The following is a 112,426-nucleotide window of genomic DNA, read 5'->3' as shown; positions in this document are numbered from 1 at the left end:
ACATATTAGCAACGTAAATTCTTCATGAAAGGTGAGGCTAATATTTAAGCCTGGTTGGCAGTGATGATATACGATATCATTCTGTGTACGTGAAGATTGAGGTGAAGACTTAACCCACTGCCACTTATTCTCAGATAATGAGCACACACACACACACACACACACACACACACACACACACACACACACACACAGACAGACAGAGAGAGAGAGAGACAGAGAGAGAGAGAGAGAGAGAGCATGTGTATCTGAGCATCTTTTTTTTCCTTCTATTTTACATCATTAATACACATGAAGAGGACTCTTTAGAAAATACCAACATTAAAATGTGTTCTCATTGGCTTGCTATCATCTTCAGCAGGGTAATGGGGAGAGGAGTAGTATCTTATTATCTGCAATAAAAATATTCGCATTTTTATTTTATCCCCGGTGTTGAGCTTCTTACCTGCTGCTGTGGTGGGTATCCCTGGCCGGGCTGTGGGTATCCCTGGCCGGGCTGAGGGTATCCCTGGCTGGGCTGAGGGTACCCCGGGTTCGGGTAGTCCTGGTAGGGTGAAGGGGGCACATGGCCCATAGTGGACTTCTCACCGGCCCATTCCGGTGGAAGACCGGTTGCAGACTTAGAGGGGTCCATAATGCAACAGCTTGGGCTATCAAACTAAACAACTCAAGTATTTTCTTGAATTATTTATCGGTAAATTCCTAGATCTGCCAAGTTTTCTTCCTCAAACTGCTGCTGCCACAAAGTGTATTGGGCAAGTTGAGTAAGAGATTCGATATAATTTCTCCTCAGAGTCAAGTCACGCAGAATGAATACGGAAATTCCGGTAAAGACCTTCAAATTAAAAGCACCGTCGAACACGTACTCAGTTTTTTGATTGGCCTAATAGAGCCGCAGTGAATAATATATTGTACTGAAGTTATATGTCATAATATGAGATTACCTAACATGAGATATCCCTTCCGTGAACTCTGAGCATTGCAAAATAAATATAATACAATAAGTTGAATACACAGGTTATGGGAAAATATTCAACAACAGAACATGAACTTCATCTTAAGTAATTAACACAATTATCACAGTTGTATTGCATCTTAAAAGAGATCAATAAATATGCGAAATAATTTGGAAATACACTCATTTGGCTTTACAGATAAAAAGTCAGGAAAAGGCCACAAACACTAAAAGTCCAGATGCAGGTTTACTTTTGGGACAGGCAAAAGAAAAAAAAACATTTAGTCACTTGGCTTTTACAGGGCTCTGGCCAATGTCAGCACTTGGCTTGTATTTCTGTCTATGTACATTCCACACTATGTTTATATGTGTATATAGTATATACACATTATTCCAAGAAATGTTCCATACAAGGATATAGAGTGTATCAACACTGTCATGAGATTTGCTGTGAGGATAAACTCCTTGATATCAACCATCTCAATTTCAAGGAAGTCTTCACATCAACAGACAAAGGAGTACATTAAAAAATAAATATAAACAACAAATGTCTTTTTCATCCTCAGCCTCCCACACATGGAACACAAACACACCCACAATTATGAAACAAACATGAAATACACAAAACTGCCAGGGAATTCACTTGTGAAACATTCAAAGTAGCTTCAACGGATTCCATACACATGACCAATATTACGAAATATTTTAGGCTTTTATTTTTAATGCAAATTCGTCTAATTTCCGGTCCAACTCTGACCACCTCGATGCTGCCTCGCCCTCATAACGGTCAGCCACTAAATCAAGAGGGAGGGGCTAAGGGAGGGACGATGTGTGTTTACTTTTTTGACTAAAGATTTGTCAGTTTAATACTCTTTATGAAGAAATTAAATTGAATGAATTGAACTAATTTCACTGTGTTACCGTCATTTCCAAGAGTATGAATCTGAAATGCAGAAAAGAGAGAAGTGATATCTCAAATGTACCTCTTCGAACCAATCACACTCTTATTTTGAGACTACATTGTGATGTTAATTATTTGGTATGGCGGCTGTCATGTTAAAAGTTGTTTGGTTAAGTGTGTGTTCAATGCAGTTTTATATGTTTAAGTTTGGTGAGATTGGTATTTTGCTAATGGAATTTCCTATACTGATCTGTAGAAAGAGACGGCTTTACACCGACTGTTTTGAGATTATTTAACTCAGAAATGTTTGCGTTTTTAAAACATGTCTATAATGAGGTCAAGCAGATCAGCACACTCCCTGTTGCCTCTCATTATTTCCCTGTTCTTTACAGAACAAAATTATCACCTGACTACAGGCGTCATATACTGTTATACAATGTTTTCTTATTTGTTTTTCACCTTTCATTGGAAAGGTGTGGTTACATTTAGAAAAGGATTAGGGTTATTGTAATCCTAATCCTTATTGTAATTTACACTAAAGTAGAGTTAAAGCAGATATGGCAAGGAAACTAAAACTACAGTAAGGTGTGGCCCTAACAGCTCAGAAAAACATCTTCATTAAGTTCACATCACATTGGCAACATAATAAAACACACTGTAAAAAAGGAAAATACAATTAAATACAGACAATGCAATCAAACACGAACAACACATTCTAAAAAATAGAAATAAGCTGCAATGGCAGAAAACCCAACCAAATACAGAAAAAACAAGTTAAAAAAAAACCCAACAGGAACAATGCCTGCCTACTATCACCTGAAGAATATATCAAGGATTAGAGGACTTATGTCTCAACAGGATTTGGAAAAACTTGTCCATGCATTTATCTTCAGCAGACTGGACTACTGTAACGGTGTGTTTACAGGTCTCTGTAAAAAGTCTGTCAGAAAGCTGCAGCTGATTCAGAACGCTGCAGCTCGAGTCCTCACTAAGACCAGGAGGGTGGATCACATCACTCCAGTTCTGAGGTCTTTGCACTGGCTTCCTGTCAAACAAAGAATTGACTTTAAAATCCTGCTGTTGGTTTACAAAGCACTGAATGGTTTAGGGCCAAAATACATCTCTGATGTGCTGCTACCTTATGAACCATCCCGACCCCTTAGGTCGTCTGGGACCGGTCTACTTTCTGTTCCCAGAGTCAGAACTAAACATGGAGAAGCAGCGTTCAGTTTTTCTGCTCCACATATCTGGAACAAAGTCCCAGAAAGCTGCAGGTCTGCTGAGACCCTCAGCTCCTTTAAATCAAGATTGAAGACTTTTGTTTGCTGCTGCCTTTAATTGAACCACATTCAATTAATATATTAATCAATTTCCTGCATTTTACTACTGTATTTTATTTCTTACACTGTTTTTTAATGTTTTAATGACTTTTTATTGTTTCAATGAATGTTCTTAATTGTTTTTAAATCTCCTTTTCTTTTGCCTTATGTTTTGATGCTTTTAATGGTTTTATGTGAAGCACTTTGAATTACCTTGTTGAAATGTGCTATACAAATAAACTTGCCTTGCCTTGCAACTGAGGAGGAGAGGTGGGGGCTAGTGGCGCCTTCACTCCCTCTTTGTTCTTTCTTATCTCCTGTTTTTTTAGTTTTTTTTCTAGCTTTCTGATTCTCATGAGCTGTGTTGAACGAATTCAGTCCTCTGACAAAAATCCGGTGTTTATTTTGTGCATCGGCCAGAGCCTTCTTGGTTTTACGTTTAACTACGCATTGATTGTCTTTGTGATCTTTTTCTGCCTGCTCTGTGCGCTCTATTGATTGCTCATACAGTTTATTCCACATGTCCATGTTGTAATCTGTGGCGTCTTCCCCTGGGAACAAGCCTTCTTTCTGATAATCTTCTTTTAGTTTTAACTCCTTTTTTAATTTTTCTTGATTCTCCTGTCTCATTACTCTGTGCGAACAGTGTTGCTGCGGCATATATCTGTCCAAGATTTGCCATTCTGTTTTATCAATCTATTGTTATCCTTATACACAATTATTCACACAATTACGCGATCCAAACTTTGACTTGTGATAATTGATACTCAGTTAGGAAATCACCGGAATTCGACTTTCAGAACGCAAACAATCAGTGTGTATGGAATACACCCGAGCCACTGATCTTAGCACCCCTGTTATCTACACGGTGAGATACACTAGTCAAGTATTTTCCACCTCAATTCTTAGTTTCTGTTAGATCCAGTCATTCACAAGTACAGTTTATTTCATACAGTTTTATCAATACAGTTTTATCACATTGCGGTTCCCTGAACCGGCCTCCCAGAGGTTTTTAGACCCGGACAAAATTATCACCTGACTACAGGCGTCATATCCTGTTGTACGTTTTCTTATTTGTTTTTCACGTTTCACTGCAAAGGTGTGGTTAAGTTTAGAAAAGGATTAGGGTTATTTTAACTACACTGTGGTTAAAGTAGAGTTAAAGCGGATATGGCAAGGAAACAAACTACATTAAGGTGTGGCCCTAATGGCTCAGAAAAAACATCTTCATCAAGTTCACATCACATTGGCAACATAATAAAACACACTGTAAATATGGAAACTACAATCGAATACAGGCAATGCAATCAAACACGAACACATTCTAAAAAATAGAAATAAGCTGCAATGGCAGAAAACCCAACTAAATACAGAAAAACCAAGTTAAAAAACCAAGTTCCCAGGGGAAACAACTGATACTGACTATTGTAGGACTGTTGTGTTATAGACAGTTTATTGTAATACAACAGTCCTGCAATAAAACCTTCATGAAGGCTATAATGTGCAGGCGGTGGGCGTAATGGCAGTAACATCTCTCTCTGCAATGCAGTACCGTTCAATACCAACCCAAACTACATCCTCCAACAGGATCAATGCCTGCGGTTTGATTCTCAAAGGCATACTGAGCACAATTCAGTCAGTATACTCAAATTATTTATGCTTACATTTATTTAGAGTTGTTGCATTTAAAAATCTTAAATAAAAAGGGTTTCTATTCTATTCTATTTGTCACGTGAGTTCACGGTGAGGACCCAATAGCAAGACCACAGGAGACAGAGTACGGTGAAACAGACTTTATTTAGCCAGAGTAAGGAAGACAGGAAGGTGTGGAGCCCGTGGTCCGACACCAGAGAGTAGGCAGATCGACGGTGTGAGTCCCGTGGCTCGACACCGGAGGGCTGGTAGCTTGACGGCGTGTGTAGTCCGTTAACACAACGGAGGGCAGAGCAGCGGTGTGTAGTCCGTTAACACCACGGAGGGTAGAGCAGCGGTGTGTAGTCCGTTAACACAACGGAGGGCACGGGGGATTCCCGGACCGACGGACACCGGAGGCAGGCGCTCGAGGCAGAAGATGCAACGGGGTTGAAGCGGGTGAAAGACGGTACGACCTGACAACCCCAGACTGCAGGACCAGAGTTTATATAGTGCCAGGGGAAGCGTTAGTGGGACCTGAGTCTGGTGTGTCAGCCTGCAGAAGGTAATCGGCTGGAGTGGCTGCAGCTGTGTGGCCATGGGAGGTGTCTGGTCTGACAGGGATCCTGACACTATTCTATTATTTCTATTTCTATGTTTCTATTAAAAGAGATTTGTGTTTCTGTTTTCTTTCATTGTATTTCATTTTTAACAGATACATGTCTACTGATGTCTTGCACCAGAACTCTGTAGGTGTAGATTGACTCTGTTACCTGTCACAAACTTCATCCATTATTTGAGCAAACACAGGGTGTGCCCTATCTGTGTGCCCTCAAGACCAATATTATGGTTAGACAAGCACATTGACCTTTCAATGGGATACAAAAACAACACGTATTATTTGACAAGGCCATTTATAAGATCAAGCAGTTGTCAATCATTCTTTGCACAAAAGTATAAAAATAATTGCTTTCCATGCATGCAGATCAAAGCTGCTTCCAGGGTGCAAGAGAGCTACAAGGTAGGTCTGTGGTCAAATTGCTGATCAACTTTATTTTTTCATTGTAACAGATACAACTTGAATTACAGTGAAGTAGTAATTGTAGTAGTTGTGCTGTGATACAAAGTTAGCCTAACTAACTTTTTGATTTCCACCCCGGATTATTAACAGATACACAGCTTTAATTTAGCCTGCAGTAGTATATAGATGGTATGATAGCGCGTACACCGTAAAGTGAACAAGTTTGCGCGTGCACGTGAAAAAGCGTGCATGAGGCGTGTGCATTTTTTATTATCTGTTCAATACTGTATGTACATTGGATAATCTTATATTCTAATCTTATAACATAGCTTTCTCCTCACTGATGAATTCTTTCTGAAACATGACTTTATCTTTCCTCAGAAGCAATGAAGTACAAGGCTTATTTTTCTGTGAAACATTTAAGAATATATTACAGATGATACACTTTCTTGACCTATAATAAATGTATTAAAAATGATTGTATATAAATGATGTGTGGAGAAGCTTGATCACTTAGGTTAGGATATGCAGCTATCAGTATTTACAAAGTAGTGTTACCAACAAATTGAATTGTAAAAAAAACTAAAAAATACAATATGGAACTTACCTCTCGAGTAAGAGTAAAAGTAGAAAAGTCTCACGGTTGGTTTTAGTCCTCCAAAAATGTCAAAGTGACCAACCGTTCCAAAAGGCACCAAAACTCCTGTGAACCTTGTGTGAGGAGCCCAACATGGATACACAATCCTGAGCAGCGATCTACACAGTGATTAAGTGCTATTGAGACACAAATGTGCCGTTCATTTCAGCCTTTTAAAGATGGTTCTGGTTCTCATTTTTTTTTTTTTTTTTTTTTTAAATATCTAAGAATATATTACACATGATACATTGTCTTGACCGATGACAAGTTGATTTAAAATGATCATTTATACAATAAGTGATAACGCATGATAACTTGGGTGACTTTGTGAATGTATATGAAACAATCAGTAGTTTTACAAAATAGTTGTACCAACAATCTGAATTGATGTAACCATCCAAAGGGGAATTTATATTTTGTTCATCTCTCTGTGTACATTTCATACAATGACCTTGTGCATGGCCTGTATAATAAAGCCATACTGTACACAGTGTGACTTTATTACATAGTTACACACCTTTTTAGGAAGAGTTGCAAATGTTTTAATGGCTTCAATTCATGATGTGGACATGAAAAATCCTCAACACTGAAGTGGAGTAACTAGCACACATGTGCTTCACAGCTCCTAACTTTAAGGTTGAAAGGTGGGGAATGCTGTCTCTGAGAAATGAGTGTGAATCTGTGCCAGAAAAGTGTGAAAATCTGTGTCAGTCCTTCGTTGTCTACAGAGTGTCGTTGGTGTCCTGTGGTTCAGAGTAGCTAACTTCTCATGGATGTTTTATCCAACTCAGAGTGACTGAGATACTACACTACACTACAAGCTACTCAAGAAATAGTAATTAAACAAGGTGTTTCACATCAAAAAAAAAAAGGTCGATTGAGAAGTTTGGTTGAAGTTAAAATAAGTATGTAAACTTAGATTAAATTGTAATAGTTGATACAGCTATTTAAAGATTATACTGACATATTTAATCCACTCACACACACACTCTCACACACACACACACACACACACACACACACACCCTCTCATGCATGCGCAAAGCAGTTCAGTTTTCACACACCTCCCTCCTGGCTCACCCCCTCCCATACCTCCTGGATGTCGCTCCATAGCTTTTTCTTCTTATACTATGAATCAACAAAATAAATTCCTGTAAATAATGATTGAGGACATAGATTCATTGTAAAATTGATGGAAATCCAGTACTTGTAAAATCTTTCAATGGCTAGTAAAAGTCTATTAATAAATATATTTTTAGCAATTTATTTAAAATGAAAAGAAAAGGCTCCAAATGCGGACCCTTTTATTCCTAATTTCATCCTGTTTTTTAGTTTTTTCCTCTTTTAGATTTTGAAGTTCTCATTACTTCCATGCCTTCTGAGTAACACTTAATATTAATAGTGTCGATCTTGAAAATTGAAAATTGTCTTTTCCATACATGGAGTTTTTATGTCACTCCATGCTGTCTAAGAGGGAACTTGTGTCTTTATTTACCTGCCAACGGTGGACCTCTGTCATTCCATACAATACAAGTGTGGACCTTTTTACTGTAATGTGAATCCACAAACAAAACTGCATTCCCATAAGTGTAGACTTAGTATTTTCTTCCATTCTTTTAGATTCTAAAATACATGTTGCTCTCCTGCCTTCTGGGTAGCCCTTTAAATTAATACAGTGCCAAAAATAAAACTTAAGATATCCACTAAAGTTGAATATTTTGTTACTATATTGCTACACAAACATTATAAATAAAAACATCATGTTTCAAGAGACTGATCTCTTCACTAAGTGGCCTGTTAATAGCCCTCCCCATAGCCTGAAAGACATGCCTTAGGCTGCAAGCCACACACATGCACGTGCAAAAAAGTTCAGTTTTCACACACCTCCCCTCCTGGCTCACCCCTCTAAGGGAGACACCTAGTGTCTCTACAGCACGGGTCCCCCACTGGAGGACCGAGACGCTGTTGCGTCCGGACCCAGGACCTAAAACCGACAGATAATTAGGAGTTATACATATTAAGTTGAGAGTTTGTACTTTAACCGGCGCGTGTTATTCAGCCGTTACGGCACTTGTTCAGCGGTGCATGAAACACACCGACAATGCGTTGTAAATCACATCAGGTGATGCTGCTCAGCCAATCAAATATGGGTATTCTGACACGTAGAGCTGAAACAAGTGTTAATAACCACACATAAAGTCCATGCTCACTGATTTCTCTTTTTAGATGACAAAATATAATATTGTGGCTTTTGTATTGACATCACGTCACCCTGAATGAAGTGAATTTAAAGCAGCAGGACAATTCAGTGAAATTAATGTTTCTAAAATGAATTACTTTATTTTAAGATGCACCTTTCTGAAAAGCTTTCTGTTATGTCAGTTATTCTTTAATCCAGCTCTTATTTTACTTGAAATGAGAAGAACATTTATTTATGTATTATTTATAATCCATCCAGGTAAATTTGAAAACTGAGAATAATAATTTGTTAAAATATAATTGATGTGTACTTACTTTATTTGATCTGACAGTTGTTGACTACACAGAGACGTTGTTACTACTACTAGGCTTCTTGAATATATATATATATATATATATATATATATATATATGGCACTAAATAGCGCGAGTTAGATATTATTGTAATGTTTCAGACATTTTCTCAATCTGACCCTTTTGGAATTTTAGTTGAATACCCCTGCTCTACAGTATGAGCAGGCCTAAATAAGTTTCAGTCGCACACACACACCTATACGCCCTCCTATACGCCCCTCTACGGACACACGCACTCTCATGCATGCGCAAAAAAGTTCAGGTTTCAGATTATTATGCAAATTCGAAAAAAAAAAGAAAAAAAAATGCAAATGACTCATGCACGCTTTTTCACGTGCACGCGCAAACTTGTTCACTATACGGTGAACGCGCTATCATACCATCTATATACTACTGCCTGCTATGGTCGTGTTCTTAAAAATGTATTTGCGTATTATGTATATTAATGTATGTGTGTGTAGAAATGCATGCATAGGTTTAATAATAACATTATGAACTTGCTGCACAGGATGATTTCTCCAGCTGTGGTCGTTGTCTTGTTGGCTGTTCTCGGACAGACAAGTGGCAATTTGGGTGAGACTACTCTTTTAAGTAGTTCAATCAATTTATTGATATTTCCCCCAATGAATTCCAATTGTAGTACATAGACATATGTAATATGTGTGCCTTTCTTAGTCTATCTTCAATATCACATTTCATAAGTAAACACTGCTCCAACTGGTGTTATTTTTATATTATTATTATTGTTATTATTTGTACCAAATAAAGTGTCAAATAGATAACTTTGAGCAGACAGTCACAGTAGAAGTGCACTCAAATATGCTGATTGCCTGTTATTTGGTGGCTTAGGTCAGATCAAAACATGTAATATTGCTGTGCCTTCCCCAATCTTTAATAATAACTTTTGTGACTTTATCTAGGACCTAATATTGCTAGAGTTGGAAAAGTGACTCAGTCCTCCACCGCCTATAATGCCATCGCTTCTCGGGCCATTGACGGAAACCGTGCTAGCAACTATTTCAAGAACTCCTGTACCCATACACGAAATCAGGTGAAACCATGGTGGAGACTGGACCTTCTGAAGACGTATAAAGTCGACACCGTCACCATCACCAACAGAAAGGATTGTTGCCATCAAAGGATCAATGGTGCTGAGATCCGCATTGGAAATTCCCTCGATGACAATGGCAACACTAATCCCAAGTAACCCAACTTTCTGTTTTATATTATATTTCAACATTTTACATTGCTTGTGTAAGTTACAGGAAATCAGTGTCCTGGATAAGTACATGATTTCCTAACAGAAACCTATGTTTCACTCCAACAGCATCATCGGTATCTATAATAGATCCAGTGGTGAGATCTAAGCAGAGTTTTTTGTCTTGTGATGTAGTTTTACTCATAATTCTGTTTTCTTTTTCGTCAGATGTGCTGTCATCCCGTCTATGTCAGCTGGGGCCTCCACAACCTTTCAGTGTAGCGGGATGGAAGGCCGTTACGTAAACATTGTGATTCCTGGAAGACGACAGTTCCTGACACTGTGTGAGGTGGAAGTCACTGGGGTGAAAGTCCCTGAGGTGGAAGACCCTTGTATGTAAACAGAGGATTCTAGTGAATATGTCTGTTATTATTTTAATATGATGAGTCTGAAATCATTTTGAAATAACCCTAAAATCTATGCATGTTTCTGCTTCTCTTCCTTTAATAAGATATGTTTTACTTATGCACAACTATTACCAACGCACATTGCTAGGCCAATTTCTGCAAGAGATTGTAATGCTTTACAGTACCTGGAATTAAACTTTACTTGCTGAACATTAACTCTTGTGTATAATTGTTTGTGCACATTAAAGAAATAGTTCAACATTTTTGGGAAATAAGCATATTCGCTTTTTTGCCAAGAGTTAGAAGACAATTTATGATGACCCTCTCACATTTGTGTTCGAAATATGAAACTACCATCAGCAGCTGGCTAATTTAACATAAGACTGTAGGCAGAGGAGCCTGGCTGGCTGTGTCCAAGTAACCCACCTCTAGCCTATTTATCAGCTAGTGATCAACAACCTGACCCAAAGCCCACAGGTTTGTTTGTTGGGCCTCTTTCTTGTGTAAAGCTTTTGGCTTGGGTTTGTATTGGCCAAGTTAAAGAAAGGATTTCCAAAGCACTGAGGCCTATGTAACCATCTCTTTGAAGAAGAAATAACAACAATATAGCCTGAATGTGTTTTTGTGGAGGTAGCGCCATCTCATGGTGACACTCTGCAAGTGGTGAATGATTAGAGTTTTCTGTTGAAGCCAACAAATCATGTGTATTTTTGTTCCTTCTGTTTAAATTAGACGACTGTTCATTCAATGCCAGTTGTGCTTGCTCGTGGTATTTTATAATATTAGGCTACAGTATCATAGTATTTTTGCATCATTGAAATACTGTGATAATTTGGGAGTTAAAATTATGGTATTACCATGATACTTCTTCATAATGGCCAAATGGACCGTAGAAAGAGAAACTAGACTTTTCTCTTCGGGTTGTGTATGTGTGGAACAAAAGAATGACCTAACATAGACACATGAACATTGACCTTTAAAGCGTACAACTTCTCACCCATCACCATTCAAACATGGCCGCTCCATCACTGGGCCACTGTTGGAGAGGGAGGTCGGTAGTAGCCCACCCCCATTTCACACCCACACCCACACACACATACACACTCACACACACACAAATAATATCCCATAGTTCATAGTTGTTGGTTTCAATAGTTCTTTTATAGAAACATGACAGAGTTTTGCTGTGTATCTGTGCAATCCACTACTTTCCGCCATAAAGCTAAACATGGGAATTAACAGATTATCATGAATCAACAACAGCACTCTAAACACTCGTGACTATGTGGATTTCATATATGTGACATGAAAGCATGGACAGCGGGTTAGGTTGGTCACAGTACGCGACTAATATCTACATCGATGTTTACCTTACAGACACAATAAAGAGAACAGAAGTAATGTGAGACATTGACGGAAGCTTGAGGAATTTCTTTGTAATAATTTTGTGTTAACTGTTGTATGCGGTCTGTAATGGAAAAAATTCCCATACCCGCTTTGCGTGAGTCTTTTCATGCTGAAATACATAATACCAAAAACCAGGTTGTCTTTAAGTTAAGTATTTATTCTCTTCGCAGAGAAGGTTCAATCATCACAACAGAATGCGTACAGTCTCAGTGAGGAAGAACCTCGAAAAAAGTGAACAAGCTTTCTTTATACAGAATGAGCAAAGGTGGGGGCCGATGGCCAATGTGACACACATTTCAGTCTCAGACTTTTGGTCTGAGACTGATAGGAACAACATTCAAAAACAAACGGTCAGCAACCAAAACAAGCGGCCCAAAGGCCTTGGTGGTGGAACATTCTCATAAAACACAGTTAGTTATCTATGTGAACTCTTCTTCTGCACAACAGAGGCACGGTGAAGTTCAACAAAGTTCAGAGCAAAATTACTTATGCATGAATACAATATACTGAGCAGAAATATATACTAAGTAAGTAGAAATATATACTACATAAAAAATTACCATTACAGGTCACTTTCAGAACAATAAACCGTGAATGACAAAGCATGAGTTAGAGAATAAATTCTCAAAAGGCTTTATATTATAGTTTCTTCATGGCAAAAGCCTCTTCAAATTCTAAATAGCAAAAATTGTTCAGTTGATTGAGATGAAAGTGACAACTTGTGTATACAAGTGTGTGTGTGTGTGTGTGTATGTGTGAAGGTGCAGGCTGCTGATCGGTAGCTTAGTTAACTGGCAGAAAGCATCACACCTCACAGCCGGTTCACACAGACTACTTTCTGTTGCTCTTAAACAATAATAATAAAAAAAGCCTCTCCTTGGATGTATCAAATCCCGCTGCTGCTCTTCCATCTTATCTGTTGGTTGCAGGTTCGGGAAGTCAGTGTGTGTTCTGGTTGACATCTAGCATTCGCTGCAACGACCTGCAGATAGACAGGAAGGGGAGTTCCCAAAATTCAGATGGTTAATTTGCTGCTTGAAAATGTGATCAGTAACATGATACACTGGGTTATACAAACAAAATGACAATCATTAACATATTAGCAACGTAAATTCTTCATGAAAGGTGAGGCTAATATTTAAGCCTGGTTGGCAGTGATGATATACGATATCATTCTGTGTACGTGAAGATTGAGGTGAAGACTTAACTCACTGCCACTTATTCTCAGATAATGAGCACACACACAGACACACACACACACACACACACACACACACACACACACACACACACACACACACAGAGAGAGAGAGAGAGAGAGAGAGAGAGAGAGAGAGAGAGAGAGAGAGAGAGAGAGAGAGAGAGAGAGAATGTGCATCTGAGCATCTTTTTTTTCCTTCTATTTTACATCATTAATACACATGAAGAGGACTCTTTAGAAAATAGGGTACCCTGGGTTCGGGTAGTCCTGGTAGGGTGAAGGGGGCACATGGCCCATAGTGGACTTCTCACCGGCCCATTCCGGTGGAAGACCGGTCGCAGACTTAGAGGGGTCCATCATGCAACAGCTTGGGCTATCAAACTAAACAACTCAAGTATTTTCTTGAATTATTTATTATTATTGAATTATTTAATTCCTAGATCTGCCAAGTTTTCTTCCTCAAACTGCTGCTGCCACAAAGTGTATTGGGCAAGTTGAGTAAGAGATTCGATATAATTTCTCCTCAGAGTCAAGTCACGCAGAATGAATACGGAAATTCCGGTAAAGACCTTCAAATTAAAAGCACCGTCGAACACGTACTCAGCTTTTTGATTGGCCTAATAGAGCCGCAGTGAATAATATATTGTACTGAAGTTATATGTCATAATATGAGATTACCTAACATGAGATATCCCTTCCGTGAACTCTGAGCATTGCAAAATAAATATAATACAATAAGTTGAATACACAGGTTATGGGAAAATATTCAACAACAGAACATGAACTTCGTCTTAAGTAATTAACACAATTATCACAGTTGTATTGCATTTAAAAGAGATCAATAAATATGCGAAATAATTTGAAAATACTCATTTGGCTTTACAGATAAAAAGTCAGGAAAAGGCCACAAACACTAAAAGTCCAGATGCAGGTTTACTTTTGGGACGGGCAAAAGAAAAAAAATGGTTTAGTCACTTGGCTTTTACAGGGCTCTGGCCAATGTCAGCACTTGGCTTGTATTTCTGTCTATGTACATTCCACACTATGTTTATATGTGTATATAGTATATACACATTATTCCAAGAAATGTTCCATACAAGGATATAGAGTGTATCAACACTGTCATGAGATTTGCTGTGAGGATAAACTCCTTGATATCAACCATCTCAATTTCAAGGAAGTCTTCACATCAACAGACAAAGGAGTACATTAAAAAATAAATATAAACAACAAATGTCTTTTTCATCCTCAGCCTCCCACACGTGGAACACAAACACACCCACAATTATGAAACAAACATGAAATACACAAAACTGCCAGGGAATTCACTTGTGAAACATTCAAAGTAGCTTCAACGGATTCCATACACATGACCAATATTATGAAATATTTTAGGCTTTTATTTTTAATGCAAATTCGTCTAATTTCCGGTCCAACTCTGGCCACCTCGATGCTGCCTCGCCCTCGTAACGGTCAGCCACTAAATCAAGAGGGAGGGGCTAAGGGAGGGACGATGTTTGTGTGTGTCTGTGTGTCTGTGTCTGCGTCCTTGCGTGCCTACGTGCGTGTAGAAACATAAATAATGCAGATGGTTGAAGAGCTAACTGAATGGTTTGATGCGTATAAAAGCTGAATAGAATAATAGATACAAAGCGGGGTTAAGACTGCGATGTTTTCAGGACTGCTACCAATAGTCTGGATGAGCCCACAGATGTTGTGACGTCATACATCAGCTTCTGTGAAGACAGCTGTGTTCCAACACCAGGGTGAGTTACAACAACGACAAACCCAGGTTTACAGCCGAACTCAGACAGTCAAGGTTGCACAAGGACCAGGCATTTAGGAGTGGGTACAGGGACATGTATAAAGAGGCAAAATACAGGTTGGGAGATGCTAAATGACAGTACTCTGAGAAACTGCAACACCAGCTCTCAACAAGTGACTCTGCTTCTGTCTGGAGAGGTCTCAGACAGATCACCAACTACAAGCCTAAAGCCCCCACTCTGAATTACCTACAGACGAGCTGACAGTCCGGACCCCATCCCCCATGGCCCCATCCACCAGCTCCAGACCACCAGGTCCCCCTCCCCCAGTCCAGCAGGGGCCCATGCCTCTGTACCACCCATCAGTCAGTCACCAGTCCGTCAAGCTCCTGAAGTTTGCGGATGACACCACCCTCATTGGACTCATCTCTGGTGGGGATGAGTCCGCCTACAGGTGGGAGATTGACCATGTGGTGACCTTGTGTCTGAACAACCTAGAGCTCAACGCTCTAAAGACAGTGGAGATGGTTGTGGATTTCTGCAAGAACGCAGCCACACCTGCCCCTATCACCCTGTGTGACTCCCCCATCAATGCTGTGGAGTCCTTCCGCTTCCTGGGCTCCATCATAACCCAGGACCTCAAGTGGGAGCTGAACATCAGCTCCATCACCAAGAAGGCTCAGCAGAGGATGTAATTCCTGAGGCAGCTGAAGAAATTCAACATGCCAAAGACAATGATGGTGCACTTCTACACAGCCATCGTTGAGTCCATCCTCTGCTCCTCCATCACAGTCTGGTACGCTGCAGCCACAGCCAAGGACAAGGGCAGACTGCAGCGCATCATTCGCTCTGCCGAGAGGGTGATTGACTGCAATCTGCCGTCCCTCCAAGACTGGTTTGCTTCAAGGACCCTGAAGCGAGCAAGAAGGATTGTAGCCGACCCCTCTCATCCTGGACATAAACTGTTCGATTCCCTTCCGTCTGGCAGGAGGCTGCGGTCCATCAGAACCAAGACCTCAGTGTCACGGCTCCGCTGTGACCTCAGCTTGTCTCCCTTCTGTTGTCTGTCTGTGTGTGTGTGTGTGGCTGGAGTGCGGCTGCAATCATCCGGCACCTGGGCTCATCTCCTCACCTGACAACAATTACACCATCATCACCTTCAGCTTAAATACCCCGGCTTCCTGCAGTCTCATCGCCAGATTGTTCCTTCAACTCAGGGCGAGTCCCGTGTCACGTCGCCGCCCAGACGCCGTCGCACACACCGCCTCGCTGCTCCACCTGCATGCTTCACCTGCATGCTCCACCAGCTCCACAGACAAGCAAAATAAAACCCTTTTTTTTCACCTACTCTGCTGTCCCGGTGTCTGCGTTTGGGTCCAGGATAAACCGACCATAACAGAACAATCTGGCCACCATGGACCCAGCGGACCCGAACTTCCTCCACCAAGCACTGGCCTCCCAGGGCACCCTGATCGGCCAGCATGAGACAACTCTCCGGGAAGTAGGGGAGACTCTACGAGCCCTTTCCACCAGCGTGTCTCAACTCAGCGGCCACATGGATCAGGTCACGACTCACCTCTCTGCCCCCGGCATTTCCGCTGCTCCCACGGCAGATCCACCTGTGCCACCCCAGCCCCCTCGGCTCCCCCCTTTCCAGCTCCGCATGCCCGTGAGCCGTTCATTCCGAGAGCTACGCCGGAGATCTGGGAGCCTGTGGGCGGTTCCTCCTGCAATGTACCCTTGTATTCCAGCAGCAGCCAGCCACCTACACCCCTGATAGGTCACGTATTGCCTTTATCACCAATTTACTTACGGGCAAAGCTGCCCAGTGGGCCACCGCGTTATGGGAGAGGGAGTCCCCAATCTGTAATTTATACACTGTATTTGTAGCAGAAATGAGAGAGGTTTTTGACCATCCCATTCAGGGTAGAGCAGCAGCCAGCAGACTCCTCTCCCTTCGTCAGGGCGCCGGAACAGTCGCAGAATATGGGGTGGATTTTAGAATCCTAGCTATAGAGTGGCTGGGAGGAGATTTCCTTGCAGAGTGTTTTTATCTACGGGTTAGCTGGGAATATCAGGGATGAGCTAGCGACGAGAGAGGAGACAGACAGCTTAGACTCCCTAATTTCCCTGTCTATCCGCCTAGATAACCGCCTCCATGAGCGCCGTAGAGAGCGCACCAGCTCCAGACCAGCCTCCACCTCTTACAGTCAGCCTCACGCAGCTCCCGGGTTAGAGTGGACAGTCAGACAGCCTCCGGACCGCCCCTCAGCGTTCGACCACCTCGCCTCCTGTTCCCTCCTGCCAAGAGACTAGGCTCATCAGCTACTGGAGGGGTCCTGATGAGCCAGACCTCCACCTCTTCCTCAGCCCCTCCATCCTGCAGACAGATGAAGGCATCACTCACGTGGAAGGGAGAATCCATCCCACTTCATGTCCTGATTGACTCAGGGGCAGATGAGAACTTCATTGACTCCACCCTCGTCACACAAGCTGGAATTTCCACGGAAGCCCTTCCTGTCCCCAAGGAGGTCTACGCCCTGGATGGACAACTCCTGGCTCACATCACTCACCACACAGCTCCCCTAAGTCTTCACCTGTCCGGTAATCACCACGAGTCAGTAGAACTACTCTTAATTTCCTCACCACATGTTCCAGTGGTCCTCGGCCAACCTTGGCTTAAGCGTCACAACCCTCACATTGATTGGTCCACAGGGGCTGTAGTTAGTTGGAGCACATTTTGCCACTCTCACTGTCTCCAGTCAGCCTCAGCTCCCACTAACGTAATTGCAACACCCACTATTGAGCCCCCTGACGTCACGTTAGTGCCACTCACTTACCACAACTTAGGGGAGGTATTCAGCAAGCAGCGAGCCCTAACACTGCCCCCTCATCGGCCCTATGACTGTGCCATCAACCTGCTTCCTGGCGCCCCCTTGCCCTCCAGCCGCCTTTTCAAGATCTCCCGTCCTGAAAGAGAGGCTATGGAGAAGTACATCCACGACTCCCTTGCAGCTGGGTTAATCCGACCCTCTTCATCTCCGGTGGGTGCTGGGTTCTTCTTTGTGGACAAGAAGGACCACACCCTTCGTCCCTGCATTGATTATCGTGGTCTCAACGATGTAACCATCAAGAACAAGTATCCTCTCCCTCTCATTGACCCCGCCTGTGAGCCCCTTCTCAAAGCCACCATCTTCTCCAAACTGGACCTCCGCAATGCCTACCACCTCATTCGGATCCGGGAGGGAGATGAATGGAAGACCGCCTTCAACACCCCTCTAGGTCATTTCGAGTATCTGGTCATGCCTTTCGGCCTCACCAACGCCCCGGCAGTGTTGCAGGCCATGGTGAACGATGTGCTCCGTGACATGCTCAACCGCTTCGTTTTAGTCTACATTGATGACATCCTCATCTTCTCCCGGAACATGGAGGAACACATCAAGCATGTCAGGCTAGTGCTACAGCGACTACTGGAGAACAAGCTTTTTGTAAAGGCGGAGAAATGTGAATTCCATGTCACCACAGTGAGTTTCCTTGGATTCATCATCCAGCCGGGGCAGGTGAGGGCGGATGCAGCAAAGGTTCAGGCAGTGGCAGAGTGGCCTACTCCCACCACTCGGAAACAGTTGCAGCGGTTCCTGGGGTTTGCCAACTTTTACCGACGGTTTATCCGCAATTACAGCAGGGTGGCTACCCCTCTCACGCGACTTACCTCCACTGCCATTCCCTTTACATGGACTCTAGAGGCTGACACTGCCTTCGCCTCCCTCAAACAGCTGTTCACTACTGCCCCGGTATTAATTCATCCTGATCCCTCTCTGCAGTTTGTTGTGGAGGTGGATGCCTCGGATTCTGGAGTCGGGGCCGTCCTCTCCCAGCGGTCTCCCCAGGATCATAAGATGCACCCCTGCGCCTTTTTCTCCCGGCGCCTGTCCCCCGCAGAGCACAATTATGATGTGGGAAACCGCGAACTATTGGCAGTGGTTCTCGCACTCGAGGAGTGGAGGCACTGGTTGGAGGGAGCTGAACAATCATTCATCGTTTGGACAGACCATAAGAATCTCTCTTACCTCCACTCTGCCAAGAGACTGAACTCTCGACAGGCTCGGTGGGCGTTGTTCCTGGGAATGTTCAATTTTACACTCACCTACCGGCCTGGTTCACGCAACATCAAGCCCGATGCTCTCTCTCGGCAGTCCACCACGGAGAGAACCCCCTTCGAGCCTGAACCCATTCTTCCCCCCTCCTGCATGTTGGCCGCTGTCACATGGGGAGTTGAGTCTCTCGTCCAGACGGCCCAGCGCTCCCAGCCAGATCCAGGTGGTGGTCCTCCCAACTGTTTGTTTGTACCGGACGCAGTCAGATCCCAGGTACTACAATGGGGACACTCCTCGAAACTCACCTGCCATCCTGGTTTCCACCGCACGCTCGCCTTCATTCGCCAACGGTTCTGGTGGCCATCCATGTCCGGAGACACCCGTGCATTTGTGTCAGCCTGTTCAGTCTGTGCTCGCAGCAAGGCATCCCACCAAACCCCGGCTGGTCAGTTGCGGCCTTTGCCTATCCCCCACCATCCCTGGTCTCACATCGCAGTGGATTTTGTCACGGGCCTGCCCCCGTCTGGTGGCAATACCACCATTTTAACCATTGTGGACCGGTTTTCCAAGGCGGTGCATTTCATCCCCCTCCCCAAATTGCCTTCGGCCATGGAGACTGCTGACCTCTTGGTTCTCCATGTTTTCCGACTCCACGGCATTCCCCTGGATATTGTGTCTGACCAAGGGCCGCAGTTCTCGTCACAGGTCTGGAAGGCTTTCTGTCGGGTGCTGGGTGCCACCGGCAGTCTCTCTTCGGGCTACCATCCTCAGACCAACGGCCAGACGGAACGGGCCAACCAGGATTTGGAGTCGGCTCTGCGTTGTGTCACTGCTCGCCACCCGTCCTCCTGGTCCGTACACTTGCCGTGGGTCGAATATGCACACAACTCCCTCACGAGCACCGCCACTGGCATGTCCCCCTTCATGGCCTCCTTAGGGTATCAGCCGCCCTTGTTTCCGGCCCAAGAAGGGGAAATAGCGGTACCAACTGTCCAGGCCAACCTCCGTAGGTGCCGACAGGTATGGAGAGAGGTCCAGTCGGCGCTCCAGCGTTCGGCCACCTGGAACAAACGCATCGCTGACCGTCACAGAGCTCCTGCACCCACCTATCGTCCAGGCCAGAAAGTATGGCTGTCCTCTCGGGACTTGCCTCTGCAAGTAAAATCTCGCAAGTTGGCACTCCGGTTTGTCGGACCCTTCGAGGTGGACAAGGTCATCAATCCCTCTGCGATCCGGCTCAAACTCCCAGCCTCTTTAAAGGTCCATCATACCTTCCACGTCTCACTGCTCAAGCCAGTTTCCTCCAGTCCTCTGTGACCTCAGCTTGTCTCCCTTCTGTTGTCTGTGTGTGTGTGTGTGTGTGGCTGGAGTGCGGCTGCAATCATCCGGCACCTGGGCTCATCTCCTCACCTGACAACAATTACACCATCATCACCTTCAGCTTAAATACCCCGGCTTCCTGCAGTCTCATCGCCAGATTGTTCCTTCAACTCAGGGCGAGTCCCGTGCCACGTCGCCGCCCAGACGCCGCCGCACACACCGCCTCGCTGCTCCACCTGCATGCTTCACCTGCATGCTCCACCGGCTCCACAGACAAGCAAAATAAAACCCTTTTTTTTCACCTACTCTGCTGTCCCGGTGTCTGCGTTTGGGTCCAGGATAAACCGACCATAACACTCAGGCCACTTGAACAGTTTTTTCCTGTCTTCGGGTTCATCAACAAAGCCCGGGACCCCCACTTACTCTGTCATCCCAGGACAATTTCCTACCGGTACACTCCCCTGCACATCCCTTCTATGTTTCTATATTTAAATACACTTGACACGTTTACATTACACTTACATTATACTTGTTTAAAGTACTATTATCTGTTTGTCTGTGCACTATATTTTATATTTTATTGTAAATTTTAATATGTTTCAATTTTTTGCACTGTGTTGATTGTTTAATATTTTACACTATCCACTATGTCAAACTCCTTGTATGTGCAACATACTTTGACAATTAAATGGTTCTGATTCTGAAATATACGGTGTCCACTAGGGGGAGACAGAGCTTGTCTAGGACACAGACATATCTCTCAAGCAGTCAGACATGTTTTGACAGAAAAAGCACAGGTGTAACCACCTTGTATGGTAATAATTACACCTGTGCTTTTCCTGTCATTACAAGCCATCTGCATGTAGTTGATATGCCATTTTTTGTATTCATAAGTCATTTTATTGTTTTACTTTTTTGACTAAAGATTTGTCAGTTTAATACTGTTTTTATGAAGAAATTTAATTTAATGAATTGAACTAATTTCACTGTGTTACCGTCATTTCCAAGAGTATGAATGTGAAATGCAGAAATGAGAGAAGCGATATCTTAAATGAACCTCAATGATACATCTTACTACTGGTAATATTGGCGTATATTGCAACATGTTTGGGCAGTAGCCACATGACATTTTCTAGTTCCTATAATTCTTGACTTCTTCCTCTGCACAGCACCCACATTTTGAACAAAAATTACTCCAATATTGAGAAAGAAACCCTATCATGTCAATAACATTTATTTTAAAAAGTTAAATGCAAAATCACTGTGTTAGCGCTAAAGAAAGGTCTGGCTCGACACATTATCATTCTACTACAGGGGGGAACAAATGCTCTTGCTTGTTGTATTTCTTCGAACCAATCACAGTCTTATTTTGAGACTACCTTGTGATGTTAATTATTTGGTATGGCGGCTGTCATGTTAAAAGTTGTTTGTTTAAGTGTGTGTTCAATGCAGTTTTTTAAGTTTAAGATTAGTATTTTGCTAATGGGATTTCCTATACTGATCTGTAGAAAGAGACGGCTTTACACCGACTGTTTTGAGATTGTGTAACTCAGAAATGTTTATGTGTTTTTAAATCATGTCTATAATGAGGTCAAGCAGATCAGCACACTCCCTGTTGCCCGTCTCATTATTTCCCTGTTCTTTACAGAACAAAATTATCACCTGACTACAGGCGTCACATACTGTTATACAACGTTTTCTTATTTGTTTTTCATATGTGCTTGCAAAGGTGTGGTTAAGTTTAGAAAAGGATTAGGGTTATTGTAACTACACTATGGTTAAAATAGAGTTAAAGCGGATATGGCAAGGAAACTAAAACTACATTAAGGTGTGGCCCTAACAGCTCAGAAAAAACATCGTCATCAAGTTCACATCACATTGGCAACATAATAAAACACACTGTAAATATGGAAAATACAATCAAATACAGGCAATGCAATCAAACACGAACAACACATTCTAAAAAATTTAAATAAGCTGCAATGGCAGAAAACCCAACCAAATACAGAAAAACCAAGTTAAAAAAAAAACAAGTTCCCAGGGGAAACAACTGATACTGACTATTGTAGGACTGTTGTATTATAGACAGTTTATTGTAATACAACAGTCCTGGAATAAAACCTTCATGAAGGCTATAATGTGCAGGCGGTGGGCGTAATGGCAGTAACATCTCTCTCTGCAATGCAGTACCGTTCAATACCAACCCAAACTACATCCTCCAACAGGATCAATGCCTGCGGTTTGATTCTCAAAGGCATACTGAGCACAATTCAGTCAGTATACTCAAATTATTTATGTTTACGTTTATTTAGAGTTGTTGCATTTAAAAATCTTAAAATAGATTTGTTTCTGTTTTTTTCATTGTATTTCATTTAATTTTTAACAGATACATCTCTACTGATGTCTTGCACCAGAACTCTGTAGGTGTAGATTGACTCTGTTACCTGTCACAAACTTCATCCATTATTTGAGCAAACACAGGGTGTGCCCTATCTGTGTGCCCTCAAGACCAATATTATGGTTAGACAAGCACATTGGCATTTGAATGGGATACAAAAACAACACGTATTATTTGACAAGGCCATTTATAACATCAAGCAGTTGTCAATCATTCTTTGCACAAAAGTATAAAAATAATTGCTTTCCATGCATGCAGATCAAAGCTGCTTCCAGGGTGCAAGAGAGCTACAAGGTAGGTCTGTGGTCAAATTGCTGATCAACTTTATTTTTACATTTGTAATTTTGTCAGGAAAAAGATTAACTTAATCAGGTACAACTTTACACTACACTTGACGTATCACAAATACATTTCTAGTCATATTCGGCGGAAAGTCCTCACACACCTAACTGTAGGTAGAGAATCCTCAATGACGCAGAAGTCATCCACCATGAGCTTGTTAGTATTTGTTTTTCGCTGTTGCAGCCGATTGCCTTTCTGCTGATCCACACAGTTCATCAAGACTATTTCATGGTACGGTGTAACAGATACAACTTGAATTACAGTGAAGTAGTAATTGTCGTAGTTGTGCTGTGATAAAAAGTTAGCCTAACTAACTTTTTGATTTCTACCCCGGATTATTAACAGATACACAGCTTTAATTTAGCCTGCTATGGTGGAGTTCTTAAAAATGTATTTGCGTATTATGTATATTAATGTATGTGTGTGTAGAAATGCATGCATAGGTTTAATAACATTATGAACTTGCTCCACAGGATGATTTCTCCAGCTGTGGTCGTTGTCTTGTTGGCTGTTCTCGGACAGACAAGTGGCAATTTGGGTGAGACTACTCTTTTAAGTAGTTCAATCAATTTATTGATATTTTCCCCAATGAATTCCAATTGTAGTACATAGACATATGTAATATGTGTGCCTTTCTTAGTCTATCTTCAATATCACATTTCATAATTAAACACTGCTCCAACTGGTGTTATTTTATATTGTTATTATTGTTATTATTTGTACCAAATAAAGTGTCAAATAGATAACTTTGAGCAGACAGTCACAGTAGAAGTGCACTCAAATATGCTGAATGCCTGTTATTTGGTGGCTTTGGTCAGATCAAAACATGTAATATTTCTGTGCCTTCCCCGATCTTTAATAATAACTTTTGTGACTTTATCTAGGACCTAATATTGCTAGAAAGGATCAATGGTGCTGAGATCCGCATTGGAAATTCCCTCGATGACAATGGCAACACTAATCCCAAGTAACCCCACTTTCTGTTTTATGTTATATTTGGACATTTTACATTGCTTGTGTAAGTTACAGGAAATCAGTGTACTGGATAAGTACATGATTTCCTAACAGAAACCTATGTTTCACTCCAACAGCATCATCGGTATCTATAATAGATCCAGTGGTGAGATCTAGGCAGAGTTTTTTGTCTTGTGATGTAGTTTTACTCATAATTCTGTTTTCTTTTTCGTCAGATGTGCTGTCATCTCGTCTATGTCAGCTGGGGCCTCCACAACCTTTCAGTGTAGCGGGATGGAAGGCCGTTACGTAAACATTGTGATTCCTGGAAGACGACAGTTCCTGACACTGTGTGAGGTGGAAGTCACTGGGGTGAATGTTCTCGGACAGACAATTGGCAATTTGGGTGAGACTACTCTTTTAAGTAGTTCAATCAATTTATTGATATTTTCCCCAATGAATTCCAATTGTAGTACATAGACATATGTAATATGTGTGCCTTTCTTAGTCTATCTTCAATATCACATTTCATAATTAAACACTGCTCCAACTGGTGTTATTTTATATTGTTATTATTGTTATTATTTGTACCAAATAAAGTGTCAAATAGATAACTTTGAGCAGACAGTCACAGTAGAAGTGCACTCAAATATGCTGATTGCCTGTTATTTGGTGGCTTTGGTCAGATCAAAACATGTAATATTTCTGTGCCTTCCCCAATCTTTAATAATAACTTTTGTGACTTTATCTAGGACCTAATATTGCTAGAGGTGGAAAAGTGACTCAGTCCTCCACCCGCCCTAATGGCCCCGCTTCTGGGGCCATTGACGGAAACCGTGCTAGCAAGGCTTCCGAGGGCTCCTGTAGCCATACACAAAATGACATGAAACCATGGTGGAGACTGGACCTTCTGAATACGTATGAAGTCGACACCGTCACCATCACCAACAGAAAGGATTGTTGCCATCAAAGGATCAATGGTGCTGAGATCCGCATTGGAAATTCCCTCGATGACAATGGCAACACTAATCCCAAGTAACCCCACTTTCTGTTTTATATTATATTTCAACATTTTACATTGCTTGTGTAAGTTACAGGAAATCAGTGTACTGGATAAGTACATGATTTCCTAACAGAAACCTATGTTTCACTCCAACAGCATCATCGGTATCTATAATTGATCCAGTGGTGAGATCTAAGCAGAGTTTTTTGTCTTGTGATGTAGTTTTACTCATAATTCTGTTTTCTTTTTCGTCAGATGTGCTGTCATCTCGTCTATGTCAGCTGGGGCCTCCACAACCTTTGAGTGTAGCGGGATGGAAGGCCGTTACGTAAACATTGTGATTCCTGGAAGACGGGAGTACCTGACACTGTGTGAGGTGGAAGTCACTGGGGTGAATGTCCCTTGGACATAAACAGAGGATTCTAGTGAATATGTCTGTTATTATTTTAATATGATGAGTCTGAAATCATTTTAAAATAATCCTAAAATCTATGCATGTTTCTGCTTCTCTTCCTTCAATAAGATATGTTTTACTCATGCACAACTATTACCAACGCACATTGCTAGGCCAATTTCTGCAAGAGATTGTAATGCTTTACAGTACCTGAAATTAAACTTTACTTGCTGAACATTAACTCTTGTGTATAATTGTTTGTGCACATTAAATAAATAGTTCAACATTTTTGGGAAATAAGCATATTCGCTTTCTTGCTAAGAGTTAGAAGACAATTTATGATGACCCTCTCATATTTGTGTTAGAAATATGAAACTACCATCAGCAGCTGGCTAATTTAACATAAGACTGTAGGCAGAGGAGCCTGGCTGGCTGTGTCCAAGTAACCCACCTCTAGCCTATTTATCAGCTAGTGATCAACAACCTGACCCAAAGCCGACAGGTTTGTTTGTTGGGCCTCTTTCTTGTGTAAAGCTTTTGTCTTGGGTTTGTATTGGCCAAGTTAAAGAAAGCCTTTCTAAAGCACTGAGGCCTATGTAACCATCTCTTTGAAGAAGAAATAACAACAATATAGCCTGAATGTGTTTTTGTGGAGGTAGCGCCATCTCATGGTGACACCCTGCAAGTGGTGAATGAATAGAGTTTTTTGTTGAAGCCAACAAATCATGTGTATTTTTGTTCCTTCTGTTTAAATTAGACGACTGTTCATTCAATGCCAGTTGTGCTTGCTCGTGGTATTTTATAATAGTAGGCTACAGTATCATAGTATTTTTGCATCATTGAAATACTGTGATAATTTGGGAGTTAAAATTATGGTATTACCATGATACTTCTTCATAATGGCCAAATGGACCGTAGAAAGAGAAACTAGACTTTTCTCTTCGGGTTGTGTATGTGTGGAACAAAAGAATGACCTAACATAGACACATAAACATTGACCTTTAAAGCGTACAACTTCTCACCCATCACCAACATACCTGCTGTTCTGGACCATGTATAAAATCACCTTCCTCCTTTTTCCAAGATTAGTCTGCAACTTTCATGCGCACACTGAAATTTGCACACAGCACGCTGATTCAGCTGAACCTGCTAGTTCTTTTTGCACAACTTTTTAAAAATAAATATTGCTAAGACAGAGCTCCTAAGGTTTAAGACAGGTTGCAAGACATCACTCAGCAAAGCCCTGAACCTGAACCCACAATGACTTCTAACTAATTTCTTGTTGCACTCAATACTTTAAGATACTTGGGTCAGCCATTTTGTTCTGGTTCTCTCAAACAACCACCAATGTTCACTTTTTCAGTAGATTTCTATCTTTCTTGCATCTATCCCCGCATCGCTCTTGTCTGTCAGACCTACTCTCTGGGTATTTATAGCATCAGATATGAAATATCATCCATCAATCTCACAGGCAGCAATGTTTCAAACATGGCCGCTCCATCACTGGGCCACTGTTGGAGAGGGAGGTCGGTAGTAGCCCACCCCCATTTCACACCCACACCCACACACAGACACACAAATAATATCCCATAGTTCATAGTTGTTGGTTTCAATAGTTCTTTTATAGAAACATGACAGAGTTTTGCTGTGTATCTGAACAGTGCAATCCACTACTTTCCTCCATAAAGCTAAACATGGGAATTAACAGATTATCATGAATTAACAACAGCACTCTAAACACTCGTGACTATGTGGATTTCATATACATATGTGACATGAAAGCATGGACAGCGGGTTAGGTTGGTCACAGTACGCGACTAATATCTACATCGATGTTTACCTTACAGACACAATACAGAGAACAGAAGTAATGTGAGACATTGACGGAAACTTGAGGAATTTTTTGGTAATAATTTTGTGTTAACTGTTGTATGGGGTCACTTTCAGAACAATAAACCGTGAATGACAAAGCATGAGCTAGAGAATAAATTCTCAAAAGGCTTTATATTATAGTTTCTTCATGGCAAAGCCTCTTCAAATTCTAAATACCAAAAATTGTTCAGTTGATTGAGATGAAAGTGACAACTTGTGTATACAAGTGTGTGTGTGTGTGTGTGTGTGTGTGTGTGTATGTGTGAAGGTGCAGGCTGCTGATCGGTAGCTTAGTTAACTGGCAGAAAGCATCACACCTCACAGCCAGTTCACACAGACTACTTTCTGTTGCTCTTAAACAATAATAATAATGGATGTATCAAATCCCGCTGCTGCTCTTCCATCTTATCTGTTGGTTGTAGGTTCGGGAAGTCAGTGTGTGTTCTGGTTGACATCTAGCATTCGCCGGAACGACCTGCAGACAGACAGGAAGGGGAGTTCCCAAAATTCAGATGGTTAATTTGCTGCTTGAAAATGTGATCAGTAACATGATACACTGGGTTATACAAACAAAATGACAATCATTAACATATTAGCAACGTAAATTCTTCATGAAAGGTGAGGCTAATATCTAAGCCTGATTGGCAGTGATGATATACGATATCATTCTGTGTACGTGAAGATTGAGGTGAAGACTTAACCCACTGCCACTTATTCTCAGATAATGAGCACACAGAGAGAGAGAGAGAGAGAGAGAGAGAGAGAGACAGAGACAGACAGAGAGCATGTGCACATGCATGTGGAAATTGCCAGTGCAGTGTGGGCCCGTGCTGAGTTGTGTATATACACCCCACACACAGTGTTTTTCCATATGGGCCACCTGTGTATTTCATCTTAACAAGGAGCATCTGTCATCATTAGCACCATCATCTGGCATGAGATAGGCTACACATTTATGAATATCTGCAGATTTTCAAGAGGGCATCTTTTAACATAAAACTAGAATAATGAACGGTTGTATGCCTCTGCTAACCAGTCAAGTTGCAGTTTACAACCATGTATGTCCAAAATGTCATTACTTCATAATTTTATCCTATCACATCTGTGTGAAATTGTCATAATTGCACATTAATTCTTCAGTTATGGTGAAAAACGTGTTTTGTGAGGTCACAGTGACCTTGACCTCTGACCACGTCTGTGCCAAATGTAAAGAAATTCCCTCAAGATGTTCCTGAGATATTGCTTCAAGAGAATGGGACGGAGGGACGTACCACCCGAAAAACATAATTCCAGGACTGTCGCGGAGTCATAAAAAGAGTATGGTTGCCTCACGCCACTCTCTCTCTACCTCTCCCTACTTCCCTCTCTGCATGCCGGACACCCAGAGTCCCACCACCTGTTGAACAGCGAGGTCCACGGCATCGGAGTCCAGCACTACGGGACATTTCCATACTGTGTTTGTAAGTGTGTGTGTGACACGAGGCCGTTTACAGTGAAACAGATGGACAGAGTAAATATAACTTTAGACCTTAGCAGGACGCCAACTGGGTGATGCAATCTTAGGAGGGATAACAACCTGTTATTTTGACACAGATGTCTTAATACATATGCAGCATTGTTTTTTTTAATCTTAGGGGAGGATGGCCAAAAAAACATTTATTGTAGAAGTGGGACGACAGGTTTATCTATTTTGAATAATTAAATTGTGGCGATGTGAAAAGGAAAAAAATCTATTTGCTGGTTTTAGCGGTTGTCATTGATGCTCTACAGCAGGGGTCGTCAACATTTTTCAGGGCAAGGACCCCCAAACTGATAGAGAGATGGAGCAGGGACCCCGACTATATATAGTATAAAATTGTGTTTTATATTAAATGGGCCTAGTACCGTGTATACCTCTTTATTGTACATTCAATACTAAGCTATTCAAATAATACACAGGTTCATATATTCATGTTTTTATTTTAAACATGTGCAAGGTACAGTGCGTAGGGTGGCCGTGCCACTGCCATTTATAAACATACCTTGTCAGCTGATACCAATGCCAATATCAACATGGTCTGTCAATTGCATGATAGTCATGCATACAAGCTATTCACATTGATGATGCATAAACATACCTGTTATCTTGCATACAATACTGAAATATTAAAATAATGGACAAATTCATGTTTGGAAAAAAATAAATAAAAAATTGTCTAATCAACCAAATATTTTGCGGACCCCCTGCAGAACCTCCGCGGACCCCCTGTTAAAGACCTCTGCTCTACAGTAAACCACAACTGCAGATGGAGTTTCCTTTGTCGATTAATAAATATATCAGTGGAACTGAGTTGTATTAAAGAAGTAAAAGCCATCAACCTTGTCTTAGGTGCTGGTTTTCTTTTAGATGTAGAAGGCAAAGAGTTAAAGAGCTGGTAGAGGAACAAAGTTACCTTGGTCGGAGAGCATCTGCTGAGCATTGCTTCCTGTCCTCCTTCTGCAAAGAGAAGAAAAGAGAGAGTAAAGGACGAGGAAAACAGTAACTTGGTAAAATATACTGTTTTTACAATATATATTAAATGTAAAGTGTTCCTAGTTTAGAGTTTCCACACCAACTACACAAATGTTTTAATGTTTAACTGTATGAAGGATCACCTCTTGTCCTGGTTGAACTTGCACCTGCAGTGGCCACCTGGAAAAAGAGAGAAGAACAGTTGGCTTTCTTTATATCTGTGTGTTTGTGAGTTGTTTGAGGCAGTTTATGACCCCGTATGTGTGGATAAGGGTGTGTGCATGATTTGCATCTTACTGAACAGGATGGTGATGCCAATGAGACAGAGGACAGCAGCTAGAATCAGGCCTCCGACACGCAGCCTGTGGTAGTCTGCAGAAAGGGTTACCGTATGAAAATGAATGTAAAAAAAACGAATGCATCTGAGCAAAGAAACATGCAAGCAAATTAAATGGGAAACACCTTCATATTCATGAAAAAAGTGAGTTTTTAAAAGTGATTTACAGCCCTTTATGTTAATGATACAGATCAGCTTCTAAAGGCCGCTACCTTCTCAATGATAGTGAAAATATTACTTAAGAAAAGAATAGATTACCAAAGGTAAATGGGTCCTCTTCCACTGCAGAAACAGAAATAATTGGGGTCAGTTGAAAGTTGGTTTGAGCAGCAGATAAATGAGGATATGCAGAAACATCCACATATCAGAGGCAGTGATATAAAAAAGTCAACAGTTCAAAGTAAGAGGATGAAACACTGTGGCCTAGTTTGATTATCTAGCAGATGACATAATCAATACATTTCAACATAAAAGTGACATTTCACTCAATTTTAATAAACAAAAGTAAAGACATGGCTCTTATGGTTATCTTATCTCAGAATTTTAAGATAAAAATGTAGATTGGATCATATAATAATATAATAGAGATATATCCTCTTTTGGATGAAACATATTAACCGTATTACCCAAATATTTACAGTAGTTGGTTGGCTGACTAAGGGAAAAAACATCACATTAGTCTACTTACAGTTCTGTTCTTCCGCAAACACCAGGGACACAACTGCAAGAGTTCAGAAAGAGTCAAACATTACAAAACAGTGAAACCTGAGGCCTCTCCTTTTGTTTATTAGGGATCATGAGGGTGGAAAAGCAAAAATATCCCACTGATGATGAAAATTATAGATTCATGTGGTTTGAAAGAGCGTTAAAAAAAGTACTTGCACTCATATTGATTTTGTGCACTTAATATTGCAAAAGCATTTTACTTTTCATTCTACTTTATGTCTGTTATTTAGACTCATTGACAAATGAAACTGTCAGTATCGATGAATCAAACAGCTCTTAAAAAGCTCTTAAATCTTTGTTGCATTTATTGAAAATCCAGATCTGTTTAAAAACATGACATAATACTCTGGCTGTTTTATCTCTTCTTCTCCTTATCCAGCCCATCTTTCCTCTTCTACAACACCTGAAGGAGCTGTGGATGTCGTCACGCTCACTGTAATTGTACAGCACATCATTTTCCATCTTACTAGGGATTTCTACACAATCAAACGTCCAGACAGTTAAAAATCTCAAGTGAAGGGTCAACCAGACAGGCAGTGACAAGATTATCTCTCTCACAACTCATCCACTCTGCTGCTTTTTGTCTGACTTTGGACGTGTTACATAGTGACACAAAAATGCAAATACTTCAGCAATGTGCAGAGGAAGACAGACCTGCAGGCAGAATGTCCTCTGTGAAGAGGAAGTAGAGCAAACAGATCACCAGTACTTAGTGCGACATTCCGGCCTCCTGATTAGGATATGTTTTATCTGTTTTCATTTCCTGTTATATTTTGGTATATTCACCTCTTTCTCTCCCTTTAATTGTGTTGTTATGCGACTCTCTGGTTGACTAAAACTGAATGAAATAGATTTACTCTTTGGCTTCTATAAAGAGGAAGTTACTAATGTAACAGAGGATTTTTAAAGAATGACTGATTAAAGAGTTTTACTCACGTGTCATCAACACCAAAGCACCGATCTTTGACATCTTTACGCTCGAGGTTGTTTACCTGCAGAGATAAATGCAAACACAGACATCATCAGACAATCGAGGAGGTAACTCGCTTCATGACTAATAATAGTTTTGTATACAGCTTTACATTCTAAGTTAGTTACCACAGCAAAAATCCTCAGCGGAAAAGATACAAAAACTTGTATTTACAAAAAGTGTGCCTTTACTTTTGACTTGAAGGCTTGCACATCGATTGAAAACATTAACTACTAACTGTAGTGCTTTGCCGGCCATTAGAGCAAGACTCTAGTTGTATCAAAATGGGGTTAATAACATTATCTTCAGTCCCAATGGCACACATAATCAAATTGTAATGTGTATGTGTATGTGTGTGTGTGCATGTTAGAAAGCTGATTACAGTACTCCAAGCTGGCTCGCACTAGCCACATGTCAACAGAGACCTGATGCAACATCCAGCCTTTGTGTGTTTTCTGAGGAGCACCAAAGGGACTAAAACACACACACGTAAGTACGTGCATCCGTTCCCTCTGAAGCACACACAAAGAAATCTGATCAAATTTAGAAAGGCACAAAGTGGTCTCTCCCGCTCTCTTTCACACTCAGACACACGCAGAAACTCGATCTGATGTTGATGAGAACAAAGTGCTTTAATGGAGCCTCAACAGGAGAACTAAATCACTCTGCAAAATGCATTACGCCGCCGCCATCTGAAAGCTTCATTTCTTCTTATTTCAATGTTGTCGCTGAATTCTCTACAGGTGTATTCTACCTATAATGTACAGTACTGTATGTATGTACCTATGTACATGTAGTCACCTGCTCCGACTGTCCACATTGCTCTTCTTTCTCTTTCTAAGCTTTCACTTGCTGATGAAAAAATCCATGAGAATAATATTAAAGTGCACTCACCCAAAGCTATTCCTGTCTGTAATGTTATTTTAAATTTACAGCGAGCATTAGAGTATGGATGGTTAGCGCCAAGCTTCTTTTTGAAGTTCCATCAGTCAAGGGAGATATTTTTATTTTTCCAATGCCTGCTAATTATTAAAAGCTGACAAAAAGCTTTCTCATCTTAAATACTTCCAGTCAGAGCTTCTGCTAACGGTGAGGCAGAATTTTAAATAATGCCACTTTCATTATCCTTAATGAACAAGTACATTTCCTGACAGCCGCAATTACATCCCACACACTGCCTGAGGGACTCTGTGTCCACGCTGTGAGCAGCAGCACAGGTAACGTGTGCTGGGAGGAGACACACCTCGAGTAACGCAGCAGTGACTTTCCACTTATCGCGCTTTTCCCTTCGGAGCGCTCCACAGCGAGGAGCAAACAGACACCCATACCCGTTTCAAACTGGCATTCACACGCCGTCACGTGTGTTTGTGACAACGTGCACAAAAGCTCTATAGAAGAGACTGACAGTGTATCTGATAGGATGAAACTTTTGAAGATGTTATACAGATTCAGCTCCCAGCATGTAGTACTTTTTGTAGCTTAGTTTTTAGAGTATCTTTAAGTGACACACAACAACAGTAACCTCCCAATAAAGGAGTATGTGGGTAAAACAATGCGTCTCCCTGCTCTGCTGTTGGTATTTGGAGTGTGGTAGGAAAGGGAGAAAAGAAAAGAGAAGAGCAGGACGAGTGCACCTCTCCTGGTGCCTCTCCACAGCAACCCAAGGCGAGGCAGGGGGAATGTAGAGGACGGGAAACAGGCCAACAACCACTACAGAATGGTTTACCTCAGGAGAAAGCCACACAGAGAGTAGAGAGAGTAGAGAGAGAGAGAAGGGAGAGACGGAGGGCAAAGACAGAAACACGAGAGAGAAGAAGACACAGGGGGCAAACTGAGGGTGAGACTATTAGAAAGGGGAGGCAGAGGGGAGAAAGAGAAGCGTGAGAATGGGATAGTGTGAGGAACAGAGAGGGGAATATGAAGTATGTGGCGCCTCCCTGTTCCTATTTGAAGATCATATTCTAAAGCAAATGTTAGTGTAAGGCGGAGCCAGGAGGTGACTGCTGCAGGTGTGCTTTCAAACCATTGGGTTTATGGCTAATTAAGAAGCCAAGAGCACCCTGGTGGATGAGTAGAGCATGGTGTATGTAACATGCTTACAAAGCAAAGCGCTCCTTCAACACAACATTCAATATCAAATGTCACTGGTTCAGGCCTGCGACTAACCGTTTTCCCCATTTATCTGCAGATTGACTGACAAAAATAGTTTTCTGTAAAATGTGAAAAAGTAGTGGAAAAATGCAGATCACAGTTTCCCAGAGTCCACGGTGACATGCATACATTACTGGTTTTGTTCAATTAACGGTCCAAACGTTAAAGAAAGTCAGTATACAAACATATTACCAGCATATAAGACAAAGAAACGCAGAGAACACTCACACCGGAGAGGCTGGAACTGGCAGATTTGGGGCTTTTTTGCTTGAAAGGCGACTTAATAAATGAATAGACTATCAAAATAGTTGCCGCTTCATTTTCTGTCAATTTACTAATTGAAAAATCAACTAATTAGGCTGATTGCAAAGAAGGCGGATTCCACAGGAAGCTTTATTATTACAAGCTATATTCTGAAGATATTATGTAAAAAGTATACTTTCCCGTCTGTACAAGTTCCCTTTGAAGCCCTTTGAAGGGATAAAGGGTTTTCTGTTCTGGCTCTGTCATGCTACACTGCCCGTCTCCAACTGTCCCTCTTTCTGTTGTTTTCAACTCTTTTTCTTCCCGTCTTTAGGACTGCTTTTCTACATTTTTGTCTCATGCTCTAATGTCTCCACATCCTCTACTTCTTTCATACTCATTTCCACTTGTTGTGAAAAGCTTTACAAATCGCCACTGTTTCACGGTGCTCTCCTGCTTTTGATGAGCTGCCGTCTTCTTTCCGATCCTCTCCAGCCTCTTTAAAACTCTCCTCTACTACTTCCCATCTCTGACACACCTCTGCATGTCCCTCTTCCTCTCCTCTCCTCTCGTTAAGTTGTTTCCACTCATTTATCCATTCTCATACAAACTCCCTGGAGCCACAGGCCTTCATAGGCTCTATGCCCGTCTCACGCTCAGACACCATCACCTTCTCTTCTGCACCCCACTCTTCTCTTCCAATCTTATCCAACAGTAAGGTTACACAATAAGCTGCAGGGGCCGCTAAAGAGTCCCAACTCTTACATGTATCTACGTATCAGTCAGTACTAGCAAAGTACCGTACAGTACTTACTAAGTTTAAATATTTACATTTATATTATATACAGACTTTCTTCTCTAGGTAGTAGTTCCTATTAAACATTAACTGCTGATTATCAGGGATGAAACGTTGCTGTTGAATTTTTGGAATGCTGTGGGGACCACAAATGGACAACCAAAGATCCTATTATAAGAGGGGAAAGTCATTGTGGATGGTCAATAGACAAAATGTGTGTCAAAAACACACAAACTCAAATATACACACACAGAGAGAGACAAGGTGCACACATGCAGAGAAAGGCCACCAGTTTACTTCCTCGGTACTAAGTAATGTGACAACACACATACAGACACCCAGTAGGTACACACAGTACGCAGTCAAGTGCTTTGATTAACTAACATTTGCACCTTAAAAAGGGAAAAGCGTTCACCAACAAACAAATGTTAGCCATCGATTCTTAAAACTACTTATCCTGTTCAGGGTCGGGGGGGGGGGGGAAGGGTCAAAGGAACCTGGAACATGAGGAGTATGAAACAAAGACCTGTCATCATGTTTAAAAATAAATCAAAACATCTTTACCAAAGTGTGTTTAAATTCATATTTGATGTCGTCTTAATGCGGCTGTATCCCAAAAGACAGATACAATTTTGTGTGCACGTGACTGTGTGTGTTACGATACGTGGTGTGCACAGCATGCATGTGTGACTTAGTCTCTGTTGCTATTTCCACTCCCCCACCCGGCCGTTTGAATGCTGGACAACAGTGTGTGTGTGTGTGTGTTCCTTCACTGCACTACAAAGACAGCTGTCTTTTCTCAGTGGCATTTTTTTATTCCTAAATTAGCAGCACTGAATTCCAGTGTGCAACACATCCTTTATGTCACACACACACGTCTCTGGCGTTGTCGACTAAACACAGTGTGAACCTGCTTTGCAATCTGTGAGTTATCTGCTTTTGTCTGATGAATTTATCTTAACTTGTTCCTCCCTTCACTTTACCAATACACTCAGAAATGCATCATTTCATGACGAGAGTACAAGATGTTTCTGTGGAACCGAATGTCTGGAAATGTGATTGATAAAGTGCATGGCATCAGAGGGTTTCTCAAATAATTAAAAATAAGACTTATTTGTCTCTGTGGCTGCTGAAAAGCTAAGTGATAGCATCTAACAGCTACGGACCAAGATGGGTTTCGACAGATGCAAGTGTGTTGTTTTTTTTACTAGCCTTTATGTAAAGGGAAAAAATAAGTACTCGGGATAGAAAGATAAAGACCGAGGGTGGTGGGGAGGCAGCGGAGGCAGTTAACTAATGAAGAAAGGGAACGGAGAAAGTACAAACAAGATATCAAGTTGAGCAATAAGAGTGAGCAAGAGAGGGAGAGAAAGAGGAAGAAGTACTTAAGCCTGGGGGAAGGAGAGAGGGAGGCAGGAAGACGAGGGAGAGTGCGGTTGGGGGAGAGCGGGAACGAGGAGGGACACAGAGAGACAGACAGAGGGTAGGAGGGAGTGGAGCATACTCGAGCCATGACTCACACACGGCAACCACAAGGCTCTCACAGTGAGCGGCGAGCAACACACTTCATGCTCCTCACTCTGCAGTCATGATCAACGGACGGAGTACAGTTCCATCGTTTCATCTCATCTTCCTCCCATCAAGCTAATAACAAGCGCACGTATTGACTGGCAGCTTCTCTAACAAACTTTTTAAATCCCTGCAACAGATGATGCAGGGAATATCTTAAAAACACGGGTGATTACAGTTTGGAGTTTAACGGTTATAACATAACTATGAGGTGTAAATAAGAATATCTGGACTGGTTCTCGCGTTAGAAGTCTCTGCTGAGTTGTAAACAAAAGCTTTGTGGTGAAACACGGAATGCACTGAAGGTCACAGTCACAGTGAAATCAATGTCTTCTTGTCGAGGTTTCTAAATTTGTGTCTGTGAGACACCAAAGTGAAGTGAGGAAAGGTGAGGAGGAAGTGTGTCTCGTCTAAGAACGCTCTCCCCTCCAACTGTTTTCCCTCACTCACACTCGTCGTCTTTTTTTAGGGATTATGGTCATGTGAGGAGAGGTGAGGACAGCAAGCTACATTTGTGTCTCCTGAGAGGCGAGACAACTCCGTCTGTCGCCACCTTCCTTCCCCCTCCCTCCCTCCATCTCTGCCTCTCACCCCGTGACATCTCTCATCTCTATCCGCCTCATCTCTCTGTCTCTGACAATCTGTGCTCACATAAGGTGAACTAAGGTGCATGTAAATCAAAATACTGTAGCTATCCTGCAGTTAGACAGGTGTGAGTATATTGCGTGAATGTATCTTTGCCACTCATTTGTTAGCCCAAACTATTCTCCCAGTATATGTCGGAGTACTAAAATATCCCAAAACACATTTGGTGCTGTAGTTTGCGTGTCATTTTTTGAAGACACTCTGAAATCAAATCCGTTTGTTGCTAAGCAATCATACTCCTGCGCTGCATTGCAAAAATATTGATTTGTTTTGGCAGAAATGTTACTAATCCACATTTGTGAACACAAATGCCTCTGTATAATTCATGAACGCAAAGAAGACTAAAAGGCATCTTCTCTTGCACTGCTAAATATCATCAATCTGTGATATACGTATATTAGTAATCTCTATTTATTATGACGAGGAGTTTCGGTTTCCTTCTGTGCCCTGTTTGGTTCTACTTCAGTTACTGATGTCCGACATTTTAACTAGAACAAACCACCACAGAAAGGACATCCACTTGTCCCAGGACAGACAAAGTGTAGCTTGCCAAGGATTATGTTAGCTTTGCAGAATGCCAATGGTCACAGCAGCACATGCCCAAAACACAACAGATGTTACTACTGCAGTGCATTCTGGCCTAAGGTCATTCTACGCCCCTTGTACACTAAAACCTGACGTTTACCTATGGCGTCTTGTTTACCCACGTGTAGTCCGTATCTGTAACCAGGGGTCACAGAAACACATTCATAATGTAAAAACACTGTTTATGCATCTCTATCATCTTATAGCCAGTGAATTGCTTAACACTTTAATAAGCTGTGTCAAAATGATGTGGAAACCAGCTTTACATTAGGGCTGAAAATAATAAGTCAATACAAACTGATGGACGACAGTTTGATTACCAATTCATTTTTAACATTCTTTATCAAGTAAATACGCCAAATTCTTGAAGGTTACAGCCCCGAAAATGTGATTGTTTTACACTGTACATTTTGAGGCTTTTGACTGCAAGTATTCGAATAAATAACTTTATTAATCCAGCAAATGATCAATATTTCGTACTCCTTTCTTCCCCTTACAGTTCTACATTGTACAGCAGAATTTGGTGTCTCATGTTTCTGTCCTTGTCCCAATATGTCCCTGTGCCACATAGTAGAACACTATTATCACCAGTGTTCTTATCAACTTGCCTTTTCTCTCTGTGACAGTATGACAATATTAAAATATTCCACTGCAGGAAGTCTTCATTAGCACTGTGCATCAGGAGTAAAATGTCACAAACTGGGGTGACTTTGAATAATTTGTCCCGTGAAGGTTCTTTAAAACTTCTCTATCTAATATGATCTATTCATCTTTTTTTACAAGTGAAAGAAGGCCAAGGCCAGCATCAAATATAAACACATACAGACTATCTGGTGGGTAAAACAAGAACTTAAAGTACCAACAGACACAACACAACCTTTTTTTATAATGTCAAATAGAGCACTTAAAGCCTGCTGCGTAGTCAAACGCCAAAAAATGTTGACATGAGCATGTGTGCTCAAAGCGCGTGGAGGAAGACGTGCCCTTACCGTTACGCACGTTGGCCCGTGGGCGCGTGCAGGTCCATTGTCCTGGCACCGATTGGCTCGAGTATAAATGTCAGCCGGATAACATTACAGTATGTACAGACATAGGCCTATGTTGTATTGTACTTACACATTATAAAGAATGATGGACTTGTCTCTGAAAAAAAAAAAAAAACTACGTTTCTATATTTAATTCGAGCCTCTTTGAGTTTTATGTTACTTAATGGGCCAGTTAATAATAAATACAGAGATTTAAGTACAGTTTCCATCACAAACAAAGATGTTAAGAAGCTATTTGCTCATCATTAAAAAAAAAAAAACTTACGTTAGCTAAATTGTGCTCCATTGGGCTAAAAGTATGCGTACGCGTACATATTGGACATTTTAACTTCATTGACCGATTTTCTCAAATAAAGAAAACACTTTAGAGAACGATATTCTGTTAGATTTGAGATGTTTTCTTTGTCAACACTTACCTCTAACACGGTGTATTTAGCAACGACAGAAACGAGGAAATGTCTCCGAAGAAGGTGGATATCTGACCCAAAACTAGCGACTTTTCTCCACACAGTACGCCAACACCCTGCTCACAGCACTGTCGCACTCAACAGGTTGGTTTGATTTTAGAAAAGGGGGCTGAGTTTGAAATGCTGGAGTTTTGTCCATGAATTCTGATCCCGGGTCGGTTTCTGTCGGTGAAGAGCGTGAGGCTGAAGACAAGCGGGGCGTGGAGGCTGATCCAGAGTCGGGTGGACTGAGAGCCAGGAGGAGGAGCGTGAAGCATTAATGTTTGCTTGTCGAGAACGAAGATGGCGAAGTTTGTCGAGTTAGCGTATACTATAAAACGAATTAGTTTGTACTTCAAATTATAGTGTAATAATGTAGGATAATGTTTGGTATAGCAATGTATTTACGATAGCAATAATTAGGAGGCTATAGGCCCGAATAGGGAAATCAAGATCAATAACTGCCCTTCTCAGTTATAAATGTTAAAGTCATTAAATGTCATAGAGTACGACAGGCTGCCCTTTATCATATACCTGTGAAAAACAACACGGAAATATTAGCAATTTGGTTCCACATAGCAACATTTATTTTCATTTTGGATGTGAACACCAAAGTTTTCAAAACCATTTTTCCCCTAATCTTATCAATATTGAAATGGCTGACCACATGATGAATCTAGCTAGTTTATCAACAACCGGCCATAATGACTAAACATGACACTGTGTTCCTAATAATGCACTATTTCAGTAACAATATACAACATTATGGTAATGACTAAACTCATTTTGAAACAGACTGAATATGTCGAGAAGGTCCACGTGTTTTCAGGGATAAACATCTTTGTGAATATAAATGACCCCAGCATTTACATATCAGTACAGATTTCGACAAAATGGATACATGCTTTCACACCTTGCATACGCGGTATATCTTTGCACGGGTCTTTACAGATATATTCATCTGAGCAGTTGTGTTTCCTCCAAACCCCCCCCCCCCCACCACACACCCAAATCTCTCCACCCTGCATGCCCGTCAGCTCTTCTTCCTGGCCGAAACCGGTTTGTCAGGCACCATATCAGATTTCACTGTTGTCATCTTCCACTTTTCTACAAGGTAAGAGACGAGGGAGGGGCGTCAGTTCACACGGCAGTTTGGGAAAAAAGACAAAGAGACAATAGGGAGACAATGATAGGGGCAACAAGTCAAGTACGCACACACACACACACACACACACACACACACACACACACACACACACACACACACACAGACACACACAGACATAGACAAACACAGTCAGTATATGAGAAGAAAAAACGTACTTGTTCTTCATGGAGCACTTGTTATCTGTGAGGGCAAAGAGGGATGTGTTACTGAGCTTTATTACCACTCTGATTCTTTTATTAGCATTCATTTGGGAATTAAAAAACAATTAAAATGCTTTCATAGGTTTACCATACAGGATAATATATCCGTGCGGTTTCAGAACTCACAAAGTAAAATGCCGAGTCCTCCGATAAACAACAAGCTGGAACAGATCAGGCCTCCAATTCGTAGCGTTTTATAGTCTGTCAGACAATGATGTTAGAAGTTAAGAGGGTTTATTGACAAAGCAAAAAATCAATTGCAAAGCAAACATATCCAATAATTAAATGCAGACTAATATATCATTGTATTTATGCTTTATCTAACAGACAGATATTTTTTTAAATGTCGCTTTTTGACATTCAAATTTGCAGTGGTTGCTCTTGTCATAATCTAAGTGAATACATGAAACTCTGCACTCGTCTTTTTATAATCCATACAAGGAGTGAGATGCTACTGCGCAGTTTATAAGAATTAGGAGTTAAGCGTGTCTGTACTTACTGTACTCAAATGGATCTGCAGACCAAACACAAGAGGAGGAGGAGAAACAAGAGAAGGGGAAAAGAAACATTTGTAACATTACTCACTTTAACTTGCTTCAATGGATGATTCAAGATGTTGAAATTGTACTCTTATGAACTACTGCAAATGTACAAGGCGGCCCTCACAAAGCATTGGTCCATGTCTCTCTGTTATGTTTAATCTTTTCAAGCATCCATTTTGGGATGGTAACATTACAATTGCCCTGAATTTGGCCATTGTTAACTTGGTGTTAGTTTGATTTCTTCCTAAACCAGTTTCTAAACAAACCAGTCTCAGAACAAGACGAGATGAAAGGAGAGTTTTGGCCTTACTTGCTTCAGTTTCCATGAAAAGGGTGAAGAGAACTGGAAGAAAGTCAAACAAATGAAATGGTAATTTCGTTGAGTGGGAGTGTACTTTACTGCAAACATGTCAGTGGCTCTGCTAGAACATGTCTCTTAACAGAGTTTTTAAGAATTATAGTAATTTTTTCTTTTAAAACAAGTTGAATTACGAGGTTGTCTGGGTCACGTGATGCTTTTTGAACAAGTGACCTTTTGTATGCCCATACATTTAATTGAGAATAAAATATCTATGATATTTCGTTGACTTATTCGTTTTCTTTTTTCTTTACCTGCCATAACAGCCACAACAGTGAGATGTCCCATCTTCAACACAACTAAGAGTCAGCTAGAAAGAGAATCAGATAAATTGTGGTGATTGTGGGAAAGAATAGAAAACAGAGTAGAACCTTTTCTCCCATCACGGCCTTTGTTTCTCACACATACACACACATGCATACAAGCAACAAAGCACACACTCCTCCCTCTCCCCGGGAAGAACGTCCTTGTTGTGTGAGAGGTCAGTGTCTCGTCAGCAGGGATGCATTCTGGGTGTTTGGAGAGTAAACAGCGGATAATTTTTTGTCTTGGGGCGAAATCCAGCTGGTTTCCAGACAACTTTCCTGCAATCTCCACTTTACTCCAGAAAAAAAATCATTGCTTTGGGCCAAAGACTGTCATGTACTTTACAGCCTCCAAAGATATTTGCTGATTTTCTTTCTCTTTACATGAGCAGTTGGATTTTTTACTGACTTTATAAAGTTGATGTCTTATGAAGCATCCAAAAAACAGCTTTTCATATACATTGATAAGTTTTATAGTTTTATCATTTGTATTTAAAAATAGATATATGCATATTCATAGCATGACAAGTTGTTATAATGGCAAATGTATGATCAATACAAAAGCCAACAGCCTTCTTTAACCCTTGAAATAATACAAAACACTATAACTAATATATACTTAGAGTATGAGAGAAGTGGACATGCAACAGGACCTTTCAGCGACCTCACTGTAACCTCTAGCTGATCTTGGACACCCTTGGGCCTCCATAGGGGTTAGATTCACTGCATCCAGTGCCTGTCCTCTTGTTTTTGCTTCCATCAGGCTCAAACAAGTTCTCTATTTACAGATGTCTCTTTGTATTCAAACAAGTCTGACTAGAGGATCAAATACTGGCTTGACGCTTGCTTTTATTCTGCATGTAAATTCTTGCAGAAAAATACAGTTTGCACCAGCTTTTCAAGAAATGGACATCGAATAGAAACAAAGACAATACGGAGACTCCTTATCATTCTTTTGTCCTCACTTATCCTCAATCATGGCCTTTTGTCCTCTGTCTAAAATGTCATTGCAGCTATCGATTAGCATGACATTAGCCAAGGTCAAACTCTGTCCCATGTCTTAAAATGTGTCCCATATGTCAGATGACAGACGGAATAGACTTTCTGCTTGGGTTTAAAAAGGTTTGACAAAATAATTCGGTTTTGCTCATTAGTGGATGTTACAGTTCAGTGTGCTTCACAGATTACCGATGTTCTGCCAACATCCTCATTCTTAGGTTTGCATTCTTTAGTTAACCAAATCCCTGCAGTGCTGGCCTTCTTAAATATTTTAAAATCCTGATCCAGTTCTGAAAATGTATTGTTGTCTGAGGTTCATTGTAAGATAGCAACATGTTGCTTTTGTTAAGTCAAGACAAGCCAGAAATCAGCCCACATGTTATTATAGTGCTCGTCATAAATGGACACAATGTCATAAAGTATAAAACAGAAGCTCCACATGCCATAAACAAACGGACACATTCAATATATAATACATTTTCAGTACAAGCACATTCGCTTTTCAATTTGTGATAATTTTCCTCTGAATCTCCAAAGCAATTTAAAAGCTCTTCTTTCAGTAAAGTCTTCAAATGGACTCTACCTACCACGTGTCTATATCTTTGATACTGCAAAACCCTAAAATGAAAACCTTCAGAATAAAGGATAATCACACAAGAATCACAACCCCTCCAATGGAATTTTTCACAGGAATCTGACCTTGACCCCTCACACTGAGTGGCATCCCATCTTGCTCCACTCTATATATCTGTTCTTACCTGAGCTGACGGTTCAGGAGCAGAGAAGTGTGTGCGAATGTTCCAAGACTCTGCCTGGTCAAAAGTGTGTATTATCTATTTCACCTGAATAAGTAGCAGCTGCTCCTCCTCTTTGTTTGGGATGTAAACTTAAGTGTGTGCGGGACACGTTTACGTATAGACCAGTGGCAATGTTATTCCATAAACATCAGCATATGTGCATGATGGAGTGAAAGTCACTTATTACACACTTAAACTTACACTAAGGTACACATTCATAACTTTATATTCTAATTGTAACATTAAATTAGCTTTACACCACCTGTGATTCACCAGCAAGACTGCTTTGACACAACAGTGACAGTCAATAGAGCCTTTACACTCTGTGTTTAAACAACATATCAAAGTAGCAAAACCAGAGGGGGTATCAGTCAATGAAAATATGTGGAGAAGAAAAACTGTGAGATGATGGGATGAAATCATCTCAACTTCTCATGCGGATACAACAAAATGAACTTCAGTTTTTATTCTTTAACAAGTGCATATCAAATCCAAGAGTAGACAAAGACAGGAGGAGTGTATGTATGTATTGTACAGTGCATTATTTGTGTCGTTCTTTATCTGACTTCATTGTTGTCTCTCCCTCTGTGGCTCTGTCAGGTTTCCTAGGTATCTGCCAGTGCTCCGCTCCCTGTGGAATAGACTGCACTCTGTTGGTTTTATGGTTGTCAGGCATTTCACTTTTTTTTTAACTAACGCTGGGCAGGAGGGAGAGATGTTTACTGTAACCTATCTCAGGATTGATTTACATTCACACTCTTTCTTGAAAGATTTTAAATTGGGAGTTAGATCAATTCTATGCACCTTTAATACCACATTTGTTTCTGGTACATGCTGCATTGTACGTTGGTAGGTATCTCTGTTGGTGTTGTATACACAATACATGTGTTCAGAACTATGCAAGTGCATACATGTGGCACAGTGGTGATCTGTGACTATTAATATCATTTCACATGCTGACAAAGCCGAGGCATGCATCAGCCTCTCAACAAATGATAATACTGTGAGGGCAGAAGAGATAGAGAATGACAGAGATACAGACAATAGATTAAGATGTGTGTGTGTGTGTGTGTGTGTGTGTGTGTGTGTGTGTGTGTGGTCAAATATGTGTGTGTGTGTAAGTGATAATACGACAATTTGACAGCAAATTAGCGCAGCAACTGTGATGACAAAGAAAGCTGAGAGAGAAAGAATAGAGATAAGACTTACAGTGGCTTATTCACTCCCATCACATCTTATAGACTCATTTGCATGGATTGGATTTCATGGCTTACTCTAAAAGCATCATTTTCTCAAACTGATTTGTCTCCAGTTTACAATGACGTCTATAATGCACAATAATGAAAGAGTGAAGAGCTCTGTGGCTGCACAGTATCTGTTGTTCCTGGTGTGTGTCTGCGTGAAGCATAACATTGTTTATGTGAGGTTAAATAAAGGTCACTGTGTCCCATGTCAATAACATGTCACTGATAGAATTAGAGAGCGGATACTCGGTGTGGGGTTTCTTTCAGTATTTGTAGGATCTAGGATGTTTTTGTCCGTGGTGAAAACTAAGATATTATTTTCCTCAGCAACGCATCACGTCATATCTGTAAAAGTAATAAAAGATGTACACTGATGCAATTAAATGGATGAACGTAGCTTCACAATAACATCAGCTTGATAAAGAAATACAAGGATGCCATTGTTACAGCAGCATGACTATCTGATACATGTACAGTAGACATCAAATGTAAATATTAGCAGTTGACAAAAGTGGAAAAAAATCCTGTATTTTGTTTACTTATCTTGCTTTTCTGCTTTTGCCTTTTGTTCCTTTTAAATAAAAAAAGGAACAAAGACAGCAGAGGACGTCTGGTTATAATAGAGGTTAGCTGTATAGGTCAGTTAAAAGGATTCTACAAGTTGTAAAGTCTATCGTGAGCTCTACTGCTAACTTCACTCAATTTGTTCAACTTGTTACTATTTAACTTTATTTGTAATAGTTTAACATTCCCTTTAATATTTCCTCAGGTATTGAAAGGTGCTGCAACTTAAACTGATCCCTTTTCCGTTAGGGTCATCTTGAACAATGTAGGTTATCAGTGGACACACACACACACACACACACACACACATGGTTACGCATGCGTCTCTGTTATGGTGGTATTTAGGATGTTTGTCCATAAACAGTAAAACTAAAGGTCAAGGATTGGGTTAGCTTACATAGCAGAGAATAAGATCCAGTTACTTAGCTTCGCTTATGTCTGAAAAGATCCTCTGGAAATTAAATCAACCTGTAGCTAATAGATCGTAATTCTTAATGTCATCTTTGGAAACTCTTAAAAATGTAGCGCTGGGTCCTCACATGACAAGAGCGTTGTGTTATTTTGGTCCTTTTTTCCCCAACCCGAAATTTAAAAAATGACGAGCAAGACGTGACCCAACTGACTCCAACTGTAAATGCACCACACTATTGTTTTATCTGAACGTTTGCCACGCAAACACCAAGTAAGACTTCATCTTCAGGGTTGGAGAATGTGAAGAAATCAGACACCAGAATATGACAGGAACCTATCACGAGTGAACCGAGGTGTAGCTGAGCAGCTGAGTCAACACGTTGCTCCATACTGCCTCTGTTGTATCAACTAAAAGACAAGGCTGAATTTCTCTCCTGCTGATTGCCCTCTGTGTGTGTGTGTCTGTGTGTGTGTCTGTGTGTTTGTGTGTGTGTGTCTCGCTGGCTGTCCATGCTGCTCTATCAGGTGTCACAACACACAGTCAGAGGAATGAAAGACCACCGTCAAAAGCAGTCAAATACCAGTTGTCATATAACATTGTTTAGCGCTCAATCAATTCTCTTCCAGTCTAAAGTTGAGAGTTTCCTTACAGTTGCCACGAGCAGCTGTTTTTGAGTAGTGAAATAGCATTTTTTCAGTGAATTTGGTAACACATCGGGGAATGTTCTAGTGTATCATCGTTTAGAGTCACATTGACACTTTATCAGGGATTTTGATTGGATATTTCACAACCCTATGTGTTTAAGATCATCAGATCATTTTGAGGAAAAGGGTAATTTCCTCCATCTAATATTTGAATTGCATGTTGAAGGACCTGCTAATAACTTATATTGTTTCAGTAATGTTGTGCCACATACCAATAATATGTGAAGTTCAGTCAGTATCTGTATAGCATAATTAAAAACATTATGAGTTGACCCAAAGTGCTTTCCAGTAGAGGTGGAGGGGATAAGAGCTGCCTGAATGCAGGTATACACAATTAAAGACAAAAAAGGTGCATAAAATGCATTAAAACATAATGTAATACACTAAAACAACATCAACAAAAAGTATAAAATAAAATGAAAAGAGAAATTGAACAGTAAATTAAAAAAACAATAAGAGGGCATTAGAAAGTTAAGAGGGGACTTGACAAAAGCCACGGGGCCACCTCAGACTAAACCAAAAGCAAGCAAAAAAAGGTGTCTTTAAAATTGAAAAAAAGTCAATTGTGGAACATTTGTGAAAGGGTGGGATGGGTCAACCCCATACACAGTGAATTACTATAATCAAGCTGGATAACTGTTACCAGCTGAAATAAAACAGCTTGCATTTAGCTACCATTCCAAGCTGATATAAGCTGATGAAGCAACATAAAGACAGAAGGGGCAATGACAGCAACACCACAAGACTGTGGAGGTCTTGTTCCTGACACAAGCAGACATGTAAGGAGTTCACCACCAGGGGGAGGCAAGAGACATACCAAAGTTGTGATCATGTGTACATCACTGGCCTTCACTGGTTGCTATGGTCTACCTAACAAGTGCCCATTCAAAATAACAAAAAATGTTTATTATGATGCAGAACCAATGTAAAATCTTCATGCAGCAGCACAATGTTCGTGATAATGAACCCAGGTTCTTAAGATGAAGGGATACAGAGATAAACATCCATGTGAACAATTTATAAAAACATATTTGAAATACAAACTAATACAAACTACCAAACAACAAAGTGTGAGAACCAGTTGAATGCTGCTTTCAAACATCTAGGATTGTACTGTAACAGCACATCCAAATGGAGAGTCAGGCACATGAGAGGAACATTAAATTGTCTTCACTGTCAAAAAAATAAAAAAAGTTTTTGTTTTAACATCAAGCAGCTGTAATTTGGTCATGGGCCACACACTTCCCTTTTTGTAAAGACAATGACTCCGTAACCACAAAAACATCAGGACAATTTACTTCAAAATGCAAATATATACAAACACTTTTTATAACATATAACTTCACCGGTTGATTCCCCAAAAAAGCAACTTCTTCATTTGAGTTTGTATTGAATAATATGGTAAATAAAAGTGCAACATGCTGTGATGGAAACAGAAAAAGTTGTTTTAGTGTTTGGTATTTACAATCAGTTCTAGTTAAGGGGAATATGTCTCTACTGTAACAACAACTAAGTGGCTCGTCATCTGTGGAGTGAGTGCTTCCCTCAAGTGGACAAACTGTGAAAGTGTAACTGACTAAACTGGTATAACAAGCACAGCTGGCACCTCACTAGTAAGTATTTTACCTTCTATAGCTTGTGTAATACAGCTGTGAAACAGATGTGGAAGCGCAAAGAGCAGCTCTTCTATTCCTCATTCAAACAGTGTCTGTCTGCAGACAATCACTTGCTCAGCACTTTCATAGCATCGCAGTAACCACTTACAGTGACTGCTGCGGTCAGTAGCTCAACCTGCGGGGGACACTTCCATTGTTCCCTTTTTATCACATGAGGCATTAACTATTACACATTTAAACAATTGCGACTTCAAAATCCTACATTACATACAGTCTGACTGCTGCTCTCTCTCAACACAAACACCCACCAACCCACAACAACACATCTGACACATGATTTTGAGGTATATAAAGTAAAGGCAGTGCACATTGACGTATGACCCTGCACCAAGTGGGAAAAGATATCTGGTATAAGCTTTTTTTGGTGTTTTGTTTGACATGTGCATGCTATATCATGCACTGTTAAGATGTTGCTAATGAGTGCAAGGTCCAGTTATTGAGGACAGAACAAGGAAGTGAAGATACCCAGGATGGATCCAGACTCAAAAGATAACATAACCTGCAGACCTGGAGACCTAAATACAGCTTTTATTTCACTTAGACTGGTCAAAAAAGATAATTCATGTTTCCATTCTCTGTTGGTTAGAAGGTTCAGAGCAACTTCAAGCAAGCTGTCTCCTTTTACTCCTTCGTTACTATTGTGGTCATATCATCTTGTGTTTCCTTTCCCCCTGCAAGCACAAAGACATGACAGATTACTTATTGGTTTACAATGCATTCACTGGTGAATTGAGGCAGAGTACTTACTGAAGCACTTCTGGAGGGTCTCAGATCTCTGCAGCATGGCATACGATAAACCGAATACCAGCAGCGTGCCGAAGAAGCCCCCAATGATACAGCCAATGAGAATGGCGTAGCTGGTGCCGTTATCTAGGGGAGAGGACAACAGGACAGAGTGAGGGAGGAGAATTTACCACAGATGTCAGTATAACTACTTGTTATTTTAAATTACAGGTGTACCACAACATGTAGAATTAAAATAGCTAAATTAATTTAAATATGTATTAATGCTGTGATAAACATGATGAGAAAAATATAGATGTTAATTTGAAACTGTCTTCACCATAAACGTATAGGACGGCAGCAGCTGCATTAGGATTCTCTGGCTGCTGACACACGACTCTCGTGCCGTTGTCAGAGAAAGAAGTTCCCCTGAGGGTCCACACAGCTAATGACTCTCCATTTTTCATATCACAACTTCCATAGAGAGCCTGAGGAGAGAGACAGGGAAGGGAATGAAGAGGCGTTCAGATGAGGAAGAATAAGAGATTGATGCTCTTACCTTGGTAGAAATGTTTTGAAATCTTACAGTAAGTTAGAACTAGAAAACAAAAGCAACTTTCAACTGAAGTCAGAGTTCAATTACTAGCTGCTCTAAGAGAGGTTGCTTACTTCCTCAGCTCTGTGACTGTGTGACAACAAGATAGTGTTACTGAGGGGAAGAGGAGAAGAAGATGAGGATAAAGTGAGTAAATACAGAGTCGGACGGGGACCACCTTACCTGGGGGATATCGTCCACGTGGCCCGAGGGGCATGTGAGGCTGTAGTTTGCGTTACTCCTGTAGAAGGTGAATGTGAAGTTTGGAGAAGCTCTGGGCACTCCACAGCGAAACACTGCCGGTTCTCCAACAGCCACTGTGAGGTCAGCTGGGTGTGTGAGGTAACTGAGGGCTGCAGGGTCTGCAGCTGAAGTGGTGGTGGTGGTGGTGGTAGTAGTAGGCCTAGTGGTAGTGCTTTGAGCTGAAACCATGATAAAGTGTGGAGGATGTGTGTGTGTGTGTGTGTTTGTGAGTGTGAGAGCGATAAGGAGGAAAGAGCAAAATATGGAAAAAATTGGATAAAATCACAAATAATGAATTTATTTACAGACATTTAAAGGCATTTTATAATCTGGTTTAAATCATTTTCCAATTATTCAAATTTAAAAAGCCAATCACATCAGGAAGCATTGAAATATACTTTGTTTAGACTACTATGGATCATTTTTTCAGGCAGTTTTGTGTGGTCAGAAATGTAGGAAACCAGTTCAGGAACCAAACACAGACTCCAAATAAATACACAGTGCAACATTGATCAAACACATCCAGCATCATAGAGTCTGGTCTTGCTCAGCACACTGTGCACATCAGGACTCAGATAATTGTTGAGTTGAGTTCTTGTCCTATTCAACACAAAATATCCACCCATCCTTGTTGTGTTTTGTTTACAGGAACTGAATGCTTCATTAAGCAAAAGTCCTTCTTCTGCCCTCATAAACATTTGAATATTCTAACAAATGTCTTGGAAGAGTGGAAATATTTGTGATACAAAAATGCTGCAGTCTCTTAAGTTTTTTTCTTACCGACTGCGAAACATTACCAAGGTCAGGTTAGTGTCTATGCATGTTTTCAGTTTAAATAAGTACGTAACTTTGAAATCCTGGACGTGGTTAGTTACCTGAGGAGGGTGCAGTGATTTGGAGCAGAGCCAGCAGCTGCAAGCAGAAAAGAGAAACCTTCCTCTTCTTCCTCCTGTCCTCCATTTTTTTTCTCTTATTCGTCTCTCTTATTTCATAGGTCAATCTGCAAACATTTGAACAATGTAACTTTACTTTTCCATCTACAATAGAGTAACACAATAAGCGTGCAGTAAAAGTACAAGGCTGCTTGTGTTTTCCTTCAGATTAAATGTGATGTGAGTGAATGTGAAAGTTGATGTTAAGGCTGAAGGCAGATAAAGAGTCAAATGTTTTTTTTTTACATTAATGATGATTTTAGATACACATTTAATGTGAAAAGGCTGCCAGTATTTTAGGACCTGTTAAAATGATTTGAGGAATAACTATTATCATCTATAGCAATATTTAAACCACAGATTTTATTTCAGGAGTGTGTTTGGCCTAAGCAGCGTATATACACCACACAATGATCTGATTTAACGTTCATTAAGTCATTCTGAAAGTCTTTCTCCACTTTTAATAAACATCTGATTGCAGGCCCCTGTCTTATGAAAATGAAAGGTTGACTTTTATAAATAGACAGATCAAATATGTTTCACGTTTCAAATCAACCATTGTATCACTTCTATTTAGCTCTTGTCATCCATAGCTGTTTTCAAATTAATGTTGTTCGAAATCAATATTCTGTTGCCCATAATCTTGACTCTTTGGTCTCCAAATCGGACAAGGCTTTTGACAAATAAAGTAAAATGGAAAAAGTATCTTGAAATGTAAAGAAAGAGAGTATTGCCACTAACCTATAAAGTGAACTGGAAATTCCACAGGTCTGCAGGCAGCTTCCTTATTTGAAGAATATGACGCAGCTCCTTTAAAAATAAATGTTGAAATAAACTTCTCAGAAGTCACCTTCTCTAAACTGTTAGTCTGACATATATCCACTGCCCCAATAAACAACAAATAGACCTACTCTCTCTACATCTCTGTCCGTCTCACTCCAGCCTCCCGCTCCAACCAAGTGGAAAGTTGAGATCATTAAGGTATGTGGACATTTTCCTGAGTTACAAGATGGATTTCTGCGAATGAAAACGAACAGGTTGAGCAGGCCTGACCTGAGCCAATAATAGCTGCTGTGAGAAACGTCAGTGCTTTGCAAAGATGTTCTGCTTCCCTGTTTACGTTCACTCTCTCTCTCTCTCTCTCTCTCTCTCTCTCTCTCTGTCTCAAACACACACATATACCCCCCCCCCCCCCCACACACACACGCACACACAAACACACAAATTAACATGAACCTGATCTCTCATCCACTGACTGAATGATGTTAACGGGTCTGTAGTCTCTGTTCTTGTCCTCTTCTTGTTCTGTTGTCTTTTGTCTTGCATGAAATAAGATATTATTTTTTCAAACATCATTGTCACTTTGACATGGAGGTACAAAGCATCATGAATGCTGAATTTATAAAACATTATTTCCACCATTTTTAATTCTTTATAACCCTATAAAGAGTTTTATGAAGCCTTATGAATTTCAAACAAAGAAATCAACTCAACCTCATCAAACTTGTGCTGCTGCTGGAACTCTTCTCTGGCTGAAGGAGGACAGCACACACACACCTGTTCACTTCATCAATCTCTATTTATTTCAACAACATTGTGCTGAATCAAAAGCCCAACGTGTCCTCTTCAGGGGCCGAGCAAGAAGTCTAAGTTACAAACAACTTTTTATACATTTCCAAAAACATGTTCACACATAACAAGGCATCCTATAATAGAATCACATCACTGGTGATCAAACCATAACATGTGTCACCTGTATTAACTTGTGTGTGCTTTAAAAATCATGGCACCATCTTGTGGTTGAAATAAGAAATACAACAAGTTGTATCCAAACTAAATAGCAACAGTTGAACTTAACATAAGGATTCATCTCAAGTCTCAAATCTTTGTGGACTCACACATGAAGAAGCTGGTGAACGCTTTGCCCTCCTACATACAAGACACCACTGACATGCTGCTAAAGAGCAGTGCTCTCATTGTTGATGAGAAGGATTTACTAACCATAGATGTGAATTCATTCTGTTGCTCATGAGGAAAAACTATAGTAGCTGAGTCTTGTTTCAATTTAATGAAGTGCACCGGCCTTTGACACAATCACCACCTACAGCTGAACAACTAGACTGACCCACCGGACCAAACGCCACCAAACTACCCCATGAGGAGAGGCAGGTGAGCCGAGATGGAAGTTAAGTTAACCCAACCCAGAACCTAAGACTGCTCCACTGCCGAGTGTACTGCTGGCTGTCTGATGTACTGTCGCAGAGCTCTAACCGCATCTGTCGTTGACATAGGGTACCGTTCCGAACGAGCAAAAGTGAGTTCCCTGACCGGGAATCGAACCCGGGCCGCGGCGGTGAGAGCGCCGAATCCTAACCACTAGACCACCAGGGACTGCTGAAGACGCACTGACACTGATACTTTATATTAATAGTGTAAAGACAGACTGACATGGAGTGAATTCATACCAAGACTGGTTTAACCTCATATTCAATGCGGTGTTCGGAAACAAAATAGCCAATAGAATTGTACACCGTAGTGAGTAACGTCAGTGTAAAGTCGAAGGTTACACTGCCCCTACTGGCCGCTACACGCTGTAGCGCGTAGGCCTTAAAGAACTGCCTGAAGCAAAATCCAAATGTCTGGAAACATCATATTTAGGTTGACAAAAAAAAAATACACAACTGAAAGCCTTTGTTAGTCATATTCAATTGAAATCAAACCAGAATGTGAAAGTGATTACAGCGTAGCAAGAAATATTTAATTTAGGTAAACCGGCATTTCACGAAGCTTCCCCCGCCGGGTCCTGGCTGGGGTCCTTGGTCAACGTGGGAGACGCGAAAATGTGAAGTTTATTTTGGACCTGACTGGAATTTGTTTCACCATGGTCGCCAATTCATAAAATATAACAAAACGCCTGTCGGGGTTTCGGTGGAGTCTGTCTTATCATGATGCCGGGGGACAGCCGTTTCAAAACGGCAGCAATTGCAGCAGACGCGACGGTTGGAAACTGTCAAAACTGCCCTGTTTTGCACCAGGTCAGATCATCTTTCTACAGAAAAGTCATTTAAGAAGTTCCGTTTCATCTTCATAGACTGAACATAAACAGTCTGTTGTGACGTGGACCTGAATTAATGTGTTTTTTTTTTAATCTTATCAGCTCAAGTGAACGTTGTTGGTAATAATAAATGTCCCTGTTTGTTTTTGTTTTGCTTCTTCCCGTCTCTTATTACAGAGCCTGACCGAATATGTGTCGTCATTTCTGGCCCTGAAACAGAAGATAACGGTTTCCGAGTGAGTGATAATGAGTTATAGTTGACATGGGGAGAGGTCTCATCATGAATATATTACAGTTAGCTTCCCGTTATTGAGCTGGACACTAGTAATGCTTCGTCGTTTGAAATAACTAACGCTAATACCCGTCAATATCCAGGAAACATACTCATTTTGCAACGTTACTGACATGTCTACGGACCCCGCAGGTACCAGGTGTAAACTAGTTAATTTAATACTAAAAATGTGTGCTTACTGATTATGAATTTGTTCCCCAACGTGTCTTAACGTAACGTTATTATCTATGGGAGTGTGTCTAAATAAAACACTGGAAATCAATTAACAAGATGAACACTAAGTTTAACCATGTGATTTTGATCTATTGTTAATATAGCACAGTCAGTCAATATCACTATTGTATCACTATTAACTGTTGACGCTGTATGACGCTAAATTGTTTGTCTGTTGACTCTGGATTTTGGGGAAAAAAATTGTAACCCCCACGTTACTTAAATAATCTCAATATTATGTAACTATTATCTTCCTGTGTAGTTTATGAAGGATGCATGCACTCAGACGATATGTTCTTTCATGCTGCATGCAACTGGTTTTAACACATTCCTGTTGTGGACACATTTTATGCAGTGACACAATCAGGCTTCAACAACAGCTGGGAGAGCTGCAGATCAGACTGGTTACGCTGGAGAAAAAGACTGCAGATTATGAATCTGTGCGAGCAGAACTGGAGGAAAAGACTGCAGATCATGAATCTGTGCGAGCAGAACTGGAGGAAAAGAAGGTATGCCCTTTCTTAATAGAATCACATTTAAAGGATATTCCCTCTGACCGTAATAATGTATCTGTCTTCTCATTGTAGTGATTCAGCATAAAATCCTAAAATCCGTAAAGTCATGCTGATACAGTATTCACACTGTGTATTATTTTTCATAGGGTGCTCTTAAAACCTATGGACAGATGTCTGAAGAGATGGACAAATTGAAGCAGCAAAACAGCAGGACAATGGCAGAGTGAGAGATAGTTATGTCATGACACTGCAGATCATTATATTACAATGGTGGTATCTTTGTGGTAAAATGTTCACTATTATCTTCTCATCCCTCAGGAATAAGAAGCTTGAAGACCAGCTAAAGGATGTGGAAGGTACTTAGCATTCATTCACATGCTCTAACTTTAACAAGGGAAGAGTTGCATCATTTGTAAATAATAATAATATATGAATATGTGTTAAAGGCAATACTGATTTTTATGTTTTTTTTTGCCTAATTGTCTTTCAACCTCTAAGAACTGACAGAAACACGGTCACTTGAAAATGCACGGCTGAAGAGGGAAAAGGCCGTTGTAGAAAATGATTTGCTGAAAACACAGGTAAGCTAAAAGTGATCTCAAAATACACTTGAGTCTTTTCAATTTTGAATCTCATAACTGACAACGAGACACAAGCTTTGTGTCTAAATGTAGCTCATGGGAACTTCATGATCTTTGTTCATTTTTATTTTCACCTCTTCAGACGTCTTTGAGGAAATCTCAAGCACAAGAGGATCAAGTTGAAAAATTGATAGAGGAGAACGCCAAGACAACAAGCATGTAAGAAGTTTGTAGATGTGGTTTCTTAAATTGGACATTAATGGGTGTCATGTCTTTGTCTCTCCTGGTGTGTCTTTTGTGTTATTTGATATGAAACCTTGATGAATTTTATGTTATCATTATTCATGGTTCATTGTTTATCATTATCGTCATGCTTGTGAGACAAATCATTTTAAAAAAAACTGTGCTAAAAGTCCCCGTGTTGTTTCCTCCTCAACAGAAAAGACAACCTTGAAAATACAGTTAGACTTCTTGAAGGTTAGTATTGAAAATTGGATTTCACACAACAGCATGTCTTGAATCTGTGTTTATATGATAAAAGCTTGTTTGTGGGTTTAGCTTTTCATATTTTTGTCTGTATTTCAGATTCAGTTTCCAAACAGAATCATCAAATATCCCAACTGACCAAAGATAAGATTCTGCTCGAGAGAAATATTGATGACCTCCAGGTGCAGTAATGATCTTTTATAAATGTATATTTGGTGGAAGATTTTCTCAAATAATGTTAAACTGACATTATTTTGTGTATAATTTCAATTCATTTGCAGGTGAGGCTGATGAAACTGGAAAGAGAAAGAAATAAAGGTACATTTACAAATGCAGTGTTAAAGTTTTTTTTGCTGTGGTCAAATTTTGTTTCTTCAAAAAGTTACTTTTCAGTAAACAAAAAAAATAGCCCAATTGAAGAAATGTTTAAAATTATGTTCCGAAGGCTCTAATGTAAATCTATAAAACAGCAGCAACTTTTTCTGACTTAAAATTATAATTCAATTTTAAGCAATATCTGGATTTTCTCTCCACAGAGTATAGGAGCGCATCAACTCAAGCACGTGCACCCGAGGAGCCTAAAGTTGACAAAGGTATACAATCAGCTTCACTTATTATTCATAACATTAACTTAAGGAGCTTATCACATGCAGATTGTGTGATTGTTTGTGTCTGTTTTTCAGAAAAGTTCCAGATGCTGCTACAGAATTTGTGGGCATGTGTGGAACCTCGGCAGCAGCTCTCTGACAACTTATTGCACGTACCTGGTGAGGCCCCATTAAGCTGTCTTGTATATCTGTGTGTTATTACTGACATAACTCAAGAAGTGTCTTCACTTTGAATACTTCGATTTTGTTTGTATTTCTTTCATCAGTTTATTTTATTGCAATCCTCTCTTTTATTCTCGTAATTTCAGAGTCCGGGTCCAAACAAGTTCTACCCTGCTCCCCACAAAACCGACTGCACCCTCATCTGAGCTACGCATCCCAGTCTGCTTCCCATAAGACTAGAGAATCCCACAGTTCCCCCATGCAAACGAATGCCACTTTGACCCAGTTAAAACCCTCTCCTCGTAAGCAGAAAGCCATCAAGCAGCAAGCGTCTCTGCAGTCAACAAGTGCCATGAAGCAAACAGACTCTCCCAAAAAGAGCAGGCGATTGTTCAAGGAAAACAAAAGTGAGGAGTCATCTGCTGACCTGGGCAGCTCCGAAGTATCTGTTGGGAAAATACTGGCATTGTTCAAACCAATGCTTCCCTGCATATCACCTCTACCAGATTTGGTGAGAATTCGGATATATTTCATGCAAAATGCTTCCTTTATTTCCCACAAAATCTTTGCACGGGAACAGTATTACCTGGGGCCCTCTATTAATTTGTAAGAATGTCGTCTGTGATCTTAATTCTTTGCGAATCTGCCAAGTAGTAATTTGTCAAGTAAAAATTCCACCGCAAATTACCAGCCACATTTTGCCAAACACAGAGGTCATGTAATAATATGAGTAAAACAGACGTGGGGTCCCCGAGTAATACTAGTCCTGTGCGAAGAGGGCTTAATATTTCTGATGTTTAGATGAATGGTGGTTAGTGCAAGTTACTGTGACTTTGAAAACACTTGCTGGGTAGTGTATCGTGTGTTGATTGAATTATGACCAATTGAGAAACACACGAAACTCAGATTTTCTTTGTCTGACTTTGTGAATATACTTGTGATTTATATGTTAAATGGAATTCCAAAGTGCTCTTTTCAGCACTGACATTTGTCTTGCCTTCTGATCAGCCTGGTCCTCAAAGTGCCATGGTGGTTGTATCTTATTACAAATGACATCCATGTCTTCTCCTTTCTGTTGTGTAGGACACAGAGATGGACTCTGTGGAGACAACTGATTGCGAAAAGGAAAACCATCCCAAAATCTCAGATGACGGTGTTCTTCATCCTCAAGAAGAGTCCCTCCTCATCACAACATCAGCAACACAGCACTGTCTGAAATCTTCCGCACTGCCAACAGAGGAGACGGTGGACTTGCCAGTGGTCACAACACAGGAAGCGGAAGACATTTCCAGTGAAAATGACTCCAAAGACTTGGGACGATGTGAGTTGAGTGGCTTTACGGAAATGACGGGCAAAAGTGGCCCAGGTGGTGAGGAAATACATCTTCAGAAACAGATCCTGTTGGAGCAGTACCCAGCAACTGTGCAATTAGTGTCAGCATCGTCTTCTTTATCTTCTTCCGCATCAGACATAACAATTTTGGTTGAGGTTGTCTCGTTGACTACTGAAAGTCCAAAGCCATCCTGCGGTGAAAATGCTTTCGGAAAGGCAAAGGAAGATCGGTCCGAGACAATTACAAAGATGGATGTTGACACAAGCCCCAGTGATGTTACAGTCGCTCCTGATGGTGGAGAGTTGCCCAGAAATACTGATACAACTGCACTCTCTGAAGAAACAGGAAATGTACAGTTAGAGTCCTCGGTTACTTCATCAACATTCATTGACTCTGTGACAGACACTGAGGTTACAAATTCAGAAAATGGGTCAGAAATGGGAACAAGTCATCAGGACTATTGTGGTCTGGGACAGGGCAGTCAAGACACCACAGTCGTCAAACCCCAGGAGAATAAAAGCTGTCTTAGCAAGGACACAGAAGTACCAGACGATAAGCCCTGTTTGTCAAGTAGCGGTGATGGCATCGTCAGTGTCTCAAATAGAAATGTTGAAGAAAGGCTTGAAAGTGAGGCATCCGTAAAACCTCTTGGGGAGGAAGTTGGGAATAACGCACAAGGAGCTGGAGTAGTTGATGTCGCAGCTTCTCCCTCAGAGTCAAATGGCGATAACAGACCTCCGTCTCCTAGCACGTCTCCACTGTTGACGATGGAAGATGATGAGTCCCATGCTGACCGGGAGTCTGGTCAAGCAAATGTTGAAACCTCTTCAAAAAGGGATGTTGACGAAGAGACATTGAACACTGAAATGCTAGCAGATCGAGGGCCTTCCCTCTCTGACTCCAAAGACACCGTCAACTGTGAATCTCTGAAAGAAAGTATACATTCGGCATGCAGGCGGTTGAGTCCTTCGTGTCTGTTACCCACTTTGGAATTGCAGGCTTTGCCTAATTTAGAGGAAGAAGGTGTCATTGAAAAGGCTGTTGTCAAAGACCTGCTTCAGGACAGCAAAGACGCAAGTAACCATAAAGTGAGCCGATATAACTTGCGCTCCGTTAGTTCTACTACCTCATTAAAGTGTGCTGCTGCCACAAATGGACAAAATATAGGTTTGGAGTCATGTAAAAAAATGCCTGAAAAACCAAGCCCTCGTGTGATTAGAGAGGAAGAGCCTAGACCAGTGGCAGGTTCAGCTACAGCTCAACCCCCAGAATGCATTGGCCAAGTTCGCTCTGAAATGGGCCCTCCGCTTCCTTGTCTCCTGACCCCCCTGAGCACACCTCCAAAGGCGGGCAAATCAATCAATCCAAGGCAGGCTATCGGGAAACTCTCATTTCCCTCGCCCATGGATAGATTGGCTTCGCCCACCACTCCCGTCCAGGCCCACTTGACACCCGTAAACCAGCATCTGAGTTCCTCATCTTTAAACAGTCCACTCCCTCCAAACGGAGTCCCCTCATCACCACTTCAGTTCGGCTCTGCGACTCCAAAACATGCCGTGCCCGTTCCAGGTCGCTTGCCCGTGACGGCGATGAACTCTTCCCCGTCGTCTTCCTCCAGTCCGTCGCAGGAAAACTCCATGAGGATTCTCGACACCATGTACCCGGAGCTCTCGGCCCACGGCCGAACTCTGAGCATTCTCAGAGGCAACGTCGGTCTCAGCATCTGTTCATCGGAGGGCGGAACGTCACCGACATCAACCGACAGCCAGATGTCTTGCTTTAAAACCGTTAACTCTACTTCAACGGCCTTCACAAAGACTGAGACGAGAGGAGCGAAAAGACAGGCCACCTATCTGCCTCAACCTAAAAGCAGCAAATGTCTCCGGCTAGATAACTGCTCTCCTACGGTCAGTCGCAGGCAGCTGCCTTCTTCCTCCTCCTCAAACAGTGGAGAGGAGACCACCTCACCCCAGACTCCGAGCATCACACCGCTCAAAAATGAGACGACCGCTCCATCGACGAAAGGCGCAGAGCCTGCAGAGCAAAATCTTATCGTGAACTATTTAAAGAATATTGAAAACCAGGCTTTTGATCTATTGCCTGTGATCCAGAGCCACCTGTATGTTGGTAACCTGCCCAAAAAGCCTGTCTTGAGAGACGAGGAGAAGGAGGTTATCTCTGAGATTTGCCGAAGCAGCTCGGTGAGTATATTGGTTTATTGGGCTTATGTTTTGAACTTTCACTCCTGCCATTCAGCTGCTAACCCTCGGCCAAGTATGGCCAGTTTGCTTTTAAATGCTCTAGAAACAGCTGTTCTTAAAAATCTTCCTTTGAGTCTATATTTTGCCAGCCAAATCAAATTGTTAACAGGATATTCAACCTTCGTTGCATGAAATACTAGACTTCTTTCTTTACAGGGCTTTTATACAAAGGCAATTAAGTAGTCTATGACGATGAGATATGAGTTTGAGCATTGTGGAGGTTGGTTAATGGCTTTTTGCCGGATACACCGACAGTCTATGGGCATATCTATGGGTTACACTCGAGGTCTTTTTGATTCCTCGCAGTTCATTGTGTTTGTACGCCCTCTGGCGTTTCAGAGAATAATGCAGCGCATAGAGCATAAACGCCTTCGTTGATGCTCGGAGCGTGGGCATGTATAAACAAAGCTGAACGCTGGTTTGAAAGGGGGAATGAATAAGAAACAGGTTAAATAAAAAACAAATAGAAACAACCACTGTAACATTTTCCCTGTTTTCTGCAGGTTTTCCCGTATGTAAAAAACCTGCATACACGCGCTAATGTTGGTAGCAAAAGGGTTTATGTAAAGACAAACACCTGCCACTAACTAAGATGAACTGTGTTGTTTTCAAAAGTCTGTGTCCATGTGAAATTAACTGTTTTCTCTCTTTTCTCTTCAGCTTAAGGCAGATGATATGATTTTGCCCATCCTGAACAAGCTGAAAGCAGAGAAAAGAGAGCTCAGCAGAAACTACATGCAGGCCCTCTGTAGAGTGTACACAGGGATCTGCAGACAGAGGAGAGACTGGGAGAAGGCTCACATCCTGGCCTACAGCCTCCTCACAGAAGGTTAGCAATTTGTGCCATACTGAGTGTCTTAAAGCCGTCACACACAGCTGCATGTTAACTCGCTGTGGCAAATCAAGCCTTTCTGCTGAACTGTGAAGACTGTCTTTATTGCACACAGATGTTTTTCACCAAAGACATTTGATTAATGCTTTTTCTTTCTCGTTGTGTCTACCCTACTGCAGATTTCCCAGACTCTGCTGAGCTGATTTTGTTCATGGTGACAACATGGCCCAACGTCCTCTCACACAGTAGTTCTCTGTGCCAGGCAATACATACTGTCACCAAACTGAAAGCGCAAGAAAACATCCTCGGCTGCCTTTCAGCATTCCTTGGTTGGGGGAAGGTGAAGTATTTGTCGAGATGGGGCTCTTCATTTGTCATGCTATATATGTTTGTACTCAAATGTAGCATTGATTTATATCTTCTGACTTCTATTGGGAGTGACTAGTAAAAATGTTGCCGTTTTATTAATTTCCTTTGAATTTTTAGACACTTTGGAAGCATTTTTTTGCTATATATATTTATATATACTGTTTGATTTCCAATCTGTGTGGCCGTAGTTAAGAGTCAGTTCATTGTCTTTATGAAATCTTCTTTCCCATGTGTACCCTCTCAAGTTAAGTAGAATGATCCCTCTAAAACCGTATGTCTCTATATTGCTGCAGAGTCCTCCCTGTGACATCGACGAGCTGATCTCCAGAACACTCTCTGATATTCGGTCTGGGTCAAGCTTGTCTTTCACTGCACATTGTCGCTACGGACATGACCTTGGGACTGAGGAGTGGCAGAATATCTTTACACTGCAACTCCTTTGTACACACAAGAAGTGGAAGTGGACCTATGATCAGTTATTGAGGTATGTTATTGTTTCTAACTTAAAGCTGCGGGGCCTTATGATTTAATTTAATTCACAGTCGTCTTTCAAACAAAATCTAAGTAATCTTTGTAAAGCTTGTTAAAGAAATTGTAATCCTGTGTTGATCTGTTGTTTTTGCCTCGTCAGCAAGGAGTTGTGGCCATTAATGAACGCGTGGGTGACCCAGCCCAGAGAACAACAAGCACCCATCTCTGATGTGACTGTCGCCACCGTACTCCGACTCATAGGTCAGTGGTTTTGATAATTTACTTGGGTGTTAACCATGACCTGCAAAGAGATGTTGTAATTTAAAGATAACGTCATTATCTTTTTGTTTTAAATAGGACGCCTCAGTCAACTGGGAATCAAAGAGAGGTGTGTTCCCTCTGTGGTAACTGTCGCCAACGTCATCAACACGTTTGGTAGGCACGGACAGACTGAAGGTATGAAATATGAGAAACCTTGGTGAATACAGATTCCTTGCTTTACAGTTAGATATTTGAAATACACAAGTATTACACCTGAGTATTTAAGCAGATTCCAGTATTTATACCTCGCCCTGGCATTTACAAGTATCTTTGCATGTTTGTATATATTTGTCATAATTGTGCCAAATATATTAAAAGATAATGACGTGAATGGGAAATCCATCATCCAGCAGATGTATTACCATATGGAGTCTAATCTCATCATGTCCCCCCCCCCCCAGGTGTGCCATGGGAGGTCCAGTTAGCAGCCATCTACTGCATCTACGACCTGTCTCCCTGCAATCCCAAACAAGCCCTGGATGCCCTGGCAGAATGGCGAGGAGAAACGTCTCAGAGCGTCCCTCCTGCAGTTACCAGCTGCATTAACCAGTTAGCGTCTGTCTGCCGACAGGCTTTGAGCTGAGAGAGACACGCATGCTGCATTAATCCACATGAACATGCATGTGAGTCTGTTCCTATGTTGAAGACTGGGTGAAAGTTATGCAAAAGCTCAAAGTTAATTTTAACTTGCTGACTGGCAGCCGATGACAGAGATGTTTGGGTTTTGTGCTCTTCCTTAATACACGGTGCCTGGAGGTTCATATTCAGTCTTGAATTGAAATGTGCTGTGAAAGACAGTTTCACACAGTCAAACGTTTTAGTTTTTTGTTATGTGCACTTTTACTTTAACATCAATACATTATTTAAATGTACTCAGATTTTGTAGCAAATTTGTCCTACAATTTTATTGTTAGAGACATTTAAAATTGGTTTTCCTAACATTTTAGCTGTCCACACCCTGTAATAAAGGTACTGGCTTAACTCCCTCCCTTTCTTTTTGCTGTACTCAGGTAATGCTCTAAAATATTGTAAAGTATGTAGGCCTACGTGTGTTCTGGTATCATTGTGGTGCTACTGTATATGTTTCTTCATTCAAGTGTATGTAAATATGAGGTATCGCCGTTTGTATGAATGAAAAATAAGATTGCTACAGTAAATGTTTTGTACAGTTTTACGTTTCAGAGGTTATTTAACTTTTTCAAATTAAAATTTCTACATATTGAAAAAAATGATGTCTGTTTTGGTGCATTCTCTCCTCACCTGTCTCAATGCAATACATTGTAAAGCCATGAAACTGGTTATAAGGTAATAATATAAACAGACTGCTGTTTATACCTTATGGATCACAGTCATTAACCACAACAGAACAATTCACATAAGAAATTGGTGATAAAGGCAGGGAGTAATGATCCAGCCAAATTACTTCAACTATCACGTTTTATCCATCCTGCCCGGTCTGATTTATGAAAAACGTTGAAACACTTAAAAGCAACAGTTTCCGGGGCCAGCTATCCTTCAAAATAAAAGCTCAAACCCCACATTAAAGACATACAACTTCGACGTATTCAGAAACGGCTCCATTGGCCAAGTAAGTGTGAGGAGATACAAGGAATTTTACTGTCGATGTACGTTCACGGATATAGACATAACACTTAAAAACAAGGACAATAAAGCTGAACCAGGTACCTAATACCTATGTCAAGAAAACATTTATTTTGATATATTATTGAAATGTAAAGCACATGGAAAGGGCATTATAATGACTTTTAAAAAAAATAATAGCAAAGAATTATAAAATCCAGAATAAGAAACAGTTTCAGACAGGAGTTTGAAATACATCCTCAAACTAGGAGACCATCAATAAAATAAATAGATAAATTAAGACTTATCGATATTGCAGAGCTGGAAAGCATCATTTTGAAATTTTTCTCAATTATTTTTTTCTTCCAATGTGATGATGCAACAATCTTTTGGCAAGACGTGTAGTAGAATACAGTGTAACATCTAAATTATCCTTAGTTTTTATTGTTAATCAGAATGTTTGTAAAGATACTGGTGGCATAATTAACCTCTGTTCATGGCAACAGCTTAAAAATCGACACAAAAACGGGCATGGTGTGGTAATAAATGAAAAAATATCAATAATTTATCAGAATATAAGTATATTTGTACTCATTTGTAACTGTGTCTTTGGTATGTTGTTTGATGTGATCGTTCAGAGAAAAAACCCATTGAAATTGTTTAGCTTCCGGTTTGTCTGGCCTGTATGTGGTGGACTTGACGCATCTTTCAGTCTCGAGGGGTGTGTTCAAAGATTTAAATCCCTCACACATGCGTAGACGCCGATCCGTGCTGCTGGGTGCGCCATATTGGCTGGTTTACATGGGGAGTGGAGTTGGACGAGCCGCTTGAAAAACCGAACCAGTTTCTGGACGCGAAGCATTGCGATGATAACAAGTAAATTAACGCCGTAGGATTTATTTGTTTTCTTGAGTGCAAAGTCTTTAATTTGCCAAATTGCTTGCCATTTTCCCTGTGAAGAGGTTTTCTCGACTGACTCGAGTCCAATGGATCCCAGGACCGCTTGGATTCAGCCGGAGCAGAAGGGACCTGCCAATTCCCTGTGGATGCACATTTGGGAGACCTCTCAGGGATTTGGAGCAAACTCCTGCATCGACAACCACCTTCACCACCAGCGCAACTTTGCGGCGCAAAACGCAAACTCCGCGGAGTCTAACGGCGAGTGTTGCAAAAACGTCGCGGTGCCGCCGGGGTGTGCGTTTGGGAAACTGCCGAAGCGAGACGGCGGCGGCGGAGAGAGGGGAAATGTCCGGAGGAAGGGCTCGCTGTCACCGTCCTCTTCCTCGCTGGACTCGGAGGCCGAGAGCTCCTCGCCCTCCGGCTCCTCTCTGCAAATCGATAATTTGAACGTCGCAGAGGAGGCCAGCCGGTTTTTGCACTACGGCGAGCGCGAGTTGAACGAGAGCAACCTCCGGCGGCAGTGTCCCCCTCCGCCTCTTCACGCCGCTCAGCAACACTGTCGCAGCATGCAACAATCCGGCGGCCACACCCCCACGGGGACGAAAAACCAGCACGGGAGCAAGCAGCAGCATCACCATCAGTCCCATTCAACCGGCCGCAGGAGGCATCTGGACAGAGCCAACACGTTCCACGGCATCAACCCGCTCCTGTCCCACGGCTGCAATGGACACCATGTAGACTCTTCTTGCAGCCTGTGGAAGACCAGGCGGTACAGCCCTGGCATCAATGGGTAAGCATATAGGAGAGGGCTTTTATTACAGTCATGGAAGGATTTTCAGTGGGACTTATTGGGGGTTCTTAAAGGAATTCCTCCAGGTCACCCAACAAAATGAGCAGTGGTTACAGCTCACTGCTGCATGCGTTTTAAAATGATGCCCCTTTTTCTCCGTACGTTGTAGTGTATATACCTGAGGCTATATATGTTAACAGAAAGAAATATCTGTTGTGGTCTCTCTAATAAAACTATGGCTGTATTTGACCCGACTTATCTACTTGAATTCATTAGATGTTCATGTCAGTCAGATTTGTTTCCCCACCAAGCTAAGCAAAATAAGTTAACTTAAGTTACTGTGAGCACAGATGTATTTGAGGCACAAATCAATTTTCCCAGTGCTTCAAACATTTCCTTTTTTATGTTACCAGCAGTATAGTCTTCAGCAGGCCCAAACCATACTTCTTTCTTTTTCCTCAAATACTGTCCACAGTCGTACTGTACAGCACTCGCACTGCTCGGTCTGTGATCACAGGTGTCCTCGCTCCCTTTTGAATCCTTCACAGTCTCCATGAAGAAATTGTGGACTTCTTCAACTTCATGTCACCGCGACCAGAGGAGGAGGCCATGAGGAGAGCTGTCGTGAACAGAATAGAAAGTGTCATCAAGGACATGTGGCCCACAGCACGGGTGAGTGTCGGTAGACTTTGGACCAGTACACTCCTCTGGCCTACACAGTATGTAACACTGTGACCCGTCTTCAGACTTTTTACGAGCTTCACCTAATCTTTTGCCGATTATTAATAGCATTTTTATTTTTTATTTATTTTTTTTTTTCCTGATGTGCTCCTAATCATCCTTTAAAAAAACCAAAGCACTCTCAGTGAGCTCTCTAAAACCTCCTTCACCAAAGTTGGACGAGGGGTCGTTAACTGTGCCACGGTGCTTTTAAATTCATGAGTTCTTTATAGCAATGGTAAAATAATGATTGACTTGACTCTTAAAGTTAGTGCTGGTGTTGTAGTGGACTGACGTATGATGTGTTTCCATACACGAGGGAGACAGAATATTGCCATTGAGTTGAATCGCCACTTCTACAACACCCAGTGTAATCAGACTGAGCATTAAAGGCTTTAGAAAGAATGAGACTCATTCGAGGGCCGTTGTAGTGAACTATTTTAAACGGGTGTACTCGATAAAATGGTAATTTTATTTGGTATATTGCTCTCCCTTCTCTGTCAACGCACTAAAGAACCAAGCAACTTAGTGTATACATCCATTTCAGATACACAATGCTGTAAAAATGCCCACAGAGTTGCCATTTAAAAAGAGAGATTTTGTTGATGACCCCTGGGGTTTACTGTCAGATGTTTAACCCCTTATGAGCCAGAGTGTACTGAGACACACAAGAACAGGCTTTTACTGCCCTGGTCTCGCATTTTACTTTAAAACGCATTTTAGAATAGATTTCTACATCAGGGCTTTTCGTTAAGCTTTCTTAACTATTAACATTTTGTCTCCGATTTGCAGGTTTTGTCACTACGTCAGCTTGGTTTTTAATACGGCATTTTATTTATTTTATCGAGTCAAGTTTATTGCTTTGCAAAGCTGTCATTGCCTGTTTAAATCGATAGCATTGTGTCTGGAGGTTTAAAGCCCTTAATGTGTCCGGCTTGGCCTCACTTGCAGTCAACAGCCTAGTTTACGCTGCACCTCTAAACGGATGTAATCATTATTCACGTCACTTGTGTTCACAAAGTTATTTTTCCATTGTATGTTGGCAACAGAATGTTGGAGAGAGTCTACTTTGTAATAAATAGCATTTATTTGGTGAACATTTTGAGCTAATCATAGCCCAGACACGTCCCACTGGGCCTCACTTTTCTCTAAAGACCAATTTGTGTTACTCTTCCAAGCGGTGGTGGTACGAATGTTTAATGTCTGTAGTGGGCTTTGGTCCCCAAATAGAAAATGTGTTGTTCATCATTAGTGGACATAAGTCCACAGTCAGAAATAATATCTTGTAACACTGCCCGTGTTCTACAGAGACCAGCGTGTCCCGTTTCACCGATTTAACATTAGACCTTTCATCATGAGACTTCAAACTAACATGCAGAATTAAACTTAACAAAAATACAGACTTAGTCGTGGTCAATCATACATTGGATGGGTGATCCAATGTATGATTGACCACGACTTAGGTCAATTCTCAGTGCGACACGTTTTGCCTCTTGTAGCCATCTGCAGTATTTAATCTGTAGTTTTGTATTATTTTGAGAACTATTTATGAAGTTGCTGATATTTAGCAAGCCCAGTAACATCTACTCAAACTATTGGCTTACTGCTAATCACAAGTGAGGACTTTTAGACATATTTTAATAGAGTTATTACTATTATTGTGCAAGCTTGGCTCTAATTTGTATTCTCTCGTGACCTGTTGCTTTGGTATGAGACGGCACAGACACACACAGCAGGCTGTACTTGCACTGACATTAGGTTTGATCTTACTGTCATTTGATTTTTAAGCAGTAATGTATACGGCTCAGGATGAAACGCATTCAGACTTTGAGCAGTATAGCTAAACACGCATAAAGGTCAAACTATCTTAGACCTGAGCTTTGAAATTGGTGATTGTCACCATAATGTTTTACGACTTGAATCAGGCTTGTATTTATTTGTCTTGTACCCTGCAGGTGGAGATATTTGGCAGCTTCAGCACAGGACTTTATCTTCCATCAAGGTAATATTTTTTCCACAGTCTGACTTTTATATGGGCAGCTTTTGAATTGTCTCATTAAAATGCAAGTTGTTTTTTTTTTGGGAAGTGGGAGCAGTATTTTTGGTTGCGTATGTGTGTTTATTGTCAGAGAGCGTTGGTAATGCGTCACCATACAGTATTGAGCGTTACTGTTTAGTAGCAACCACATTGCTGGAAATCAGCTTTTACTTCTTGTCATGTGCTGGCATGGAGGTTTTCTTTGTATAAAGTTTGTTCAAGGCTTTGTCATAGAGCTGAGCAATACTGTGAAAAGTTGATTTCACATTAGTTGTGCAAAATAAGCAGGAGGTTAATCATTTCAACAGCTTCATAGTTACCCTTTTCTTCTTCTTTGTTCTTTACTGTCTATTTCACATTGTGATTGCACAGCCTTTTCCAAAAGGCACGCAGGGACCTCTGCGTCACCGTGTGTTCACGGAAAACTTAAGAAATGAACTTGTCACGGTACAAAGTACTTTGTGTTTCTGTTCTCAGTGACATTGACCTGGTGGTGTTTGGAAAGTGGGACCATCCCCCACTGCAGGAACTAGAACAAGCCCTGAGGAAACACAATGTGGCCGGGCCGTATCCCATTAAGGTCCTCGACAAAGCTACAGTAAGTCACCAGGAGAGAGCTGATGGTGTCTTTATTTAATTGTTTTTACTTTGAGAACCCACACAGGCGGGTTTTATACTAATGTTAGGTCCTAACTAATGACTTAACAGAAGATCTTGTCTCAATTAGTTCCTTATGAATCATGAAACCTACCTTTTTGATTGATTCCAATTGACTCTTTGACCTTCCCTCAGGTGCCAATCATCAAGCTTACCGACCATGAAACGGAGGTGAAAGTGGACATCAGCTTCAACGTAGAGACGGCTGTTAAAGCAGCACAGCTCATCAAAAGCTATCTGAAGGTAAAGCTTTCAACGCTGGACATTTTCAACACAAACGTGGCCTTCTTCGGTTGTTTCTTACGTCTTGTCTTTCTGTCTCGTAGAAGTACACTGTTCTGCCGCCTCTGATCTTCGTCCTGAAGCAGTTCCTACTGCAGAGGGATCTGAATGAAGTCTTCACTGGAGGGATCAGCTCTTACAGCCTTATTCTAATGGCTATCAGCTTCCTGCAGGTACACCAACGTATGCCTGCTACACCTACACGAAATGCTGTCTTGACTATTGTAAACGCTAGTCAACGCTTTGTCACAATTATTATTACAATTTTGCTCTTCAAATCAACTGAAAAGACTAGTGAAAGTAATGTTTATTATTTGTGGTCCGTTGTTTTATGTGGTGCTGAAATGTCAATATTTCATCCACATAACTTTGTGTGTGTGTGTGTGTGCGCGTGACGTACCAGACTTGGATCTGTAGGTAATGAGATCTCCATGTTCTGCCAATCAGTTGCACCCTCGAATCGACACGCGACGTGCCAACATCAACCTGGGCATCCTGCTGATCGAGTTCTTTGAGCTGTATGGCCGCGATTTCAACTACATGAAGACCGGCATCAGGGTGAAAAACGGAGGAGCTTACCTGTCCAAGGAGGAGATGCTCAAAGCCATAGGGAGTGAAAACAGGCCTTCCATGCTCTGCATAGAAGACCCAATACAGCCAGGTCAGATTGGGATTTGAATTGATGAATGAATGGAGAGTGACACGATTTGAGATGCACATCCATGTAAAGGGTATGGTTGTGACGTCGATGTAGTAGCAAGCATTTATCATCTACCATTAGTGCATTTATGTTGGAAAACATGACGGATGGTGTTCAAAGGGTAAATAACTATTGTACAATGAACTGCTTAAACATTCATAAAGACTAAACACAGTGGGGGGGGGGGGGGGAAAGGAGCAGATGTATCTCATCTCTAATTCAGTGAGTCTTGGTTGGAGACAAATTGTTTCCATTGTGTCAAGTAATGTTACATTTGTGAGTAAAATTAAACCTAATTCATCTTGATTTGACTGACGGACCCTGCCTGTGAGTAGGATGGGATCAGGCTCTCTTATGCCTACGTGGCTAGTGCTGTTATACGTGTTTTTGATCGTCGCAGGGAACGATGTTGGCAGGAGTTCATATGGTGTTTTGCAAGTCAAGCAGGTGTTTGACTTTGCCTACATGGTGCTGAGTCATGGCGTGTCTCCTCTAGCTCGCGCTTACCCCAACAAAGAGTACGACAGGTTGGTTTCTCAATGAACTAAATCACTTCTTTACTTTTGCATTCTCTGAGCACCAGTTCTGAATGTGCGTTCTGGTCGCATGATGGACGACTCCTCTCTCTGTGTTGCAGCACTTTAGGACGCATCATCAAAGTCAGCCCGGAGGTGTTGGCCTACAGGGACTGGACAGTTAAGAAGTGGGGAGCCAAGCAGTACGCCAAGCTCGAGAACCATGGTAACTTTTTTGGGAACCTTGGTGTTGCATCTGCTTTGTAACATTTCGGATGCTTTCACATCTGTGTGTATAACACATTATACATTGTTGCATTTTAGTTCTGTTTTTGATTATAAGCATTATTGGTCATAATTGATAACATGCTGTCATTTTGCACTAACAGGTAAACCTGGGTTCGTTTGAACCGACCAGGTGAGGTGTGAAAGCGCCTTTTTAGAATAGAGTTGTATTCTATGATGCCTCCAGAAAAATGTGACAAAATGTTTCCCCATCTTAAGGAGTCAGGTTATGTGGTAATATTTCTGATGCTGAGAAGGAAGTTCACCCGTGGTATTCTGTTGGGTCCTAGATGTAGAGACCTGTGAGCGGGACCTAGCCAGGCTGATGCTGGTTTCTGTGGAGGATCAGAGAGATGCTTCCTCCCCCCTCAGTGCTGACTCCCTCTCACCTTCTCCAGTCTTCCTCCCCAGCCCCCAACACCACTCGTCATCATCCTCTGCATGCTCGCTCTCCTCCTCCTCTGGAAGTGACATAGTAAGGCCAAAGGATATTGTGTCTATTGAAACATTTACTAGATCGGTGACTCATTAGTTCACAGTGGTTCACAACACATGGAGTTCAACCATCACCTGTCAGTTTCATTAGTTTTCATGCAATCACAAAGCTCTTTGTCAGAATAACGAGATTATAGCAACTGCCGTTATTTGTCTGTATTATCTCCTGTGTGTGTGCAACTTTGTAAAACTGTGTATGTCTTTTCCCAGGAGTCTGATTCTCCCCCGTGCAGTCATACTGCTATCCAACTCCACCCCCTAACCCTGGCCTCAGTCCATTCAGTCATCCAGATGGCTGCTGACCTGAGGGCCACTCATCCAGCAGGCTTTATCCACACCTCACCTCAGGTTGGTTTCATTTTTTGTCTACAGGTTGCAGTATGAACCTTCACTAACATATTTTTTCCAATTCAAACAGTGTAAAACCTATTAACTCAGTACAGTGTTTTTAATGTGGGCATAGAAACTATTGTTGCAAAACTGCATGTTCTACTTCTTTTTTTATTTTTTTTAAATGTTTAGGTGCAGATGTCCCTCCCAGAAAACCTCACCATCTCCTCGCTCGCTGATTGCCAGTTCTACCACGAAAACCCCCCTTCAATCAGTGTCGTGCATCGTCACATGTCGCAAGCGGCCCACATCTCTCAGCACACTAACGCCACAAGCCCTCTCCCCAGCCCCCTCCACCAGCTGCACCACCCTCCGCTGGTGGGGTATCATAGCCACACGTACACCATGAGATCCAATTCCCATGGCTCACTTGAGCCGCACAAAGTTGGCTTGAAGCACAACCAAGGTGGAAGCCTCCGAAGTCAAACCCCCTCTCACGGTAACTACAGTCCCCCGCGGCGGTTTGTCCCCGAGGGTCATAACACGGCACCGGGTTGCAGGAACCAGCCACAGTACAACCGTAACACCTGGCGGCGCAGGAAGAGGGACAATCTTCCCGCTCTTAACCAGAGCAGATGAGAGGCATGTATGACTTGACTGGCAATGGGTTTTTTTTTTTTAAGACCTCACTCGGCCCATCATGAGTCTTGGAGTCGAGGTGCTGTGAAGCATTCATGATACAGCTATTTTGTTTTTTGTTGGAGGCTCCCAGAAACACACCTACTGTGTCCTGGAATTCACAAGTCAGTTGAAATTGTCTCCAAAGGTGTCGAATGATTGATCCCTGCTAGCTCTTGTGCAAGCACTAAGTGATGCTGCAAGGCTCTTGCAGGTGAAGGAAGACTGTAAAAGGCCTGAAGTCTTAACTGTGCTCATTTTGTGAACATCGGTCTGATGAAAGTCAGAGGCCCTTCCTCTAAATTTCATGCGCACCAGCACGGACTTTGAGGTGGATTACTGATTCCCACACCGGGTCTGGCTCTTCTCCCAGTGTCACTTTCCAGCAGCTGAAGACTCTAAAAAGTTCGGTCAAGTATTGAGTTTCCATGCAATTTGAAAACCTTTTTACGAAGCAACATCGTGTGCCATAGTATCGAACTGATTAGCAAACCTGGTCTCTCTTGAAGTTTTGACTCATATTGGGCCTTTTTTTTGAGGTTTTGGCCTCAACTGGTCTTCTGAATGCAACTCCCTATCGGCTACGGTTATGATTCGGAGTTCTAACAGCTTGGACTATCCTCCACAAATTGTACTCTGGACCGGAGCGAAGCACTACCTTTCTACCTATGCAGCGCAACGCTGACTTGATGTTTTTGGTGTGACGGCACAAAACGGACCTTGTCTCAAGTGCTTAAACTGTGAATGTACCAAATGTTTCTCTCCTGTCTGTTGGTCATTTGTTCTCTATGTTTTTGTCACTTAGGGCTTTTCTTTTTGTTCACATTGGCACTACTATGTTTTGTTTTTGTATTGTGAACATTGCCACCTTATTTTATGTTTATGTTCATGTGCAATAATTGCTTTTATTTAATTTGTCACAATTTTAGTTTTATTTTAGTGGTTGTCCCCACTATAATTTCGCTTTTTATTTGTAGACAACATTTATCTGTGCAATAGATGGATTTAAGGGCCTTGAGTGAGAGGGAGCGAGTGTGTGTGTGTGTGTGTGTGTGTATGCATGTACAGCTTTCCAGCAGAAGGGGGAGCTATGGCAAAGCAACATGAGAAATGTGCCAAAAATGACATGATTTACCCATTGCATTATGATCACTTGAAATTTTGCCAACTGCCTGTCAATGTTTTATCACCACTGCCCATATCACTTTTTTCTGTAGTTAAAATTTTATTTGGGTGCATTTTCTCTTGGTGGACCGAGGCTGTACTGGAGAAATGCACTTTTTTTTCTTTTTTTTTTAAGCAGGTTTACTCGTGTCATTTCAAAACTAGTTGGTGCTACTTATTACCAGCAAAGTGCATTTTCTGCCTTATATCTCCCTTTTGATTCTGTTGAAGCAACAGGTTAACTGCCTTCTTAAATGACCAAATTTGCCCTTTTTCCTGTATGTAGTCATCTTTCTGTTCTATTTGTTTCTATAAGCACTGCCGGGTTTACTTGGCTTTTATTTTTACAACCAGCTTCTTATGTTCCAGGAGTAGATTCCTACTGCAGTCAATGATTGTTACCATTAACATCATGTCACATTTATTCTTTTTTTAATTCAAAGGTCATAATTATAAAAGGCAAGAGTTCATTCCTCTCCCATATTTATAGTCAGCGTTTCTACATCTTGTCAGACAAGGTGTGAAAGCTCCATAATTTACACAGCAATCCAGAAGGGGACTTGTGTCTGGGATGTCGCAGATTCACCATTACTGACCGTTTTGGTGGCGCCGTTAGCCAAACTACATTTGGTTGATGGCCATGTGTTTTTAGAAGTCTGTGATTATTGTAACACCCTGCACACCAATATGATGGACTCGACATGACACTGTTAGCATTATGCTGTCGTTTTATCAAGCCCTCTAGAGGATGATCGATGCATTGTTACATCATATTGCAACAAACTAAATCCCCAGCTCAAATGTGTTGTTGAGGATGGATTGTTATGTGTAAATGACTGACTTATAGATGCATACCTTGGTTTTTTTTATGTAAGTTTTTCTATTTTTTTAATAAACCTTTTAAAACTCCATTTCCAGTTTAGTGTGTGTTTGCAATGTGTTAAGTCCACTCTTGTACATTTTAGCTTAATCTTTCTATATGGATAAATGTGAAATGTCCATGTAAAGCATGAATAGTGCTATTGTTCCGAAGTTTATTGAGAGGAGAACTTTCTACTTTTGGTATTTATTTATACAGTTTCCATTTGATTGTCTCTTACTGTCTTGTTTGCACTAAGGCGAGAGTTTTTCTGACTAGTTCTGGAGTAGTGCCACATGGCTACCGACATTTTCAGAGCGCCTCGTTCTTGATCATGCTGTACTTTGGGTTCAACACAGTAAGGGACACTGAGGCGCGCACCCTCACTCATCTGGTGTGTTGTAATTCCTCCTGGTCTCTGCTGGGGGCACTGGTGGATCATTGCTCGGTTTAGCTGCATCTCATCCTTTACCTTTTCAGATTGTCAGCTCGGTGCAGGGAAGTAGAATGTGACGGAGAAGAGGGGTTCAACAAAATCCCCTGAAAGTTCAATCATCGGAGGGTTAGTGGCTGGAACGGTTGTCATTTTATTCCAATTAATACCAAGGGGGAGAAGTGTCCTTACCGAGACCCCTTTTAGCCTTTCTTGACTCAAACTAGCTGAGTAAGGCACTACGAAATTAGATCCAGCCTCCGTTTCCATCCACTTTCTTGGATCCGTCTTCATTAATGATTAAATGGAAGCGATATTTTGGCGCAGGCTGCAATTTCTAATTTTGTTAAAAGCTGGCATTTTGTTCCTGCTGGATATAAAAACCAGATTAGACTGGCAGGGAAGCATTGATCTTGAATTAAAGATACACAGTCCTCAACCCAGGAACCAGTCTGGTCAGTGTTCACATGAGTAATCCAGTTGCCACTCTGCACAGCAGTCGTCTATACAACATCTTCAGTGTTGCAACATTGTGTGTGTGTATATTTGAATGCATGTCTATCTCCACGGGATGAAGCCCACACAATCCCCAGGGAAAAGTGAAGCAGCCAACGGCCTCTTGCTGAGATCTGCAGTCAGTAAAGAGGACTCTTCTCACTTTATTGTGTTGATCCCCTCCTGAACAAGTCAGGACATCTCTCTGTGGCCTACGCTTCTCTTCAACCCAACTGCAGAGGGACCAAATATAAACTTTTCGTAACTTTATCCATGCCAATCAATACAGTATAAATGTGAGGAAACTAGGTGAGCTAAAGTAAACAGAAAAAAAGTTCTTTAAAAGACCTGTCTTCCAAATCCCACTGGCATGAAAAATAAAGTTCTCCTAAGAGAAGGTCAGTGGTTATACCTTCAGGCTGTTTGTGGCTGTCAGTGTCTTGACAGTAGAACATTTGCATCTTTGCCTATTGAAGTCCCACGCACGGGCCCTCCACAGTGTGCTGCGAATGGCTATGTGGATGTAATTAGTGTTTGCAAACAACATTGTTCAGATGACAGTATGATGAATGCCAGGACAAAGGAGATGTCAGTTAAATCCAAAAGTCTTGTGTTGTCAGGAGACTATTCAGACTGACGCTGTAAATACATGTAAATGTAATTTCATTCTCAGTGTCCTCGGTTTCTTCCTCAAGCCACGACGGGAATAAATGATTTTGATTTCTTTATTATTGGATGAGAAGAGTTAAAAGTTGGATATTTTGGAAAGTGGAACACCTTATGATTTTACGTACTGCACGTTTTGAAATAAAAAACAAATACTATGCGAAAGCACTAAATTGACATGTTATGGGGGTATGGAATGGGGAAAACTTAGTTTATTTATACATCTAGCAGACATGGAGCAGTGTCAGCAATTATTTAGAAATGTGTTTCTGGCCTCCTGGCAAATGTAAGTTTATTATTCCCTGGCTTTACTTGTCTCTTCCAACTTCTGAGTGAAATATCTGGCTCTTTAGCTGATAAAAGCTGCACTGTGTCCACAAGCGAGTTTGCAAACGTCTGTTTGTCGTTTGCTGCTGGGCAGCGTACAGTTGGCTTGTCTGTGCTTTTACTCCTGCATTGCTGCTGCTGGAAACAAGTTGAGAGCGGTGAAATGGAGCAAAACAGTAAAGTAACAGGCACATCTGACTGCTGCTGCTGGGTAATGCTACAATTTGAAAGACTCTACGGATCAGGTTGAGTCCAAGTCAAGTCTAATGTTGATAAAAAAAAAAAAATGTTTTAAAACATTTTATGTCTATTTATGTGCATGCCAAGTGCTGCTCAGGTAGCGATGTGAGTGCACATCCCATTCTATGAGACAGTATATGCAGACATGTTTTCATGTATTTAAAGATAAGCTGCTATAGTATTCTATATATCTATATATATATATATATATATATATATATATATATATATCCCTATTCAAATCCATACATTTCTTTTTGTTCTTTGACTGCACATTTCTATATGGCTCTTGTCAAACATGTGGTTCCCCTCAGCCTTACCATCAAGCAGTTCGGGCCACATTTTGGACACAATGTTTCTTTCACGAATGTAACATTGACAGGCCTTTTCTCTGTATTTCTTCCAATTACTCTTCAGGTATACGCCAGCCTCTCTTCCTCTCCCTTTGTATCTTCCTCAAATACAGAGAGACATTTCCACCCTGATCAATTTCATCAAAGGATGTATGGAAGAAGCTTTTCTACCATTATGCTATTTACAGCATAGAGCCACCAGAGACGGATGATGAGATCACAAAGCATAAAAAAATGGACGTGGTAATAACGGACATGAGTGAATAAATTATATTTCAAGAAATGGAAGCAAAAGTCCTCTTCCCCACGAGGTGATTCTAGTCTCATGGACATTTTTCATCATCTGTGTTCATACGTTGGTCATCATACTAATACAAACCTATATACTTACAGTAAATAACTGATAGACAAGCAAGTACCTCCACAGTTATACAAATACACAGTATCACTGGTAAGTTCTAGCGGTGTAAAATAATGAAGGCATCTGCAGCATGCGTCACAAGAACATACCTTTTGCGATAATGATGCATGGTACCTGCCACATATGCCCCCTTATTTTCCATGATCAGAGTAAATATCAAACCTCATGCTGTAGACACAAACATCTGACTGAGATATCAACATTATCTCTGATTTGCTGTGTGTCCATCAATCTATGAATAACACATACAGGGGCCCACTCTTCAGAGGGCATGTCGACACATTATGCAACATCGATTTCTGGAACAGATAAATAGGAAATTTCGTATAGGCCTATAACACGGGTCATTTTTAAGTAGTGATTTGATTGGTACAATTTGTGACCTTAACACGTTCCCTGCGTTTGGATTTGCTCTACGACCAGACATAAGGGATTAGGCAAACGGGACAGCTATTAAAATGTGTCCGAAAACAGAGCCCATTAAAATATGGGCCTATATGTGTCCTCATTGAACCACGTTCATTCATTTTTCCTTCAAGTTGCAGTTATCATAAGTCTTGTCTCCCTTATTTGTTACCGAAGTCAAAGCATATCACTCTGATTGTTAAAATCCATAGTCCCTTATATCTTCACTTACCTTGATTTCGTGCTCATTCACAGTGCGTTCACTTGAGATGTCCTTTCTTCTCTCACTCAAAGTGGCCTGATGGATTTTGTGTTTTGTATTCTGTGTGGTGAAATAGCTGTATTCAGCCTCTCTCCAGTATAAAGATCACTAATGACCCATACAATGCCAGTATTCAGGTACTTCACACAAAACCTATTTTTCTGTGAAAAATGGACCCTCTTATTTTCTGCAGCTTTAAGAAGCTACTTTTCCTCGAAAAACCCTGACAGCAGACCCTAGTTACATCTGTGTTTGCAGCTCATTACTTGTCGTGCCTCTGAGCCAGCGTCAGCCATGGCCGGTGGCATTATGTTTAGGGTTGTCCACTCTCCGTCAGTTTATACGTCTATCTCATTCTCTTACGATTTTTGCAGATTTGAAGTTATTTGATGTCGGTGGTTAAAGGTCAAAGTCACGGTGACCTCACACACAAAACACATATTAGGCCATAACTCAAGAATTGATTTGCTAACTACGACAATTTTACACAAATGTCCAGTAGGATAAAATGATGACATTTTGGACTTGACTGGTTGGCGTAGGCATATTATCGCGTTAGGCGGTGTTTATTTTTTATCTTTTACAGGAAGAAAGTTGAGTGTCATTTGGCTGGCAGCCATCTTGTGGGTCATTTTTATTTTTATTTCTTGTTGTTCATTTTCGAATTTTGATAAGGGCAGCTTTAAACATTTGTTTTGCAAGTGGACTAGATTATAAAAAACAAAACTGATACCATCAACATTATCATGCATATCATCAACATCAACAAGACAGCTGCAAGATAAATTATGATGAACATTTATTGGCCCTTCTGATGCTTGTTTCACTTAAACTAGTGTTTTGCCATTTGTACACTTTTGTTTGTTTTGCAAATATCAGAAGTTTATCAAAAATATCATAAACATTTAAATTGTTTTCATTCCTGCTGTCCTCATAATGATTTCTTCTTCTTGATCTCTTTAAAAGCATTTTTTTCTCTCTGTATTTGATGTTATCATTAATATGCACGCCATTAGCTCCTAATAAAGCCAACACATTACATGCCGGTATGCATGCGAAATAAATAATTTGTGAGCCACTCATTTCAGAGAGTTGTACACACAAACACACACAATTCACATCTCAACATCACTTCACAACAGACCAAACAAATAAACAGCAGGGGGCTCAGTTTGTATGAATACACTTATAAATATATTGATTTTTTTATTTACACAGAAAAATATGTTTTCCCAAAGTGGGTTTCTTTAAAAGTTAACTCTAAAAATAATCATAAAGAGCAAGTGCATGTTTCAGGCAAGATTAAATAATGATAAGTGCATCCTTGGCATTTTCACTACCTTGTTTAAGACTGTACTTAAACAGCAGTGCAGATTTATTCAATTATCCAGATCACTCCGCCTGTTACTACTGCTGTTTGTCGATACATTTGTTTTTTTTTTACAATGGAGCATAATATAATTAATTCACTCCCAATTCAACACAATCTTTATATTGTCTATATGTGTGAATATGTCATAAAATGGTATTATATCCAGCATGACACTTTCCTTTGACAACAGAATGAGAGAGTACTGAACAGAAGATGAAATTAACAACTCATTCCAATTCCCTTGTTTGTCTTTGTTCTTGCGTTTTTTTTTCCGTAGTGCTTATAGTTTTTATTTTTTACGTTCTCTTATGCGCAGTCCTCCTGAAACAATCCCTCACCTTTCCCATGAACTTTTGGTATCAGGAGGGATAGATTTAACTGCCCTAAAAATGCAAAAATCCACGTGTATTAAGTCTATAATTTCCCATAGCTACAATCCAGCTGTCTCTTTCACTTGAATCTCTTTCTGAAGCCTGCAGGTTAGAGGTGTTACTTGGAAAAAGTCAACATCAAATCAAACTTGATGATTGGCCTTGCATTTATACATACATGTATATATATTTGTGTGTGTGTGTGTGTGTGTGTGTGTGTGTGTGTGCATTTGTTTGTGTATCTGCTTTTATTGCTTTTTGCTCTTTTTTGAAACACATTGTATGTTTGTTGGAATGAAATGTGCTACATAAATAAAGCTTTCACAGGCCCGGAGTGAGAAAATAAATCACTTCCTAAAATCACATAACTGTAATTGTATCACAATTGTAGCACAAAACCACAAAATTGAGAAAACATGGCAGACATGCTAATGTTGGCTGGCATCTGTGAAGTGACAGCTTACACTGTCAACAATTGGCAGATACTCTTATCTGAGTGAATTAACATGCCGCTTATTATTCATGATTAAAACAATAAAGCCGCCAGATCAGCAGCTAAAAATAAACACTTTTCATCCATCAAGTCATGCAGTGACCAGCTGGTCATACTACCAGAGAGTTGTCAACATTTTCTAAATAAGCTGCAAGCGATGCTCTGGAACAGACTTCCATTGACACTCTACATGTCAATGTCCACCCGCAGTTGTAGAAACCAAAACTGAAGAGGTTTCTCTGGACAGCCACACTGAAAGTCAGCAGTGTGAACAGGATGAACTGAGAATATAAAACGACAAGACTGAGAGAAATTCAATATCCTGGTTCTTGAGCAAGAAACAACATAAACATCATACTCTCGTGGTATTATTAAAGTTTATCTTGTCAATATCTTTCTATTAAGAATGGATCAAGTGACTTTGTGTATATGAAAGGGGTCACTCATAGTAACACAGAGAAATATCACTCAACTTTGCAGCCCCCTCAGCTCTACGGAGTGTTATAGCATCTTTCAACTCGTTGGTTTGGTTGTTGTTTTTGATTCACTCTCAACGCTCTTATCAATCAGCATCATTTCCACCAGAAGCAGGCAGCTGTTTTCAGAAACCGAAATCTGTAAAAAAAACAGTGTCTGCTACATTCCCAGCATCACATGGCACACCAAATTAGCAAATAGCTGGTAAACACAGTGGAACATTTAGCAGCAAAAGGGACACAGATTTCCCTCAGGAATTAGTATTGACCAAAACAAAACTTTAATTTGCCTTATTACGGTCATGTAGGCAGAAACATGACAGCAATTTGGTCTAATGTTGCGCTGTATCTGCTGGTTGTGTACACAATTGACTGTTTAATAATGTCTCAATGTTCTGTTTACAGCTTATTGACCTGCCCTCAAGTGGCCAACATCCTCCCCTTAGGTTTTTCATGTTGTAGCACAGCAGCAAACAGAACTCTTTTACAGAAGAGAGGATATACTGGATACAATGATACCACTCTAACAGGAAGTATTAGCCGATACCAGTGTTGTACACGTCAGCAGTAAACTATATACAGTAGACTCAGATTTGTTTATCACAACTAGCTCCGACCTCATCGAAATGCAAGGTCTGGGATGAGATTAAAGGCATCATAGTGTGAAATAGAAGCAGTTCTGAGACAATATTTCACTTTGACAACTGGGTTGAATGAAGCCCGCAGGGTTGGGATACTGGAGAAGAGTGACAGGTAAATTGACTGTTGGATGATTAATTTTTTCCGAGCAGAGATCCACATCTTCCTCAAGTGTCACTGGAAAGGAGTTTTTATGACAGCAGTGGATGACTTTTAATTGCTTAATTTTCATCTCCAGCTCACTTACTGCAAGGCAACAGATTAAAAGATAAAATAAATATATGTAAATTCTCATCAAACTTCTGGCTGTAGATGATAAGAGATGGCAGCTTTTAATATCTAGAGGATAGCAGCGAAGCCATCATTAGGACTTTGTATATTTGCTTCACATATGTGCATCAATAGTATGGTACAACAGCTTTAATTTTGATTGAGTGTGTCACGCAGACAACTGCGAAAATAAATGTACTTTCTATGACTTGTACGAATTTTTTGGCTCGAAACAAATTAGACACAAATAGTAATTACAATGCAATTTGTTATACCAATAAACAATTATGGACACATTTAGCATTCAGCTTTTGGCTCCTTAAATACCTGCACTTTTCAAAACAGATACAGTTAACCCCTAAAAAGAGAACAGACTGAAACAAAAGATAAAGATAGTTCTCTTGTTTAATAAAAATAAAAACGTGTAATTTGACTTAACTCCTTTGAACTCCATGGATAAATGCATGTTTGAGGCCGTGATGACGGATGGAGGCTAATTGCACCGCCTGACATCTCAGCCTGGTTGTCATGTCTATCACTACAACCCAAGTGCCTTAAATGACAATACGGCTTTAATTACAGACCTTGTTCATTAACACATTCTGCTCCACATGCCAGCCAGTCAGCTGTGAGCAGGATGTGTCAAAACTGTGTGTCAGTGCTCTGTCACACTCTCTTTATTGCTGTGATCCACGTGGCACAGGCAGGCACGCGGTTAGCAGTCATACCACAACTTCAACAGAAGTTGAAATTGAAGTGTGCCTTTCATTACATTTCTCACTATATATCTTTTATTAAATTTAGGGCAGCTGTACTGCAAAATGTATGAATTTGTCAACTATATCATTCTTTTATCTATTTATCCATTTCATTCAGTTTGTTCCTTTTTATTTATTTTTAATGGACTTTCATACCTTACATAACACTCATTTTACCTCTGTTAAAAAGGTGCCGTATGAATGAACTTTTCTTGCATGCCTTCAGTTTTTTTATTTATCTGTTGCTGTGTTTTTGCTATCATTTCATAAGAAGGCTGTATTCAAGAGTTAATTTGAGTGCATTAGACTCGATATTAATTGAGGAGTGCATAGACCGTGGTTGATTATTCATTATTAAAGGCACTTCCAGTCCTCCTGACATCAGGCTTAATTTCCATGTTGACAACCTGTTATGTGTTTCATATAGAAAAGATAACAACCTCTGCTTCGAAACCATGGTGGCATACATGTTGCTTATTGCTGATTTCACAATGTGATATTCTTCCGTAGATGTTTTCTATATTTTTCCATTTGCTTGCACCATGTACCATATTATGACTCACAAAGCCACTCCCATTTTAACAAAACATCCTCCTGTCTGAATGTATTTAGTGTCTGTACCTTTTCCTGGAAATGTTAGCAATGGGAAACAAAACATACTCCAGCTCATATTTTGCATTGATAAATAACCTGCAATGAACGTCACTCAACCATAAAAAGCAAAGAAAAACTTGAAGCATGGCACTACTTCATGTGTCTGAGCTTGGACTGTCAGAGTAATGGTTTATTTTGTTTAATAGTGCTTGCCTGAGCGGTGTCCTCCCACAGAAGACTGATATGAATGAAGGCCGGCACAAAGAGATGCCCTATGCAACTGAATGGAGCTGAGCTCGCCCGCTAATATATATCATTCAAGTTTATTCTCCCTGCAGAGGACATCTGGACAATGAAGTCCAGAGGCTTAGCAAGATTACTGTACCAAGCGGTTGCTCTTCTGTGGGATTGAGTCTGGTTAGTGCGTCATTTTGGAGGTTATTCACTACATCCTCATTAGTCATGTAAATGCCACGAAAGAGGTTTCATGAAAACCCCTTTTCAATGGGTTTTTTTCTGCTGCAATACTTGTGTTGATGAACTGATCCCTGGCTGTCAGTTTACAGCAATTAAAAAAATGGTTTGCTGCTGATACATCGGGTCGCTACTGTAAAATGAACATTGCACAAAGAGTGCTTAGAGCCGATAGATAAACAGTGACGTCAGATATTGCCATAGTGCTGCACTAGTCCTCAAACATCTCTTGTATATCTATTTCTATCTAATCTATTGTATTTTCTTTTCATCATGAATACAATACAGCAACATGTGACTGTCACATTTCTGGGGAATTTGAGAAATATGAATAATCTTGGAGACAGGCAATTTATTGCCTTGTCTGTGAGACTTGGCATACAGCCACAGCAGGTGGTGCATACATTGAGACCTTAGAATAATTTGTAATGTTTATATTAACAATGGATCAATTGACTATGTGTAATCCTAAAGAAGTAGTTTATAATGAGAAACACAAAGAGAATTACCTGATTTTGTGTTTTCCCGCTCTTTGTTTTTCTTTGATGGTCCATTTTGATTTGTCTTTATGTTGAAACTGATTTACAATTCAAACAAGTAAATAATGTGAAAGAACATTGCATGGCTTCAGAATATTCTCATAGGGGACTAGTCAGGTATACTTTTAAATAGACTCAAAAAAAAGTAACATACTCTACTTAATAGAATAACTCAAAAAGCCTTTGTGGTCCTGGTTAATTCAAATGTTAAAAAGCACATTTTGTGTTGGGGCCTTTCTCAGACAAGGTTTGGGTGCAAATTACATTGAACAGTGCAGAAAGTGCACAGACGCAGGTGTACTTAATTGAGCTGCCAGTTTTTCTTTCCAGCTTATATCGTCCATTGTAGTTTCCAGTCTATAAGCAAGCTATTAGAGCAGATATGTTCCGTCTAATTAGCTACCCAATTAAATGCACCTGCATGTCTTTCCTCTCCTGCAGGAAGCTCCTTCATCTATTCCTACGTTTCGCTCACTCAAAAAGTAGGTTTTATCTTTTTTTCAAACGGTAATACGGTCTTAATGCTGATTTGCTATTTTTCCAGACTTTTCAGCTCTACGTTCTTGTGTGCAGCATCTCACATGTGCAGTAGCGCGTAGATATCCTCGAGAGGATACATTAATGTGAGAAGATGGCTACTTGAGAGGAGTTTTTCCTTTCATGCCAGAAGGCACAAGCAGATAGATATCAAAGATCATTTTTGTTAATACTATTTGATACTTCTAAAAAGGCTCATAAGTTTGATATTTGTGGTGGAAAACAGACCCTTAGTGCCTTTTAGCATACCTTTGACCTTATGAGTCTGATGAGCCTTTTTAAATTTTAAATGTGCTTTCTATGCAGTTCTGGTGACATTTTGTCCATCCCCGAGTTCACCTCCCGTCGGACCTTCAGTTGTATTCAGAGACTTCAATTTAAACACCTGATATTTTATTTCCTGCAGCTATTGGATGTTTCTTGTCCTCCAAGATGGTCATGTTGCAGCAATATCAAATACTATAAATACACGTTGCCAGGGTAACTAGCAGGGGTGAGAGGTATGTTGTATGTGTTCACTGATAAGCATCTCCACGTCTTTAGAGAAAGGATCCAACCATCTAACAGCCATTACTGTCAGGACAGAAAAGCAGGCATTCACAGAAAATGTCTTAAAGCCCCTTCTTCACTTATTAGATAGGTGAAATAAATGTAGACATATTAAAAGCATTTATATGCATGTAGAGTACATGTGTATGTACGTTTCTTTACAATCTAAAGCACCGTCATACCCAAGGATTCTGGAAACCACAATGGCGTTTGGTTTCGGGCCAATGCTTTTCCATTGCTGCAAGAATTTTGAAAGCCACACACATATAAGCACACATTGTTGTTGCTGCCACTGCCCTGAGCCTTGGCACACGAAAGTAGAAACAAGCACTGGTATGTTATTGAAATCACTCAGTGCAGCTAATTTTTTTTCTTATGAATAAAGAAGCTTTCTAAGTATAGTATCCATTTTTAGCTGAGTTTTGTTTTATTTAAAGATGATGAGAAACAGATTTCTAAAAAATGTACCCAAGCATTTACTATCCTTTTACAATAGAGGAGGAGAAGGAGAGAGATTATACTGTAAAGGGCAGCAGCTGATTGCCCCTCCCTTTGTGCAATGCAATGCGGGAAAAAGAAGATGGTGGGATTGAAAGAGAAAGATAAGTCCCATGATCACACTCCAGCTGTACTCATTCTGTCAAGGATCACACGCACACACACACACACACACACACACACACACACACACACACACACACACACACACACACACACACACACACACACACACACACACACACACACACACAAACACACACACACACATGCACACACGCACCGTGGAGCTCGTACTTCAGGCTGTCACATCACCCTCTTCCCATTTCAAAGAGTGTCAAAGACAATGAACGCACCCATTCCTTCACTTACTTCTTTCAAATTTCACACATTTTCTCTATATCTTTTGTTAAGTAACATTCAATTGCGTGTTTCATGGTTGATGTCCATCCTTAGGTCCGGCTTCTCACAGAGCAGTGTAATCAAAATTAACAGAGGAGACAGAATTGGAAGAATATTGAGCAACCGATAGTCGTTAATGGTGGGCTGAATTAGAGAACAACAGGTGGACCAGGGAAAAGGCAGAATGTGTCACTGAACTGTGAATTAAGGCCTTTCCCCCCCCTTCTGACTCCGCGGAGAAGCTGCTAATGATTGAAGTCATTTTCAAAGAGAAGCAGTGTGAAAATGATGGCAGCAGGAAAAGAAACCTCCACACCTAATGTGACGCTTCTTTGATTCTTTCTTCCTCCTGCTCTGAGTTTAAAGCCTCGCACCATGCATATCTTTCCCACAGTGAACGAGATATAATTGAGATGTTACATGCAAATTGGAACTCTTCTCTTGTTTTCTCTTCTCTTCTCTTCTCCTCTCTCATCCAGGGACCTTTCCCCAATGAGACAAAACAAGAACATTGGTTTGATTCTATCAGGAAACCAGCAGTTTGGTTGTCTGCAGTAAAACAAGAAGGTCAATGAGTTCCTTGTTAGGTTTATGGCTCCTGCTGCACAAATTCAGTAGTGTAACATCAATTAAACCCGATGGGGGAAGGATAAACACAAAGAAGAATGCAGAACTGTACGTATATAAAATATGTAAAGTTGAACCAAATCATAATGAATAGTGTGAGAAAAGCATCCCAACTTAATTGTATTGCTTGCCTGTTTCTCTTCAGTTTTGAGCAAATTTAGGATAGATAAGGCTAATCAGTTTTGCAAATTATGTTTTATGATGATCTATTTGATGGGAAATACCATTATGAATGGAATGAGGACAGTTCTGGAAAGTATTGATGACATTTTGTCAGGTCTTCAATTCTTCAAAGGTTAGCCAAGAGGTTAGTATGTGATTAGGTCAAGGTATGACTTTGGGTTATGAATGTAGCTGATGGTTAGGATTTGGGGCTGAGGAATGCATTCTTGAAGGTCATAAATGTGTACGTGCAGAGCAACATTAAGCCTGCAGAATTGGACATGTCTTTGATGAAGGACGCTAAATCTAGAAAAGGCAGGGGCTGTGTACGGGCATGTGTGTGCAGAAATGTAAAGTATGCGTTGGTGTTAGTGCATGTGCAGGTGGCACATACTGTAACTACACTTTGGGATAGTTTAGAGTCTCCACTCAACCTGAATCCAAAAGACCAGTATTCGAACAAAAGCTTTTCTGATTCGCAGCTATTCGTAATTTTTCACTGATAATGACGTGTTAAAGATTTAATCGTGCATCAAAAATGTCTAACTACATGTCTAACCAAAGACAATGAAGGCTAAAAAAAGCCTGTCAAAATACAGTTAGTTCACAGACACACTGACAGGTAAAAACGGCTATGCACGGATAATGAGTGGTTAAAATGATATACTGTAGTGACTGAAAATAGCCAAGTCTATTTTAAGATCTAGGTTATACCAAATGTGATTGGGAGACAGACAGAAAAAGAGAATTAGATAATCAAACACAGGTTAAAAATGATTTATCTTTATTTCATTCAAGATACCATTTTATGGAATTTCTGCTTGTACAAATTGTGGAAACGTGTGCAGGATAGAGGAAAGGATAGCAAAATCTGTTTTATTTATTGTTACAGTATCGTATGTGTAGGCTACCTGCTCTGTACAATGGACACAAATGAATAAATCCCCATTGTCATTATTATGTACGTTTGTACGTAGCCCGCCCACATCCTTAGACCAGCCAATCGCTGCTTTTTGTTTGGTGCATTGACGCTCTCTGTCGGACGGGTCTGTAAGAGCATTTGCCTACCACAACGGAAAAGTAAGATATGATGTGTGGGATGTACACTTTTACGCGTCGTAATGTGCATTTACTTTATCTTTCACAATAGTTTCAGTGTATTGTATCCAAACGCATTCGCAGGGAAAAACGCAAATGGTTGGGCCGCTTATTGTCGCGGCGGTGTCACAGCTTGAAGCAAACGTTAATTAAGCTTCTATAGCAGCTGCGCGAGTTTTAGCGTGCGTTGCGGCTATTGAGAGCGGCCCCGCGGTATCGGACGGTGAGCGTCTCCCTACGTAGAAGTAAGACTGTTTACAATTGACATTTTTTTTGACTGTAACAATTCTCTTAACCCAAGGTGTGGGGGTTTGTTTTGACGTGCAGGAAATGTCTCTAAACAGGGTTTAGACTAAACGCCCACAAATATGGTTTATATTTATTGAATTATGTGATGGACTGGGAAGGGGCACATGCTGAACTGTCTTGGATGACAAAGTGAGTGTCTGTTTACTTACAAGTCTTTGTGGCTTTCTTTATCATATCTCAGTGTGAATTTATTTATTCTAACATGTTGATATAGCTGTTATTCATACAGTTTAGAAAACTAATGTTTAGGTACCATTCTGTGAAGCCCTAGCGTTTAAAAGGCATACTACTACTGATAATAATACATGAATACTTATTAAAAACAGTTCAATCTGTGTGTTCCACCAGTGACCGCAGAAACAGAAATACTGTGTGAATGAGCTATTCTGTGACTCGGGTGTTGTGTAAGACATTTTCCACTGTTCGGGTCACATGGCTGGAAGGCTTTGGCTGAATTTATGAGCTGGCACTGTAAGATTAAATTTAGCTTGAGCCTCAATGTTGGATTCAGAATATTGGCATCAGCTCAAATCTGAAAACTGAATCAAGCATCTGGATTTGGAAGATTTATTGATAAATAACAAAAGAGGGGGAGGAATCGGCTGATTTCAATTGACCCTTGATTGATTGCAAAAACACAGCAGCTAGAAAACATGCTCAGCTGGCATGCACAGAAAATAGCAGGCTAGCTGCCATCGCTTCAGTCTGTCTGTCTCCTTTAATGGCAGAAGCAGAGCCTGACTAATTTGGTGACAGACTTTAAAGTGCTTTTTTGTTTTCAAGCAAAGGCTCTCTGAGGTACCAGTGTTAGTTTAAACAACGGATGTTTTTGACATCAGATGGCACAAGACTTGTGTTTGAACCCCTAATAATTCTTTATAGGAAGAAATAACATGCACATTGTTAAAAAATCACAGTAATTTCCAACCAGGGTCTTACTGGTCTAGTTTTGGCAAATATAGATTTACATATTATGGCAACAACCATTATCATTTGCAGAGACGGCTAACATGCTCCACAATTTGTAAAATGGGGCCAAGGAAATCCATGCTTTAAAGCTGTTTATTCAACAACAACAGCATAAACCATTGTTAACATAAAACTAGTAGTGCCAGAAACTGTGTCCCAGGTAAAAAAGTTAGGAAATCAAGGACTGAAGAACCAGCTCTAACAGCTCTTACTGTGGTTAATAGTTACATATGTTTGAGGCAGTTCATTCAGGTAGGAAACTCCCCAATCGTCTTGATTGTACCCCTTCCAGTAACAACTGCTGATTTGGGATGTTTTTCTCAGTAGGGGAAGTATCCTTCTGAGCTTCTGCTACTGAAGAGAATTCAAACAAATGTAGAAAACGGCTGCTCCCTTTCCTGCCTCTAAGCAGAATTTGTCTGCATGCAACGGACACCTTAGCCTCTTCCTTTTTACATTTTGGGACGATGAAGTGAGGCGAACAAGCACTGCACACGGTACCAAGTGGGACTTTATGGGCAGATCCTGGCATCTTTGTATTCTCTCATTAGCTTGCTGATTATCTAGAAAACAGCAGGGGGATAGAGATCATTCTTGGCTGATTGATTGACAACTTGAAGCATTTTGGCAATAAGTCAGGAGGAGCAATCATGTGTGCATGTGTATGCATATGCGTGGCAGGTGTACATACAACACACAACTCTCTCAATGGGGAGAAAGAATGTGTCTTTTTTTTTTTCTTGACCTCCTCTTAACCCTGAATAGGTCAAGGTCAATATATATATAAAAAGATTGCTATTTCATACTGTGTATTTGTGGCATCTGCCTATTCAATGTGACACATCTTTAATAATTACTGCCCCCTCCCCCCCAAAAAACTCAAACATTACACAGTCTGCAACAATCCATGTGGCAGTCCAACAGGCATCGGCTTCACTTGTTTTTTGGGCTAAACACTTTGAGGAAAGCATTTAATTCTGAGTTTTCTTTCCAGTATTGTGATTTTCATTTAAAGGGACAGTGACATTTAGCGGGGGGTTTATTGGCAGATGAATTGTGAACTATGTTTTAATCGGTGTATAATTACCCAAAACAAAAATCGTTTAGCTTTACCTTAGCTTAGAAAAAGCCCTTTATATCTTCCAAGTAGTGGTGCAACCGACCACTGTCGATCCGTGATCCGTGCGGTTCGGCATGGGAAGCGTGGATTGAAGGGTATTTATTTGGTTGCACCTGCCATTTAGCTATATCTAAATTATAAATAACTTCTAATTCTGTTCTGAATGTATTTGTTTTTAAAGTCGTATATATCTTTTGTTAAAACAATTATTTAGTCATGTCGAAGAACTGAGTATTGATAAAAGTATTGATAAGACAAAATATCTTTGTAAAACTAAAGCAACACATTTCCCTTGTTTCAACATGAAAACAACCAGAAATAATTTGCTATTAGCTGCGAAATGTATTTGCTGGTGATGGTAGACGTTTTTCATGCAAATATGTGCAAAAAAAATGGGTACTTCAATAATTATGGAACTAAATCATAGCGCAAGTTAGACATTATTGTGATGTTCCGGACCTTTACATGAGGAAATTCTCTGTAACTGGACCTCGTTGAATATTAATTGAATACCCCTGGCCTATGCTATTCCTCAGCATTCATGTGTTTTTATGTTCAATCTTAAATCTTTTGTGTTAATGTTTTTTAGTGAATTTAATATGCCAGGCTAAACACCCATGTGCCGTCCTCTTTGTTTACCTTTTTTTGAATCCCTCCAGGCTTCCCCCTGGTAACCCTGCGTTTACTTTCACAATGCTATGAATTGTGGATAGTTCCCTCAGGCAAAGTCTGCAGACTTACAGAAAGTGTTCTTAAGGCTGAAAATGTCTGGTAATATGTCATAAGCGTTGTCTTTTCCTCGATTTAAAGGCTGTATTACAGTATATAATACAGTACATATACTGTAAGTGATGTCGTTTTCTGAATCAGTCTTTTCTAACTGTTCTATTACTTGCCTGTACCCGCTTACTCATTACATCCACATTGCTGATGATTGTTTATCAAAAAGCTCATTGACGTTAGATCAGTCAAACCAGCCTAAATTATGTCAGACAAGAAAACAGATTATATATTAGGGTAAGAATTATGAGAATTAGAACAGAGATAAAAACGTACTTAAGCCGGTGTAGTGAAACAGTTGTTGGATATTCCATGCCACAATCATAATCAATCACTTCCTCTTTAATTGTACCTTAGTTGTTATCAATAAATAATTACAGGGAAAACATTTAGACACTGTCTAATTGTCTCTGTGTTGTGGTGGATTACTAGACTTAAGGAATGTTTGCCAGCAACATTAATCATTAGGTGGACAATATTGGCTGAGGAAAGGGACACCGTAAGGCTCAATAAGTGTAAGCAGATGTTGAAGGCCTGAGTGTAGGAGTGGAGTGAAGGAGACAAAGGTAAAGGTTGGATTTTAAGAGAGGGTGAGGATTTTGATGCAAGAGCAGAGGAAGGACGGTGGTGCAATATTGCAAGGAGAATGTGTGAGGTAAAAAGCGATGTGAAAGATGACGGAAAGCAGATGAAATAAATGGCATAAAGATGTGCAGGGAGTGATAAAGATTAGGAAAGAGAGGAACAGTGTGAGGCAAGAAAGGGTAGGTACACTCCCATTGTCTCCCAACATCAACTGCACTTGGAAGTAATCAATCTAATGTTTTTAAAGCTATTCACTGTGTCATGCTATGACATTTGCATGCAGTTCTAAATTGGTAATAAAATCTCCAAAATAGATGGCCATACTAATTAAATCAGATTAGATGAAGCTGTAATGATCGCCGTAGGGAAATAAGGTCTTTGTAGAAGCAGAGAAAAGGATTTAGATAAGACCAGAGACAATGGAGAATATGAAAGATAACAAAACAATTACAGCAGACTGCACTGAGATAACAATTAATAAAGTGAATGTGCCATTGGTGTAGGCTCCTAGCTTTTTACAGATCTTCTGTGAACAGGACATGTTTTACTTCTCTGCAAAAGGCTTTATTAGTCCTTCTCTCTGGTGGGGGGTAGGGGTGCAACGGACCATCAAACTCACGGTTCGGATCGTATTACAGATTTGAATCACGAATTGGATCTGAACAAAAAAAAGGGAGCAGATATAACTTTTAGAAATCCTCTGATCACGCTTTTTTTGCTGCTGATACTAATTGCCAATAATTGCTGATCCATATTGGCAGATAGAGATGGTTTTTGATGTTCTGTTTTGTTATAGCAGCTGGTATACAACTCATTCACACAAGTGACAACCCTAACAATCTGTTGAATATTCTTTATGAAAATGGATATGCACAATGGTGATTTATTGCTTTGTGCAGTAAGGGCAAATATAACTCGGCACTCAAATTCGGTAGTTCATGTTGTGAGAGAGTTAGAGGAATCTGGAGAGTCATCATTTATTCACCTTCATAAAAGCAGTACTTTGGCCAGCACAACTCTCGTCAGGTTTCGGCTGGCCCCTGTGTCTGTGCTAGTGCATCATTACAATGTGTGTGTATACATTCTTTATGTGTGTTTGTCCATTAATTTTTTTATTTGTTGCCCTGCTCTCTGAGTTGCTTAATCAAAGACAGATTAAGTTAAGATTCATCTGTTAGAAACCACTCGGTTATGACACTCAATTTAGCTAGCAATCAATCTATTTGATCTGACTTTGACTATTTTCTTTTATTGGTCCCTCTATTGGTGGTTAATTATTATTTTTCCCCTCTATATTTTTGTGCATCTGCCACAAGTTCTTCATCGACTAGCTACCTTGAGAACAAGGCATTCACTCTGTGTTGCACACTTTGGAACCAAGATAAAACATTCATCTCAACCTTTTTACGAACACAGCGACACTGTACAACCAAACCAAGGCTAAAGTCATGGAATCACTGAGGAAAGTGGGTCGGATGGTGCGACTGGACGTCCGGTGCCACAGAATCTTGTGTGATCGTAACCGCGCACTTTATAACTGTATAGTTTAACCACATGTTTCAGAAAGCGTTCTTATCTGAGCTGGCACAGAATGCTCATTGCCCATAACAGGAGGATTTGTTTGAAGAGAAGTCTATATTATTTATTTGTGAATGAGGGCAGCTTGTCATGCCGAATGATTCAGAACATGCTGAATTCTGTGTTTTTACTACCAGGGTGCTGCTACAGGCCCAACTTTATTTATTTTCTTGTTGGTTTACTTTGAAGTGCTTGGAAATGTAACTCTCCAGTTGACACATCTATTATATTTGTTAATAATATTTAATTAATAATTATAATTAGAATATTAATAATAAAAGGTAATGCAAGAAAATTCATGTTTTTTTTAATTATGAATTATTACAAATATGCTGTGTTTTTAGTCACAGTGAGAAAAAAAATCTTGTTTCGAAATTTTTTGATGCATCAAGAAGAATCTATTTATAATCGCATCGTAGCCCTCTGAATCAGAATGGAACCACGAGGTGCCTTGAGATTCCTCCTCCTATCAACTAGTCAGAGCTTCAACAAAATTGGCTTTAAGACAAATGTCTTTCTGACTGTATGGAGAGAGGAAAGAGGATGATGGTGTGGGTTATCTCAGTTCTGAACATCCTCATCACCTCTGGGATTGAGCTCAATTAGTGTTTTATAAACATGTCTCCCAATTTCACTCTTGAAATTATGACATACATAATGCATACTGAATCAATTTCAGTGGTTTAATATCCCCTTTTTCTTTTCTTTTCTTCTCTCTCTCTCTCACTTGCTGACTTCTCCCTGCTGCTGCACCTTCTTTTTCTTCCTCCCCTCCCCCTTAGCCCTCTCCCCCTCCCCTTTCCCTTCACTTCCCTCCCACTTCTCTCCCTCACACTAAAGAGCACTCAGTCTCTGAGCTCCCCTACATTTCCCGCTCCAACATGTTGGCAGGAGGAGAAAGAGGAGGATGCTCCGCTCTACCCTCGGTGCGTTCCTGCCACCTCTCCGGCCAGCGCACACTGCCTCCGACTCTGACTCAGCCTCAGCTTTCAGTTGTCTCCGCCTGAGAGACTTAAGACAGGAGGTGGAGGAGGAACCGAAGGATAAGGTCGAGATCAGGAACTCTCACACCAGGGTCCCCAACAGGAGCAACAACAGCAAGAGAGCTGAACAGAGCAACTGCTCCTCATCTGTGGTGGAAACTACAAATACCTCAGCAGTAAGCACCTCTTCTGCCTCCTCTAGTTTCCCTCCCTCCTCTTCCTCCTTCTCGGCTCCAAGATCCATGTGGCACGAGGCAATAAGGAGAAAGCGGTATCTCCTGGACCGGACAGGGGAGTCTGGTGAAGGGGATAAAGGAGGAGGAAGAGGTCAGAAGAAGAACAGGTCCCCGGATTGGCTGTATGAGTCCTACTACTGTATGAGCCAGCAGCATCCTCTGATTGTGTTTCTGCTGCTCATAGTGATGGGAGCCTGCCTGGCTCTGCTGACTGTGTTCTTTGCTTCAGGACTGGTAAGCTGCTCTTTTACTACATGACACACACAGCTGCATTTAGCAAAGTAGAAAGTACAAATAAACCTACAACCTGGACCATACAAACATGCAGATGGGAGGGAATTTCCTATTTAGTGTAAGCTCTGTAAACATCGTGGACAGGCACATCTTGGCACATGTGGTGCGTACACACACATATTGTAGACTCTCACATTTTCTATAAGCATGCATAGAGATGGGGTCAAACAAAATAGCTTGCCAATCATGCGCACACTCAGGGGTACACACACACACACACACTGACAATATCTGCTGGCTTGTCAAACACAATACATGAGCTCCTCTCTCTCGTAGACTCGTACACACATACAATCGTTCTTGTGCAACACCTACAGTATATGCACGCACACTCGGAGCATGCGGTCCTTATTGCAGCACTAATGTGAAGAGAAGGGTGAGATAAAAGTGAGGGGGAATAAGGGGCTTAGGTATTGTCTGAGCTCACGGTTGACTGAACTACAGAAAGGAGATCTGTTTCCCTCTATCTCTATTTTGACAGGTCATCTTTGCACTAAAGACCTGAGAAATCCAATGCAGTGAAGGCAAGGTACTCACTAAAAACATTGTGAACTAAAATTGTCTAAAAAATATTATACAACATAATGCTATATTTACACAATCTATCTAATGATTGATTTTAGAAGATATACTAACGTAACATTTTTGCCTCTCATTATTTTAGTCTGCTATTAAGAAGGGATTAGTCTAAAATACACTGAAAGCGACAGAGCACTGACACACACACACACACATAACCCCACACAGCACGAAAATCACCAGAACTGAAACTGAATGAAAACAGAATTAAGTTTTAAGTTGTTTCTATTCACTGTAACGTATAACCAACAGATGATGAGGTCAGTGACATCAGTGGTTGGAGAGCCAGCCATTGCATATCCATGCAATCAACACAATCGGACAAAATTTGCTCCTAATTCGTCAACAAATGGAATCTCTTATCTAAACGATTCGAAGTGACAACAGTTTTTTAAAATTAATTTTTACTCTTGCAATATTTCTGATAGTTGATTGTGTTTTAATAACCTCCTACACACTGCTGTTATCGCTATTATACTGATTTTATTATGGTCCTTCACATCGGGAGGTATTTAAGTGGTATCATAATCAGTATTTAGACTTGTTACCTCAGCCACAACTGGTGTTTGTGCCAATGAATTACCTAATTGATCATTTTACTTTGTATTTATTATTCTGGCTGGCAGTATTTGTGTTAAAGCTGTGGTTAAGTGCAAAAGCAGAAGCAGCTAAAGGATTAAATATTAATGTAGAGTTAGAAACACGAGTGCTCCAGAATGGTAAATAAGGCCTTTGAAATCCCCAGTTTTATAGCAAAAAAAAGCCTAAAATCTAACATTAAGTAAATATTCTGCAATGTTTTTTTTGACTCGCAACAAACACGCATCTCAGTAAATGCCTTTTCCTGTCAGGCCACTGCTCGGTCTGTCCGTCCTACGTCCTCTTTTCTTTTTGCGCTGTCCCTGTGCTGGTTATACATGGCTTTTCCTACTCCCTTGTTTTTTTTCCCCTCAGTCGTCCCCTATTTCTCTACATATTCGTGTCTGTGTCACCTCTCACCTCCTGATATTTCTGCCTCTCTTTTATTTGTATCCCGTCATCCCTCCATTCTGCTGGCTGGCTGACCTAAATCCTGTGCTGTTTTGGAGCACGGCTCTGGGCGAGACAAACTCTCCGTGGCTTTCTGCAGCCACACACATCCTCTCCTGTCCCAGTGCATTGACTGTGAGCATGAGAAAGGGACAGAGGGAAGGAGGGGGCGGGAGGCTAAAGAAAGATAGAGATGGAGAGGAAGAGGACAACTGCAAGGAGCAGTGTGAGACAGACTGACATAAGAACATGTTGATGGTTGGGTCGCCTCTGAAAACAATCATGGAATGAGTGAGAATTTGTTTTAGTGATCAGTGACTGCTATGTATAAAAAACAACATATTATTCCATTTTAATATAACAGATTTCCTGACATTTTTACTCAGCTATTTGGGTTTGAATTGAAATTTGATTGGTAGCTATCAGTGTATTCAGTGTGTGTCACAGACGGTCCTTACCGAAACAGCCAAATGTGCCAGGGAAGATGTGACACATTTGCCTACATATCCATATCCTGACCCATTTCCATCCCCCATCACACTACTGGAAAAGCAATGATGGGATGAAACCTGGCAAAGGCAGGCATTACAAACGACTCATTTCACTGTGCTATCCTCCTACATCCACCTTGAAGAAACTCCTGAAATTTTTATTAGAACTTTCAGATCCAAGTGTGTTTCAGAAAGGCAGCTGCAAATCCATTATGGATGTGGCTTCAACTTTACTACTGGTTAACACTGGGGGCTTTTAGCGTATTTTTCCTCCCTTCCTCTCAGTAAAAAGGTTGATTATTGGGAATTGATAAGATTTTATGGAAACCGATTCCATTATCGATTTTCAGTCGAGACTCAATTGAGTCTTGTCAAAATGTTATGTGGCTCAAACAGAAAGTCAAAGACACTTAAGGGTTATATACAGAGCAAAAGGGCACTTTTCTCATTTTGTTACCAACTCCTCTCTCAGATTACATCTATTAAAGAGGGCTGTTCTAGTAGTGACACCTTGTTGTGCTTAAAAAAGCGAAAAAATCTGAAGAGAATCAGTTTTATTCTGAATTTACTGCTTCTCTGGGTAATTCATATGTCTGCCTTGGTTGTTTTTATTTTTAGGACACTAAAGGGGAAAGACTAGAAGAGTGCCTTTTTATAACACCGTTATAAAGTCTGTCGAGAAGTCTGCCTTCTAAATTTCCTTTTCTTTCCTTATTTCTCTCTCAGGCAACCGTATTTTTCCCACTAATAAATTATTCCTCCTACATCTCTGTTCCCCTCGCTCTCAAATTGACTGTCTACATGTCTCACTGTCTCTTTCTCATTCTCTTTAATTTTGTCCTTTTTCAGAACATTGAGGACCACGTCGCCTTTGTAATCACTGTGCCCACGGCGCTGGCTATCTTCCTGGCTGTTTTTGTACTTGTCTGCATTGAGTCCATCTTCAAGAAGCTTCTACGCGTTTTCTCCCTGGTCATCTGGGCCTGCTTGGTTGCCATGGGTTACCTTTTTATGTTTTCTGGCGGGATCATCTGCCCGTGGGATCAGGTAAGACAGTAATGTCATTTAATGTAATGTATTCTGTAAAGAATTCATTTGTTGTAGAGGAACATGTGCATTGCTCCAGAGTTTTGGTCGCACATATGACCAAAGATCTCTGATTGTTCGCACCTGTTTGCCTGACATTTAGCAGGTGTGTGAGTGAGAGAGAGAGCGAGAGAGAGAGAGAAACCGCACCTTGTACATTACACCCTTAAAACATACTGATGTTTGAAAATAAGTGGAACCATTGGTAGTTTTTTTTCGTCAAGAATAAAATGCTGCGGTGCTCAGTACACCTGTCCCGGGCTCTTCCAGACCAGTCCAGGCCAGACAGTGAGTAAGGTGAGGGAGGTAAATGCTCCACAACCTGAATCCCCTGTCCCTGGTAAGATGCCTAATCCAATTCAGAGGTGCCGGCTCATATTCATTTCAGAAGTGGGGTGGGGTGGGGGGGGAAGTGTGCGTGTGTGTGTGAGAGAGAATGTACACCAATTTTTATTCTTGCCAATAGCTGATCTGCTCTGCATGCGTCACTCTCTCCATCGTTGACCACACACTGGCTGCGGCTACATGAAACATGTGGTTCTCTTTCATAGCATTCGTTGCGCGTCTCATTATGGGAACGCCTCCTGCGTGACCTCTTCAGAAGGGATAGGGATGCCTATTTCAGGAGGGGATGGAACCCTCCTCCTGTGTGTTAGGCAGACAAAGTGTCAGTTACCATTTAAAAAAACGTTTTCTCGCTTCACACAGAAGCCAGTCGACAACTGTGCTAAGCTTAACTGTCCATGCACTCTGGTGCACAACTCGGGTCAATGGGCGCTTTGTTGGTGTACAGTTGTATACTAGTTATGAACAATTGCAATACTCTTCTACGGCTAGTTTTGGTGTACCAATACTTTTGCCATAGGAAGCAACAATACTTTCTAAAACGAAAAGTAGCAATACTTTTGCTAATAAAAACAACGTTAGCAATACGAGCAACATGTAGCAATACCTTGCAACAGGTAGAGTTATCAATACTTTACAACAGGCTATACCCCCAGAAAGGTAGCACTAGTTTTTTTGTCAAAGCTAGCCGGGAAAGTAGTGATATTTAACCTTACACTCGCCCAGCTGCTGCTAAATATGTCCAAGGGTTTGGCTGCGTTACCTGGGCCGATCTGGGCGAAGGCAGACCCCCCCCCGCCTGCGGCCCCGTTTGCACGTCATCCTGGAGGAAGATGATGATGATGTGAGAGTTAGTCGGCTGACTTTGAGCTCCTATGATATAGAGGAGGAATCTATCCTTGCTAACGCTCGCAGGGATGCAAAGCCTCTGACGCTGAGGGAGGAAACCAGCCTTCTCCATCGTCTGCCCTGGATCGTGACATGCAGGATATGAAAACCCCCTAAAGTGCAGGTGACCCCACAGCCCCCAAGAGGTCCCAAAAACCTGTGACCCCATGGCTGTGACAGTCTAGCCGCCTTAAAGACGTGTGCTGGCGAGAAGAAGGGCAGCACAGGAGGGTGCCAACACGGCAGCTTTGACAAAATGGCTAGGCAGCCCACTCTCTCTGCGAATGGAGAGCGTGGCTGCCTGCAATCAGTCAAATGGTTGTTGAGAATGATAGATAAGGGCTACAGACTTCTATTCAATATCACTCCATCACATTTCAAAGAAATTGCCACGTTTACTAGTACAAGCAAACTTGAATCCAAAAGCATGACAATGAGTCAGACATGCAAGGAATGATGGAGACACGGAAGGTGGGGTGAATTCTCATCGCTGGTGTCAGACAAAGATGGATAGCGGCAGGATTGATGACCCAAGAAACCGAGAATGGGCCCATGAAACAGGGAGCCAACTTCTTGGACTTTACTCTGAGGGGAGGGGAGAAAGCCAGAAACATTGCTCCAGTGGGGTACAATGGGGTGCGGGGAAGCAACGTCAGTTTGCAGACTGTTGATAATGGTGGGAAGAGTGCAGGAGCATGGAGTGGGCCTGCCTCCAGGTACGTCAACACTGCTGGACAAATGCCTGGACTGAGGGGACCCTGCCTCAAGTTCATGCTCAGGGAGGAGTGGTTGGTGAGTGACTGGTGGCTGATCTGGGAAGGGTGTTGTGGGCATACTGGATCCACAGGAGTTGCTTAGACCAGAAAGAGAGGGGTTGCGGGAGGAGAGACAAGGCTGTCTCAATATCTTGATTCATTTGCTCGGCCTGACCATTAGATGAGGGTGGAACCCAGTTTACAAACTGACCAAAAGCGAGAGATGAATTATAGCCCCCGGTCTGAGACCACATCATTGAGAAGAACATGCAGCCCGAACACATTTCGCAACTTAACTTCAGTAGTTTCTTTGGCAGTGGGTAACTTTGAGTGGTGGAATCAGCAGAGCACACTTGGAAAACCGATCAATGACAGTGAGTATGAGTTACCATCAGAGAAAGGTAGGCTTGTGTTCTCAGCGGCGATCAATATATTTTACTGCCTGTTGAAGAGTGACAGAAGTTGCCTCGGCTGTGCACCGGTATGACGGTATATGAAAAATTAATATCGTACGGGAAATTAAAACCGGTATACAGGTTGAACCGGTATACCGCCCAGCCCTAATCTGTATTATATATTATTACTGTTTTAGTCCAAAAACTGGTGTCGCACTGGTGGAAAAATTGCAGTCAGCTAATATGAAGGAAGCCTGGCCGATGTGTTAAGTTGCATAAGTCAATACATATTTTTGGTCCATGTCTTTATCAAGTTTCAAGGGCACTGCTGCAGGTTTGCTGACTGGCCCTCACAATACCATATGCCACTGTTCTATGGTATTGAGAAGGCCACAGTTACACAGCTACATTCTGTAGCAACATTACATCTGCAGTTAAATGTGGCGAGACGAACAAACGGCAGCATTTGCATTACTACAGCCATATGCGTCCTACAACATGGCTCATTGAAAGCAGTACAGTACATTAGGTCTTCATTGTTTGAAAAATGTACTTATTCAACAGTACTTAGCAAGACGGATGTCTAGTGTGGCCTTATCTATCACAAATAGGTAGCTAAATATGCACTGATTCACACGCCACACCATTCATTCCTTTCTTGTGCTTATTAGAAATGTCTGGCCATTATGTCATTACTGCTCCCTGACTGCTGCATCTTATGCACTTATCTGGAGCGACATTTTTGTTGACTGGCATTGCTCTCTGTGTGTTTGAGGGCCTTGATGCCAAATTATAAATTTGTGTGTGTGTGTGTGTGTGTGTGTGTGTGTGTGTGTGTGTGTGTGTGTGTGTGTGTGTGTGTGTGTGTGTGTGTGTGTGTGTGTGTGTGTGTGTGTGTGTGTGTGTGTGTGTGTGTGTGTGTGTGTGTGTGTGTGTGTGTGTGTGTGTGTGTGTGTGTGTGTGTGTGTGTGTGAGAGAGAGCTTTTTCATTACTGGCTGCATGAAGAGATGTAACTAACATTCATATCACTGATACCAGAATAGGCTCTCTGCTTATGAGATTAAAGCATAATGAATATACTATATTCTTAACATATATATATCTCCATAACATGACTTGAGAAGGACTGTTTCTCCTTTCACAGCTGAGATGGTCAGCAAAATCTATTTTGTACCAAAATCAATCAGTGAATATGTGTGGTGCGTTCGCGTAGAGTTCAACTTTTGATTAACTTTAAAGTGGCTAAAATCGATTATATTAACAGCTAAAGAGACAGATATTTCTCTCACGAGTTGGGAGAGACCAAAACAGAGCTGTAAGACAGTTCATTTTGGACTTGCATTCATTAAGTTGCAGAACACGAGATTCATAATACTTCCGATAGAAGCACCCATGATCTGATCAAAATACGGCAATGACCTTCAGCTCAACAGTCAACAGAAAAAATCGATGAAGGTCAAGACATTTACAACGCATCCTATCAAAATGTGATGGATATAGGGCTTTGAATTGTGATGCCAAAGGTCATTGAGTCAATGGAGCGCCGAAATAAAAGGAAATTGCCTTTTTTATTTTACAAGTTTTAAGTTTTTTTTCTTAAAATTGAACCGGTTAGTTACCGGTTAGGCTTAATTGGTGTCGAAAGCATAATTAGTCAAGTCCCATCATGCATTGTTTTCTGTAGACCACCAGCCAGCTAATAAAATTGAACAAGTCAGTGTACTTTTAAATCTCATTCAGTGTTTGTGCAGGGATTTAAGATGTGGTTAACACGACTAGTTCTGAGATATGTTATATGATATTTACATCAGTGATGGCATTTTTTAATCTTGTATTGGCTCTTGCTGTTTCAGGTATTATCATCTCTATAGGCAATTGTCCATAACATGGACTTCTGACTGTTACTGTCAACGAATGTCATCCAATATGGTCCCCAAAAGCACACAAAGGAAAGTAAAAATATATTGAAATTCAACACATCAGTATACAGTAAAATATAACATAAGTTCAGTAGTAAAAGTGTAAATTATCCTTTATTAACCACATATGTCTTTGATTTGTCAAGTGAACATTATCATGTCATAAATATGAGGAAGAGAATCAGCTGGATAGGAGCTGTGGCAGAGTGAGAGGGAAAGGGAAAGATATTGAAGAGGATTACCACTGAAGATAGGGAACAAAACTATAAGAAATAACATGACTTGTGTAGTTTGAATTTCTTCATTTACAAATTAATATATTTAAATTACATAGCTCTGGATTAGACGAAAACTAGTCGATTTTTATTTCAGTGGCAGGAAGTGAGCTTTCAAAATAACTTATTTGTGTTGACATCCACATAGATAAACGGCGAGATTGTACGAGAACAAGAGATGGTTACATTACAAACATCAATGTCAGTACAGTACACTGTCAGGTAAAATAAAAATCACAGAGGGTCCAAGTATTTCCTCAGCTGTGTTGTGCTCACCATACAGTTTGTATGCAGTACACTTTCTATTTTCAAACCTGAAATCAATTGGATGCTTATCCTCTCCCCACAAAGCCCTCTGTGTTTGCTGACGGTGGGTAGATGGGCTTATCTGTGTGGTCCAGCCTCCACCCCTCACTGGGAGTTGTCTGGACCCTGCATCATCTCCTCCTTTCCTTCTTTCCGTGTCTCTCCATCCCTCCCATGTCTGTCACACAAATGCTCAGACGCACACAAACTCCTTTGTGAGTATACAGCCGCCCTCATTAGGCTTTAGGACAGAGGAGGTGCTGAAAGCAGAGTTGGGGTAAAGGAAGAAGCCTGCCAGGATGGAATAGTAAAGAGGAGGGTAGATGGCGAAACTAGGACAGGAAATATTCACGGAAAAGACAGGCTACTAGATGGGGGGTGATACAAGAGAGGGAGGCCGACAGACATGGAAAGATGCAAGATAACATGTAAAGAGGAGCAGTAGTTGAGCCATTTCCTTAGATCAGGTTGGTAATTTGATTCTAAGACACTGGAAAATAATATAATTTATTTCAACACCTTAATTTATTTCAGTGATCAGGAACAACATGCCCAGACTGATTGTGGAAATTTTTAAACCAAGCACTTTGGCTTTATTTTTATCTACAGTATTGCATTTAATTCTGCATCTTCTCTATAAATCAACCAATCTGTCCTTTTGCTCAGATTTAGTATAGCTAGAAAAGAGAGAGCATATGTCTTTTTTAGGGCTAAATAGCAGGCGCGCACACACACACACACACACACACACACTCCATCACTCCACATTGTAAATCTAGCCTGTAAACTAATCTCTGCCACAGACTGTAGACTAAAAGCCTGGTGTAATCTGACACTCCATCTCTATAGCTTGTTTTATGAACCCTCCTCAGTGTGATTATCAAGGATTGATTCATGGGGCAGAAGCAGAGTTGACTGAACCATGATGGACCACAAAAAAGCCGTGTCCACTTAATTGTCAGAGAGGGTTCTTATGTGGTTGCCTTAACCACACTGAAGGAAGCTCCTCACTGTTTTATTACTGCATCAAGTATCAATTATGCAGGGAAACTCAGCAGGTGTCTCTCCCCATGCAGCCTCTCCATTATCCTGGGTACGGTTTCATGATTCAGTAGTTGCATTGGATTTCAGAGCATTCATTTAGAAAAAGGCTTTATCGACTTTTGTCAATTAGCAGCTCTCTCTTATATTAAGAAGTACGTTAATACTTTCTTATTCCTCTTCTGACATTGTGAATAAACAGCACGTTTCTTATTCATCCGAAGAGGAGAAAATCTAAATAATCTGTTGCATTCTTAATCTGTTCTGATTCTGCACTTGCATCATATTGTAAAACTTTATATTTATTGTGTTTTTAGAGCATTTCTGGCTCTGTAGGCATTTTGACAAGGTCAAAACAAGGAGCTGGCAAACTGCCACCACTTTAGTACACTTGCCATACTGCAATAACGTCACAGCCACTCTTGTGGGGCTGGACGATATGGCCAAAAACGTTATCATTATGTATTTTTTATATTGTTCAATATCGATAAATATCACAATATATACTTCATAATAATATTAATGCTTAATTTACACTGTTAAGAGTATTCTCTTTAGGACAAAACCCTTCATAAAAACAAGAAGTTTAATCATGGTTTATAATTAATAATTATTTATAATTGGAATTATGTACAGTATATACGACTCTTCTTGCTGGCCATGTCACTGCTGCACGCTACTTATGAACATGTGCATCTGAGACTTTGCGGGAACTGGACTGAAATGAAGAAAGTAATGGAATATCTGCACAGTATAACTCTTAAAAGGGACATTAATAATACATAGCGTCTAGTCTGCTAAGTCCAAAGAAGACGACTAAGACTTCCGCTGGTGTTTTTTGTGTGTACAGGAAACAAATTATACTTCATGGTCTACTTTGTGGCTTTTAAAACAGATCACTGTTAAAGCCTAACGGCGATATATATTTGTTAGGAGGCTGTAGAATTTCATATTTAGTGAAATTATGTGAGGTGGGTCACTAGAAAATTAGGCTACATTTGACTATTTAGTCATTAGTGCTTCACTGTCTGCCAGTGTTCATATGCATTGTGTAAGTTTCCGTTGAGTTGTTTGTATGAATTAAAACTTTTGCTGTTATAAAGGTCCAGGTTCCAGTATATGTTTCGATCTTGTTCACCTCTTGTTGACCTTCTGTCTGTCTCCGCAGCTCTATATTGACTAAGTTCTGAATCATAATTGGTCGCTCAATGTGACTTTGAGACTCAGGGAGCTTCTTTACTCCTGATTACTACGAGGACTTAAAGGTCAACTCCATCTGCATTCTTTCCGGGATTTTTCAAATAGAAACGCCCACTCAGCCATTTGCAAACTGACGTAGGTTAACAAAGTAAGCTAACCTATAAGGTAGTGTTGCACGGTATACCGGTACTAGAAAAGTATCGCAGTACCCTGCTGTTAAAAATGGTACAACAGCCCATTTTATTAGTACCAATATTAAAAGAATGGCAGTGTTTTTAATAAGAGCCGTATTTATTCCCAATTTCCCACCAAAGCCTTGTCTTAAAGGGATCACAATATCTTTTGGTATTTGCTTACATTCACTACCATGGTCAGCTATTAAGAAAGTATCATTGTAGAACTGTCTTAGTCCCCAAAGCTTAAACAGAGGACGTACTGTTTGTTAGTTGCTTTTCCTTTCCTCTTCTCTCTGATCACTGATGTAGCTGTACATAAATAAACGTAACTTTAGCAAGCAGTGTTGGTGGCGATCAGACTGGGGCCATGCTCTTCCTTTCTCGCAGGACTGTCCACACTGATATTCTATTTCTGTCTGTATTTTCCTTTCTTGTGCATCCATCTCTCTTTCTCATTCTCTCTTTTCCACTTTCCTCTGCAGGTGTGTCATAAGTGTGTGTCTCTCTCTCTCTCCACAGGTGTCATTCTTCCTGTTCATTGTGTTTGTGGTTTACACCATGCTGCCGTTCTCCATGCGGGACGCCATCATCGCCAGTGTCCTGACCTCCGCCTCTCACACCATTGTGTTGAGTGTCTGCCTGTCCACCACAGCTGATCACATGGAACCAGTAGTGTGGCAGGTAAGGCGATCAAACATAAGTATGGGTTAATAGTAGGAGACACATTGATATGGAGAGATATGACAGAGACTATCCTCAAAATATGCAAACACCACTGTGTGCTTGAACTCAACATAATTAATGAATTCATTATTCAATATTATTTAGTGACTTGAATAATGTATAATTGGGTGTCGGAACAGAAATATTTACTTTCTTGCTGAGAGATTATTGCTCATGAATGTATGGTAAATATGTACTGTAGCTGGAGCCAGCAGCCGCTTAGCTTAGCATAATAACTGATAACAGGGGGAAACGGCTAGCCTAGCTCAAAAAAATTGCCATTTTATGGGGCGGTTATGTACAATTATGTGCCAGAACCAGTACCTCCCTGAAGTTGGTAACCGGACTTAGCCAAGAAACAGGAGTTGTTTCGTTGATTCACACATTTAGTGGACCTGTATTGTCATGTACTAGTAATTAACCTTCAAGAAAACAATACCATAGATAAAGAATGCTTGAAGAACACTTTTGGAATTACTCAACCTGGGTTTAATTTTTCCAAGTTTTTGCTATACATTGCCATAACCGGTTGTCCTCAAAATCATATCTTAGTTCCCTGTAGAGATTTATGTACATCTAGTTCACAGGGAGCGCTGCTTGCCAGTATTTTCTTTTCTTTTTTTATTATCCAGATTGAATCTTAATTGGTTTGTTTTTCCTTTCCCGGCATTTAATATTTTTGGTCATTTTAATAATAATCATACATTCTGTATTTTTAGCAAACAAACAAATGTGACCTTTAAACTAAAATTGATTTAGCATACCAGGTGAGCGATGTGTTTTTTATACTTCATGAAAAGGTCACCCTTTCTCCAGCAGTATTGCTGTTTCAAGCACAAACGTTCAGGCAGTTGGCACATGCTGGGAAAGACAAAAATAATATCAGAAAACCAATTATCTGGCTAATGCAGCCTTCAATTAATTTGAACTCATTCAAACATGATTGCAGAAGTCAATGATTGCCAATACACCTACGGCTCATTCCGACTAATGCATAAAGATAACATTAGTTTGACAACCATCTAATAAACGCCACACCTCACTGATAATCATAGATTTCAGAGCCACAAAGGACATTTCTAGTCTACAAAGAGGCCTAGTTAATATAATAATTATTATTATTATTATTATAATACCATGTTCACATCTCAGCCACCTCCCACATGTCAATTACTCTGCTCTACGTGTATTGCTGTTTGTCTGCCCTGTTGCTCAGTCACTGTTCAATTGTTTCTACACAATAAATCATTTATCCGAAATGATTATTCATCTTAATGGTACAATTTTCTCTCATATAATTCTACTGCCATTCTGAGTTTTTTTTTTGCAGGCACCACTAAATGATTGATACTGTGTTCAGCAGTCCAGTTTTAGGGAAAAAAATGCTGTTTGGGTATTTGTTTTGAATGCTGTTTCTTAAAAAATAAACCAAAGGACCATTTGTAGTCTAGTATTCAAAAACCATACTACCTTTCAGATAACTGGAAAACATCTCGTTTGCTCCATAGACTTAATATAATGCGAATAATGACAATGATTATAGTGTACTTGTGCAAATAGAGCTCTGTCTTAGTACTCAATGATGATTCCTGTGCCTGTATCTTCATGTTTCTCTGTATTCCCTACTTTCAAACCTTCACAAACATTCTCTACTGCTTCTGTGAACTCTGCCGGGATGGCCTGGTATTTGGTCTACTTTTCTTTCATCTGTAACTGTAGCATGGGCATACTGGCATCTGGGCAGCCTGGGGCTGTGTGCTGCATGGTCACTATCTGCCAGCTCCTCTTGTGCACCAGGCCAGTTAGCCTGTCAGCATAAATCCAGTGGAAGGTCTGCCTTTAAGAGTCCTTTTTAAGAGAATTTCCCTTGTAGAAATATTGAATAGTATCAGAATCAGTGTCAAAGCATAAAAGTATGTTGGATATAAATTACTCTCTCCTTGAATTCTGTAGGAATTAACTAATTATGCTATGTCTATCATTAAAATATGTCTTAGCAGAACATAATTTTTGCAGAAATAGGCCAAAAAAGAAACACCGAAAGGGTTGTTGTAGAGATGTGCTTAATCATGATAGGTAGCATACTGTAATGTTTGAAGTGGGAACGACTTTGAATAAATGGCAGGCTGAGAAGAGGAAAAAAGAAAACACTTTTAAATCGGCTATGGATCGAAGTAAAGGGTGTGATGCCTTTTGATTCCACCTGCTATTGTGTGCTAATGGTAGTGTTAAAGTGCTGGAAGGGCTATTTTCTTCTAGCTGCGAGAGATCACTGTGACAGACATATTAAGAAGGCAGTCCTAGTATGTTTTTATGGTCTGTGTGTGGCAAGTTCCAAAGATTGTTTTTGGAAGTTGACAGCTTGCTGCTTAATCGGCAGTCGAGATGGCATGTTGGGCAAGATGTGACATTGCCAAGGAACAAAATGCCCACTAGTAAACATGGACTCCGCCAAATCCTGGCTGCTCTACGTTATCCCCATTTTATTTGTTGTCGGTGACAGTCATGTTGTAGATTTTTGACCATCCTCAGGGCCAAGTCTGTATTTGTGGTTATGATGATGACAGGATGAAATAGGCATGATGTATTATGGTCATACAGTATGCGTGTAAGGCAACCGGGCACAGAGTTTCAAAGATGACTTTCATAGGAAGATGAAGACTGTCCCAAGCATGTCCCGAAAAATGGGACCATACAGTTGTAAATGATGCCCTTCATAGACATTCCAGATGGCTGCAACCTGCACACACATTTACGAAAAGAGAAGTCGGAGCATCAAAGTTAATGAAAATAACGAGTGAAAATAATACGGAAAACAATAAACCCAATAAACTAAACAATTGTAGAGAGATGGGAGGTCTCATGCGTTGTCCCTGCAATCCTGCCTGTAACTACATTGTTTTTATTCTGGGTTTAAAAACAAGCCACTCACTCACAAAGCTTTCATTTTAGTTTTCTCCAGTTTTCAGTATCTATGTTGGTATTGTAGTTAAAAGAGTAAACATTTCAGACAGATGTAGCAACATGTGTGGTTTTATTTATGTCGCCTGATTTGATCCGTTCCTTGAGATTAGACCTTGAATTTCCATTCAGTTGTAGGCAAAAAGATCCTAAGCCATTTTATATTTGTTGGGTATCATTATGAATACTTGTAATTTTCAACATGTACAGTAAAGCACAGCATGCACATTTGTGAGTCGTTGCATGTGTACAGTAGTTTGACAATGAATACAGTGAGATAATGGGTCAGGAACTGTTGCTCTACCGTTTCTGCTGTACTAGCGATCCCTGATTTATTGCTGTGGTTGTATCAGGTCACTGGGTGATGTCACAAAAAGATTAAATTTGATGAAGTAGCTTTAGCCATTTTTATTTTATCCATTAACAGCTTCCCAGTTGTTTTTCCAGAAAATTAACTACATTGTTATACGTCTCAATATTACATTTTGATATCATACTGTCATAGAGGATTTTATCCATATTGCCAACTCCTGTGTACAGTATGTGTTTCTGTCTGTGTGTGCTTACTGTACATTTGTTTGTGTCAGACGGAGAGAGTGCCTGCGTGCGCTTTCCTCCTCTGTGTCTCTCTGGCAATTTGCCAGTGTCTGTCCAACTCTTTGTGTCAGGACAGGCTCAGACCTACATGTTCCTTTTAAGATAAGAGCAGTGAGGTTGGGTGACAGGATGCTCTAAGGCTTATGTGTCAGAGGGTAACTATACTGGACAGGCATGGGCCGCTCCAGTTTTCAATGTATCATTTGCCGAGGCGAAGCTAATGGATATGTAGCACTACAGCATGCTGTTCAATCAGATGTCAAATTGGCTAAAATAGCCAATTTGCCTTTATTACACTGAATGTGACTGAATAATTACCTCTGGTTGGCCACTGAATGGAAGATTTTTTCTGACGCTATAATTTGTTTAGAGAGTAAATTGCTTTTGCCAGTAGCAATATCAATTGAAACGACTATGCTAAGAATGTGCTGTTGATTGTGTTTTTTGCTCAGTCGACTTCTTGTTCGTTTTGGTCTTTGTCAAGCTGCCATCAAATTACTTATTTTGTCTGACCCAAAACTCAGAAACCCACGGGTAAATCCTTCCATTTGAGTTGCAGACCTACTATTTTGACTGCACTCCCACTTGAATTGTGAATAACAAAATGTCTCTCTTAATGCATTTTCCATTAGTTGCTCACAGAGTTGGGGATGTTAAGGTCGTTGGTTCATATGCTGTAATCTGCTGGGAAGTACTTGGTGAAGAAGATTAAAGAAAAGAGGTTGAGAAATTCTGGCCTATCCCTGAGAAATCTGTTGTTTGGAGGCACTAGCATCTTGAAAACTTCAAGTTTGCCTGCGAACTGTTGATCAGATGATAGTAGCTGTTTTCCCCTGTTACCAGTATTAATGCTGAGCTCAGCTAACTGGCTGCTGGCTACATACAGTATTTATCAAATAGACGTGCGAGTGTTATAATATTCTCATCTATTCTCAGCAAGAAAGTGAATCTGCAAATTTCTCAAAATGTTAAACTATTCCCAAGAAAGCCCACACATGCATGCACCCAGGCACATACACTGACACACACATCTCACATTCAGTATGCATGCATTTGTGGTGTTTTGAATTTTGAATTTACTTTAATTAAGCTCAGCAATTTGTAGAAAAAAAACACACCAGTCTGTCCTACCAAGGATTTTGTAAATGTCAGCCATTAAATGTCCACACTCTTGCTCTAGTGTGCATATAAACTGCCCAGAGGGTATTTAGTGAGAAGGAACTACATACTGACATCTCCACTTTGTCAAGTCCATTAAAGTTTACAGTGCTGGCTCATTGGAGTCTTAATGAACCAGCACATTTATTGAAGAGGTGAAAGCCCTCTGTTGGGTCCAGATTTATGTGCATGTCATATTTAGAAATATTATTATTATTTTTTTTTTTTTTACATGCAGTGTGTACAACAGTGATATATTGTTGCATTTTTACATTGTTATATTCCTAAAACTATATTCTTCTCATCCTAAAAGGTTGGAAGTAGGCATGGGACGATATGAAAACGTTATTATCCTGCCCAAAGTAATCACTTCACCTAACATTTGATTAAAAAAGGCCGATACTGCCCCTGACTTTGTTTACGTTAAAAGCATTTTCTCCTGTACACTGACTATATGTTTGTTGACTTGTATCTCACTGTTCTTGTCGTCCTCTTGTTATGTTTATGTATTGTCTCTTGTCTTGCAATAAAATAAAACATAAAAAAAACAAAACTTATTTTTTTATGTCACAGTTGGTGACTCTTTTTATTTTTTTTAAGTGAACATCCTCTTACAGTGAGTGAAAATCCAACAATCTTAAATAAGGTAATCATAAAACATAAGGTCCACCTGCATAAATGTAAAAAATAGCATCGCAGCGTTGTAAGAGTCTTTTCTTTCTTACATAATAATTTTGTGTTTTTTAAAATCAGGCTTTATTTTTCACTTCTCTACCATGATAACGAGATTAACAACCTTTTCAAGTCCCTCATGTAAGGTCATTAATGATTAAATCGATAATGAAAATTCACCAAAATCAATTTATTGTGAGTGTTTATTTTTATTGCAATATAATCCTATAGTCCTATCCTTAGTGGGAAGAATGATCTGGCTACTTGATCTAAACATATACTTAGTATTTCCACACAGCTCTTTTTTTTTTTACAGCAAGTCAATGCTTGTAAACATAAAACATGTATTATGTGACAAAGATATCTTGTCTTCAAGTCAGCTTTTTTAATATATTCAAATTTCATCCTAACTGACGTTACCCCACAGTGTTTTTAAATCACAACCTCCCCTCTCAGATCCCAAACAACCTTCATTTGCATTATTTGTGATTAATTGTTGAGTGTTAAGTCGCCAATAATCTATCGCAACACTCGCACTCCATTTAAGCTTCATCTGATAGAATTTCACATGGACACTCAGCAGTAGCAGCTGTTGCATATTACAAGGATTACCTGTTTGAGGGAAAGTAAGGCTTCATTTGAATCCAAAGGAAAGTTTTTACTTTTGCTGACTTAATCTTTTGACTTTCATTGGTTTCTTGTTTCTTCTCTTTTTTAAATTTGAAAATGGAGGAGACGTGAGAGACCACATGCTTTCATTGTATGTATCCCAGGAATTCGGCTCTTGAGAATTCTTGAAAAGTTTATTTTTTGTTGAGATTCGCAGTCAGTTGCCACTAGGTCATTAAAACAAGACTCACTTTCACGGTGATCTTAGTTAGTTGTCTTGCTTTACGCATGGTATAATAATAGTCTCTCTGATTTAGATAATCCCAGAACCACCATAAGGGTTCAAAGCCCTTTAGAGACCATTCTCACCTAACCCCGCTGTTATCTGTAATTGGGTACCAGTGAGGTACGGATGATTCACACAGCTGACCTTTGAGACAGCCTGGGTTGCTGTCAGTCTTGTCTAACAGATGTCAGCTAATAGAGTAGCACCAGCTCCACCCCCCCCCCCCCCCCCCCCCCCCCCTCACCTCAAAGAAGTAGTAATTTACATCTAACATCACATGTACGT

The 112,426-nt window shown here is 40.7% G+C and overlaps 4 protein-coding genes and 1 non-coding gene across 6 annotated transcripts in view; 3 read left to right on the top strand and 2 right to left on the bottom strand.

Moving 5' to 3' along the window:
- Positions 1–27,102: 27,102 nt before the first annotated feature.
- Positions 27,103–39,557, bottom strand: LOC142938212 (phospholemman-like). Of its 2 annotated transcripts, XM_076081470.1 has the most exons (9): positions 39,350–39,557; positions 39,004–39,030; positions 31,865–31,920; positions 30,891–30,923; positions 30,461–30,484; positions 30,163–30,237; positions 30,009–30,045; positions 29,807–29,850; positions 27,103–27,849 (listed from the first exon to the last, which is right to left on the bottom strand). In XM_076081470.1, exons 3-9 carry the CDS (start codon positions 31,896–31,898, stop codon positions 27,830–27,832), a joined length of 267 nt encoding a protein of 88 aa, XP_075937585.1. In that variant the 5' UTR covers positions 31,899–31,920; positions 39,004–39,030; positions 39,350–39,557; the 3' UTR covers positions 27,103–27,829. The 2 variants fall into 2 exon arrangements, with proteins under 2 accessions (XP_075937585.1, XP_075937584.1); XM_076081469.1 differs by lacking the exon at positions 39,004–39,030 and having other exon boundaries at positions 39,350–39,552.
- A 13,603-nt stretch (positions 39,558–53,160) lies between these two features.
- Positions 53,161–53,232, bottom strand: trnae-cuc (transfer RNA glutamic acid (anticodon CUC)). Its single transcript has one exon. It is a non-coding gene; the product is annotated as a tRNA-Glu (tRNA).
- Positions 53,233–53,665: 433 nt separating this feature from the next.
- ice1 (KIAA0947-like (H. sapiens)) lies at positions 53,666–63,569 on the top strand. Its single transcript, XM_076081416.1, has 20 exons — positions 53,666–53,876; positions 54,074–54,132; positions 54,757–54,910; positions 55,063–55,139; positions 55,235–55,272; positions 55,415–55,497; positions 55,640–55,716; positions 55,937–55,974; positions 56,083–56,165; positions 56,265–56,301; positions 56,520–56,576; positions 56,667–56,750; positions 56,900–57,264; positions 57,837–60,287; positions 61,008–61,176; positions 61,359–61,519; positions 61,842–62,032; positions 62,180–62,280; positions 62,377–62,475; positions 62,742–63,569. The coding sequence occupies exons 1-20, from the start codon at positions 53,787–53,789 to the stop codon at positions 62,921–62,923; spliced, it is 4,596 nt and encodes a 1,531-aa protein (XP_075937531.1). The 5' UTR covers positions 53,666–53,786; the 3' UTR covers positions 62,924–63,569.
- A 1,121-nt stretch (positions 63,570–64,690) lies between these two features.
- LOC142938179 (terminal nucleotidyltransferase 4A-like) lies at positions 64,691–74,386 on the top strand. The gene is made up of 13 exons (XM_076081425.1): positions 64,691–64,797; positions 64,882–65,611; positions 66,160–66,283; positions 68,287–68,333; positions 68,847–68,967; positions 69,162–69,269; positions 69,353–69,481; positions 69,756–69,969; positions 70,409–70,535; positions 70,646–70,749; positions 71,099–71,283; positions 71,514–71,651; positions 71,826–74,386. The coding sequence occupies exons 1-13, from the start codon at positions 64,788–64,790 to the stop codon at positions 72,270–72,272; spliced, it is 2,484 nt and encodes an 827-aa protein (XP_075937540.1). The 5' UTR covers positions 64,691–64,787; the 3' UTR covers positions 72,273–74,386.
- A 19,657-nt stretch (positions 74,387–94,043) lies between these two features.
- The window catches only part of adcy2a (adenylate cyclase 2a), a 52,158-nt gene continuing 33,775 nt past the window's right edge, over positions 94,044–112,426 (top strand). Inside the window, exons 1-3 of the mRNA XM_076081389.1 lie at positions 94,044–94,589; positions 97,598–97,795; positions 105,655–105,816. Coding sequence (XP_075937504.1) covers positions 94,044–94,589; positions 97,598–97,795; positions 105,655–105,816 — 906 coding nt within the window. The remainder of the gene's footprint in view (positions 94,590–97,597; positions 97,796–105,654; positions 105,817–112,426) is intronic.

This window comes from Anarhichas minor, unplaced genomic scaffold (genome assembly GCF_050575085.1).
Source record: "Anarhichas minor isolate MPS153535 unplaced genomic scaffold, ASM5057508v1 ptg000080l, whole genome shotgun sequence".
In the NCBI taxonomy this organism is placed as follows: domain Eukaryota; kingdom Metazoa; phylum Chordata; class Actinopteri; order Perciformes; family Anarhichadidae; genus Anarhichas; species Anarhichas minor.
The sequence above is the reverse complement of the archived record's forward strand: the minus strand, read 5'-3'. Positions and strand labels throughout refer to the sequence as shown.

Coding starts and splice junctions, on each gene's coding strand:
- LOC142938212 (XM_076081470.1), bottom strand. CDS start 31,898: ATGTCAAAGATCGGTGCTTTGGTGTTGATGACAC. Junction 30,924..31,864: donor TGCTTTGGTGTTGATGACAC/GTGAGTAAAACT, acceptor GAACTCTTGCAG/TTGTGTCCCTGGTGTTTGCG. Junction 30,485..30,890: donor GTTTGCGGAAGAACAGAACT/GTAAGTAGACTA, acceptor CTGTTTCTGCAG/TGGAAGAGGACCCATTTACC.
- ice1 (XM_076081416.1), top strand. CDS start 53,787: ATGATGCCGGGGGACAGCCGTTTCAAAACGGCAGCAATTGCAGCAGAC. Junction 55,273..55,414: donor CCAGCTAAAGGATGTGGAAG/GTACTTAGCATT, acceptor TCAACCTCTAAG/AACTGACAGAAACACGGTCA. Junction 57,265..57,836: donor TATCACCTCTACCAGATTTG/GTGAGAATTCGG, acceptor TCTGTTGTGTAG/GACACAGAGATGGACTCTGT.
- LOC142938179 (XM_076081425.1), top strand. Junction 69,270..69,352: donor TCATCAAAAGCTATCTGAAG/GTAAAGCTTTCA, acceptor TCTGTCTCGTAG/AAGTACACTGTTCTGCCGCC. Junction 69,482..69,755: donor TGGCTATCAGCTTCCTGCAG/GTACACCAACGT, acceptor TCTGCCAATCAG/TTGCACCCTCGAATCGACAC.